Genomic DNA, 144,179 nt, shown 5'->3' with positions numbered 1-144,179 from the left:
AGTGTTGTCTCATGTCTGTGTGGCAATTTAATCAAATGATATAAAGATTTTAAACAATTTATTTACATATCCTGACCACTAGGTGGCGCTGTCCTAAAGATTTATAGTTGCGCTCAGAACATGTCACTGATGAACCATGCCAAATTTCGTAGCGATACGCCATTCTGTTTGTGAAATACTGAACTTAATGAGAAAATTCAAAATGGCCGACACCCAAAATGGCTGACCGAAAACCGTTTGGTATCGTTTGACTCGGCATGCCTCAAGGAATCTAACAAGACCACCTTCGTGATTTTAGACTCAAGTTTGAAGTAGTTATAAGCAAAAATAGGCATTTTTTGAATCTCGTGACCACTAGGTGGCGCTGTGACGAAACGTTGCAGGCACCCTCAAGTCATGACTGTAATGACATATACCAAGTTTCGTGTCGATACACCAAAGTGTTGCGAAGATACGGCCTCACGTCTGTTTTGGCGTGCTCGCCGCCATATATTTTGTCAATTTATATGAGAACGCATTGGTCTATCAAAAAGCTTTTGATAACTTTTTGTCTTGGGTGTCTCTAGATGCTACATACCAAAGGACATGCAAATCGGACAAACGGTCTAGGAGGAGTTCGAAAAAGTAGGTTTTACGAAAAATTCAAAATGGCGGAAAGATTTGCATGACACAAATGACATCAATGTGTGCATTTGAATCATCATGAGCCAAGGATGCAGAGGAAACAAGAATTTAGTTTCTAGGACTCACGGGTCAGAAGTTATGAGCATGAACATAAGTGGATTTTTGGACTGTTGGTGGCGCTAGAGGGTTTGAGTCAGACACACCAATGTTGCTATAGTAACTTCTGAGACTGTCCTCTACATGTGTGCCAAATTTCATAACTTTCCTATGTACGGTTCTATGGGCTGCCATTGACTTTTGGGTGGAAGAACGAGGAAGATAAATAATAATAAGAAAACTAACAGAAACAATAGGTGTCTACGCCACTTCGTGGCTTGACCCCTAATAATTATTATAAAAAGAAAACTAACAAATACAATAGGGGTCTTCGCCCCTTCGGGGCTTGACCCCTAATAATTATTATAAAAAGAAAACTAACAAATACAATAGGGTTCTACGCCCCTTCGGGGCTTGACCCCTAATAAATATAGCTGCAAGCAGCGATACCGGGGTCAAGCCAAACATGGCAAAAAATGATTCATACGTGATGACTGTCATGATTAAAGATCTAAGTTTGCATTAGTTTTAGGAAAAAAATAGAATTTTTTTGTATCTTGAGACCACTAGGTGGCGCGGTGCCGAAACAATAGATGGTGCCTCAGGTCATGACTGTGATGACACATACCAAATTGAGTGTAAATACGATAAAGCAATACAGAGATATAGCCTTAAATGACTTGACCACTAGGGGGCACTAACCAAACAATAAATTGTGACTCAGGTCTTGATTTTGATGACACCCACCAAATTTGGTGTAAATACAATAAAGAGATGCAGAGATATAGCCTTAAATGACTTGACCACTAGGGGGCACTGACCAAAAAATAAATTGTGATTCAGGTCTTGATTGTGATGACACCCACCAAATTTTGTGTAAATACGATAAAGAGATGCAGAGATATAGCTTCAAATCTCTTGACCACTAGGGGGCACCGAAAAGTTTACAAGTCCTCCCAGAACATGTTGCTGATGAACCATACCAAGTTTCATAACAATACGCAATTGCGTTTCTGAAATACTTGAACTTAAAGAAAAATTCAAAATGGCCGACACACAAAATGGCCGACCAAAAACCATTTGGTATCGTTTGACTCGGCATGCCTCAAGAAATCTAACAAGACCATTCTCATAATTTTACATTCAAGTTTGCAATAGTTATAAGCAAAAGTAGACATTTTTTATATCTCGTGACCAGTATGGGGCAGTGTGACGAAATGGTGCATGCACCCTCAGGTCATCACTGGTATGACATATACCACGTCTCATATTAATACGCAAAAGTTTTGCGAAGATACAGGCTCAAACACATTTTGGCGTGCTCGCCCTCGCATTCTTTGATGCGTTATACGACAACGGATAGGTCTACCGAAAAGCTTTTGATAACTTTTTGTCTAGAGTGTCTCTAGACGATGCATACCAAAAATCAAGCCAATCACACGAGCGCTCTAGGAGGAGTTCGAAAAAGTAGGTGTTCAATATAATTCAAAATGGCCGACAGGAAGTAGGTTTGACTCAGACATATTTGGTACAGTCAGACTCAGCATGAGCCAAGGAATCAATAGAGTGAAGTCTTATGTCAGTGTGGCAATTTAATCAAATGATATAAAGATTTTAAACAATTTATTTACATATCCCGACCACTAGGTGGCGCTGTCTTAAAGATTTATAGGTGCGCTCAGAACATGTCACTGATGAACCATGCCAAATTTCGTAGCGATACGCCATTCTGTTTGTGAAATACTGAACTTAATGAGAAAATTCAAAATGGCCGACACCCAAAATGGCCGACCGAAAACCGTTTGGTATCGTTTGACTTGGCATGCCTCAAGGAATCTTACAAGACCACCTTCATGATTTTAGACTCAAGTTTGAAGTAGTTATAAGCGAAAATAAGCATTTTTCGAATCTCGTGACCACTAGGTGGCGCTGTGACGAAACGTTGCAGGCACCCTCAGGTCATGACTGTAATGACATATACCAAGTTTCGTGTCGATACAATAAAGTTTTGCGAAGATACGGCCACACGTCCGTTTTGGCGTGCTCGCCGCCATATATGTTGTGAATTTATACGAGAACGCATTGGTCTATCAAAAAGCTTTTGATAACTTTTTGTCTGGTGTGTCTCTAGATGCTACATACCAAAGGACATGCAAATCGGACGGACGGTCTAGGAGGAGTTCGAAAAAGTAGGTTTTACGGAAAATTCAAAATGGCGGAAAGATGTGCATGACACAAATGACATCAACATGTGCAACTGAATCATCATGAGCCAAGGATTCAGAGGAAACAAGAATTTATTTTCTAGGACTCACGGGTCACAAGTTGTGAGCATGAACATAAGTGGATTTTTGGACTGTTGGTGGCGCTAGAGGGTTTGAGTCAGACACACCAATGTTGCTATAGTAACTTCTGTGACTGTCCTCTACATGTGTGCCAAATTTCATAACTTTCCTATGTACGGTTCTATGGGCTGCCATTGACTTTTGGGTGGAAGAACGAGGAACAAGAATAACAATAATAATAATAAATATAGCTGCAAGCAGCAATGCCGGGGTCAAGCCGAAAAGGGCACAAAAGGATGTAAAATTGAGATTGGATAAGCAGATTGAAGAACCTAGGTAAACCTGATAATTTTAGATGAAAAAACAAAAAAGTTATCAACAATAATAATCTATGTTCTTGTCTACTGCAATCGTCCTTCTGTTATTGACAATCATGGAACATTAGAGCACTGAAAGACATGTGAGTGATGTTTGCAGTGGCAAAACATGGTTCACAACATGTTACAACAAGTTAAATGAGTCAAAAGAGACCATCCCCATGTCTTTACGATGTTCTGATGCAGATAAAAAGCTCTTGCAAAAAACGGTTGATAAGGTATTGTCATTGGTTGCTAGGGATTGAATTGGCAACCACCAATGATTATACTCCAAGCCATGGAGGAATAATCAAGGAATAATCCATGAAGACTCATGGTTTTAGATGTGTTGTTGCAGTAGTTTTAGGCAAAAACAGCCATTTTCTATCTCAAAACCACTAGGTGGCGCTATGACAAAACTGTGCATGCAACCTTAAGTCATGACTACGTTACATCTAGCTAGTTTCATGACTATACACTTTAGTTTAGTTAAGAAACAGTTGTATGACCATAAGGCTGGCTTGTTATCAAAGGTTTTGTTCAATTATAAGGCCATCTAGTGGTGCAAGCATACAATTTTTTTTGTGTAGCCTCAGAATGTGCTCATACATCAGTGTATCAAATCTGGTGAAAAAATATTGTTTCGTTGCGAAGTTATAAACATTTATGTGTAAAAAACACAAAATTTAAAGGTAATTTTTCGTTTTTTGCAATTTTCAGCCATTTCTGATGGAAATTATAATATAATGCCTATAGAACTTTTTGTTCAGAAGGTAAGGTTAGTTTCTTCCTATGGTGTTTTCGAGTCGATCGGAAAAACGCTCGCGGAGATATTCACGCGTGTTTTTTAAGCGCTATTTTGCTGCCCAGGGTTAACCATAAGGCGAATTCTGGCATGTTTGGTATCATTGGACTCGGCAACTATTCAGAACACCAAAGAAACAAGTCCCGTGAAAATACGTCAATCGGAGCCAAAGTTATAGGCCTATAAAACATTCGTCTGGCCACTAGGTGGCGCTGCGACGAAACTGTGCATGCACCCTCAGTTCCTGACTGACATCACAAGAACCAAGTGTTGTGTCAATAGGCTTAAGTTTGGCGAAGATACAGACAAAAACCTGTTTTTTTGCACTCTACGTAAAATTTGTTGATGCGCCATACGACAACGGATTGGTTTATCAAAATTCTTTTAATAACTTTTTGCCTTGAGTGTCTATAGATGCTGCATACCAATTTTCGTGGCAATCGGGCAAAAGCTCTAGGACGAGTTCGCAAAAGTAGGTTTTACGAATAATTCAAAATGGCGGAAAATTTTTCATGACGGAAAATGACGTCATAGGGTCCAATCGAATCGCCTTGAGCCAAGGAATCAGAGGAAGCAAGAATTTTGTTTATAGGACTTACGGATCAGAAGTTATAAGCAAAAACATAAGTGCAACTTTGGACTGTTGGTGGCGCTAGCGGGTTAGACATAGAGACTCCAAATTTGCTGTGGGGACACATTGGACTGTCCTCTATCAGTGTGCCAAATTTCATAACTTTCCTACGTATGGTTCTATGGGCTGCCATAGACCGCAATGGCGGAAGAAGAAGAAGAAGAAATATAGCTGCAAGCAGCGATACCGGGGTCAAGCCAAAAAGGGCACAGAAGAAGTAAACTTGAGTCCGGATGAGCAGTTTAAAAAACCTAGCAAAACCTCCTGATTTCAGACAAATTAATATAACAGTAATCAGCAAAAAAGCTGTGTTCTAATTCAGTGAAATCTCTCCCTCACGTCTTGAGGAGCATTGACAACTAGAACACTGAAGGAAATGTGAGTGGTGCTTGCAGTGGTAATACTCAGCTCACAAAATGTTACTGTGGTGTTAATGAGTCGAAAGAGCCCACCCCCATGTCTCTACGCTGTTCTGATGAAGAGATATAGCTCTTGCAAAAACAGTTGATAAGGTATTCTCATTGGTTGCTAGACAGTAAATTGACATCCACCAGTGATTATAATCCAAGCCATGAAATGAATAATCCATGATGACTTATGGTTTTAGATGTGTTTGTTGCTGTAGTTTTAGGCAAAAATTACCATTTTCTATCTCAAAACCACTAGGTGGCGCTGTGACAAAATTGTGCATGCAACTTCAGGTCATGATTACGTTACATTGAGCTAGTTTTATGACTATACACTTTAGTTTAGTGAAGAAACAGTTGTATGACCATAGGGCTGGCTTGATATCACAGTTTTTGTTCAATTATAACGCCACCTAGTGGTGCAAGCAAGCAATTTTTTTGTGTAGCCTCAGACTGTGGTCGTACATCAGCGTATCAAATCTGGTGAAAAAATCTCTTTTCGTTGCGAAGTTATAACCATTTATGTGTAAAAAACACAAAATTTAAAGGTAATTTTTCGTTTTTTGCATTTTTCGGCCATTTCTGATGAAAATTTTAATATAACGCTAATAGAACTTTTTGTTTAGAAGGTAAGGTTAGTTTCTTCCTATGGTGTTTTCGAGTCGATCAGAATTTCGGTCGCGGCGATATTCGCGCGTGTTTCTTAAGCGCTATTTTGCCGCACAGGGTTAACCGTAAGGCGAATCCTGGCATGTTTGGTATCGTTGGACTCGGCAACTATTCAAAACTCCAAGGAAACAAGTCCCTTGTAAATATGATGATCATAGCCAAAGTTATAGGCCTATAAAACCTTCGTCTGGCCACTAGGCGGCGCTGCAACGAAACTGTGCATGCTCCCTCAGTTCCTGACTGGCATCTCAAGTACCAAGATTTGTGTCAATAGGCCTAAGTTTGGCGAAGATACAGCCTAAAATCTGTTTTTTTGCGCTCTATGTAAAATTTGTTGATGCGCTATACGACAACGGATTGGTTTATCAAAATTCTTTTAATAACTTTTTGCCTTGAGTGTCTCTAGATGCTGCATACCAATTTTCGTGGAAATCGGCCAAAAGCTCTAGGACGAGTTCGCAAAAGTAGGTTTTACGAATAATTCAAAATGGCGGAAAATTTTTCATGACGGAAAATGACGTCGTAGGGTCCATTCGAATCGTCTTGAGCCAAGGAATCAGAGGAAACAAGAATTTCATTTTTAGGACTTACGGATCAGAAGTTATAAGCAAAAACATAAGTTCAACTTTGGACTGTTGGTGGCGCTAGCGGGTTTGAGATAGAGACTCCAAATTTGCTGTGGATAATATTTGGACTGTCCTTTATCAGTGTGCCAAATTTCATAACTTTCCTACGTACGGTTCTATGGGCTGCCATAGACCGCAATGGCGGAAGAAGAAGAAGAAGAAGAAGAAGAAGCAGAATAATTATTATAATAATAATAAGAAAACTAACAAATACAATAGGGGTCTTCGCCCCTTCGGGGCTTGACCCCTAATAAGAAAACTAACAAATACAATAGGGGTCTTCGCCCCTTCGGGGCTTGACCCCTAATAATAATAATAATAATAAGAAGAAGAAAACTAACAATAACAATAGGGTTCTACGCCCCTTCGGGGCTTGACCCCTAAATATAGCTGCAAGCAGCAATGCCGGGGTCAAGCCGAAAAGGGCACAAAGGATGTAAAATTGAGATTGGATAAGCAGATTGAAGAACCTAGGTAAACCTAATAATTTTAGATGAAAAAACTAAAAAGTTATCAACAAAAATAATCTATGTTCTTGTCTACTGCAATCGTCCTTCTGTTATTGACAATCATGGAACATTAGAGCACTGAAGGACATGTGAGTGGTGTTTGGTGTTTGCAGTGGTAAAACGTAGGTCACATCATGTTACAGCAAGTTTATTGAGTCAAAAGAGACCACCCCCATGTCTCTACAATGTTCTGATGCAGAGATATAGCTTTTGCAAAAACGGTTGATAAGGTATTCTCAATGGTTGCTAGGGAGTCAATTGGCAACCACCAGTGATTATAGTCAAAGCCATGAAAGGAATAATCCATGATGACTCCTGGTTTTAGATGTGTTGTTGCAGTAGTTTTAGGCAAAAATACCATATTCTATCTCAAAACCAGTAGGTGGCAAAATGACAAAATTGCGCATGCAAGATCAGGTCATGATTGTGTTACATCTAGCTACTATTATGTCTATACACTTTAGTTTAGTTAAGAAACAGTTGTATGACCATAAGGCTGGCTTGTTATCAAAGGTTTTGTTCAATTATAAGGCCATCTAGTGGTGAAAGCATACAATTTTTTTTGTGTGACCTCAGAATGTGCTCATACATCAGCGTATCAAATCTGGTGAAAAAATCTCTTTTCGTTACGAAGTTACAACCATTTATGTGTAAAAACACAAAATTTGAAGTTACTTTTTCGTTTTTTGCAATTTTCGGCAATTTCTGATGAAAATTTTAATATAACGCCAATAGAACTTTTTGTTCAGAAGGTAAGGTTAGTTTCTTCCTATGGTGTTTTCGAGTCGATCGGAAAAACGTTCGCGGAGATATTCACACATGTTTTTTAAGCGCTATTTTGCTGCGCAGGGCTAACCGTAAGGCGGATTCTTGCATGTTTGGTATCGTTGGACTCGGCAACTACCCAGAACTCCAAAGAAACAAGTCCCGTGAAAATATGTCAATCGGGGCCAAAGTTATAGGCATGTAAAGCATTGGTCTGGCCACTAGGTGGCGCTGCGACGAAACTGTGCATGCCCCCTCAGCTCCTGACTGACATCACAAGTATCAAGTGTCGTGTCAATAGGGCTAAGTTTGACGAAGATACAGCCTAAAATCTGTTTTTTTGTGCTCTACGTTAAATTCGTTAAGGCGGTATACGACAACGGATTGCTGTATCAAAATTCTTTTGATAACTTTTTGCCATGAGTGTCTCAAGATGATACATACCGATTTTCGTGGCAATCGGACAAAAGCTCTAGGACGAGTTCGAAAAAGTAGGTTTTACGAATAATTCAAAATGGCGGAAAAATTTTCATGACGGAAAATGACGACATAGGGTCCAATCGAATCGTCTTGAGCCAAGGAATCAGAAGAAGCAAGAATTTTGTTTCTAGGGCTTACGGATCAGAAGTTATAAGCAAAAGCATAAGTGCAATTTTGGACTGTTGGTGGCGCTAGCGGGTTAGACATAGAGACTCCAAATTTGCTGTGGGGACACATTGGACTGTCCTCTATCAGTGTGCCAAATTTCATAACTTTCCTACGTACGGTTCTATGGGCTGCCATAGACCGCAATGGCGGAAGAAGAAGAATAACTAAATATAGCTGCAAGCAGCGATACCGGGGTCAAGCCAAACATGGCAAAAATAATTCATACGTGATGACTGTCATGATTTAAGATCTAAGTTTGCATTAGTTTTATGAAAAAATAGCAATTTTTTTGTATCTTGAGACCACTAGGAGGCAATGTGCCGAAACAAGAGATGGTGCCTCAGGTCATGACTGTGATGACACATACCAAATTTAGTGTAAATACGATAAAGCGATACGGAGATATAGCCTAAAATGACTTGACCACTAGGGGGCACTGACCAAAACAATAGATGGTGACTCAGGTCATGATTGTGATGACACCCACCAAATTTGGTGTAAATGCGATAAAGAGATGCAGAGATATAGCTTCAAATCTCTTGACCACTAGGGGGCACTAACCAAACAATAGATGGTGCCTCAGGTCATGACTGTGATGACACATACCAAATTTAGTGTAAATACGATAAACCGATACGGAGATATAGCCTTAAATGACTTGACCACTAGGGGGCACTGACCAAACAATAAATTGTAACTCAGGCCTTGATTGTGATGACACCCACCAAATTTGGTGTAAATACGATAAAGAGATGCAGAGATATAGCTTCAAATCTCTTGACCACTAGGGGGTGCCGAAAAGTTTACAAGCCCTCTCAGAACATGTTGCTGATGAACCATACCAAGTTTCATAACAATACGCAACTGTGTTTTCGAAATACTTGAACTTAAAGAAAAACTCAAAATGGCCGACACACAAAATGGCCGACCAAAAACCATTTGGTATCGTTTGACTCGCCATGCCTCACGAAATCTAACAAGACCAGTCTCATAATTTTACATTCAAATTTGCAGTAGTTATAAGCAAAAATAGACATTTTTTATATCTCGTGACCAGTAGGGGGCAGTGTGACGAAATGGTGCATGCACCCTCAGGTCATCACTGTTATGACATATACCAAGTCTCATATTAATACGCAAAAGTTTTGCGAAGATACAGGCTCAAACACATTTTGGCGTGCTCGCCCTCGCATTCTTTGATGCGTTATACGACAACGGATAGGTCTACCGAAAATCTTTTGATAACTTTTTGTCTAGAGTGTCTCTAGATGATGCATACCAAAAATCAAGCCAATCACACGAGCGCTCTAGGAGGAGTTCGAAAAAGTAGGTGTTCAATATAATTCAAAATGGCCGACAGGAAGTAGGTTTGACTCAGACATATTTTATACCGTCGGACTCAGCATGAGCCAAGGAATCAATTGAGTGAAGTCTTATGTCATAGTGGCAATTTAATCAAATGATATAAAGATTTTAAACAATTTATTTACATATCCTGACCACTAGGTGGCGCCGTCCTAAAGATTTATAGGTGCGCTCAGAACATGTCACCGATGAACCATGCCAAATTTCGTAGCGATACGCCATTCGGTTTGTGAAATACTGAACTTAATGAGAAAATTCAAAATGGCCGACACCCAAAATGGCCGACCGAAAACGGTTTGGTATCGTTTGACTCGGCATGCCTCAAGGAATCTAACAAGACCTCCTTCATGATTTTAGACTCAAGTTTGAAGTAGTTATAAGCGAAAATAGGCATTTTTCGAATCTCGTGACCACTAGGTGGCGCTGTGACGAAACGTTGCAGGCACCCTCAGGTCATGACTGTTATGACATATACCAAGTTTCGTGTCGATACACAAAAGTTTTGCGAAGATACGGCCTCACGTCCATTTTGACGTACTCGCCGCCATATATGTTGTCAATTTATATGAGAACGCATTGGTCTATCAAAAAGCTTTTGATAACTTTTTGTCTTGGGTGTCTCTTGATGCTACATACCAAAGGACATGCAAATCGGACAAACGGTCTAGGAGGAGTTCGAAAAAGTAGGTTTTACGAAAAATTCAAAATGGCGGAAAGATGTGCATGACACAAATGACATCAATGTGTGCAATTGAATCATCATGAGCCAAGGATTCAGAGGAAACAAGAATTTAGTTTCTAGGACTCACGGGTCAGAAGTTGTGAGCATGAACATAAGTGGATTTTTGGACTGTTGGTGGCGCTAGAGGGTTTGAGTCAGACACACCAATGTTGCTATAGTAACTTCTTAGACTGTCCTCTACATGTGTGCCAAATTTCATAACTTTCCTACGTACGGTTCTATGGGCTGCCATTGACTTCAATGGCGGAAGAACAAGAAACAGAAATATAGCTGCAAGCAGCAATGCCGGGGTCAAGCCGAAAAGGGCACAAAAGGATGTAAAATTGAGATTGGATAAGCAGATTGAAGAACCTAGGTAAATCTAGTAATTTTAGATGAAAAAACAAAAAAGTTATCAACAAAATTAATCTAAGTTCTTGTCTACTGCAATCGTCCTTCTGTTATTGACAATCATGGAACATTAGAACACTGAAGGACATGTGAGTGGTGTTTGCAGTGGTCACATCATGTTACAACAAGTTTAATTAGTCAAAAGAGACCATCCCCATGTCTCTACGATGTTCTGATGCAGAGATATAGCTTTTGCAAAAACGGTTGATAAGGTATTCTCAATGGTTGCTAGGGAGTAAATTGGCAACCACCAGTGATTATAGTCAAAGCCATGAAAGGAATAATCCATGATGACTCATGGTTTTAGATGTGTTGTTGCAGTAGTTTTAGGCAAAAATACCATATTCCATCTCAAAACCAGTAGGTGGCGCAATGAAAAAATTGTGCATGCAACATCAGGTCATGATTGTGTTACATCTAGCTAGTTTTATGACTATACACTTTAGTTTAGTTAAGAAACAGTTGTATGACCATAGGGCTGGCTTGTTATCAAAGGTTTTGTTCAATTATAAGGCCATCTAGTGGTGCAAGCATACAATTTTTTTTGTGTGGCCTCAGAATGTGCTCATGCATCATCGTATCAAATCTGGTGAAAAAATCTCTTTTCGTTACAAAGTTACAACCATTTATGTGTAAAAAACACAAAATTTGAAGGTAATTTTTCGTTTTTTGCAATTTTCGGCCATTTCTGATGAAAATTTTAATATAACGCCAATAGAACTTTTTGTTCAGAAGGTAAGGTTAGTTTCTTCCTATGGTGTTTTCGAGTCGATCGGAAAAACGTTCGCGGAGATATTTACGCGTGTTTCTTAAGTGCTATTTTGCTGCGCAGGGTTAACCGTAAGGCGAATTCGGGTATGTTTGGTATCGTTGGACTCGGCAACTATTTAGAACTCAAAGGAAACAAGTCCTGTGAAAATATGTCAATCGGAGCCAAAGTTATAGGCATGTAAAACATAAGTCTGACCACTAGGTGGCGCTGTGACGAAACTCTGCATGCACCCTTAGTTCCTGACTGGCATCACAAATACAAAGTATCGTGTCAATAGGCTTAAGTTTGGCGAAGATACAGCCTCAAATCCGTTTTTTTGAGCTCTACGTAAAATTTGTTGACGCGCTATACGACAACGGATTGGTTTATCAAAATTCTTTTAATAACTTTTTGCCTTGAGTGTCTCTAGATGGTGCATACCGATTTTCAAGGCAATCCGGCAAAAGCTCTAGGACGAGTTCGCAAAAGTAGGTTTTATGAATATTTAAAAATGGCGGGAAAATTTTCATGACGGAAAATGACGTCATAGGGTCCAATCGAATCGTCTTGAGCCAAGGAATCAGAGGAAACAAGAATTTAATTTCTAGGACGTACGGGTCAGAAGTTATAGGCAAAAACATAAGTGCATTTTTGGACTGTTGGTGGCGCTAGTGGGTTAGATATAGAGACTCCAAATTTGCTGTGGGGACACATTGGACTGTCGTTTATCAGTGTGCCAAATTTCATAACTTTCCTACGTACGGTTCTATGGGCTGCCATAGACCGCAATGGCGGAAGAAGAATAACTAATAATAAATATAGCTGCAAGCAGCAATTACCGGGGTCAAGCCAAAAAGGGCACAGAATGAAGTAAAGTTAAGTTTGGATAAGCAGACTAAAGAACCTATGTAAACCTAATGATTTCAGATGACAAAACGCAAAAGTAATCAACAAAAATAATCTATGTTCTTGTCTACTGCAATCGTCCTTCTGTTATTGACAATCATGGAACATTAGATCACTGAAAAACATGTGAGTGGTGTTTGCAGTGACAAAACGTGTCACAACATGTTACAACAACTTAAATGAGTGAAAAGAGACCATCGCCATGTCTCTCTGATGTTCTGATGCAGAGAAAAAGCTTTTGCAAAAATGGTTAATAAGGTATTCTCATTGGTTGCTAGAGAGTAAATGGACATTCACCAGTGATTATAGTTCAATCCTTGAAAGGAATAATCCATGAAGACTCATGGTTTTAGATGTGTTGTTGCAGTAGTTTTAGGCAAAAATACCATATTCTATCTCAAAACCAGTAGGTGGCGCAATGAAAAAATTGTGCATGCAACATCAGGTCATGATTGTTTTACATCTAGCTAGTTTTATGTCTATACACTTTAGTTTAGTGAAGAAACAGTTGTATGACCATAGGGCTGGCTTGTTATCAAAGGTTTTGTTCAATTATAAGGCCATCTAGTGGTGCAAGCATACAATTTTTTTTGTGTAGCCTCAGAATGTGCTCATACATCAGCGTATCAAATCTGGTGAAAAAAATCTCTTTTCGTTACGAAGTTACAACCATTTATGTGTAAAAAACACAAAATTTGAAGGTAATTTTTCGTTTTTTGCAATTTTCGGCCATTTCTGATGAAAATTTTAATATAACACCAATAGAACTTTTTGTTCAGAAGGTAAGGTTAGTTTCTTCCTATGGTGTTTTCGAGTCGATCGGAAAAACGTTCGCGGAGATATTCACACGTGTTTTTTAAGCGCTATTTTGCTGCGCAGGGTTAATCGTAAGGCGAATTCTGGCATGTTTGGTATCGTTGGACTCGGCAACTATTCAGAACTCCAAAGAAGCAAGTCCCATGAAAATACGTCAATCGGAGCCAAAGTTATAGGTGTATAAAACATTTCTCTGGCCACTAGGTGGCGCTGCAACGAAACTATGCATGCACCCTCGGTTCCTGGCTGGCATCTCAAGTACCAAGTGTCGTGTCAATAGGCCTAAGTTTCACGAAAATACAGCCTAAAATCTGTTTTTTTGCGCTCTACGTAAACTTCGTTAAGGCGGTATACAAGAACGGATTGATGTATCGAAATTCTTTTGATAACTTTTTGCCATGAGTGTCTCTAGATGATACATACCAATTTTTGTGGCAATCGGACAAAAGCCCTAGGACGAGTTCGAAAAAGTAGAGTTTACGAATAATTCAAAATGGCGGAAAATTTTCATGACGGAAAATGACGCCATAGGGTCCAATCAAATCGTCTTGAGCCAATGAATAAGCGAAAGCAAGAATTTTGTTTCTAGGACTTACGGATCAGAAGTTATAAGCAAAAACATAAGTGCAACTTTGGACTGTTGGTGGCGCTAGCGGGTTAGAGATAGAGACTCCAAATTTGCTGTGGGGACACATTGGACAGTCCTTTATCAGTGTGCCAAATTTCATAACTTTCCTACGTACGGTTCTATGGGCTGCCATAGACCGCAATGGCGGAAGAAGAATAACTAATAATAATAATTATTATAAAAAGAAAACTAACAAATACAATAGGGTTCTACGCCCCTTCGGGGCTTGACCCCTAATAATAATAAAATTAAGAAAACTAACAAATACAATAGGGTTCTACGCCCCTTCGGGGCTTGACCCCTAATAATAATAAGAAAACTAACAATAACAATAGGGTTCTACGCCCCTTCGGGGCTTGACCCCTAATAATAAAATTAAGAAAACTAACAAATACAATAGGGTTCTACGCCCCTTCGGGGCTTGACCCCTAATAAGAAAACTAACAATAACAATAGGGTTCTACGCCCCTTCGGGGCTTGACCCCTAATAATAATAATTGTTATAAGAAAACTAACAAATACAATAGGGGTCTTCGCCCCTTCGGGGCTTGACCCCTAATAAGAAAACTAACAAATACAATAGGGTTCTACGCCCCTTCGGGGCTTGACCCCTAAATATAGCTGCAAGCAGCAATGCCGGGGTCAAGCCGAAAAGGGCACAGAAGGATGTAAAGTTGCGTTTGGATAAGCAGACTAAAGAACCTAGGGAAACCTTATGATTTCAGATGACAAAACGCAAAAGTAATCAACAAAAATAATCTATGTTCTTGTCTACTGCAATCGTCCTTCTGTTATTGACAATCATTAGAGCACTGAAGGACATGTGAGTGATGTTTGCAGTAGCAAAACATGGGTCAAAACATGTAACAACAAGTTAAATGAGTCAAAAGAGACCATCCCCATGTCTCTACGCTGTTCTGATGCAGAGAAAAAGCTGTTGCAAAAACAGTTGATAAGGTATTCTCATTGGTTGCTAGACAGTAAATTGACATCCACCAGTGATTATAATCCAAGCCATGAAATGAATAATCCATGATGACTTATGGTTTTAGATGTGTTTGTTGCAGTAGCTTTAGGCAAAAATTACCATTTTCTATCTCAAAACCACTAGGTGGCGCTGTGACAAAATTTTGCATGCAACTTCAGGTCATGATTACGTTACATTGAGCTAGTTTTATGTCTATACACTTTAGTTTAGTGAAGAAACAGTTGTATGACCATAGGGCTGGCTTGATATCACAGGTTTTGTTCAATTATAACGCCAACTAGTGGTGCAAGCAAGCAATTTTTTTTGTGTAGCCTCAGACTATGGTCGTACATCAGCGTATTAAATCTGGTGAAAAAATCTATTTTCGTTGCGAAGTTATAACCATTAATGTGTAAAAAATACAAAATTTAAAGGTAATTTTTCGTTTTTTGCATTTTTCGGCCATTTCTGATGAAAATTTTAATATAATGCCAATAGAACTTTTTGTTCAGAAGGTAAGGTTAGTTTCTTCCTATGGTGTTTTTGAGTCGATCAGAATTACGCTCGCGGAGATATTCACACGTGTTTTTTAAGCGCTATTTTGCTGCGCAGGGTTAACCCTAAGGCGGATTCTGCCATGTTTGATATCGTTGGACTCGGCAACTATTCAAAACTCCAAGAAAATAAGTCTTGTGAAAAAACTTTGCTCACAGCCAAAGTTATTGGCGTATAAAACATTTGTCTGGCCACTAGGTGGCGCTGCAACAAAACTGTGCATGCACCCTCAGTTCCTGACTGGCATCACAAGTACTAAGTTTCGTTTCAATGGGCCTTAGTCTGTCAAAGATACAGCCTAATATCAGTTTTTTTGCGCTCTACGTAAAGTTCGTTAAGGCGGTATACGACAACGGATTGATGTATCAAAATTCTTTTGATAACTTTTTGCCCTGAGCGTCTCTAGATGACACATACCGATTTTCGTCGGAATCGGACAAAAGCTCTAGGACGAGTTCAAAAAAGTAGGTTTTACGAATAATTCAAAATGGTGGGAAATTTTTCATGACGGAAAATGACGTCATAGGGTCACTTCGAATCGCCTTGAGCCAAGGAATCAGAGGAAGCAAGAATTTTGTTTCTAGGACTTACGGATCAGAAGTTATAAATAAATATAAGTGCAAATTTGGACTGTTGGTGGCGCTAGCGGGTTAGACATAGAGACTCCAAATTTGCTGTGGGGACACATTGTAGTGTCTTTTATAAGTGTGCCAAATTTCATAACTTTCCTACGTACGGTTCTATGGGCTGCCATAGACCGCAATGGCGGAAGAAGAACCAGAATAACAATAATAAGAAAACTAACAAATACAATAGGGTTCTACGCCCCTTCGGGGCTTGACCCCTAATAATTATTATTATAAGAAAACTAACAAATACAATAGGGGTCTTCGCCCCTTCGGGGCTTGACCCCTAATAAGAAGAAGAAGAAGAAAACTAACAATCCCAATAGGGGTCTCGCCCATTCTGGGCTTGACCCCTAATAAAGAAGAAAACTAACAGATACAATAGGGGTCTTCGCCCATTCTGGGCTTGACCCCTAATAATAATAAGAAGAAGAAGAAGAAGAAAACTAACAATCCCAATAGGGGTCTCGCCCATTCTGGGCTTGACCCCTAATAAAGGCTTTCTATTTAGATGTTATGTTTGGTGCACTCAGATGAAACAACAAGGAATGGAGGGACTGGGTTGTGGATTGCGTATCCATTGACTGCAGGAAGCACCAGTTATGCATATTGATGTTTCTGCTCATTCACTTCTCATCGCATTACAGATAAACAGGTAACAGGAGAGAGACGGTCCCTCTCCTCCTTCTCATACAGTTAACACCGATATATATGTTTTCGATCTCACTTACATCATTTAAAAGCTGACATTCCAAGCATTATGTAAACATTTATCTTTTGTTTCTATGACATGTATTCGTTAAGTTACAGTTAATTTTTCTGACGCGTTTCTGAAAGGACTTCACTGAGGGAGAGAGAACAAAATGCGCATCATGTTTATTTTCTTAATTTTGCAAAAACCACAACATTCTGTTTTTATTGGGAGTGGACAGAAAAAAACTAGACACTTTAACGTTTTAAATGATGTATAAATCATATCTGTATGTCCAAAATCAGCAGAGTTATCTATGTCTCTTTGCGGAGTGATTAAAAAATAAAGAGTTTGCGGCGCCCGCGCCGCAGTCGACCCCAGAGTGTCAATGACCTATACATTATCTGCAAAACAACGTTTCCCATCATTTATCAGTTTATCCTCATATGTTTTAAAACTGGACTATTTGGACATATAAACATGAACATATTTCGTTTCATTAAAACAGAAGCAGGTAAATGAACGAGAAAACATTTTTATGCATTCATGTGTATTAAAATTACATTTGTTATCGTTCATAGAGAAAGAGAAATGTGAAAAAGCCAGTTTAGTAAGAATGCAAATACGATGTGATGACACCACTGTTATGCTAATGACGCAATGACGTAATCTAACGACATTTGGTGACTTTCCAAGCAAGCTTTAGCTACTTTCCATTGAAAATAGTTGGCAACACTGGATAGAGCCCAGACTAACAGTGATTCCTGGTCCTCCAGGTTGGGGGTTGGACACTGGGCTAACAACCAAGTTCTAGAAAAAATATGGGTGTTACGGAAACAGCAACAAAATAAACTAAACTTACTGGATGTAATGGGTTTTCAAAGTCATTGCAAGATACTCAAATTAATAGTAGTAGTGAAAGCCTATGGGAAGCTACTGCCAGGATGATGTAAGTCCTGAGCACCAAGACCAGGATAGGATTCTGGGCCCGTATCCCTAAAGAATTTTTGTGCAAAAAGTGGCTCCTAGCGGCCAAATTCTAAGAAAATTCTGAGAGTGATGAAGTTTTCTTAGAATTTCTCCTAAAGAGAGACATGAAAATCCCAGTTAATATAAAAGCTATTCCTCAAGATTCCTAGCGATTAAAAGGGCTCCTAAGGCGAGATCTGCTAAGAGCAGGGAAGAGGACTTTTAGTGGCTTAGGAGTTCCCCTAAGCAGCTGCACAAAATGGCCAACAGAGGAGGCAGGAGAGATCCTGCAAACACTGGATGACAGGGAATTATTGAGACGCTACAGATTGGATCGTGCAGGAATCATGTTTGTGGTGGATCTCCTCAGAGATGCAATTACTTCACCAAATCAACGCCACAACGCTATTACACCGGAGAAGAAAGTAATCACAACCCTGAGGTATTTGGCAACAGGGAAAATGCAACAATGCAGCAGTGATGACTTGGGTCTGTCCCAATGCTCCGTCAGCAAAGTCATCACCCAAACACTGACACCTTTGTCACAACCTAATATTCTGACACAATTTGTTTCATTCCCGCTGGATGCCTGCACTTTACACACACATAAAAGAGCATTTATGGACATTGCAGGATTCCCTGGCATTGTAGGTGTAATTGATGGAACACATGTGACAATAACTGTGTCATAAGAGGACGAGGCAGTCTTTGTTAACAGGAAGAATTTCCACAGCATCAATGTGCAAATAGTGTGCAATGTGGCCTGTAAGATTTTGGACATTGTGGCTAAATGGCCAGGCTCCACACATGATGCGAGAATGCTCTCCGAGAGTGGCATCAGACAGCTTTTTGAGAGACGCTATGTGCCACTAATTGCCACTTGTTAGGGGACAGTGGCTACCCATGCAAACCATGGCTCCTTACACCTTACCTCCAGCCATGCCAAGGGCCCCAATTAAACTATAACAGGTAAGCCAAACAATACAAAAATCATGGAAATGAAATGCAAGCAATATGTTAGAGCATCAAAGTAGTGCAATTTTCCATCAAATAATTAAAGGTCTGTATTCTATTGTAGGGCCCACAAGACAACAAGAGCAGTGGTGGCGCATGGCATAGGCCAGCTTAAGAGGCGCTTTCATGTTCTCCACGGAGAGGTGCGGCTGAGGCCTGAAAAAGTCAGCAAACTCATCATAGCCTGTGCTTTTTTGTTGTTCAAACACATCAATTGTGAGTTGCAATCTTTTCTGACGGAGCAGGTGCTTCGGATGGGAATAGTGTTTGATCCGCCGGGCTAGCCTAAGTAGCAGCTGCAGATGGTTCAGGCGGCAATCTTGTTGGCAAACTTGATGGGCCCGGTTCTTGTGATGGCTCCATGCTACAGAAATACATAGGCCTAGTTTAATTATTGTTTTGATTAAATTAATTTAATACAATGAACATGGATAACACATGAAATGGCTTCTGCAATGAATAAACACTGTTGATATGAATACCCCTGTGTCCTCCCTTTGCTGCATTTCAAGGGCCTGCATTATTGACGTGTCAATGCCTCTTGGCAGCCACGGTGACACTGACCTCAGAGTGTCCCAGGACTTGAAAGACAGTGTCGGCCACCTGGGACAGCCGCTTTGCAGGTGGTCCACCCCCTGGAAAGAAGCAGTCAATGAACACAGTACTTAGGCATGTAAATTAACTTTGCCAGCAGGAGCAAGTTGCCAGATTATGTGGTAGGCTATAGTATTTTGCTCACCTGTGAGTGAGGATCCCCGCTTGTGTGCTGCAATCTCATCTTTTGCCTTGGACTGCAGCACATAACAACATTTCTCACACTCGTCGCCTGTCCGCACCACCAGTGGAAAAGAGGCATTGATTGTTTGTGATATTGTGTCCCAGGCGCACCTCTTGCCTTGGCTAGTGACAGTTGGGCCAAATTTTCCTCGTAACATACCTTTATGTTCGTTCACCAACTGGGCCAGCAACAAACCTTGCTCCTCAGTCCAGTTCGGCTTGCGATTCCTTTTTTCTCCATTTTCTGTGTTTGTAAGATATTTGTTAACAAGCCTTCATAAATAGACCAGCCAGCAATCACAGACATTGATAAAAGCGGAGCTGTGTTACCCTTGTTAAGACCACACTGAGTTGTAGCGTTGTAATTTCCACTTCATTAAGGACAGCCCCTTGAGATAGGCCATCTTGTTTTCAATGGGGTCCATTTGGGAGTGAAAGTACAAAATATGCCAGCTAGGATATTAATCTGAGCAAATAAGACACAAATCTTTATTTGAACAGGGTGTAATGACACACATATTTTAGATTCTAATGTTAGGCTATAACCCTAACAGCTTGCTATTCATTTTCCAGATATTTTCTTGAATGTGAAATATTATTTACAATTATAGTCTGCATAAGATTAGAGTGTATAATTATGTTTATTGATTTGAGGGTGCATCCTTTGCTCATTATCACCAAAAGTTCATTTGCATCAAAATTGTAGGATCAACCAATCACGGCTTTTGAAATGATGACTCATACCTAGCAACGGGGTCAACCACACCTCCTCACTAAGATAGGATTTTCCATCCATTCCTTGCTCAGAGTTCACTGAAAATGTTCTGGAATCACTTCTAAGCTAAAACTCCTGGCAAGGAATTTTTAGGTTAAGTTAGGAGCTCTCTGAGAGGTTTCTCAGAATCTTTAGGGATACAGGCCCTGGAATGTAAGAACAATGTATAACACTGGCAAACTGGCTCAAGTAATATCAGAAATGAGATGCTACAACTTACATATTCTGGGAGTTAGTGAGAGCAGATGGACAGGTTCAGGAAGACTCAGAACCAGTACAGGTGAAACAGTGTTATACTCTGGAAGAGATGACAACCAGCACGTTGAGGAAGTGGCCATTATCCTCAAGAAAGGTTTAGAGAAAAGTATGATAGAGTGGAAACCTGTCAATAACAGACCCATTAAGATCAGACTCAAAGGGAAGCAAATCAACACTACTATCAGTGTTATGCACCTACAAACAACAACAACGAGGATGAAAAAGGAGTTACAGGCTCTGCTTGAGGATACACCAAGACATGACATGAAGATTGTAATGGGAGATATGAATGCAAAAATTGGAAATGACAACACCAACTATGAGAGAGCTATGGTAAGAGAGGGCTGTGGTACCATGAATGAGAATGGAGAGAGACTGATGGAGCTCTGTACTTCCTTTAATCTTGTTGTTGGAGGGACACTTTTTCCTCACAGAGAGATTCACAAGTTGACCTGGTACTCTCCAAATGGAAGGAATAAAAATTAGATAGACCACTTCATAATTAAAGGCGGAGTCCATGATGTTTGAAAGCCAATGTTGATATTTGAAATCACCTAAACAAACACGCCCCTACCCCAATAGAATCTGGACCTTCTGTTGATAGACCAGCCCCACACATACGCAACCCGGCATTTGATTTGATTTGATTGGCTATAAGTGTGTTTTGGTAGTCGGCCCGTCTCCTTTTCCAACGCGTTTTTCAAACATCGTGGACTCCGCCTTTAATGGTACCTGGAGAAGATCACTTCTGGATGTAAGAGTTAAGAGGGGAGCCGATGTTGGCAGCGACCATCATATGGTTGTAGCAACAGTGAAAGTAAAGCTGAGGAAAACAGTGGTCAAAAGATCAGGAAGGCAGGAATTAGATGTGGAGAAACTACAGAACCCCAAAATCAAAAGTACTTTTGTTCTGCAGTTGAGGAACAAATATCAAGCCCTGGTAGCTATGGAAGACTACACAAAGCCTGAACAACTAGATGTAAACACCAGGGGGGGGCATCTTAAAGCAGCTTATCTTCAGACCAGCGAAGTATGCTTGGGTACCAAAGAAAATAAAAGAAAGGAATGGATCAAAGAAGACACTTTGAAGGCCATAAGTACCAGGAGAGGGTTGAAGAAACAGCTTTTAGACGTTAAATCAGAGAGACTGAAAGAGAGATACAAGCTAAGCTATCAACAAGCAGAAAGAGAAGTGAAGAGATTGGTAAGATAAGACAAAAGAGCCTTTATGGATGACCTTGCAAGCCAGGCTGAAGAACCAGCTAGCAAGGGAGAACAAGGAAAGGTGTACAAAATAACCAAGGTAATCTGTGGCAAATATTGTGGAACTAAAGACATACCAATTATTGACAAAATGGGCGACTATTAACATCAGAAACAGAAATTGACCCCCGCTGTGCTGAGTACTTTAGTGAGGTTTTGAACAGGCCACCACCAACATCAAAAGCTCACATTCAGGAAGCAGAGCATGATCTCGACATCAATACTGCACCACCAGAAAAGGAAGAGATTGTTGCAACTATAATATCTCTTAAAAACAGAAAAGCCCCTGGACATGACAAATTGAATGCAGAACTGTTCAAGGCAGACCCAGAGCTTGCAGCCAAAATGCTTCTCCCACTATTTACAGCTATATGGAAAGAAAGACAGATACCAACAGACTGGTCAGAAGGCATAATTGTGAAGATCCCTAAGAAAGGAACCCTTAGCAACTGTAACAACTGGCGTGGAATAACTCTTTTGTCTATACCAAGCAAGATTCTAACAAAAATTATAATCCAGCGGCTATCAGATGCAGTTGACCAACACCTCAGAAAGGAACAGGCAGGGTTCCGGAAAGGAAGAGGATGAACAGATCAGATTTTTGTACTGCGGAACATCATTGAACAGTTCACTGAATGGCAGAGACAGCTATACATTAATTTAATATACATTAAAGATATACATTAATACATAGATTTTGAGAAAGCCTTAGACAGCGTCCATAGAGACAGCCTTTGGCATATCCTCCGTGCATATGGAATACCACAAGACATTGTCCTTCTCATCAAAAGCTTTTACAACTTCACATGCAAGGTAGTAAACAGCGACCACCATTTTTATGTGAAGAATGGTGTGAGGCAAGGCTGTCTGATGTCAGCATTCCTTTTTAACATTGCCATTGACTGGGTAATGCTGAGAACTACTGAAAAACAGACAAGTGGTCTGAGATGGACCCTCAGCTATACACTTGTAGATCTAGACCAGGGGTCTCAAACTGGCTTGGGGCCATTTTTAAGACAGACAGTTCATCGGGGGGGCGCAGAGCTATTTTAACGTTCAAAAAAGTACAATGTTTCTGTAAATGTCATGTTTAATTTCTATTATTTAATGTATAATAATACTTGAAAATATACACTCTAAAAAACAATGGGTTAAAAACAACCCAAATTGGGTTGTTTTTAACCTAACTGCTGGGTAAATATAGGACAGAACCCATATGGGGTTAAATTAACCCAAGAAGTTGGGTTAATAATTTTAACCAGGCCAATTTTTTCTACCCAAAACTTGGGATATTTTTTACTAAAATTATGGGTTAATTTGACTTCATAAATGGGTTAAAAATGTATATAGGGTTATTTTTATTCCTTTTAAAATTATCATTTAAAATTAAAAACCACAAGAAACAAACAGGTCAACATTGTATTAACTTTTTTAAATTTATTTTTCATTAATATTTTTTAGCATATTACACTTTGTGTAATGTAACAAATACAATGTGTGTAACGTACACTTTGTACACAATAGCTCAATCAAAAATTCAGGAGATCATACAAAACTATAAATACAATAAATAAAATTCCATTTTTAAACAATTTTAAACAATTTCTTCACTTGCCTCTAATTGCAAAAGTGTAAGGGGTGGTTTCCCGGACAGGGATTGGCTTAAGTCAGGACTAGTCCTTAGTTATTAATTAGGAAATATAACAATTTTTAACAAACATATCTTAATAAAAACATTACTTGTGTGCATTTTGAGGGAAAACAAAGGGCACTGGTGTATTTTAAGATATGTCAGTGCAAGTAGTTTTCAGTTTGGACAGCTCTTACATTTACTTTAGTCTAGGACTAGTCTTATCCTTGTCTGTGAAACCGCCTCTATGGGGCGGTTTCCCGGACAGGGATTATACTAGTCCTGGACTTAAACACTTTTGAGAGCTCTCCAAACTGAAAACAACTTGCACTGACATATCTTAAAATACATCAGTGCCCTTTGTTTTACCTCAAAATGCACACAGGTAATGTATTTAGTAAGGCATGTTTGTTAAAACTAGCTATATTTCCTAATTAAACTAAGGCTTAGTCCTGGATTAAGCTAATCCTGGTCCGGGAAACCGCCCCTATATGTTTTAACATTTAAAAAAAATTCATGAAATTCATTAAATACCTTTAAGAACATCTGTTTGTTACAAAGCAGTATTGTTTTAGTCTACATTATGAACACACACAAAAAAACTATGAAATACAGCATTTTGACCGAGGGAGCGAGTCTGCTTCATATGTACACTTCATGCAGCTTCATATCCCACAATGCAACACGATTGTGACGTCGCTTCAGCAACTCGCGCTTTGCACATGGAGGGGGCGGTCTCCACTTTCCATGTGATCAAGGGCTTAGGGCGATCCATTTGAACCCACTTCAAGTGTTCTAGCAGTAGTGGGCACTCGTACAACGTAAGAAATGACGTACATCCGAGTGAACGAGACTGACGGAAGTTAGCGAGGGAAGTTCATAAAAAAACAAACTGGAACGCAGGGCAGAACTTAGTTTCATTAGAAAATATTTAACAAACATGCCTTACTAAAAGTATTACTTGTGTGCATTTTGAGGCTAAACAAAGGGCACTGATGTATTTTAAGATATGTCAGTGCAAGTTGTTTTCAGTTTTGACAGCTCTTACATTTATTTTATTCTAGGACTAGTTTTATCCCTGTCTGTGAAACTGTCCCTATATGTGGTGTTGCCAGCTTTGTCCTTGACGACAGGAAAAATCACAGACACACAATATCTGTGAGGATTATGGCATGCAACGCAAAGTTTTTAAGAAACCTTAAGATCGACAGCCCGAATTTTAGGCAAGTTCACCCTACTGTAAAATCCAGCTTAAGCTGGTAAGATGGTTTTAGCTGGTCTCCCAGCTTGGTTTTTGCTGGTATAGCAAGCTGGTCTAGCTGTGTTTTGGTCACTTTTTAAGCTGGTCTAGCTGTGTTTTGGTCACTTTTTAAGCTGGCCTAGCTGTGTTTTGGTCACTTTTTAAGCTGGTCTAGCTGTGTTTTGGTCACTTTTTAAGCTGGCCTAGCTGTGTTTTGGTCACTTTTTAAGCTGGTCTAGCTGTGTTTTGGTCACTTTTTAAGCTGGTCTAGCTGTGTTTTGGTCACTTTTTAAGCAGGCGTAGCTGTGTTTTGGTCACTTTTTAAGTTGGTGTAGCTGTGTTTTGGTCACTTTTTAAGCTGGTCTAGTTGTGTTTTGGTCACTTTTTAAGCTGGTCTAGCTGTGGTTTGGTCACTTTTTAAGCTGGTCTACCTGTGTTTTGGTCACTTTTTAAGTTGGTCTAGCTGGACTTATCTGGTCATGCTGGAAGACCAGCTGACCCACCAGCTTGACCAGCTTTGCCAGGCTGGTTGGACCAGCTTACACCAGCTACTGCCACCTTAAACCAGCTAAAACCAACTACCAGCTTATGCTGGTCTTTGCTGGATTTTTCAGTAGGGCCAGTCTTTTTTTTAGGTCTTCCTGAGGAGATTGTTTTCATAGTTAGACACCACACTAGCCAGCAGTGCTAGCTTCTTAGTTCCTGATATTAACTCTTTCAGCGCCAGCGTTTTTCATTATTTTCACCAAAGTTTAATGCCTTCCAGAAAATGTTCTTCTTTTAATATATAAACATACAATATACCAAATGAAAGAACAGACCCTCTGCTTTCAAACAAAAAAAACGTTTCTTCCTACCTATAGTGGTTCTTTTGTAATCAGCTTTTGAATATGGGTAGGTTTCTGCAAAAACACCACATTTTGAGCAAAAAGCAGAGATAATTCCATTTTTGTGACGGACTTTTCATAGAGATCCCATTCAGAGCGATCTTTAAAACAGACACGGACATGCAGCTGCTTGCCATAGGGCAATACTTCCGGGTTTAAAAAGTTGCGGAAGTGCGCCACCTGGTGGATAATAGCGGTATTGCGGAAAGACGGAAAATCTCGTCATTGGCGGGGAAGCGTTTTCTCTTAATTGACGAGATATGTTCAGATATCTCGTCAATGGCGGGGAAAGAGTTAAGAGGCTAGAGCCAAGATAAAAAATCTGACTTTTAGAGATAAAAGTGCAAAAAATAAAAATATTAAAAAAGCAAAAACTTTGAAGCTCAATATCTCAAAACTGCTCAGAACGCAGATAGAACCTTATAATTCCAAGGGGACGACAGACAGCAAACATCTCACTATCTGCTTGCTGCCTGTCTGCTGATCAAACTGTAAAAAATGCCATCTCTGTATACAGCCTAGGCTCCACAAACTGCAATAAAAACAAAGTGGCCAAACCTACTACCAGAAAGGATAACAAAGTGTTCCAGCCAATTAACGACAAGAAGCATTTGGGGGTGAGGGTTGGGTGCGTTCATGAAAGCACGGAAGGGAGGGAAGGAGTAAGCTACGCTCCGTTTGTTTGAAAACAGTTCAAACATCAACAAAAAGTAACATCACACAGATTCGCTTAGAGCACCTTTAAGTCTGTAAAAAAAACTAAAATGATAACTCTTGTACCTGAAACCCAGTCTATTCAAAAAACCTCTTGTCATTTACTTGCAAGAATGTAGTGCTTCTACTACCCCAATCAAAGTGCCTTGTCCAAAGTTTTTCCTCCAAGGAAGACGAATGCCTGGGACTCTTGTGTCCATTTTTAAGTGACAGGAAATAAGGGTAAAGTCCTGATGCTTCAGCCTGCTGGAGGTACTCCATCATATCTGTTCCAACCTAAAGGACACACAATGCAAATGAGTTAAGGTGAAACTTGGGGGGTGTCAGGGTGTGGGTATGGGTGATGGGTTTGGGAGTTATTACACCTTGATCTTGCCCACTTTAAGACAGCCACTAACATAATGTCCCAAACTTTTGAACTGTAGTTTATTTAAATACCTGGTAAATAAAGTATTAAAGTACATTTCTTGATTTGTACGCCATTATCAATGCTGGGCCGGACTTTTTCTGGCAGTTTTGAAGGGTGGAGGTGGAAGCAAAACAGGGAGCAGCTTTAATGCAAGATATCCCTTTGCATCTGTAGCAGCAGAAATTGACAAGCAATATGTTCAGATAATGTCGGTTAACTGTCTGGCATTTCAAATAAATGAAGATGAGTGGAGAAAGTGCCAAATCTCCCAACAGCAATTATTGTCAAAAATTTTCTTCATTAATTTATCAGTGGGTGTCTTTATTAAATTGCTATTAGTAAATCTGGCCCATAATATCAAAATAGTTGAGAAACTTTACCTTGTGTCATCTCCTCAACTGAACATGGAAGCTTTGCTTCTGGTTTAGAAAAATGCAAGATCCTATCGGTATATCAAGGGAGCAATTTCTCGAAGAGTTTTGGAGCTGCATCCTGGTGTAATGTGTAAAAGTCTTGTGCAATCTAAATGCAAAAATAACAAAAAAACAACTTCTAAAAAAAGATTAAATAAAACTCTTGTTACCATATGATAAGGACAGTATATTAACATACCATGCCTGGGGTAGTTAGCCTAGGAAACTCATGGAAACTCAGACCACCTAAAACAGAAAAACACAAACTTTTAGCTGTAAGTGATGCATTTTTTTATTTTATTATCTATCAATATAGATAATAGACCAGGGGTGGCGAACGTCGGTCCTGGAGAGCCGCAGCCCTGCAGTTTTTAGCTCCAACCCTGATTAAGGCTATGTTTACACGTGGGTGGCTTTTTTCATAAACGGACATTTCAACCTCTCCGGTTTCAAAAATAATATCGTACACACATGTCAGTTTTCAGAAAAGTGTTTATTTACACGTACGCGTGCATATATGCCGTCAAGAGAAGCTCAAGCCCACATAAGCCAATCACCGGCAGCGCTGGTGGTGACGCAAACTGGTTCTTCATGTTGGAGCAAGAAGTTGTTGCAGTAGGTGATCGATGACGTCAAAGTACCGCGAGAGCGAGTTGAGGAATCACACGTAGAGGTCTAATTTCAAATCGCTCTCGTGGTACTTTGACATCATTCGTCTGTCGGTTCTTGCAACGCCGCATGAAGTCAAACACGCGTAAAATTTCTGACCTCCGAGCACTCGTCTCTGCTTCTCGACATAATGGAGCAGCTGTATTTGCAAATACAAACACACGAAACGAATTTGCACGAACATAAATGTGATCTTGGAAGCGTTCAGAGTAGCAGTCACATGTAAACATAGGTCGCACTTTTGACGTAGATGCAAGCTCTGGCGCATACTCTGTGACGTTGCCTGCTTAAACATCCGTTTGTCTCACTTTACATGCAACCGTGCAACCAAAGATTTTCAAGATCTCCACTCTGGCCGGAGTTTTTAGAAACAATCGGTTTCATTGGCGAGTTCTCCGTTTGCGTGTAAACGAGGGGCACAAACAAAGGTAAATCTCTCAGTTTTTAAAAATAACCATGTACGTGTAAACAGAGCCTAAACCTCACCCGTCTGAAGGTTTCTAGTAACTCTTTAGACCTTGATTACCTGTTCAGGTGTGTTTGATTAGAGCTGGAGCTAAACTCTGCAGGACTGCTGCTCTACAGGACCAACATTCGCCACCCCTGTAATAGACCATTCATACATTCATTTGTTTAGGTGATTTCAAATGTCAACATTGGCTTTCAGAGATCATGCACCCTGCCTTTAATTTACTTGTCACCACCTGCTGGCATTAATGTTACACTTAAGAGAAACTATAAGCATTGTCACTGTCGAAAAGACGATTGAATCTCTTTTGATAGTTTTCGTAGACAGCAGTGTTTATATCTGAACTATAAAGATTTATTCCAGTACTTCCGGAATAACATATATCTGAATGTTTGTTTCATACGTTACACGTAAACTGCTTTCACTGGATAAGCACGGAGGCAGATTTGAATGTCACAGAGTGTGATTAGGCTTTAATGGACATTTTAAAGTTAGTTGAATCCTGTCATTTATAAACAACTTCCGGTAAACTCGGCTAAGAATAAATAACAACAAAGTCTTTTTAGAGTAGTTAATTTCTGATACCAAGCAAAATAAACAACAAGTAAATTACCTCAGTTCTTATTTCATAGCTAAAGCATATAAAAAACTACACTGAGCTAACGTTGCTAAGTAAAATGTGTACTATAATGTATACATTGTTAACTACAAATCGGCTATCAAACCTCCCTTCACATGGTCATGATCGCTGTCTCCCCCTGCCTTTAGGAAACCAAAACATTTGTTATTTTTGACGAGGTAATTTGTTCCAGAATTCATCTGAGGCACTAGTCAGACCATTAAACCAGAAGTAAAGACCAGACGCGTACCGCGACACGCGTGCGTCCGATGAAACGGTCTATACTAATAATAATAAAGTATAATTATAGTTCAATGTTAATCGCCATTATTACCATATTAAATATATTGTCCAACGTTACCCCGTTCTGTGGTAAAAACGCGCATCTGCTCACAAAAAGTTATTTCAAGCACTCGACTGATGTTGTTGACTAAACGTAACGTTAATGAAATCCCCTCGTTGTTGGACAACACATTTGCAAATAGGTATTGATTAAATGATACAAAGACAAATACAGACCTTTATTTCACCAGAAAATAACCGCTGAAGAATGTCTGCTTGTAAAGTCCTGCTGTATTTCTCCTTCTGACGATCCAAAATCCCCGCGACAGATGATCCAGCAATGGAATAATAAAGAACACAATGAAGTCAATACTCCGCTGTACAGCGGGGGATGGGCTGCTTTAAATGTTAGTGTACAAAAAGTGGTTTTCAGAAATTAATTACCAGAGATTTGTTACGGGCTGTAATTGTCAAAAATCTCATTTTAATAATCTGAAAATGCAAAGAATGCATTTACTTTAACTTACATTAATCTCGTTTTAAGTTAACAGTTAACTGGGCTTTGAAGTAACGTAAATGTCGTCATATAACATTATTTAAGAAGAAACTTAAGGCTTTGTCCAAAGGGGACGTTTAAAACATTAAACAAAAACAGTAGAAAACAGTAGTATTTACTATCCAACGGGCATATCAAACAAGCCAACCTAAACGAACGAAGCTGGCGGCGTATTTAATGCCATATAAAACTGAATGTAATGGCACTTACGTCTTTATATAGCCCTCGGTATTATGATACGTGTATAAATAGGTTTAAAAATATATGTTATATGAATAAATATGTTGATACGAACCTTATTTCTCCAAATATTAGTGTGCGTTGCATCCACCTCAAATTCAGTCAGCCGGTGCTGCACCTGAATCTGCGCCGAGTTCATTTGACCCAATGAGCTGGGTTGTTGAGTCCGGGAGGGGGTGTATTGATTCCACTCTCAGTGAAAATTACCCAGAAAATAACCCAGTGGTGGGGTTACATAAAACTACCCAAAAAACTACCCAAGACTGCGAAAATAACCCAAAAAAATTACCCAAATGGCTTAACCCCACATTTGGGTAGAAAAAATAACCCAGGATTTTTTAGAGTGTATAAGCAATGGTTTTATCTTTTTAATATACATTATTTTATAAAAGTAGCCTAAGTAAATCTTTTCTTAATCTTATCTTAACTAAGACCTATTAAAACCTTGCACTAAACTAACAAATTTAATTCCTGTATACATTTATAAACTATTATAAAAATTACCACCAGTAAGTGTTTCTGTTTTTATTTATTTTGGATTGTTTTCAGTCATAGTATTGACTTCATTATGTTCTTTATTATTTCAGTTTTCATAAATTTTCTTCAACTTCAACTTTCAACTTTATTCATTTATATAGCACATTTTACTGCAATTTCAATTGCCCAAAGTGCTTCACAGTGTTTAAAAGACATAAAGCAAAATATCAAACCAATTAATAAAAAGAAAATTAAGACAGAATAAGGGATAAGAATAAAATTCAATAAAAGAAAACCAAATTGAGATAAAATAGAATAAAATATATAAAAACATCAAGAAGCTATCTCCAAACAAGGTCTATTTTCAACGAACGCTAAATTAAAAAGATATGTTTTTAACTGAGACTTAAAACCTTCTAAATTTGAGACTTGCTGAATGTGCAGAGGGAGGCTGTTCCACAGTTTAGGGGCGATGACCATGAATGCTCTATCACCCCTTGATTTTTTTTAAGGAGCGGGGAACTGCTAATAGAAGTTTATCTCCTGATCTCAGAGACCTGACCGGAGTATGGTCCTTTATGAGGTTGGTGATATAGCTTGGGGCGATATTGTGAAAAGCTTTAAAAACCATCAATAAAATCTTAAAATCAATTCTGTACTGGACAGGAAGCCAATGCAGAGTAGATAATACTGGAGTAATGTGTTCTCTAATTTTAGTGCCAGTTAAAAACCTAGCTGCCGCATTCTGCACTAATTGTAGACGAGAGAGATTGTGTTTGCTTATACCAACATACAGAGCATTGCAATAGTCCAGTCTGGATGTGATAAAAGCGTGCACTATAACCTGTAGGTCTTTTGTGTTCAGGATGGGTTTTATCCTGGAGATCAGTTCTAAGATGATAAAAACTACTCTTTACTACTGACTTAATCTGGTTGTCAAAACTTAGGGAAGAATCAATCATTACACCCAGATTCCTAACAGTATTTTTCATAGGTATATTCAAAGGGGCAATAGCACTAGACATGGCTTCCTTAAGTTTTGATGGACCAAAGATAATTATCTCCGATTTGTTCTCATTTAGTTGGAGAAAATTGTGTGATAGCCAAAGTTTGACTTCATCCAGACAAAGTACTAGAGGCTGTAACGAATTCAAGTTTGCGACTTTAAAAGGCAAATATAATTGAGTGTCATCAGCATACATGTGATAAGAGACACCATGACGACGGCAAATTGAGCCGAGAGGGCTCATGTACATAGAAAATAACATGGGCCCCAAAATAGAACCCTGAGGAAGACCATATTTTAAAGATGTCAGTTACGAAGAGTCATTTGCAAAATTCACAAAGAAGGTTCTTTCATGCAAATATGACTTAAACCATTGTAAAACAGTCCCCTTGATACCTACTTCAACCTCCAGGCGTTTCAGAAGAATTGAGTGATCGACAGTGTCGAAAGCGGCACTGAGATCCAGCATAATTAAAACAACACCCAAATCAGCATCTACTGACATCAGTATATAATTTACTACTTTGACTAATGCAGTCTCTGTGCTGTGTGCAGCTCTAAAACCAGATTGGAAATTATCTAAAATGTCATTTTCAATTAGAAAAGGAGTAATTTGAGAAAAAACTACTTTTTCCAATATTTTTGCAAGACATGGTAGTTTAGATATTGGTCGATAGTTATTCAGCTCTGAAGGGTTACAGCCAGATTTTTTGAGTAAAGGAGAAACTACTGCTTGCTTAAGGCAAGGAGGCACCACTCCATTTCTCAGAGAGCTGTTGACAATAGACTGAATGCTAAGGCCCAGAATATCAAAGTGATCTTTTAAAAAGCGAGGAGGTAAAGGATCTAGGGGTGTATATGATAATTTCATGTGTCTTATAATTTCCTCAAGAGCTGAAAGAGAGACTGTATCAAAATGATCAAATATACAGGAGTTTGAGGTGGAAACTGCTAGAACACAATACGAAGGTGTGATATCTTCTCTAATTAATTCAATTTTCTTTTGGAAGAAAATCAAAAAGTCCTCACAAGTGTAAAGAGAGTAATCAGTAGAAGTGGCGATGGATGGATTAAGTACTGAATTTATTGTACTAAACAAAGTTTTCGGGCAGTGAGGTGATTTGTTTATCAACTCCGAGACATATTTAGTTCTAGCAGCTTTTACAGCATACTGATATTTCTTGAGAGATACCTGTAAGATTTCAAAAGAAATCTGCAATTTATCACTTTTCCATCTACGTTCAGCTTTTCTGCAAACCTGTCTAAGAGCCCTTGTATCAGTGTTAAACCAAGGCTGAGGCAGAGATTTCGGCCTTTTCTTTTTAATTGGAGCAATATCATTTAGAATGTCCAGGCAGACAGAATTAAAAGCAACAGTCAGTTTTTCCGTTTCCATCAAAAGTCCAGCAGTTTCTATTAGTGATGAGATAGGGCTATTAGTATACGCCTCGACAAAATGACTTGCCGTTGACTCAGTCATTGAACGAATATAAACATCGTTCAATTATGTCTTTGGTGGGGCAACGGTGAGATCAAAACTAAAAAAGACTGGTCTATGGTCTGATATAAAATTGTCCTCTGTAACAACATCCTTAATAGGTAACCCCATGGAAAAAAACAGATCGAGAGTATGCCCGTGACTGTGTGTGGCATCGAAAACAAATTGTGTTAAATTAAAAGAGTCAATGAGGTCAGAGAACTGCTGAGCGAGAAGGTTTGATGAGCAGCACACATGAATATTAAAATCCCCAACGATCAAGAGGTTGTCCGTGATGGGAACGATGTGTGAGAGAAAGTCAGCAAAATCATGTGTGAAGTCCTTGTCATATTTAGGAGGACGATAGATGAGAGCGCAATAGAGGGTCTGAGCCAGGTTTAGTTTAAACATCTGTACCTCAAAAGAAGAATATTTCTCAGTCGAGACAACAGAGCATTTAAAATGATCTTTAAAGAGCGTAGCCACCCCCCCACCACGACCAGACAGTCTCGGAGAGTTTAAAACATTGTAGTTCGCAGGTAGCAGCTCTGCGAGAAAACAACTATCTGTCGGTTCAAGCCATGTCTCAGTTAAAAACACGAAATCCAAATCTTTGGAGACCATGAAGTCCTGAAGTATAAAAGTTTTGTTTCACACTGACCTTACATTAAGCAGCGCAGCGTTGACTCCAATAAGGTCCAACAGATGAGATTGAGGTAAAGATGTGTACTGTAAATCCTTTACATAGCGATGAGCCGGCGGTTCATTCCGCTTATGAGGCTTTATCCACACTCGCCGAGTAATGGCCAAAGGCCGTACAGGGTAAACCGGCCGAAGCCACGACCAAACGAACCGAGCGTCAATCGTCCTGTTTGCCCGTTTATGTATTGCAGATCTCGCCAACCAGCCACCACGTTTTCCTCGTCTTTTGTGACGCTTCTTTTTGTAAAAGGAGCCACGGTAACTGCGGCAGATCTCCGGCGGAATAAGCAGCAGATGATTGGGGAGGTTTGAAGTTATGACATCGTTTGTAAAATAGCAGTCTGAAGTAATTGAGATTCTGATTTCCAAAAGTTTCAGGCGATCATAGCTCAGTACAGATGAGGTAACAGGCGGAAACAACATCATAAAAAACAGACAAACATAAGCAATATTTAAAAGGCTCAAGACCCGACGGCTTGCCGTGCACCATGCTGGCGCCATCTTGGATCAACTAATGGGCACACTGGGATCAGTGATCGTGTGACCCACCTAGCCATTTAAAATGTGTTGCATTACATCTACCGCTCTGCCTCCATATGCTGTGTTTCCATTAGATGCTGTGATGTGAGGTGAACTAAGCCCACCGCAGCTCGATCTTCTCTGAGTAACAGCTGATATCCACCCGGAAGTAGCAAATCTTCTCTAGACAAACACTACAAAGTCCCGACCAGATTAACTTGATCGCATGGTGACGATGTTATGATTGACGCGAGGTTCAGTTGAGGAATTAAAATCCGATCACGCATTCAGTGATTCTCGACATCACGGAGGGTGCGGTTCATGGCTGCGTAGCAACCGGTGACGCGACCCACGCCCCGGAGCGCAATATCCTCTCTCGAGCACGTTGGAAAGTAATGCTTTGACTCGTTTTAACACGTTGTTAGACGCGACATGTGAACGAACACTTGAACGTTTAAATAAAAAAATCAAACGAATATAAAAAAAGTGTTTAAAAATCTTTCTGCGGGCCAGATTATTTTATATGCAAATGGCCCGCGGGCCGGGAGTTTGAGACCACTGATCTAGACTTTGCTTATGATCTGGCTCTGATCTCCCACACACACCAGCACATTCAGGAGAAGACATACCGCATATGCTGAAAAAGATAAAAACATATGCTGAACAAATAGGCTTGAGGATCAACCTGCAGAAGACAGAGGTCATGACACTCAACATCCCAAATCCCTTACCAGTGCAGGCAAATGGAAAAAATCTTACAATGACCACAGAATTCACCCTTTTTGGGCAGCATTGTCAGATATGGAGGAGTGGACATTGACATAAAGAATCGTCTTGGCAAAGCCAGAAATTCCCTTAGAATGCTGAGTAGTGTTTGGAGATCCAAGCAGTATAGCATAAAGACCCAGCTGAAATTGTACCAGAGCTGTGTGCTTTCCACCCTGTTATATGGCTCAGAGTGCTGGAGGATAACAAACTGTGACTTGAATAAGCTCTCTGTCTTCCATACACAGAATTTAAGGAGAAGCATGAGAATTTTCTGGCCAAACATCATCTCTAATGAACAATTGCTTGCGTGTTGCAATCAGGACAGTATTGGGACCATCATCATGAGAAGAAGATGGAGGTGGATTGGGCACTTGCTAAGGAGAGAACAAGAAAATATTACCCGCACAGCCCTTCACTGGACACCAGAGGGCAAACGCAAGAGAGGCAGACCAAAGCACACCTGGCGCTGGACAGTAGAAGGAGAATTAAAGAACATGAACCACACTTGGGGTACCATCCAGAAGCTGGCCCAAAGGGGGTCTGTGATTGGATGAAAGGTGGCTGAGATCATTTTCAAGTGTCTTGATCAACACTACTGCTGTTGCTGCGTGCGGAGCCGCAAGAACTGACAGGTGGATGACATCAAGTACCACGAGACCATTTCGATAGCAGTCTCCTCTGTGTGATTTCTCTAATTGCTCTCGTGGGATTTTGATGCTATCTCTCGGATCTTGTGGCACCATATGAAGTCGAACAAGTCTGTTGTATCAGTCACTGGTTAGATCAGCATAGCAGTCAAAAAACGGGACACGGGATGTCCGTACAGGAATTAAATTAGGCTCAAAATACGGGACGTCACTGCTAATATGGGACAGTTGGCAACCCTACTGCCGTCTAAAGTATTTGCATTCATTACTCAGTTAGAAGTATAGATACCAGGGTTTAAAAATACTTCTGTAGAAGTTGAAGTATCAACTCAAGCTTTTTACTCAAGTAAAAGTGTAAAGTACTGGAGTTTTAAAATAGAGAGAGCAGAAAAAATAGATAATTGCGTGAAAATGTAACAAGTAGAAGTACAATTTTGGGCTGAAAAATAATTACTCCAGTAAAGTATAGATACCCAAATGCTCTACTAGTATCTGTACTTTGTTACTTGACACCTCTGCAAGAAAGCGTGTTGAAACTAGGGATGTCCCGATCCGATCACGTTTCAGACTCGATCGGAATCGGACGTTACCTCCCGATCAGGACTCGGATACATATGCAGGGTTTAAAATCCATTAACCCTCTGGGGTCGGACCCTTTTTGGACACAGTCAGAGGTTCTGACATGCTCTCACATTTGGTCTTTTTTCAGTTGCTTTAAAACACATTAATGGCTAATATAACATAACACTGTATTCAGCAGAAACTGTGCTATAATAATATGTAAGATAAATGTATGTACATGTTTGAATTTTTAAGTAAATGATGTTTATGCGTGGTTAGTAAAAAAAAGAAAACAAAAAGTTGCTGAAATAAGGCCAAGGAACACATCCTAAACATTTGTTAACAAGCAAAAAAGTTATCTACTCTTGTAGAGTAGAGAATTTGCTACAAAAAGATGTAAAAACCATTTAACCCACTCATTCACATGAAAAAATACATTGATTTAACTTTTGTAAGACACTTTTTGCTGTGTAAAGGCAATATGCAAGGGAGGGTCAATGGTCATGACTATTGATGTGTTTCACACCTGAGGAGACCCAACCCCCTAATGGCTCAGTGAGGAATGTTGGGACAAAAGAACTGTGACTGTGGGGAGACTTAAAGAGAAAATCTTTTGCTTGTAGTTTAAAAAAAATAAGTTAAAATAAAGTACAAAAGACTTTTTTAGTAAAATAAAAGTCTTATAGGGTTGCAAAAAATGCTTAAAACATGAACAATACAATAAATTTAAGAATCTTTATTGTAATTGTCATCATTTATTGTAATTATTATCATCATTGATAAACATCATCCTTTCTCCAGTAGTCCCTGATGGAGATCATCTTTACCATGGCCATATAAAATAGTAGTCCAATGTAGCGGTACATCTCAGTGACGCTGACATCTTTCCATTTGTACTTGCTGTTGCCCTGGCAGCCTGAGCGTTGGTGTTATGGCATAGAGTTGAAACTGCATCCTCAGGAAAATACATTTTGAAGAGACTCAGGGGTGTGTGTGCATCTGCAGGACTCAGCTGTGGTCCAGTTTCCCGTGCAGGAAAGAAACGCAAAGTGTGTGGAACCACATCAATATCAGTCTCTGTTTTCCATGACAGAACGGACCTGCTGCTGCTTGTCTGGATGTTGGTCTTGACTCTCTTTGCAACAGGGGCCTTATCACTGTCAGTGGTAAATCTGTAAATAAATAAATAAATGGTTTGGGTTAGAAAAATTTAAAACAAAATATAAAATAAAAATATTACTCAGTATTTTTACTGTAGTAGTGACACTTTAATAAACTGTACTTACACATTAGTCTCAGTTGCTTTTGTTCTGCACGTTGTTACTTCTGACCTTATTTTATTTAAAAAATGTATTTATTATAAACGTAAATTCTGATATAATGTAAGTCTGTACATTTTGGATTGTTTTTCGTTCTATCGATGTTGCGCTATTTCGTTCTGGCCATGTTTGCGCATGCAATTTAGCTGAACGTGCTAGGTGCTCTGCGTCTCATATTTAGAAGTTCATCAAACTAAACATTACAAAACGGATGTTTTTCGACGGGTATAAGTTTAAAAAATGTATTTAAAACCGAGTGGTTATCTATTATGGTCGGTGTTCACTTTCAAATGATAGCAAAGAGATTCCTGAAATAAATAATATCATCAGGTCTTTCTGTATCTAACATTAATAGCATCTTGTATTTTCCAAATTACTACGCAAAACATCAGTAATAGTCTACTAATAAAACAGAAAAGCCCGCAAATGTGACTTACCCTGTATGAATGTCCGTCGCATTTCTGCAAATGCCCGCTGAAGAGGAGAGTGATGCTGCCACATTCCTACAAAAGTTTTTAATAATTAATATAATGTATTCTCCACAGTAACAAACTTATAAAGCAATACTAAGGCGGTAAAGCATAGTTGAGATAAGATAATTGGGTACATAGATGCGGTATATCTTTGTTAACGGGCCATTACCGGACATATTTATGGCTAAACATTAACACATTACATATCTCCGGACACATTTACAGCACATCGATACTACATCGATACATTTACACCCGAAGAGATAGTCGCGTAAACAAGACTTGTTGAGGCATAAACACTAGTCAAAATATATTCTAAATAGTGATATTGTTTTATGACATATTGTATATTTACATTACACCATACAATCATACTGTCTAACGCATTACATATTTCCGGGCTCATTTACAGCACAATGTTACACCCGAGCAAATAAAGAAGCCGTATTGATAAGTCGGCATGGACACTATAGTTATATTGCTTTATAACATATTTACATTACACTAATCAGCATACGGTTTAATGTAAGAACTATCATTTTAATGTAAATACAAGTTGCCAATTACGAGACGTTTCTATAAAGTCATTATGAATATCTGCATGCAAATAGTCAGTATACAGTATATAAAAGTTTACATCACACAACATTTCAACAAATGTAGGTAAAACTTACTCTTCAGAAATTATATCCTCAGCTGGATCAAGTCGCTCTTCAAAATACAAACGTTCATCTTCAGAGTCCTGCTCTTCGTCTGAAGAAACAGTGAACTCTTCCTCGCTGTCCAGGAGCATCTGTAGAGCTTCCTCACCTGTAAAGCATGTCATCTTTCCAGCGCGTTGATAAGTGGATGAAACTGTCAAAACTCACTGCTTCTTAAAGCATTGTTTGGGGGCGTTGATCTTGTTTGCATAGCCCGCATCAGGTAATTTCCATGTAAATAGCGCACACGGTAGGTGGGATCACATTAGCGCTAATGAGGTCGAGCCAGAAAAACTGTACCTCTCTTTACTTACATGTCGATTACACAAACAGACAATGAGTTCTTCAGATTTTAATTACATCATGTAAAAGTAGACTTTTTAGGCTTTCTTTAGACATATGTATCATGTTCGTGTGACAAGTATTGGTGGAGTTATCAGTTCATGTTTGAAACATGTTTGAGGAGAATGGTCAAAGAGAGAGAGATGTCGAAATGCACTCCCTGTTTATTTTCTTTATTTGCCAAAAGCACACAGTTTTGTTTTTATTATGAAGGCACTCACATTAAAGTAGAGACTTCACAGTTTCGAATTATGTATTACATGTATGTGTATGATTATGAATGACAGAGTATTTTAAGTGGATGTCACAGGAAACAGGAAAAATGCGTCAAAACGCGACCCCGCGTTTTTGGACCCCAGGGGGTTAAGGTCTCGCTCCGCGCCAGTGTACATGCTGCGCTGGTGCGTGTGAACTGATGAGAAGAGAATAGGCTTGTTCGACTTCATGCAGCGCCGCAACAACCAGCAGCCGGATGACGTCTAAGTTCCGCGAGATTTAAAAGCAAACTCCTCCGTATGATTTCGCGGATCACTTTCGCGGTAGTTTGACGTCACCCGGCTGTCGATTGTTGCGGCGCCGCATGAAGTCGAACAAGCCTATTGACGTGCTTTCAAATTCATTCATAGGCTTCGCACTCGTGCGTGCAAGGAACCCACGACAAAACCGTGTTTTTACCGCTCAGTTAAACGACGCGTTGATCGTTTTTGTCACCATGTGCTCAGACGCAGCTCCGCGTCTCACTCAGAACCTCAAGAACGCGCATTCGCGCAGGATACTGTAGAGATGAGAGATAGAGAGAGAGGTAAGAATGGTGCCCATGTCGAGAAAACTTAATAGAAGTCTAGAAACAAAGTATTAAAGTATGTCTAGCCATGTCACTCATCTCATTACAATATCTTAACTGGATACAACTGATTGTATAGTTTAATAAAATATTGTATTTTGATAATACAGATTATTACGACCTAACTATAGGTATTTTATAACTAACTGCCGACCAGCTTAGGGAATCTCTATGGCTAATTTATAAGATATATTGCTGAATCAGTATGTTGTTTTTCTTGTTAATTGAGTCTGGGTAGCCTATCTTATGCCTAGAATTAGTCAAGGAGGTTGATTCTTATAACTTCCTTCAAAGTTTGATCAATTGTGCATAATGACATGTGCAACAAATGCATATACTGTAGGGTGTCAGACTCATAGATTTGCATAATTTAAAGTTCAGGTTTTAAAGTTTGGGTCAACATGTGGCACAGCTTTAAAACTGAAACTTATAAAATCCTATCAGAGGTCCAAAATGTCATTGAAACACACCAGTGGCTTTGCTGTCATCAGGATCAAACATTTTACACCTCGAACCCTCCCTCCCAACAGAGCCTCCCCACAAAACAAACCACAATTTAACCCCTGTACATATACTATATATATTCTCATTATTTTTTAACACATCTGTAGTTATGCGCTGGCACAGAGTTAGACTCTTTTGACTCCAAAAAGAAACAGCAATGCGTGCGGCATGACATAAGGAACATCCTGGTTCTGTTTTTTTTCGCTCTTATTTATTCTTTTTTATGTATTATAGAAGTATCGGATCGGGACTCGGTATCGGCAGATACTCAAAATCAAATGACTCGGACTCGAGGGCAAAAAAACGGGACATCCCTAGTTGAAACCCACGGTGTGCAGCTCTTTTATTTTCTGTTTCATTATAGTGAGCAAATTAAATATCAAGGCTGGAAACAGGAGCAGTGTAGTTTTTAAATTATGTCTAATAAATCTAACTCTGTAATTGTCCCTGGGGAAAAAAGACTGCTGTATATGAAGGGGCCTGGAATGGCAGTTTGGTATTTGTCATTCCACACTCACAGATTAAGCAGACTCACAAAACAGTGGATGGTTGTCAATATGATGTGTTTACTTAATACTAAAGTGTGATGCCAACGCTGTCTCTTCTGCTTTCCTGTTGAGGGAGGTTTATGTGTTTTACTTTGAAAAGAAGTTAGTATTTCTTCATTAAGGACTAATCCACATCTGCTCCGTTAATGTGTTGCTGATGCTCACATAATTATTAACAAACAAAGACACTGTGCTTATAATTAAGTTATGGTAAAGATTACTGTTGTTCTATGTGCTTAAATGTTTGTCATTTTAAAATAAATAATTGTAAATTTAATGGCCCACTTCTTCACTACTGCTTTCTTCAGATTTAGAGTCCTCCACACTGTTTAAAGCAACACTATGTAGTTTTTTTTACCTTTAAATAATGTCTCTAAAATTATTTCAGTGATAGAACAACTTTTAACTGGACAAATTATACTGCTGCTGCAACCTAAGCAGCCTCCTAGCTGCTACAAGCACACTCTGAAAGTGGCGGTGGAGGGTAGAGCACACAGCCCCGCCCCTCCCCCTGCCTGCAGAAGAGTGTCTGATACCAGGCACTGTTGCGCTTTTCAACCACATGGGGGAGCTGTAAGTCATTTTTACATGGAAACTACATAGTGTTGCTTTAAAAAAGCCCATACATTCCTTCTTTTTAATACATTTAGTAGTTTTTCCAGGCCTGTTGAAATGAAAGTTTTTAATAATAAAACAATGTGTTTTGGTAAGCAGAATGGTACTCAATGCTATTGATAATTGTCATGTTGTTGTGCAATAAAATGCACTAAGCAATGATGAGATGATCCTGGGATATGCATCTACAGAATGCTGTCAGAGACGAAAATGTCACAGGTCGGAGCGGACCACAGACTTTGTGAGTCACGCCCTTTCCTAGGTTCCACCTCGAGGAGGTTCCAAGAGCACCCCAATGACCAGACACACGAGAGTGATAAGTAAAATTTAAGACAATCTTTATTAAATTATTTAAAATCAATGTGGGAAAAAGGGAAGGGGGATCTAAATTAATCTCTCTCTCTCTCTCCTCAAGGAGAAGACGGGGGTCCAGAGAGAAAGGGGGAAAGGCCAGCCGACAAGGGTAAGTGCCTGCAGGGAAAGGACAGGACGGAGCTCCTTCGTCTCTGTGCACACCTCCTGTGTTATTGTTGTTCCCGTGGTGCCCTTCTCTTCCCCTGAAGGCAGATCAAAACACACAGTAAGTATGAGGGAAGACAGAGAGCAACTACCTGGGCCTGGCCGCGACGTATCTCCTCAAGCCCAGCTCCTCTGCTCCAATGGCTCCTGTGAGTGCAGGTAAGGGGCAGAGGTAAGTTAACTGAGACTTAGCTTAGTAGGTGGATCGTACATGGCCTTATGGACTCTTCACCCCAGATTTACAAGGCGTACAAGGTAAGTATAACCTGTGCTCGGCGTGTAGGTAAGTATCAATGCAATCACATGCTCTATCTCTAGGCTTACGAGGTTCACAAGGTGAGTATAGCTTTATCTCGACACGTAGGTAAGTATCGTCAACATTCACAGGCTCTGTACTCGGGGCTTACGAGTTTCGCAGGGTGGATATAGCTCTAGCTTGACGTGTGGGTAAGTATCATAGACATTCACAGGCTCTATACTCGGGGCTTATGAGTTTCACAGGGTGGGGGTAGCTTTAGCTCGACATGTGGGTAAGTCGGAATTCGGGTGGAGCAGCTACCGCACTTTCGTCCTCCCGGACTAGCACGTCCTCTTCCCTTCCTCCTGTGGACAGGCGAAGATCTAGATGGTGGGGTGGACAGCTCAGCTCACACCGCCACACACAGGGTACACACACAGCAGTCAAGTTTTCATACAACACTCCCCACGTTCCCTCTGGCGATATGATTTTTCCCACAATGTTCTCACAATACCTCACTCGACGTACGTGATCCACTTCCTCTGGGCTGGGGTTATAGGGGGCAGTTTGAGAATTTGGTGTCCACCGCCTCAGCAGCTCACGCTTGTTTCCACAGAGGCCTTCTTGACCTGGGGCGAGTACAGACGTCAAGAAACACGGCACAATACTGCAAAGCTTCAGGTGCACACACGTCAAAGACAAAATCACACACTGCACGACACACACTTCAGTGATTTAATAAGGTCTGTACTCTTCACCTGGCCGAGATCCGTCCTAGAGGAGACTTGAGTTTGCTGGACCAAGCGATGACCTGCCCTGTCGTGGTAGCTCCGCAACACAACACCAGCTCGACCTCCAAGACTTCAGCTCGCCCACTCGTCTCAACATACATGGTGTGGCCATTAAGCAGCAGATAACACTCCAATACTGTTACTTGTATCCGTTGTAAACAATCACTTTACTCTGTACTCACTGTCTCCGTGTCATTAACCTTTCCTCCTCTCCGTTCCTCTCTCCTTAGACGACTTCACCGGATGCCCAGCAGTGTTTTCGCTTCGCCCAGACCTTCAATGCAGCACACACACACTTGGTAGTATCACTTTCTCCAATGTTACTTTTCTCACCCCTGTTTAGGACCTTCGTTTTCCTATCCTTCCGTTCGCAAAGCGAATCCACAAGAGTTCCAGCCTGTATTCTCCCACACTCGTATTCCAGCCCTCTGCTTCACATGCAGCGTTTCTTCCCAACACAACAGTGCGCCTCTTCCTGTAACTCCAATGCTCCTTTTATACTCCTCTCACTCATACAAACCACCCACTCAGCAATCGCCACGTCGTTTGTACACCTGCGGTTGATTTCGCTTGATTTTGGGGGTTTCCCGGGGATACCCGGAAGTGACAGTGTTTGAGAAATTCGGTCAGGGCGGAACCTCTTCTCTTACTTTTGGTTCCGCCTTAGAAGTCACTCCGTGACAAAAACCCAGAAAAGAGGATTTTTTTATTTTATGTCATAAACGTATGTGCCTCTGTCCTTAGTGAGGGGAAACAATGGCAGCCGTCAGTATACATACATACCACTTCATCAAATGTAACCTCATTTAAACACTGGAAATATGAATCATTGTACTTTTAGCCATGAATCATTATCTTTGCCTAATTTTGTTATTTGGAATGCGCGTACTGAGGCAACCAAGTACAGTAGTTACACTGCTTAAGTTAGCTAAAAGGTTGTCGTGAGAAAATGCAAGTGATGTGAACAGTGCTGGTGCCAGCCGAGCGCTGATGACACACCAAAAGATTTTTTATATCTTATAAGATTTTTAAAAATTGTGATAAACCACAAACATGAGGATAAAAAATCCTAGATTAAACCATTTTGCTCCTATAGTGTGTGGTGTGCCATTATGTGTCAAAGACAGCACACCACACACAAACAGATTTTTAACCAGTCTTGCCTGTGAACACAGGAAATCCCACACAATCTCGCGAGACTTCAGAATAAGCGTGGTGGACGATATGCAGGAAGACATTTCAATGATAGTGCTTGGAATAATTTTTACAAGACACGTTGTATAAACATTCGTGCTGTTGCCACAAATTAACAAGCTGATCTTCCATCTCTGCTGTCCACATCAACTTCACTTTGGCCGTTTCTCAATCCGAAGGCTGTAGCATGCGAAGGTCGCATATGCAGGCTGCATACGTCATGACACCTGGTTTATACAAGTTAACTGAGCATTACATTCGCAAGTCATAAGTATATTACAACAATATACGATAAACTAGGAATAATAGTAAATTTTATAACTGTAAATATTCTGAAAATAAGACAGTCTTGATCAGTGTTGGTCAAGTTACTTGGAAATAGTAATTAGTTACTTATTTCTCCTCCAAGAAAGTAATCCCATTACTTTACTGATTACTTATTTTTAAAAGTAGTTTTAAATTAGTTACTTTACTAGTTACTTTACCAAGTTACTTTTCAAAAACATGATGCACGACCTGAATATGCTACAGTATAAAGCAAAAGACCTTTCAGCCTACTTCTATTCTTTCTGCATATTCCATCATCTTAAATTGAATCAAATGAAACATTCTCTGTTTTAACCTCTCTACGCGCACTAATTCGTGAGTGTGATGATGTCATTTTTTTAAGCTGCTAACAATATCTATAAAGCCTACTGTCTATGTCACTCCCCTCCAGAAAAAACGCAAACCAAAGTTCTTCGTTTACTGATGGATTTATTTGTTTATTTATTTAGTCCTTAATCCACCGTCGAACTATTTAAAACAGTAGAAAACATAATAAACAATCTAACAACACAATCAAAAGGGCAAATAAATCAAGAAATAAAGCATTAAAAATACACAAACATACCTCGCTGGCTGCATACAAACTAAGAGGGAAATGAGGGAAATACACTTAAACAACAGCTAAACTCCCACCAAATCATACACTGATTTCACTCAAAAAATCAATTTATAACGAATTAGAATTATTTTTTGAGTGAAATCAGTGTATGATTTGGTGGGAGTTTAGCTGTTGTTTAAGTGTATTGGTTTTGTTTGTTCGTTTTCCCTTTTGATATATTTGTTTTCCCTTTTGATATATTTGTTTTACCTTTGTCTTGGCGGACCCAAGATAGCTAACAGGCCACGCCCCTCTCTACTTTCCACCTCGAGGAGGTTCCCAAGACCACCCCAATGACCAGACAGACGAGGATACTACGATTAAAATGTATCTTTATTAAATAGTTAAAAGAAAAGGGGAAAAGGGGAAAAGGGAAAAAGGGGAAGGGCAGTTTAAAACAATCTTCTTCTCGCCTCCAGGACGAGTTGGACTAAGGGACGGGGGCCAGGAATCTTCTCCTATGCTTTTCTTGAATCCGTGGCGCCCTCCGCTTCCTCCTGGAGGCAAAACAGGGAGAACACAATTAATGTTTGGCCCAGCACTGAGTCACACTTTGTCTGACCTTTGCTTCTGTCTCTCTGTCCCTCTCGCCCTCAGGTAAGCTACTCACGGGACCTGGGCCGTCCTTCACTTCAGGATCTACGTTGGAGCGAAGGTAAGTATATCTCCCGGCTGACACTGTACAGTCCTCTCCGAGGCGCTGCTGTAAACACAGGTAGGTTGTACACTACACAGGTAGGTTACTCACAAGACTTGGGCCTTTGGTTCACTCCAAGACGTACGTGGATACAGAGGGAAGGAGTTCTCACTACAGACACCGTTCGGTCTTCTTCGGGGCGTTGCTGCAAACACAGGTAGGTTACACACTACACAGGTAGGTTACTCACAAGACTTGGGCCTTTGGTTCACTCCAAGGCATGCGTGGAGACAGAGGTAAGGGGTTCTCACTACTGACACTGTTCAGTCCTCTTCGAGGCGTTGCTGCAAACACAGGTAGGTTACACACTACACAGGTAGGTTACTCACAAGACTTGGGCCTTTGGTTCACTCCAAGGCATGCATGGAGACAGAGGTAAGGGGTTCTCACTACTGACACTGTTCGGTCCTCTTCGAGGCGTTGCTGCAAACACAGGTAGGTTACACACTACACAGGTAGGTTACTCACAAGACTTGGGCCTTTGGTTCACTTCTCCAGGCAGCGGACTTTCACCACAACGGTCGCACACTGTATGCCTTCACCCGTCTGCCAAAGGTTCGTAGGTGTCGTGGGGACTGCAAGGTCGGTCGCCGCAGAGCCGAACGCTTCCCAAGCTTCCCCTCCTTGTCAATGACAGGGGGTCTTCATCTGGGGCGAACTCTCGACGAGGCTCCGCGCACACACCGAGTTCTTCTAAACAGACACAACTTCGACCCTCAATCCGTACAATGTACCTTGGCCGTTATTCACTTTGATGTGCAGTTGGGTTACACCGCTGCCCGCTTTCCGGGTTGACGTGAGCTCTAGCCGACACTCAGGGGGTTATGGTAGTAGTTGGTTTCCTCTCATATGGCTCGGGCCTCAACGTGCTGTTACTTCTCACAATCTGCACGGGGCCAGGGCGGCTTCGGTTACTGTAAACACAGCACACACACAGCAAGCTTAGTGAAAACACACACGATGAAAGTCACAACTCACCACAGCACTCTGCACACACACTCCGCGTGAAGTTAAGACTTGGCCGACTAGGCCTCGGCTCCTCGAGAGACGGGTTGGGCGTTGTACTCGCCAGAGAGAGAGAAAAGAATTGACACGTGAATATGTTCAGCAACACCCCTATATGTCTCCTGGTTACCTCTTCGGCTCACCTACGCTTCCTTTATCCGCAGGGCCGTGAATGATGGAGAGTTTCGTCAACAGATCTCCCAGTTGGTGTTCCACAATACACGTACGGCACGCCCACGCTTCCCCTCGTAGTGGGGCCGGTAACCTTCAACACACTCACAAAATACACCAGGTAACTCTTCCTCTGAATAGCGTATAAAATTGGCTTTGATTGCTACTCACGCTTTGTTGTCAAAAAGGCTCCCCATCCATACATCCAATGTCTTCGTGTTCTCTTCTTAACATCCAAGTCACACAATATCCTCCTTACATAAACGTCTCCAACCTCTTGTCTTCCCTAAGGGATCAATGTGAGTCAACCCAGCCGATCTCCACCGTAGCAACAAAGCGCAAGCAACGTACTCCCAAAGTACACAAAACAGCCCCCATCTGATGTCTTCAAAAGTCTTTTTATACTCAGCCTTCTCTCCTTATCGGCCTATCAGCAATCGCTGTGTTAATCGCCCTCACCTGTACGATATCAGGCTTGATTTAGTGTTCGGGGAAACCCCGGGAATTCCGGTGTTTGGAGTCAGTCGTCCGGGCGGAACCATCGCCAGGCGGAACCGATCTTGCACACTTTTGGTTCCGCCCTCACAGATCGTCACCTGGTGACATCCTGCCCCGCCGGAATGGTTCTAGTCCCTAGAACCGCTTCCTGTAACCCATTCTCCGTACTGGGTTGGTGGTCGTCCCCGGTTCTCCCGCTGGGGCCGCCGTGGGGGGGACACTGGGTCTACCTCAACGGGTAAGTCTTCCGGCTCCCTTGGAGCCTCCTGGATCGGTTCGTTCGCCAGGTCTACTACGGCGGGTAAGTGCTCGGGTTCCCCTGGGGCCGCCCGAACCGGTACCTCCACTGGATCTCCTGGGACTACAACCCATCCTTCAATCCAAGGAGTAACGGGTGCCGGCTCCTTCGGAGCCACTTCGGTGGGTAGTGGGGGGTAGTTTGGACAGGGGCGGATCATGTTCCGATGGACTACACGATCGGGCCCGGGCTTCCCTTCCGGCCGGATCGTATACACCGGCTGCCCCGGCCTCTGCTGACTCTGGACGACGTAGGGCCTGGCCTCCCACCGGTCACTCAGCTTACCCTTTCCTGGCCGCCGGTTGTCTCGCACGAGGACCCTCTCCCCCGGGAGCAAGGGGGCTTCCCGCGCCGTCCTGTCATACAGCCTCTTGTTCTTAACTCCTGCTTCCTGGATCCTTTTGTTGACCTGCTCGTAGGCAGAGCAGAGGCGGTGGTGGTGTCGCCCTACCCATTCGGTCACGTTCTCTTCCCCTTCACTCCCAGCCGTCCCTAACAACAGATCTGTGGGCAGGCGGATATGTCTACCAAACATCAGGTAAGTGGGAGCGTACCCCGTAGTGCTATGTACACTATTATTGTAAGCTTGTAATAGATTCGGCAGAGCACTCACCCAGTTGTCTTGGCGTGTCCGGTCCAGAGTCCCCAACAAGCCCAGCAAGGTTTGATTGAACCGCTCGCACCCCCCGTTCCCTTGGGGGTGGTAGGAAGTCGTGTGGGTCTTCGTGCAGCCATACAGCTGGCATAGTTCCCGGATGATCCGTGACTCGAAATTGGGTCCTTGGTCCGAGTGGAGGAACAGGGGCACCCAAATGATTGAAAGACCGCTTTCCACAATGCGGTAGCTGTAGTACTCGCCGTCTGATCCAAGGTGGGGATGGCCCAGGCGTACTTGGTGAATAGGTCGGTCACGACCAAGATGTTCTGGAAGCGGTCCGTGGGGCGACCCAAAGTCAGGTAGTCCATTGCGACAATATGGAGGGGGGCTTTAGCGTGAATGGGGACCATCGGTGCTCGGGCCTCCTGTCGAGACTTAAACAGAATGCATCTGGGACAAGCTTGAATAAATGAACTCACAGACGCCTCCATTCCAGGCCAGTAAAAGTGTCTACATAGTAGGGACGACGTCCGTTCTTGTCCTTGGTGCCCCATCTGATCGTGATATGCCGTCATTAGCGCCCGTACCTGGCTTGGGGGTACCACGATCTGACTGGTCTCCTCCCCCATCCCTGGATCTCGAACGGTCCTGCACAACACACCTTCGCAGAGTTTTAATCTTTCCCACTGCCCCAACATCTTACGGCTCACCTCTGTTTGCCCTTGTCGCTTCGCTGGGGTTGGTCGTCGGCCTCGTCCAAACCACTCACCCAGGCTCCGCAGCTCACGGTCCTCATGCTGCCGGGTCCTCCACCGGTGGGGGTCCCATCCCCAACTTACAGGTACCGCCTCCTGCTGCCTTCCCGGGGCTTCCACTACCCCGACCGTCAATTCCTCCTCTTCCAATCCTTCCTCTCGTTGTGTCAGGCCCCTCGGGCCTCCCCTCACCGGTAGCCGGGATAATGCATCGGCGTTGGTGTGCTCCCGCCCAGGGCGATACTGCAGCTGATAATCATAGTTGGCTAACTGTGCCACCCACCGTCGCTCTACTGCTCATAGCCGGGCCGTCTGTAGGTGTACCAAGGGATTGTTGTCCGTAACCGCCGTTATCTTGGCTCCCCAGAGATAGTCCTTAAACTTTTCACTTAACGCCCACTTTAAGGCCAGCAGCTCGAGTTTGAAGGAACTGTAGTTTGCATCGTTCCTTTCGTCGGGGTGAAGGCTCCGGCTAGCATAAGCAATCACTCGCTCCACTCCCTCCTGCTTCTGTGCGAGTACGGCCCCCAGGCCCAGGTTGCTTGCATCTGTATACAGCAGAAAAGGTTGTGAAAAATCAGCATATGCTAAAATCGGGGCTTGTAACAGCTCTTGCTTTAGTGCCCTGAAGGCAGCCTCACACTCTGCAGTCCACTCTACTGTTGGGGATCCCCGCCCCCGTGGTCGCCCTGTTTTGACCAGCAGTTGGTTCAGGGGTTTGGCGATCTTCGAGAACCCCTTTATAAATCGCCAATAGTATCCCACAAAGCCCAGAAATGATCTCACTTGCTTTACGGTTTTGGGGGCCTCCCAGTCCCGCACTGCAGACACCTTATCGGGGTCTACGGCCACTCCAGATGCACTCACCACATGGCCCAGGAACTTCACCTCACGGTGCAGTAGGTGGCACTTCTCGGGCTGTAGTTTTAAGCCATACCTCTCCATTTCTCGGAACACCTTCTCCAGGTGCTGGTGGTGGGTTTCAAAGTCTGGGGAATACACAATTACATCGTCCAGGTATACTAGTACAGACTCCATTAACTGACCTCCGAGACATCGTTGCATCAGCCTCTGGAAGGTTGCGGGAGCGTTGCAGAGCCCGAAGGGCATCCGGTCCCACTCAAATAGACCAAAGGGCATGGTGAAAGCCGTCTTCTCCCGGTCCCGTTCTTCAACTTGGACCTGCCAATACCCACTGGCCAAGTCTAGCGTGGAGTACCAAGCGGACTTGGTCAAGCTTGCCAGTGAATCTTCGATCCGAGGCAGAGGGAACGCGTCCTTTTTGGTCAATTGGTTCAGCTTCCAGTAGTCCACGCAGAACCTCCATGCCCCTGTCTTCTTTTGGACCAACACTATAGGGGCCGCCCATGGGCTGCTACTCTCCTGTACGATCCCTTGCTCCAACATACCTTGCAACAGGGTTCTCACTTCCGTGTATAAGGTGGGGGGTATCGGACGATACCACTCCCGACTTGGTCCGGCTTCTCCCGTGGGGATACTGTGTCTTACCACCGTAGTGCACCCATAATCCTCGTCGTGGGTGGAAAATACGTGTTGCCATCTCCTAAGGAGTTCTTGTAGCTTTTCCGCCTGTACTCGCTCTAGGTCTTCCCCTTGTAAGGAGTCACCCGTCAAGTGGCTCGGCATCCTTTTCTCCTTTGTCCTAGATGCTCCCTCGGCCTGTGTTAAAGCCACTTCGACCACTGCGGGACGTACCTGGCGGAAACTCACGTCTTCTCCATCCCGTACCTGATGGCCCTCAACCGTGGTCACCATCACCAGCCGTTGGTGTTTGTGCAAGAGTACCGGATAGGGGTTCTCGTTGCAGACCTTTACCGGTACTCGGCCTTGTTGGACCACCGCCAATCCTCGGGCTACGCCCACCTGGGTGCAGTCTCCATGGGGTTCGACCAACACCCAGCTCCCAGGTCTCTGATGCCACTGGGGGACTCTGGCCCACACTATGGCTTCGCTCCTTGCTGGCACGGATAGTGCAAACCGGCATGCTACTCGCCCGACTTCTTCGCGACTGCCTTGGATCTTAGCCATCTGTACTCGGCGGCAGTCGGCCACTACACGTTCCCAGCCCGGCGGTTCGGCCCTCTGTATTTTCTGTACGGGCCTAGCCCGAAATAGCTCCTCCCAGCACTCCGAGAGAACATTCTTACCTATGAGGGCTCGATGACGGCCGAGGCAGTGATCCTGAACAATAATAATCCCCTTCTGTGGCACTTGTACTCCGTAGAGCTCGAAGTCCGTGAGCCTGTAGCCAATATAGGGAATCTCTAGCCCGTTCGCCCCCTTCAGGGTAAGCCAGGGAGCTTCAGCTTCGTGTACGGGTTGGGCTCCAAACAACTCGTGGGACAGGCTTTTGGAAAATAGGGTGACCTGGGAGCCAGTGTCGACCAGGCATCGCACCGTAGTACCACACACTTGCACCTCCACTGTCGGGCTAAGCCCGACCATCCTGTCCCTGGACTCCATTCTTCTCGGGGGGTCTATTTGGGGGGCTCCGACCACATGACCCACTGTAGCCGGTCGTCCTAAAAACCCCCCTCAGAGGCTCTCCGTGGGCCGCATTGCCGGCTCACATGGCCAGCGGTCCCACAGCGGTTGCAGATTGGTCTCCCCTGCTCGTCCCACTCGAACCTGGGCCGATTAGCCTGGTAGGGCCGCCTCGTCGTGTCTCGGCCTCGTTCAGAGTACACCCGGCCTCGAGGTGTGGGGCCTTCTTCTTCTCCTCCCCGGCCCTAGGCGCAGCTCTCCTACCAGGGTTTTAGTCAACTCGGCCATTTGGTCCCGCACATCCTTCAGGAGCTCCATTTTTAATGCTTGCTTCTAGTCCATTACTTCGGGGGCCGTCACCGCAGGGCCACTCACGGCTGCGCATACGGGGGCCTCCTTCATTTCCGCCTGATCACCTTCCAGGGCCACTGCTTCCTTCTTCAGATCGTCGAACGTAAGGTCGGGGTCTCTTCGGAATTGTACCCTTAGGTTCTGACGCACGGGGCCCTCTCTTAGCCCTAGCAGAAACTGATCTCTCAACAGGGTCTCTTCGTCTCCCAACCCATGGTCTTGACGCCGTTGCAGGCGAGCGTACTGCTCGCGAAGTTTCAAGGCGAAGGCTCGGATGGACTGGTGTGGGCCCTGTTTACAGTTAAAGAACTGTGCCCGTAGGACGGCTACAGGGGTGGTGTCGCCGTATTGGTCGGCGAGGAATTGGAATATGGACTGGGCGGTGGCTCGAACGGCTTTGGGGGCGGCTTGTACTTCTCGCCGGGCCTCTCCTTCTAATGAGTTCAACACAAATTGTTGTTGCTGGGTGGCACTCAGCCCTTGGAGGCCGGCCAGGTACTCAATCTGGGCCCTCTACTCAGCCAGGCGGACCTCCGACTCGGCTCCGCCATACTTCTGCACCTAGGGATTCCCTAGGAATATGGGCATGGCACGGGGTGGGGCTTCAGGCCTCTCAGGTACAACACGGGGTGGGGCTTCGGGCCTCTCGGGCACTACACGGGGTGGGGCTTCGGGCAACTCGTCGTCGGCCATTGGAGGGCCTTGGTCGCTCAACTCGAGGTGGAATCTTGCCGACTACGCCAAATCTGTCACGGCCGGGGCAGACCCAAGATAGCTAACAGGCCACGCCCCTCTCTACTTTCCACCTCGAGGAGGTTCCCAAGACCACCCCAATGACCAGACAGACGAGTATACTACAATTAAAATGTATCTTTATTAAATAGTTAAAAGAAAAGGGAAAAAGGGAAAAAGGGGAAGGGCAGTTTAAAACAATCTTCTTCTCGCCTCCAGGACGAGTTGGAATAAAGGACGGGTGCCAGGAATCTTCTCATATGCTGTTCTTGAATCCGTGGCGCCCTCCGCTTCCTCCTGGAGGCAAAACAGGGAGAACACAATTAATGTTTGGCCCAGCACTGAGTCACACTTTGTCTGACCGTTGTTTCTGTCTCTGTCCCTCTCGCCCTCAGGTAAGCTACTCACGGGACCTGGACCGTCCTTCACCTCAGGATTAACGTTGGAGCAAAGGTAAGTATATCTCCCGGCTGACACTGTACAGTCCTCTCCGAGGCGCTGCTGTAAACACAGGTAGGTTGTACACTACACAGGTAGGTTACTCACAAGACTTGGGCCTTTGGTTCACTCCAAGACGTACGTGGATACAGAGGGAAGGAGTTCTCACTACAGACACCGTTCGGTCTTCTTCGGGGCGTTGCTGCAAACACAGGTAGGTTACACACTACACAGGTAGGTTACTCACAAGACTTGGGCCTTTGGTTCACTCCAAGGCATGCGTGGAGACAGAGGTAAGGGGTTCTCACTACTGACACTGTTTGGTCCTCTTCGAGGCGTTGCTGCAAACACAGGTAGGTTACACACTACACAGGTAGGTTACTCACAAGACTTGGGCCTTTGGTTCATTCCAAGGCATACGTGAAGACTGAGGTAAGGGGTTCTCACTACTGACACTATTCGGTCCTCTTCGAGGCGTTGCTGCAAACACAGGTAGGTCACACACTACACAGGTAGGTTACTCACAAGACTTGGGCCTTCGGTTCACTCCAGGGCATACGTGGAGACAGAGGTAAGGGGTTATCACTACTGACACTGTTCGGTCCTCTTCTAGGCGTTGCTGCAAACACAGGTAGGTTACACACTGCACAGGTAGGTTACTCACAAGACTTGGGCCTTTGGTTCACTCCAAGGCATACGTGGAGACAGAGGTAAGGGGTTCTCACTACTGACACTGCTCGGTCCTCTTCGAGGCGTTGCTGTAAACACAGGTAGGTCACACACTACACAGGTAGGTTACTCACAAGACTTGGGCCTTTGGTTCACTCCAAGGCATGCTTGGAGACAGAGGTAAGGGGTTCTCACTACTGACACTGTTCGGTCCTCTTCGAAGCGTTGCTGCAAACACAGGTAGGTTACACACTACACAGGTAGGTTACTCACAAGACTTGGGCCTTTGGTTCACTTCTCCAGGCAGCGGACTTTCACCACAACAGTCGCACACTGTATGCCTTCACCCGTCTGCCAAAGCTTCGTAGGTGTCGTGGGGACTGCAAGGTCGGGCGCCGCAGAGCCGAACGCTTCCCAAGTTCCCCCTCCTTGTCAATGACAGGGGGTCTTCAACTGGGGCGAACTCTCGACGAGGCTCCGTGCACACACCGAGTTCTTCTAAACAGACAGAACTTCGACCCTCAATCCGTACAATGTACCTTGGCCGTTATTCACTTTGATGTGCAGTTGGGTTACACCGCTGCCCGCTTTCCGGGTTGACGTGAGCTCTAGCCGACACTCAGGGGGTTATGGTAGTAGTTGGTTTCCTCTCATATGGCTCGGGCCTCAACGTGATGTTACTTCTCACAATCTGCACGGGGCCAGGGCGGCTTCGGTTACTGTAAACACAGCACACACACAGCAAGCTTAGTGAAAACACACACGATGAAAGTCACAACTCACCACAGCACTCTGCACACACACTCCGCGTGAAGTTAAGACTTGGCCGACTAGGCCTCGGCTCCTCGAGAGACGGGTTGGGCGTTGTACTCGCCAGAGAGAGAGAAAAGAATTGACACGTGAATATGTTCAGCAACATCCCTATATGTCTCCTGGTTACCTCTTCGGCTCACCTACGCTTCCTTTATCCGCAGGGCCGTGAATGATGGAGAGTTTCGTCAACAGATCTCCCAGTTGGTGTTCCACAATACACGTACGGCACGCCCACGCTTCCCCTCGTAGTGGGGCCGGTAACCTTCAACACACTCACAAAATACACCAGGTAACTCTTCCTCTGAATAGCGTATAAAATTTGCTTTGATTGCTACTCACGCTTTGTTGTCAAAAAGGCTCCCCATCCATACATCCAATGTCTTCGTGTTCTCTTCTTAACATCCAAGTCACACAATATCCTCCTTACATAAACGTCTCCAACCTCTTGTCTTCCCTAAGGGATCAATGTGAGTCAACCCAGCCGATCTCCACCGTAGCAACAAAGCGCAAGCAACGTACTCTCAAAGTACACAAAACAGCCCCCATCTGATGTCTTCAAAAGTCTTTTTATACTCAGCCTTCTCTCCTTATCGGCCTATCAGCAATCGCTGTGTTAATCGCCCTCACCTGTACGATATCGGGCTTGATTTGGTGTTCGGGAAACCCCGGGAATTCCGGTGTTTAGAGTCAGTCGTCCGGGCGGAACCATCGCCGGGCGGAACCGATCTTGCACACTTTTGGTTCCGCCCTCACAGATCGTCACCTGGTGACACCTTTTTTGCATACCAATTGCATCCCATGTCTGTCATTATTATTATGTATTATGGTGATGATGAAGATGATGATTGATTCATCTAAGCTGAAGTGAGGTCATGCGGGTCAAGGGTTACATGCGCACATTTATTGTTGTAGCCTATGATGCACCTGAGAGAGAGAAAGACTCAAGACGTTGACTCGCGGTTATGCCGGTACACCGCTGAGTCTGAAGTAATTAGTGCCTTTTAAAGTTGTGTTTTGGACTCCTTTCCCTCTCAGTTTGTATGCAGCCAGCGAGGTATGTTTGTGTATTTTTAATGCTTTATTTCTTGATTTATTTGCTCTTTTGATTGTGTTGTTAGATTGTTTATTATGTTTTCTACTGTTTTAAATAGTTCGACGGTAGATTAAGGACTAAATAAATAAACAAATAAATCCATCAGTAAACGAAGAACTTTGGTTTGCGTGTTTTCTGGAGGGGAGTGACAGTCGAACTCGGAGCTGAAGTCAATATCAGCCTACGGATACTCGTCTGCAACGCGAAGACGCGTCAGTTTGTTGGCGTGGAAGTTCCCGGGATTGAAGTAAATTCCTAGGATTAAAGCCACGTTTTTTGTTGAAAAAGGAGGCGAACTGGGCTTGTTAAGGCGACTTTGCGTACGGACTGATTTCGGATCCACGAAAGACAAAGTTTCTCATTGAAGAGGCGTGGAGGAACGGCATGAAACAGATAAGCACTATTTAGTATTAAGGTTTTCTTTCAGATCTTCTTTTAAGTAAGACTTTGATCGGTTTATGAACACTGATAATGTTGGTTTATTTTGATTAGTCAACTGGACATTTAAGGACATTTAAAGGGGGCTTGGACTAATGCAGTTGATTTGAAGTTAAGTCCGTACATTGTATCAGGTTGTTGAATATGGCACGAAACTGATAAGTATTATATACTGTTAAAGTTTTTCTCAGGCTGTCTTTGTACCTTTGTACTCGGACTCGGAGCTGCAGAAAATTACGAGTGAGCTTTTGGCGGACATTTGGTGGTGTAAATTAACTCGTTGTTGCAAGTTATAGAACATATGGCAGCTTATGTAGAGTTATGTGTTGTAATTCTGTTGTAAACATTTGAAGAGCTGTGTGTTTGATCCAATTTCTCATTTTTAAAGCAAAATCTGAGAGGACTCAACTGACTCGGGTTAATGGTCCCTAAGGACTCATGGTTCTCGAGTCATTTTAGGGATCGGGTTAAATGATCCGAGTTTCGAGTGACTCGCTCATCACTAGTCTCTGTTTTGAGATACAGATGCCCTCGCATCATAAAGAGTCGAATCCAGTCTGTTTCAGATGTGTGAATAACCCATAAAAACCTTCTAATAGAGTTCATCACATGACCATTTTTGTCCATAAATGCGTATAATCCATGAAATATAGATATATAGTCTATTGTTTACATCAGATTTCGTGTGAACGTGTATGAGATGGAGCCGCAGCGATCATGTCAGCTGGAGTTCAGGGTTTTTTCAGTAAGTTTCACATTTGATGTGCACGCGAGGGGAGTAGGATTTGTCCGGGGAGTCGAATTTCTTTACAACACCTGCTTGCTAGGTGTAATTTGCTCAGATATGAGGTGGACGTTTTCGTTGTAGATAAAAGTTTTATCTCCACGCAGAGTGTAAAGCGGACGCTGATGTTTTGTCACCTTTAACTGGGTTAAACTCAAAGTAATGTCGATACTTCCAAGCAGGGACGTGCACAGACATTTTGAGGGGCAGGGGCTCAAGTGAAATAAAGGGCACTTCTCATAATTATGTATTTTTTTTCTTTTTTTAAACAAAAGAAGTATATATATTAATGCAACTCTGACTTCCTTTTTAAAAAAAATATTTAAAAAGTTGATTAATTTGATCTTCCTCAAACTCACGCAATTGTTTCATTTTTAAAAGATGTCTACAAAATAATCAGTTCACACAGAAACCATGCCCTCCTTAGTATTCTAGGTTTATAGAGCAGCAAAGGAAACCATTTGTAACAAGTTGCTTTAGTGAAAGCGAATGAAAGATGAATCCATGTGCAAAAGGTTGTATATTAGTAAAAACCCAAAAGGGGACAGCAAACAAATCCAATAAGGGCAAATTCAACAAACGTAATCCAAATACAGGCAATGTGTCAGGGCAGGCGACAAAACAGGCAAAATCCACAAAACAGGCACAGGTCAAAAAACAGGCAGGTACAAAAACAGGATTCAGGTTTACAGATACAGACAGGTAACAGGCACAGACAGACTAGACCAGGGGTAGGCAACGTCGGTCATGGATAGCCGATGTCTTGCAAAGTTTAGCTCCAGCTCTAATTCAGCACACCTGAACAACTAATCAAGGTCTAAAGAGTCACCTGATAACTACAGGTATCAAGGTTTTATCAGGGTTGGAACTAAGATCTGCAGGACGTCGGCACTCCAGGAAAGACGTTGCCTACCCCTAGGCTAGACTTTACAAAATAATAATCAGCCATGATTAACAGGACTGAGGTGACTTTATACAACACAAACAGGAAGTGGGAAGTGAAGTGTGACATGGCATGGAAAATATCAAAATAAAAGCCTGAACAGAACAGGCTGTCAAAATAAAAGTCCTAAACACAAAACACAACCAGAACACATAAAAACACAGAACAAAACCTTACACCATTACACAATGTGCATGTTTTGAAAACATTAAATTACACATTAATTACAAATTTGTTAAAATGCTAAAAACAAAGTTTTGAGTTAGCGCTACATGCCAATAAATGCTATATGCTAGCGTTTAGCTGAAGTTCTATTAGTTAACAATTATTTTTTACTTAAAATCTGTATTTTGTCTGATAAGGGCTCAAAAAGGAGCGGTGAATCAAATACTCAATTTTAACTTGTTAATTTGTTATTTAAGAGGTCATCATACTTAAATGAACATCCTGCAAGTTTCAGAACTGAAAACGTCCGTGTTACTGAAATATAGAGTAACCATGGTAACGCAGTTTTCGGTTGTGGAAGAACCGTCTATGGGAAGAACACAGATGCTGGATAACAGAGGCTCAGAACATAACATTAGGAATGCGTGGATAAAGTTTGCTTTTGAAGAAGTTCCAGCTCGTGTGGGGAGTGTTTGTTTACTTTGTGTACACGGATTTATTTGTAAAGAATAAATTAAAAATAAAAATAAAAATAAATGTGATTAAAAACACCACTAATATTGGATCTGACAAAAATGACACAGCAGTATAATACACAGTAAGTTAAACATTTTACTTTATTTAAGTTACTGCATTTCACTATTGCTTTGTTGGAAGAGATCGCTTGATATGTCCTGTTGTAACCACTGTTGGGTAAGTTACTCTAAAAAAGTAATTAATTACTAGTTACTAATTACATCTTCAATCATGTAATTAGATTACTTTACAAATTACTCTCTCCAAAAAGTATTTTATTACTAATTACTTTCTAAATCCTATTTAGTACATGATACAAGTAGGCTTGAAATAGCTCGAATAAATAATATATAAAAGTACATTATGGTCCCACTTTAGGGTCCAATTCTCTCTATTAACTAACTATTAACTACTTTTGCCTCAATATACTCCAACAACTAATACTAAAGAAGTTATACATTTTAAGTATTGGTAGAAATGGGGAGGGTTAAGGATGTAGAATAAAGTTTTGCAGAATCAGGCATTAATATGAGCTATTAAGTATTAATAAACAGCCAGCATCTCATTAATATTAATGCTAATAATCAACCAGTTAATAGTGAGAATTGTAAACTTAAACCATGTTAAATCCACTATTGTATTATAGTATATATAATTGTTTAGAGTCCATACACAGTATTTAGTTACATCAGAAGTAACTGTAATTAGATTACAAGAAAAATAAGAGTAATCCCTTACTTTACTTTTTAAAAGGAAAAGTAATTTAATTACAGTAACTAATTACTTAGTAACTAGTTACACCCAACACTGGTTGTAACATCCGTGTCTACACACGTATGTTTGACTGTTTTAATGTACTAAAAACATTAAACGATTAATAAAGGTACAACACTTAACAACACAACTATAATTTAACGGTAGAAATATACAAAGTTAGTGATAAAGAAGATTTTATCGGCCGCAGTTTAGATTCTGATGCCCAATTACTGTGTTGTATACGGTAATTTAGGCGAGTTGGGTTTGAAAACACCCAACAAAGCTTTTTTATCATATAACTGTGGTATGTAATGTTACGTGTATGTCAGAGCAACCTCACAAGCACAATAGAAATATGCAAAATTATTGATAAGGATTTATCAGCTGCAGTTTAGATTCTGATGCACGCTTACTGTGTTGTATACAGTAATTTAGTCACGTCGAGTTTAATTTTTTGTTTCTACTTTACTTTACGTATTGTCATTTATGTGTATCATCTTTAGCACCCAGAATCTTTTGTGGCTCAAACATATTTGTGTTCGGCTGCTATTTTTACACATGAATTTTTTTAAAAATTTCCCCACATGTAATGACCGGGAATGAAGCTGTCCAATCATAGCAGTGGGCGTTACGTCCAGGTCTTCAGTGCGGCGCGCCCCTTCAAACGAACCATTTCTTTAGAGAGCCACTAATCCATGTTACAAAATAGCCTATTACTTATTGCTTTTGATGTTTTTGAATGTAAAATCCACGCGAACATCATAAGTAGACATCAGACAACAGTATAAAACAATAAAATCGACAAATTCACCGCCCCTATAAGGTCTGTTTACTAATGTGAGCTTCTGGCATGAGCCTCAGAGCAGAGCTCAATATTATTATTCATGACCCTTTCAAATAGGGCAAAATTAGACCATTTAATTCAAATGACAAATTCTAGGGTTGTAAATGGACATGTAAAAACGTTTCTGGATAATTTTTGCACTTAATAAAGCCACATACCTTCTTTGTAATTGTCAAAGTACAATTTAACATATTATGGCAACTAGGGGTGGCACGGTTCATGAAAAAAATCAGAACCGTTCGTTTCGCTTGTCTCGGTTCGGAGCATGTGTTCATGACATGCGCAATGTATGTAGCCTCGTGCCATGTATTTGACCTCAGATAGCGTGTTTCCCTTTCGCGAATTGCGCGAAAGAAGAGGTGACTGGTGTGGAGAGTGAGTGCTGCAGGTCATGTTACATGTAGAAATGGCAAGTGGGAAGAAAGTCTGCCCGGAGTTGGAGGATGCGCCAGCGTCGTATACGTTTGGTGTGTGGAAACATTTTTTATTTCATGTTACCTATGATGACAGCGGAAATAAAACAATAGATAGAACTGCAGTCTATGGATTGAATGTGTTCGAACAGCCACGCGACAGCCTTCTCTCCGCCCATTTATCTAATCTGAGGTACTGAACACAATTGTTTTACGTCTTTTCTGACATCTGCAGCCAACACCCGGTGAATAGCGATATTTTTAGCCTTTCATTGATAAAACGAAAGCGGCTGATTTCCGCGTAGTTTCATTTTGCTAGCGTGTGAAAGTTGCGCAATCTTATTTCATAAATTGCTCCTCAAAGTAATCAGGACAGAAGTGGTCAAAAGTGGACAAAAGTGACGGATTTTTAATATTACAGGTGTAAACGTTATGTTTCTCTCTCGTCCAAATATACTCTCTGCAGTATTTAAGCAGCCTCTCAGTGATAAATCTTAGACCTACACTGAAGTTGGCAGTTTGATAAATGCAAGTTATCTTTGTGTGCTAAAAATGCACATAAAGTTCATGTAGATAGCAATACACATTCTCTTTTTTTGCCAAATAAATGAAAAGCGTGTTGAAATCATCAATGTCTGCCCTCTTGCTGTATCAAAATTTCACCTGGCTTCCCTCAGAGATGATCCCAATAATGTGCTTAAAGTCAAATTCAGTTTGTGCATTATTACATGATATAACTTTTTAATACTGTATCCTAAAATATGGATAATTAATACATTAAGATAATACATTTCTGGAGTGTTAAAAAATGTAAAGAAAAAATAACAACAAGAACCGTATTGAACGAGAACCGTGACCATAAAAACGTGATCCGAACCGAGGGTTTTGTGAACCGTGCCACCCCTAACGGCAACACATCCTTTGGCACCTTAAATCTTAGGTTTCATATTTATTAGGGTTACACATGTCAGAAACAACAAATATAGATTAGTATTTTAATTTAGTATTTAATTAAGTAGATATAGTATTTTATTTGTATTTATTATATTTTACTTTTTTGTGATGTCAGTGAAAATTAAGCCTGGGCAAGTAAAATACTGAACGATCAGATTTCTTCCCAATCTTCTTCAGCACTCAAGTATTACACATTATAGGCTACTTATTTAACATCCATTACAAAAAAAGGCAAACAAAAAAAGCTTACTACTGTAGTTAGCAATTATTTTATTGTTTGTGGTTTATTATTTTCTGAGCAGTCTGTTTAAACTACATACACTATACTGATACAAGTTTGCAACTCTTCAGGTTAATATGGGATTGCCATGGAAAACAATGTCCCTGAATCGTTATGTGTAACAACGTGTCCCATATTGTGCATAAAACTGTTAAGATAAGAATGCTTTCTTCCTCACTCACTTACCGGTAGCCTGCCTGCATAATCATGCACATGATTTTAACTGCATATGCCCCAAGACGCAATCTTCGATCCTCTGACTCTGGGTTTTTAATGGTTCCTTCAACGCGCCTGCGTTCTATGGGTGACCGGGCATTTTCTTTGTTTGCTCCCAGGCTCTGGAATACTCTTGCCATTGAGATTCGAAAGGCCGACTCTCTGAGTACTTTTAAATCCACACTTAAAACTTATTTTTTTAGGTTAGCTTATAAGTGATTTTATTTTTTGTATGCATCTTCTTTTATATGTTCTTAAATTTGATGTATGTGTATTTTATAATGTATTTTCTATGATTCTGTAAAGCGCTTTGAGATGCAAATTTAAAGGCGCTATATAAATTAAAGTTTATTATTATGATCGCGTCTCGTTCAGGCTGAGCTTTGCCGCTCTTTACAAACGCGAATGCAGCCTAACAATACACGAGTAAAGACAAAACCAATCATAAAGTGAAGTAGGTAAGAGAGGCGGGACTTAAGAAAGGTAAAGCCAATCATATTAGCGATGTGAGTTTTGGAGGCAGGATTCATCTGTTAACCGTTTGTGTAGCACAAATAGCGCTATTTTTTTATAAGAGTTTAAAACTTATTTAAATGATTACTGAATGAATTCATGTTAAATTAAATAAGTAATAAGTAAAAAACACAAGAAGTGGCGCTCAAACGTCATTGTCACTTGACTCGTGTCACGACACGAGAGAGTCTTGTGAAACAAAATCAAGGTTTAAAAACGCAGTAACGCAGCCTGCTTACGGGGAAGTAACAGTAATCTAATTACTGTTTTGGCAATTGTAATCCCTTACTTTACTCGTTACTTGAAAAAATTAATGGATTACAGTAACGCGTTACTTCTTACACGTTACTGCCCATCACTGGTTTTGATGACATTTATGCAGCCTGGAAATGCGACCTACGGATTGAGAAGCGGCCTTTGTGCTGCGCCATGACTGCTTCCGTCTTCCCTCATCTCACTTTCTGATTGGATATGGTTTTGTTTCACGTGATAATCTCAATAGCGTGCTCGCGTTTGTCCTTGGGATTCCCCACACACATCAGGATTTCTGATCGTAAATATTCAACATGTTGAATATTTACGATTCACGATCGGCACGGCTCAGATGTTCTTCCGAGAAGGTTCAGACACTCTTAACACACCTCACACGAAGGGACAATCTGATAAAATAATCTGTAGAACCATCGCGATACTCGGGACATAGCTAGGATTGTTGGAAGGGGGGAAATCGCCCCAAAATCAGCCCGATTATCTTTTGGTGTGTACCCAGCCTGTCATGGTCTTGTCAGACATCTGTGTTAGATTTAGGTCTGAGTGCATCTGACAGGACCATGACAGTATTATGTTCTGTCTGGGGGACATGTGAGGTCATATTGTGTGTGTGGCTTCCACATGTTCCCAGTGTCTTGTCACTGTCGTGATCTTGCCAGACCTTAGTATAGGTTCAGGTCTGAGGGCAAGGTCATGGCAGCATTGTGGTCTGTGTGGGAACACGTGTTTTTCACATTATGTATCTGTGTCACGTGTTCCCAGTGTCTTGTCACTTTTACCCTACTCCCTTATGTACTTGTGTCTTACATAATTAATTATGTTCACCTGTTCCCCATTGATGTGGTGTCTTTATAATGCCCTCTCGTTCTCTGTCGTGTGCGCGTGCGTTGTCAAAGTTGTTTAGCTCTGTGTTCATGTATTTCGTGTTGAAGAGCTGTTCCTGTTGTTCCCGTGTTTTGGTTTGTGTTTTACCACAGTCTTTAGTTTCATCATCTGTTTTACCCCCACGTGGGTGTTTCTGTTTTGTATTAATAAAATCATAGTTTATTTTTGTATATCGTGTCTGCATTTGGGTTCTCCTTTAGTTTTCCTTTTTCGGTGTATACACACCTTGACAGAACGCACGTGCCCAACTGAACCCAGCGGACTACCATTATGCAATGTGCATCGGACCTGGAGTGGTGGTCCTCCATTTCTGAACAGACGCTCTCCGGGGGTAGCCCCTTCCCACCGCAGAGGGGACTTCCCCTCCGAGACTATGCCCTGGCGGTGGAGAGGAGTAGGGGGAGTTACCCGGACTTTCTGGCCAGCGCCTACCTGGTGGCTGGCATGAAGGATCCTCCACCCATTCAGGAGCGAGGTGGTTTACTGCAACTTCCCTATTGGGACTTAGTGGACTGTCTCGCGCTTCGGCAGCAACCAGGGAGACCAGCTGAGCCTGCCGGATCCCGCCTGACTCCATCCAGCCCGAGGGGCATTATGACCGGGGCGATCAGGCTGAAAGAGGTCGACTCCCGTCTCCCCGGCGCCGGAGACCACTTCTGCGTCCGGTTCCCGTCCTGCACTCCCTGCCTCTAGACAGAGGAAGAAGAGGACGAAGAGGGCTTCGGAACCGGAGCAGCCGGAGACACGTCACCCGCCGGCGCAGCCCGAGACACGTCACCCGCCGGCGCAGCCGCCTGCGCAACCGCGGACACGTCAGCCGCTGGCGCAGCCACCTGCACAGCCGCATGCGCAACCCGGACCACGTCACCCCTCGGCATCTCAGCCTTTGAACTTTGGGACTCGTTTTCCTCACCCTGGACATTTTGTTCCCCCTGTTATTGCCCCACCACCCCTTCATCATGTACTGTTTTTGTTAAACCACCCCAACCCATTTGTCACCTATGTTTGTCTCCCATTGTTGTTTGTTGTTGTTATTTCTTGGGTGTTGTCTATTGTTCAGTCTCTCGTTCCTCGTGTTTGATGTTTTTTGTTTTCATGGCGTCTGGTATCCGCCTTTAAAGAGGGGGGTACTGTCATTGTCTTGTCAGACATCTGTGTTAGATGTAGGTCTGAGTGCATCTGACAGGACCATGACAGTATTATGTTCTGTGTGGGGGACATGTGAGGTCATATTGTGTGTGTGGCTTCCACATGTTCCCAGTGTCTAGTCGCTGTCGTGATCTTGCCAGACCTTAGTATAGGTTCAGGTCTGAGGGCAAGGTCATGGCAGCATTGTGGTCTGTGTGGGAACACGTGTTTTTCACATTGTGTATCTGTGTCACGTGTTCCCAGTGTCTTGTCACTTTTACCCTACTCCCTTATGTACTCGTGTCTTACGTAATTAATTATACTCACCTGTTCCCCATTGATGTGGTGTCTTTATAATGCCCTCTCGTTCTCTGTCGTGTGCGCGTGCATTGTCAAAGTTGTTTAGCTCTGTGTTCATGTATTTCGTGTTGAAGAGCTGTTCCTGTTGTTCCCGTGTTTTGGTTTGTGTTTTACCACAGTCTTTAGTTTCATCATCTGCTTTACCCCCACGTGGGTGTTTCTGTTTTGTATTAATAAAGTCATAGTTTATTTTTGTATATTGTGTCTGCGTTTGGGTTCATCTTTAGTTTTCGCTTTTTCGGTGTATACACACCGTGACACAGCCTTAATCTCAAAATTAACCCTTTCGGGTTGTTCGTGTACAAAAAAAGGCCACTGAATTAAACGGCTGAAAAAATGTATTTAATTTTTTTTTTTTTTTTACATTTTTTTTCATAAATCTGTTAATCAACCTCAGTACTAATCAAACCTACCAAATGTTTACAAAATTTGTGTCACTGACCTGGGGGAAAAACACAAACTGACCGTTTTTCAACATAAAAAGTGATTGTGGACTGGATTTTTTAAAAACCTTTTTCACAGTCTTGTGGCTTGTCAAAGATTGGTAAAAAATATTGTCTTTTATGCATTTTTAGTTTTGGTGCAGTATCAGTTTTTATTCTTTTCCTCCCTCATTTACTGTTTTTGCCCCATTTACTTCCATTATAACAACATTTTATTATTGCAAAGCCATGACACCATATAATCATTAATTCTTGATTGTTTGCGTTTTTTCCTTTTGCTAAGAGGTAATTTTTTTACTGTTGATCACCATGTGGCACCATTAACCCTTTAGTAGACCTGTGCAAAAAACAGAGCTTAATTTCTGGCTTGTACATTGAGTTATATGGAGTATAAAAGCATATTAGAGAGAGAGAAATTTGAGTGTTTGTGCGTACCTGGTAATTATCACGTTGTGGGGACCAATTGTCCCCACAAAGATAGGAATACCAGTGTTTTTGTGACCTTGTGGGGACATTTTGAGGTCCCCATGAGGAAACAAGCTTATAAATCAAACAAAATTATGTATCTTGAAAATGTGAAGTAGTAGAAGGGTTTCTGTGATGGTTGGGGTTAGGGAATGGGGTAGGTTAGGGGAACAGAATACACAGTTTGTATGGTATAAAATGCATTACGTCTATGGAATGTCCCCACAAAACATGGAAACCAGAATGTGTGTGTGTGTGTGTGTGTGTGTGTGTGTGTGTGCGTGCGCGCGCATGTGTCTTCTTCTCTGCGTCAGATTTATGAAAAACATTTATTATGAACCAAATGCAAAAACAACTTCAAATAAATTGAACAATGAAGCAAGAGTAGAGGATGGATGGAGAACTAAACAATCAAACTAACTTTTAGTGTGTATGTGTGCATGTGTGTGTGTTCAGTCATTTCAGCAGGACTTGCAGAATATTACTTGGTGCTCTTTGCAAGTGTGTCCACCACAACACATGCAGTGCTGACTGTTCTTTTGGGTTCCTGAGCTGCTGTTGCCTGCTGTCTGTGTTTAGAGGGACAGCTACAGGCTAAATCTCTCTCACCAGTACAGTAGCAACTGGTGAACGAGGGAGGTGATCCTCAATACTAACCCTAACCCTACACGCACACACACTGTTATACTCCATATAACTCAATGTACAAGCCAGAAATTAAGCTCTGTTTTTTTGCACAGGCCTACTAAAGGGTTAATGGTGCCACATGGTGATCAACAGTAAAAATTACAAATTTTACCTCTTGGCTCTGCAATCAAAAATGTTGTTATAATGGAAGTCAATGGGGCAAAAAAAAGCCATGAACAACTAATTAGGGAGAAAAAATAAAAACTGATGCTGCACAAAAACTAAAAATGCATCAAAGCCAATGTTTTTACCAATCTTTGACAAGCCCAAGACTGTGAAAAAGGTTTTAAAAAAATCTAGTCCACAATCACGTTTTATATTAAAAATCTGTAATTTTGTTTTTTCATCAGATCAGTGACACCACTTATGAACTTGGCAATTAAAGAGTTAAAATCATGGAAATTTGGTAGTTTGATCAGTACTGAGGGCGATTAAAAGATTTATGAAAAGAAATGTGGAAAAAATATTCATCTTATTTTTACAGTTTAATTTAGTGGGTTTTTTGTACACAAACTACCCAAAAGGGTAGTAAATTTGCCCACGGTGAAAAAATGGCCTCAACAACCCAGAAGGGTTAATTAAAATCGCTAAACTTAGCCAGGACTTCCCAGGCAGAATCACTTTTTTTAGGTTTAGTTATCAAAAATGCTTTTTTGTGAATTCTTTGTGTGATGTTCTGAACATTGTGGCTTTAAAATGTTATGAGGAATCATTTACAAATGTTCATACTGCCTTTCATTTTAACTTAAAAAAGATAAAAATGCATCGTCTGTTTTGTCTTCATTCATCACTTGAAAGGCAGTTTTGGTCGGTTTATCATAAAGTTGTTTCTGTGTGCTGCTTGTGAAAGAAAATAAAAGTTAACCATTTGTTGACTATCTGGTCTGGTCCCCCTCCCAAACCATGCACATTCATATAGATGATTCAACTATCGGTCGACCATAGAAAGATTTGAAAATTCTGATACGAATATGTAAAGCGGTAGTTGAGGAACGAAGCGTTAGAGCGCAATTCCAAAAAAAGTGCAGGTTGAAGTGGTAATATCTGTGGGTTATTTACTAAAAAGGCGCAAATTAAATAACACAACAACAACGGCTGCTTTCCATAATGATCAACGCAATCTACTAAGTGCAGCGCAAATTAGTTCAAGGTCGCAAATAAGCAGAGCAGATCTTAAGTTCAGTACCACGGACATCGTAACGGAAAATTTGGGGTCTGTAATCCCAGTTAACAAAGCCATAGTACACTGAAAATATGTTTTAAAACATCTGGTATTGCGTGACTTCTCCTAGTGACTCCTTATTTTATTTATTCCTTTTTTTATTTATGTTTCTCTGACATTCCTAATAATTTGTTACATGTTCAAACAATCCGCTGCATTGTATCACACATTCTCTGCTTGCAATTTCAAGCGCAAAGTAATTTAAGACATGCTTTTTTGGCGTTAATTAATGGCACAAATACCAGTCATAACACCCGCACAAACATTAGTAAATGGCGTTGCGTGAATCATTTAAATACGCACCTCCCAAAACATTTTACATCTAAAAGGGAAACTATTAGAAATCCATATGCAATAAGGTCAGTTGCAAAAATAACTAGACCACACCTTTTCAGGACTAATTATCCACTGCTTGTCTTTAGCAAATCTTGACAGTCGTTATTTAATCCCAAAGTGAACGTTTGCGCCAGTGCCGGCCCGAGCCTTTTAGGGGCCCTAAGAAGAATTTGTTTGGGGGCCCCCCTCCCACCACTTTTTATTTATTTAAAAATAAAGAAATTACAAACATTTATAAAAAGAACAAAGTTGCACATTAAGTAAGGTCTAAAATTTGCATTAGGTTCAGAAATCAAATCAAATTAATCATAACACTGTCTTTATTGTACGAATTAAATATAATGATTATTTTTTAGAGCTACAGAAGTGATTTTCTCGTTGTCTTGGATTGTTTGATTAACATTAATGACACAGACTTAAAGGGGTCATAGCGTGAAAATCTGACCTTTTCCATGTTTAAGGGCTATAATTGGGTCCCCAGTGGTTCTATCAACCTAGAAATGCAATAAAGATCAACCCAGTAACTTTGTTCGGGTAAGCCATTTTCTGCAAGCCTGTGAAAAATTAGGTCGTAACAGATTTCACCTGTTTTGTGAGGTATGTAGCAAGGCGAATTACAATAATACCCCTCCCCCCATCTAGCAATATCCAACAACAGCACTGCCATAGTGCAGAGAGAAAGAAAGAGAGAAAAAATAATTGACAGCACAATTAAGTTTCAATATTAACAAACCACCATCATTGCGATCAGTGTTTGCATTTCATCAGCTCATTTGCATTTTAAACGACAACACTCAAAAACGGCACTTTTGCTCAGGCCTACAAATTAGCAATTTTAAAATGTCTGTGGTATTTTGAGCTAAAACTTTACATAAGCATTCTGTGGACACCAAATATTTCTATAACATCTTAAAAAAATCACATAATATGACCCCTTTAAGTAGGTTAATTGAGGTTACTGTCTCTTTAAGAGAAACATGGACCTGGTTTTGGCCTAATCTATACATAAACCTAAGACATAAACAAATGTTTTATTAAAAAAAGAGTACTGTGGAGATCATTGTGTTTGTATGTGCCCTGTCAAGAACAGAAAGATGTTACGTTCGCTTGCTTTTTTTTGCTTTGCTGAAACGCGTCTCCACATGTGTGCACTACTGAGTGCACTTCAGCGCGCACACACACACACAGACGCAGGACAAATTACAAACGGCACAGCATAAAAACATTACGACGTTTTTTAGTGCTCTATTCCTCAAATGTATGTTAATGGACAAAAGTATGGCACATGGTAGCGTAACTCTCTCTAAAGTTTAAAAATCAAGTGTTCTGATCTCTGAAGGGCGTAGTGAGGATCACCTCTGACTATAACTGGACCAGACACATTTAACCGCATGTGCGTCCAGAAACCTGCTCAATTTAGCGCCTTTTTGCGGGTTAAATTGTTTAAAATCATTTGAAATGTTAACATTTGCAAGCCTTTGAAACACGTGCAAATGCTAAACTTTCTCTACTTTCCCTATTAATCTGCGAATCGCATGCGAGTCAAACTGTGGGTCGATCACAGATCAACTGCGATCTGTCACACCACTAGCTGCTGCTGCACAAATTAAACATACTGTAAATAATCATGCAAACATACCTTTATCTTGCTGTTTTTTCTCCTTCTCTGTCCTTTTCTTCTTTCTCTTTTCAACACCAGAGGGATACATAATTTTTTGTGACATGGCTTATCATTTATTACAGTGACCCGCACCTGCGCGAATTGTCAATTCACGTGAGGTGCCTATGTTGCGCATGACTCAAACACTAGCACTACAGACACACAGCAGTTGTCTGCAAATCAGAATTTTCTTGTCTTGAATTATTCATTCTTATTCATTCATTCATTTACTTGTATAAGTTATTTAATTGTACAAAAAAAGATTGGGGGCCCCCTGGTGGCCACAGGGCCCTAAGCAGCCGCTTAGTTTGTTTATGCCTTGGGCCGGCCCTGCATCAACTGCAACTAGACCTCTGCAAACATGCCTATGATTCACCCTGAGACTAAAGTTTTGATTATCAAGAGGCTGAAGAACAGATCCACTGCAGATCCACTGCAAAAACTATTTCGCAAGTCCTCAATTTTAAAGTTTATTGGTTATTGAACCAGTGTGGTCTTATTGTTGTAAATGACTCCCCCACACGCTGGTCACGCACATTCAACATGGTCACTCACAGTCAAAGATGCAGTCTGTCAAATCACAAATGACATGGGATGGGACAGTTTGCTTACAAATGACTGGCAAAAGCTTTCATCATTGCATGACCTAATGCTGCCTTTTGGAGAACACACATAAACTCTACAGAGTGACACCACATCTATGTCCCTAGTTGTTCCTGCTCTCTTTGATCTGCTGAGCCACCTAACTGAACTTGCAGAGAAAACTCGGTACAGAGACCTTGCTACTCTTTGCAGAGAAAATGAGATCAAATCTGAACCAGCGATTTGCTTGCCTCTTGGATTCAACCGATGAAAAGTTCTCAGCACTACCAGCAGCTGCCTGCTTTGTCAATCCAACTGTCTGTGAAATCTTTGTTAATGTTGATGTGGCTGATGGAAATATCCAGGAACTGCTGAAACAGGCAGAAGACTATGTGGTCAAATGCACTTTCCCACACACAAGACAGGACCACCAGTCTGAAGATGATGTGGAAGAAGAGGTTATTGATGAACAAGAAGCAGCGACATCCTCAAAGCAGCCGGTGTTTAGGTTCCTCTCAAAATGCTGCACCACAAGGCCTAAACAGAAAACCTCTGCAACCAGCATCAGGCAGCAGATCATCAAGTACAAGCAAGAACTTTCACATCCCATTACTGCAGACACAGGAACAGACTTCTGGCTTGAGAGCAGATATTTTTTTGTTCCATGCAATAATGGCATTACAGTTTAGCATGTAATTCACTTGTGTTTAGTTGAGCTCATTGATACTACTTTTAATTATTAACAGAAGAAATTTTTATTTTATGTGCAATGACATTACAACCAATGTGATATTTACCTGTTTTTCAATGCTGAGAGAGCAGGTTTTTTATTTACCTCAACATTAAGGAATATTTCTTTGGTAGTGTGTGCAATGGCATTACAGCTTTTGTTCTACATTTGAGAATTGTACTAATCTGTTCTGTTCAAATCTTGTTGGTTTTGCATAGTAGCAAGGCATTGTAGCCTAGCAGTTATTCTCTTGAGATACTTGAACATTAAGAGTATTGAATTTTCTGTATTTAGATACCTTGTGCAATTAGCCTGACGTTGCCATACTCAATTCTAGTCAGAATTTGAGTCTGATACCGCTCCATTGAGCTATAATTATGAGGCGTGTCTAAACCGAAAAATGCCTCTGCACTCAATTGGATAGACCTACGACCAATCAGAGCAACCGAGTGTGTATCGTATGTTGAAATTACGTCTTTGCAGCCTGACCGAACTGGTTGTTATTCGCTACATTGACACTAACATTGTGATTATACCGAGTTAGCGAATGTACATCAACACCTATTATGTTTACAACATTTCGTTTATATAACAACATGAAGTATTTACTAAGTCATAGAGTAAGACTATCTCTTACCATTTGTACGTTAGGTGAACTTCATCCACGGCGATAGCCATTACGTTTGCTTGAAAATATTGGAGCCTAGCATGTCCCTCCACTCAACCACGATTCCAGGCTTCCGAAAAGAAGCTGGCAACGACCGCTAATTATATCCATCTCGTTGTGCACGCTGAGTTGCATCGCCGTGATAACGTTAGCCATTTCAGTTGCGACCAACTTTTGCCAAATAGGACATCAACAAATGCCCTGCTCGCGTTTCTCTGTTCCTCTTTTAAAATCAATGCTCTGTCGATATCTTTTAGTACAGACTCAATGTCAGAATCCACACATCTGAACTCTACAGCGGCAGTCATTCAACACACGCGCTCTTTGGTGACGTGGTTTATTACGATACTGTTGATTATCTGTCCATCATCGTATAAAGCCCGCCCTGACAATTTGATTGGTTCGACCAGCATTTGTTCTAAAATAGTAGCTCCTCAACGCAGAAACCCCAGACCCATCTTCCCGTTTACAAAATCTTGTGGGCGGGGCTAAGATGGGCTGGCACCCAGGCTATTGTGCAATGGCATTATAACCAAGTTTTATTATTATTTTTGAGAATTGCACTTTATTTTGATATTTTTGCACTTAATGTTTTTGATTTTGCACAGACTGTAAGTTCAGAGTTAGGTGGTTATCTGTTTCATAGTATTGTAAGAATGTCATAAACATTGCGTAACATTCAGGGAGAATGCATATCTTTTACATGGACCAGCCTTATGCTTATTTTATGTGAGATCTTTGATATTAACAAATAAAATAAAATACATGTTTTGTGTAGATTTAGTCGACTAAAACTAGACTAAACTCTAATGATATTTAGTCGACTAAAACTAAACTAAGACTAAAAGATGACTAAAATAAGACTAAAACTAAATGATGTGTTATTCAAAACACTAAGACTAAATCTGAATTTGCTATCATAATTAACACTGGTATGCGCTATGAATTTCTCTCTGGTCTTAGTACACAAGCTCGGACCTAATGGTACGTGGAGGACTCAGTGAATTTAAGGTAAATTCATAAGTTCACAAGCCTATTAGGTCTTGACTATGGAGGTGAAGCAGTGCCGTTGGATTTTGAATTCTGATTCTTGGCACTGAATTTTTTTACATCGAATTTTTAACACTGAATTTTGTTTTGCATCTGAGTCGGACTTTGAATTTTAAAAGCCATCGAATTTCTAGCACTGTTTTTTTGCCTATGACATTTTTTCAATGTTTTAAAAAAATTCAGTGAGAAAAAAAATTCAATGTCTAAAAAAAATTGTGTAAAAAAATTCAATGTCTCAAAAGATTCAGTGTAAAACATTCAATGTTTCAAAAGATTCGGTGTAAAAAATTCTATGTCTCAGAAAATTCAGTGCAAAATAATTCAACGTCTCAAAAAATTCATTGTAAAAATATTCAGAGTCAACATCCGGGGAAGCAAGGAGAAGCAATCGATCCCTGTATCAAATCATTCAACATTCAGCCAATCATTTACGCTCCATTGGTCATGTGGCGCTGAGGCGGGGGGTCGGTGAAGTTCAGGCAAAGGGTTTATTTGCATTAACCGAACACATTTTTCACATCTGGCAGATCGTATCATCAGTATATCAGGACACAGCCCGTTTACAAAGTGGCTTCTGTATCTGGATGTGTGATCGATCCCGTGCGGGAAGACGCGCTGGATGAATAGCTGTCAATCACAAATGGCTACAACTGGCTTTAACCATATGCAGAGTCGTATAATAATAGAGTTACGAAACGCTTTGATCTCGCCGCCGCGCGGTCACGTGATTCATGTAACGTTCTACAGTTCCAAACCAAGCAGGGCTGTCAATCTGTTTGCATAGGTTTTCAGCTATTTTAGGTAAATATTAGCTTGGAATGTGAATTGATCACTATACTTACTATGTTTATAACGTTTTTTTTACTAGGGAGTGATGGAAATACAGTAAATCAGTTAATAAAGATAAACAGTTAATGGTGACCCAAAGATAACTGTGGTTATCTATACCAACTAAAGCAACACAGTTTATCTTTTATTTTTGTAGCAAAAATATGGCTATATAAATGGCTATCAATCTGCTAAAAACATAATTTCTACACTTTTACTATATTAAAATCACAAAAAAGATCGCCAACGCGGTTATTTGTAACAGTGAAGCATAACAGAAACACACTAAATTCATATTTAATTGTATTTATAGTACACATTAAATGTTAATATAATTATACATGATTTTCGAGGATACATCACTCGTATTACTTAACAAACACAATGAAACACATAGCAGCATTGTGAAGCAGTGTGACTTTCTTATAAGGCATTTAGCTTGTCGCTGTTGCCCCCTAGTGTTACTCGTAATGTATAAAAAAGATAAGTATAAAGTAGATTGCCACCAGTAATAAAATATTAAACCATTAAATCTATATTATTCACACATTATACACAACTCGTTAAAATATACAATTTTTACTAGTTATTATTATATGTAAAGCCCTGTGTTCTAAATTTCTTAATTATATGTAGTATGAGATTTTTAATGTGTGAATTAATAGAAATTCCAAAACATTTTCCCGCAATCTTTTTAACACTTTAGGGTCAGTAAAATGTTCTATGATTTGTGGTTAATAATCAGTTCAATGATTGGTTAAAGCCTACGCGACTGCCGCGAAAAGATAAAGGGCGTATTCCAATAGAATATTATTATCTCTATGCCCTATTCCCTTCGAAGATCAGAACACACTTGATGTATAAACTCTAGAGAAAGTTGCACAATTGTCTCATAGTGTGGTCAATTCAAATACACTTGGCGAATAGAGCAATGAAATACGCACATCAGTTTCTCTTTATTTGGATAAACTGTGTGACATCCCCTTCCTGAAGTGCCCTTCAAGGGCGCTAACGCCATTTGGAATTCACCCCGTTTTCAGCATAAATTTGACTGCCACGTCCCATCTCAAAGGCCGATAAAACAGCTGGAGTACTAATAAAAACATCAGTAAATTAATAGGTTTCAGCAATTCTTCTCAAGAAATATGACCATATCTTTCTCTGGCAAAATAATCTGTCTTCAAAGCAAGTGTATTGCGGATTCACGCGCTTCTGATCTCATTTTCCAAATTGTTCTTTTAAGTCATAATGTAAAAATAACACGGAGACTTCTTACATAGATGTGTTGTATTTGTATTATTATGGAAATGCAGGTAAGGATTTTTTCACCTTCTGAATTAAACAAACCGCATATTTTATAGGAAATAGCCTATATTTGGCAAAGACGTTCATCTGTACTAGATTACTTTTGCTTTTAAAGTCAGATTATTAAATATTTCCATTTCTTGAATTAAAATCGTTTTTTAAATGTTTCTTTATTATTATTATTATGAACGAAAAACTTAAAACCAATAAAATAGTACAATGACAAACTCGCTAAACAGCTTGTTTATTAATAAAACTATTTCGACGGATGGTATCTGCATTCTAACACAAATAAATGAAAGACATAATTTTCCATTACTACGAATGCTTAGTATTTGTTTATTATTATTTTTCATTAAAACAGAACAACAACAAATTACTAAAATGACTCGCTTATATTAAGGAGAAGGTTTAACAAAAACGAATAAATGGAAAACATTTTACCTGCCTTATTACATAAATACATCTAAAGATCCTTAGATTTATTTAAAAAAAAGCAAACCAATCATTTGTTTAATTTAATCAATATAAAACTACAACAATATAAACCATGGACAAACTCGCAAAAGTTAGATAAAGAAATGCAATTTAAATCCTATGTATTCTATAAATTCATATTTGTGGAGCAATGCTAGCTAAGCTTGAAAGTCTTGAAATAAATCGATATGCAAAAGCATTTTAACACTGCTTGTATTTTTAAGTTATTCAGGGACATGTTTATTATGTTCCAACTATTCCTGTAGAGATTAATAATTAGTAGCAGAATTTAATGTATGTTTTAATGTTTGAGTTTCCATGGCGACATATCAAGGGTCATTACGTGAATGTTGCGCTTGTCACCCAGTCTCCTGAAACTGCGTATAAATAGCACTAACTTTGGCGTGCATATGATACGCAAGTCCTTCCCATTCACTTAACGGGGCATCTTTTTTGTCGTTTTATTTATTGGTTTCTACATTTTTTTGCTATTTTTTACCATTTTCGCTTGGGTTTAGGGTTAGAACAATTTTTTGTTATATAAAAATGACATCCTAACCCAAACCCCAACTCTAACACCAACTCCAAGCGACCATGGCTTAAATATGGACAAAAACATTGAGAAACCTGTATATTAAATAACCTCATTAAGCAAATCTAAAATCTAACCCTAAACCCAAGCGAAAATGGTTTAAAAAACAGAAAAAAATTGAGAAACCAATAAACAAAACGACAAAAAAAGATGCCCCGTCTAAGTGAATGGGAACGACCCGCGCATCACACGCACGCAAAAGTGGAATTTGCACGAGTTTTACACTTCGTGTCATTTATACGCAACCTCAGGAGACCGGGTTAAACACGTACAAACCATAATAACATTGACCAAATACATTTGTTCAGTGTTGGTTATGCAAAGTAAGTTACTTATACCTAAATGTGTTTGTAAATTACATTACTTCACTTCTTACGCACTAGACTAGTAGAGGGAGACATGAACAGGAAATTTAGGAAATTGTTCGCTCTTTTATTTAAATCATATTAAACTTATCAGGAAACATAGGTAACAACAGTTTATGGGTGATATAGAAATATGTAAGTGAACAAAGTAGGCTACAGAACAAAAACGTATAAGTTCAGACAGAGCCTAATTATTAAAAGCCCGTTATTAAGGCAGACTAAAACAGTGGATTTTGTTGTTAATAAAAAGCATGTGGGTGAAAGTCAAGTTTAGGTAAAGTCCGCGGTGCGGATGCTGCAGATAAACAAAGATAAAACCTTTAAAGCTTAAAATATAAAGCTTAGGTTGTTGGGGTTGCTAGTTATTTTCTGCTGTTTGCTTCTCAGTAGAACTGTACAATACGGAAGTGCGGTTACTGCGACAACCCTAAATCATATGGTTAAAGCCAGTTGTAGCCATTTGTGATTGACAGCTATTCATCCAGCGCGTCTCCCCGCACGGGATCGATCACACATCCAGATACAGAAGCCACTTTGATGCTGATAAATGTAAACGGGCTGTGTCCTGATATACTGATGATACGATCTGCAAGATGTGAAAAATGTGAGATTTCGTACTATGTTAATGCAAATAAACACTTTGCCTGAACTTCACCGACTTCCCGTTTCAGCGTCACATGACCAATGGAGCGTAAATGATTGGCTGAATGTTGAACGATTTGATACAGGGATCGATTGCTTCTCCTTGCTTCCCCCGGATGTTGACTCTGAATGTTTTTGCACTGAATTTTTTGAGACGTTGAATTATTTTGCACTGAATTTTCTGGGACATTGGGTTTTTTACACCGAGTCTTTTGAAGCATTGAATGTTTCTACACTGAATCTTTTGAAACATTGAATTTTTTTACACTGAATTTTTTTAGACATTGAAAATAAATTTCACTGAATTTTTTTAAAACATTGAAAAAAATGTCATAGACAAAAAACAGTGCTAGAAATTCGATGGCTTTTAAAATTCAAAGTCTGATTTAGATGCAAAATAAAATTCAGTGTTAAAAACCCGATGTGGAAATTCAGTGCTAAGAATTGGAATTCAGAATCCAACGGCACTGTTTTACTTCCATACTTAACATTAAATGGTAAACGAACTTGGTTTGCTGTCCTCGAAAGGGGCTCAAACCCGAGGCTCATCTTTAGCCTGAAGTTCAGATCTGCATGAAGGGAAAAGAGCGGTGATGGGAGGAGGGATGTCAGAAAATTGTTGCTGGCAAAGCAGAGACAGGACTGAATGTTAGGCTCCTCCCGAACCTACATTTAAAACATCATTTAACCCCCTGGGGTCCAAAAACACGGCGCCGCGTTTTGACGTGTTTTCTCCTTATCATGGCAGAATCAACTTAAAATACTCCATCATTAATAGGGGTGTAACGGTACGTGTATTCGAACCGGACCGTTTCGGTTCAGGGATTTCGGCACGGTGCACACGTGCACCGAAAGGCCGAATGCATTTTGTGTGCGCCTGTGCGGAACATAATACGTGCGTTTCCGCACGAACATATTAAGTGGCGGACGTCTCCTCGTTCAGTGCAAGTCTTCTGTCAAACATATAACATAATTCGGCCCGCAGAAAGATTTTTATTTACTTAGTTGTATATCCGTTTGATTATTGATGTAAACGTTTACGTGTCGTATCTAAAAGCGCATGTTAAACGCGTGTCAACGAGCTGCTTTGTTCTTTCAAAAGTGAGTGAGAGGTTGCGCGTCTTTCGTTGCTACGCATTCATGAGACGCGCTTTCTGTGACAGCGAGAATAAAGAATGCGTGATCAGATTTTTCATCTGCACATCACGTCAATCATATCATTGTCACAATGCGATCAGCTGGTCGGGACAGAGAAGAGCTGTAACCCGGGCTTACTCAGCTGTTACTCAGCTGCGGAGGGGTTCGTTAGTAAAGTCACAGGCAGCTTACATTGACAACACAAGCAAAGAATAGGAGAAACGTGCAAAAGATCAAAGATGGCTATGCATGCAACTAACTAATCTCAAAATGAGTGTATAATAAGTATATCATCATGTTGCTTGCTATGCAGTTACACATAGAGCAGTAATATTATTTTTATACAGAGATGGTACATAGCCAATTCAATACTGTGAGGTAAACAATCCAAAATAAATCAAAACAGAACATTTTTGGTGGCAAAAATGTAGGCTAATTGTTCATAAATGTATTCAGGAATTGAATTTGTTAGTTCAAGGTTTTAGTAGAAAAAGTTTAAGAGAAGGTTAAGAAAAGAGTTACCTTCTGTTATAAAATAATGTAAAAAAGAACTTTGCAGTAGTATTTAATTATTATTTTTCATTTTATATATATTTTATATGTTATATTTAATAAAAAGTGTTTAAAAAATTGTAAACAAATTGTAAAAAAAGTTTATAGTAATAAACAACCTGCAGTTTAATGTTTGCATTTTCCCTTACTGTACCGAAAATGAACTGAACCGTGGCTTCAAACCCGGGGTTCGCACCGAACCGTGATTTTTGCGTACCGTTACACCCCTAATCATTAATAATCATACACTTACGTGTTTGACATCATTTGAAACTGTAAAGGGTCTTCTTTAATATGTCACACAAAGTCTCGGAGTCAATAGCAAGTTCACAAAGTTTATTTAGAAAAATGGATAGAGAGAGGACAGCGCAAAAGACAGTTCTCTTGAGACCACACACGACACAGGGTACGATGCACACTCGACTGAAGGTGGGTGAAAGGCGGAGATGGAAGATGTAAATCCACACTGTTCATAGACCGGATAGATATCTACTCACGGAAGATGATGGTAGCCGATGAAACCCAGAAACAACTGGTGTACCGCCTAATAACCAAGCGAACCAGCTGTACCGGAAAACAGTCAGAGTTCAATCGAGGTCAAGTTCATGTAATCCACAGGCGTGAGAACTCCGGGCCAAGACGAGCCTCCAGACGCGGAAAACCAAACCTGCCCAGGTGAAAAAGAAATATATTTAAATAGTATTTTTTGGGACATACTTAATATATTTAAATGCTACTATACTAAATGCATATTAAATGTATTATATTGAAACAACTTCAAATATATTAAATGCATTTCAAGTTATATTTAAAGTCAATTTTAATCTATTTGCATTATATTTAATATATTGAAATTGTGTTAAATTGGAACAACTTCAAATAATTTAGTGCAATTTAAGTGTACTTCTTTAAAATTCATTTGAAATGCACTTCTCATACACTTAAAAATACAGTTAGAATATATTAAAAACACTTTAATAGTACTTCCGCATATTAGAAATATACTAGCATTACATTATTAGAAATGTATTAGCATTACACTACTATTTTATTATAAAGCTGTTTTTAATATTTAAAATGTTACATTAAAATCATTAAATATTAACCTCTTAGACGTCGAGCCAGCCCCCCCCCCCACTCTGGCAAATGGCATACCCAAAATAAAAAGGCTGTTGCTCATGCATCCTACTGTCTACAAACATAACCAAGGTGTCTTTTGAAAGCTAACACTTCAAATTTCACTACTAGAAATGCAGAACTGTTCTAGCCATAAATATTTCATAGATATGGCAGCAGAAATACAGCGCTCAAGATTTTTTCTCTTTTAAAATATTTTCATTCTTACAACCCCAAAACAGAAAAAGTTGGGACACAGTAGAAATTGTGGGTAAAAAAGGAATGGAATAATTTACAAATCTTATATTTTATTCACAGTAGTATATAGATAACATATCAAATGTTGAAAGTAAGATATTTTGAAATGTCATGCCAAATATTGGCTCATTTTGGATTTCATGAGAGCTACACATTCCAAAAAAAGTTGGGACAGGCAGCAACAAGAGGCCAGAAAATCCAAACGTACACACAAGGAACAGCTGGAGGAGGACCAATGTTTAGGAATAGGAATGTTTACCTATTCTTGTCTAATACAGACTTCTAGTTGCTCAACTGTCTTAGGTCTTCTTTGTCGCATCTTCCTCTTTATGATGCACCAAATCTTTTTTATGGATGAAAGATCTGGACTGCAGGCTGGCCATTTCAGTACTTATATCTTTCTTCTAAGCAGTCTTGATGTTGTAATTGATGCAGTATGTGGTCTGGCATTGTCATGTTGGAAAATGCAAGGTCTTCCCTGAAAGAGACGACGTCTGAATGGGATCATATGTATCTAGAACTTGGATAAACCTTTCAGCATTGATGGTGCCTTTCCAGATGTGTAAGCTGTCCATGCCACACACACTCATGCAACCCCAAACCATCAGAGATGCAAGTTTCTGAAAAGATCGCTAATAACAACTTGGGTTGTCATTGTCCTCTTTAGTCCGGATGAAATGGCATCCCAGTTTTTCAAAAAGAACTTCAAATTTTGATTCGTTGGACCACAGAACAGTTTTCCACATTGCCAAAGTCCATTTTAAATGAGCCTTGCCCAGGGAAAATGGCTGTGCTTCTGGATCATGTTTAGATATGGCTTCTTTTTTGACCTACAGAGTTTTAGCTGGCAACAGCGAATGACACGGTGGATTGTGTTCACTGACAATGTTTTCTGAAAGTATTCCAGAGCCCATGTTGTGATTTCCATTACAGTAGCATTCTTGTATGTGATGCAGTGCTGTCTTAGGGCCCGAAGATCACGTGCATCCAGTATGGTTTTCCGGCCTTGACCTTACGCACAGAGATTGTTCCAGATTCTCTGAATCTTTGAATTGTATTATGCACTGTAGATGATGATAACTTTAATCTCATTGCAATTTTTCTCTGAGAAACTCGGAAAACTATTTTTCGCTGCAGCATTGGGGGAATTGGTGATTCTCTGCCCATCTTGACTTCTGACAGACACTGCCACTCTGAGAGGCTCTTTTTATACCCAATCATGTTGCAAATTGACCTAATAAGTTGCAAATTGGTCTTTCAACTGTTCCCTATATGTACATTCAAATTCTCTGGCCTCCCACCGCTACCTGTCCCAACTTCCCCCGGAATGCGCAGCTCCCATGAAATCCAAAATGAGCCAACACTTGGCATGACACCCCAAAATATCTCACTTTCAACATTTGATATGTTATCTATATTCTACTGTGAATAAAATATAAGTTTATGAGATTTGTAAATTATTCCATTCCTTTTTTACTCACAATTTCAACTGTGTCCCAACTTTTTCTGTTTTGGGGTTGTACATTTCTATGGCAAAATAACTAACCAACCAGTGGTAAATGAGCCTGAAAATATAATTGATCTAAACTCACAGGTCTTGACAGTCTATTTGTAAAATTTGAAGTTGATACAAGCAAAAATGAGGTTTTTACAAGCTTTTTTGTTAGTGTATGTCTGGGTGTCTTTCCAAAAAAAGCCACTTGGAGACTCCAAAGGGACACTTGGTTACCACCTTCTACATTGAGGTCTAACATGTTTATCTGACCATTTCCACACATTTTATTTTGATTTAGTATGTGACAGAATAATATACACTGTTTTTTCTGGAAAATACTAACTTTCTGGATATATTTTAAAAGGTATTTATGTGCATTTTTCTTGGTGTGCTATTTGAAGGCTCCAAAAGGACACCCAATTACTTACTCATATAAAATGAAACAATGTCTTTATTTACTTACATAATTTTGCATGGTTTAGGAAAATGTACAACATTAAAGAACAAATTTATGTATAGGTTTCTATATGTTTACAATATAGTAGTTATCAACAAACTGTGATAAAGTATTGCACATAGCTTGGCAGTGCTGTGACACGAGTCAAAAATACAAACTATTTACAAAGTTATGCATTTACACTTTAGGATTATGACTATTAGTGTAATGTACCATCATGCCTGCTCTATTCATACACAAAATTCACACTTTAGGATTATGAATAGCAAAGTAATGACCCCATTATGCCTGCTCTTTTCATACACAAAATTCACACTTCAGGATTATGAATAGCAGTGTAATGTCCCATCATCCCTGCTGTACTCATACATAAAATTCACACTTTAGGATTATGGCTATCAGAGTAATGTACCATCATGCCTGCTCTATTCATACACAAAATTCACACTTTAGGATTATGAATAGCAAAGTAATGTCCCATTATGCCTGCTGTATTCATACACAAAATTCACACTTTAGGATTATGAATAGCAAAGTAATGTACCATCATGCCTGCTCTATTCATACACAAAATTCACACTTTAGGATTATGGCTATCAGAGTAATGTACCATCATGCCTGCTCTATTCATACACAAAGTTCACACTTTAGGATTATGAATAGCAGAGTAATGTACCATCAGACCTGTTCTAGTGATGCCATTTGCACACATTCACAATACTATCTTACAATAATCTGTCAACAGTCTGCCTCAAAGTACAGTTTTCTTTTCTAAATAAACATGCACAAAACAGCATTGTATTTTCACCAACCATACAGTACTGCGTGAGTCAGATGGAGATTCTATCTGTGTCCTTTTCTTTCCTCTTCCCTTGGCACAGGTGAACGCAGGTGAAGATGTTTAGAAAGGCAGAATGATTTGTCTGTGGTCCAGAGGCCTCTGGTAGCCACTCTTCATCAGAAGTGTCAGCATCCCTATTGACATTTACAAATAGGTTTAGAAATGCATCTTCTAATGCAACAGATAATATTACACAGTCGAACTATCACGTATTCACTGCATTTTCCTCCCATTGACACAATAAGATCTTTTTACTTTTACATACAGTAAAACATGTGTCAAATGCTTTACATAATATTGTTTCTAAGTGATGCTAATGGCTACAACGAACTGTATTAGAAACTCACTTTCTACTGTAATAACAACTTGGAAAGAGCTTGTTACATTCTGCGCATTTGCGCATGTAAGTTACCAGTCTTCCTTCAAATACGTTATATCGCAATATTAGCAATTGAATAATACTTTGATTACACGATGCATCAATGCACTAATAAGGTATAATAGTCAAAGTAATAAAACGCCTTTCACTAAACAAATGTACGGAGTAAGAATAATACAGTACAGATCGCTAAAATACTTATAACTTACCGATCTAGACCGTGTAAAAACATTTCCTCTTGTTCCAAATCGACACTGCAAACACTTTCTTCTTTGGTATCCTCGACATTTTCTTCATCACTGCTTCGCATAAGTTCTTCCAAGGCAGCAGAAAGAGAAAAAACTTCTGTCCTCGATGCTAGTCCATTGTAAGAAGTGCTAACAAGCAGGTGACGCCTCAAAGCCCTGTATGTGCACGAGCACGAGTGCGTAACTCTTCTGAGTGCTAATGTATACGCACAGATAACAACACTATAATATACAAGCATTATGCAAATCCGCACATGGGTGTATCCGTCATATCATTAGCTACACGTCACTAGACGCTACATGATTTCAATTGGTCATTTGTCCATTTTTTTTATAAAAAACTTTTGCATACGCACAAGCAAACGCTACCTGCAGAACACGCCCCCTTTCACTATTTTATAAGTTTGCCGGGGTAGTTTTTATCAGAAATGACTTGAACTACTCTCATTTTGTTTAGAACACTCTACTAGATGCATTGACGCGTTTGGATTTATCGAAAAATGTGTTTTGAAAGACATAATCGTCGAGTGAACAGGAGTATGACGACATGTTTACCAGATACGAGGGTGTAAACAATGGACATATAAACCTTTTTTTTTACCGGTCAGTGTGTTTTGTGCAAATATTTACTATGGATATTGGATACTGGACTACTTTTCTTCGAAGAGCAATACATGTTACCTTTATTTGACCAGACATCTCGTTGCTAGAACACAAAAAGGTAAGGATTCGTCCGCTTTGTTATAGCTTTGCATTGTTTTACTCTTCATACAGAATAACCAAAAACTCCTACTAAGTTATTTATATTGTTGAATGCATACACGCAAATGAATTTGTGTTCTTTTATCTTTCAAACGGTGCATTGGTTGACCACATTAGTTGACTAAGTGTTGTTTAAATGAGCAATGAATGTAAACAGTGAGCGTTCGGCTGTAATGGCGAGGCCGCCCATGATCTTTGTCTGTTAACTTGTTAAGACACATACACAGATTTTGAATACAGAACAATTTAATATACTTCATATTGTGTTGTGTACATTACAAAAATATCTAAAGTAAATTAATCAAGCACAGAGACATACATAATCTATTGACAAAAGAGAAACAATATGAAACAAATATCAGAGAAATGCAATTACAGAGCTACTTCTATCAAATTGTACAACATTAACATTAAGGGCTCTATCTTACACCTGGCGCAATGCAGCGCAATGCGCGACGCAGTGTCGTTCGCTAGTGTCCACCCTCATTTTCACGTTGAGCGCCCCGTTGTTTAAATAGCAAGTGCAGTTGGGCCCCCTTTTGCGCCCATGGGCGTTCTGGTCTGAAAATGAGGTGTGTTCAGGCGCATTGTTGGCGCGTTGCTATTTTGAGGCAACTAAAATAGACTACGCCATTGACCAACAAAAACCTGGTCTAAAGTCTAAAGTCAATGGCGCAATATGTTTTATGTTATTTAAAGAGCGCATTAACATGCGCCTATAAACGGGAGGACAACGCGGGTCTGCTTATCACAAAGTACATGAATGCCCAGCAGCACAAAAATGCTTTTAAATATGAAAGATTAAAGGATTGAATGTAAAAGATTATTATTGAGTCTCTTGGACATAATTGAGGACTTATTATGAGACGTTAGAAGGCGCAAAGAGCTGCTTCACCTGCAGCCTGGTAAGTAAATAAATGCTTTGCTTTAAACAAATGCATCTGTTTTTAAATGTTTTTTTTAATGCTACCTCACGGATTTATTGTATATGATGACTCTGTACCTGCGGATATGGTGAGATGAAAAACATTTTAAGTAATGCTTAAAAAAACTCTTTGCTAAAAAAACGCTGTCCAAAGTGCTGAAACGTGCGAAGAGCCGTTTGTAAATTCTTTATCTTCTGTTTGTTACAAATAAAGTATTTTTACAGTACAAACCTTATCTTACATACTTGTAAATTATTTTTTGATGATATTGGATAGCCATACATTTAAAGCAATTACAAGCCTGCTTTTTTACTTCCATGACTAAAAGAAAACGGGTTTTAAAGGTTTTAATAAAAAAAAAAAAAATTCAATTCAAGTGAAAATCAACACAATTATTTAACATTAATCTTAAACTGGGGATCTTCTTCCTTCGCTTAGTTTTTCAGTTTACAAAGTTCGTCATCTAAATAGGGATTAGACATAGCGCCAGCGCAACTTGCTTTTTAAAGGGGATGAGAGCTGTGACTCTCATTGGTTTACTGGACGTTACGCCCAAAATACTCCCATTACAATAGGACCAACCCTTTTCGACCATGCGCTCGGCGCAAAAACGATTTTTCCCGTCGTTAAATTAGCAAAAGTGGATTCGGACACGCCCATTTAGACGTTGCGCTGTGCGCTTTAGACAATGCGCTTAGATCGTTAAAATAGAGCCCTTAATGTATTAATGAAAAGTACACTATGAATATGCAATCACTAAATAGGCATAAGCAATGATTATATAATAATCATAATGTAATTCTCTGCATAAAAAGTTACTGAAAAAAAAAATGTTTAAGTGCAATTTAAAGGCGGAGTGCACAATGTTTGAAAAACGCTTTGGAAAAGGAAATTGGGCCGACTACCAAAACACACTTGTAGCCAACCAGTAGTAAGGGGCATGTCTACTAACCAACATCCTTGCCGGGGTTGCGTATGTGTGTGGTGGGTCTATCAAAAGATGGTCCAGATTCTATTGGGGTAGAGGCGTGTTTGTTTAGGTAATTTCAAATGTTAACATTGGCTTTCAAAATTGTGCACTCCGCCTTTAACCAACTTAAGATAAACCTATAAAAAGCTGAACCAAAACACAAAACAGTTTAGATGTCACATGTTTAAGTGGAGGGTCACTTCTTCTTGCAATTCAGACACCGTAGTAATTGAAGACCTCTTAATCACACGGTCTCTGAAAAGGAAACAGAATATACCAATTAACCAATAATGAATGAACATTTGGCTATCCATGTTTAAAATAAATTGGCATAGATATGCATGTATGGAAGTTTTGTTAACTTCTCAGTTTACCTTTTAAAGCTTTGACTGTGTCCTCATCAAACATGTCAGTTTTATCTGTCACAGCACTCTAAAAGTGGGAATGAAGATAGGATTAGAACAGGCTCATGATATAAAGCAACCTGTATGTATTACAGGATATGTTTTACATTGATAATTGTGTTTTATTTGAACCTAGATCATTTTCCATTGTTTGACTATTGTGGTCTTGCAAATGTAAGGTTCACCTCTGTTTAAGGAGATTTAAGGAAATCAGAAATTATGCCAAACAGGGCTCCAGACTGCCATCAAATGGTGGCATTTTGCCACCTAAATTTGAGAGTGTGCCACTGAATTTTACATCCAGTCGCACATGTGCGACCAGCAAATTTGACCTTTTTTTTGTGATATGACACCGAATTTGAAACAGCACATTGTACTTTCTGAATCTATAATTAAAGTATTTATTAGTAATACAGTGGAAATTAGTAGACACATGAATATTTGGTTAGCATGTTGATTTATAGTGTGTGCCCCTAAAATTTTCAGTTGGGGGCCACTGTGCTCCTAGTAAAAAAAGTTAGTCTGGAGCCCTGCCAAATGGTATATGCAAGGATGACTAGGCCAAGTCCCTTACAGCTTTACAATAAAAAACAGGTTTTTACATGAATAACTCAAAAGGACAGAAATTAGCCACCTGGAATGGATGTGTTGCAAACGTTTTTCTTCTGAATCACTCCACATTTGTCCTGATTCAAAAATGTCAATAGCAGTTGATCTGAAAAACTACAGGCAGGTTAAGGATGATTAATGATTTGTTTTCTTTTTAAGAATTACTTACCCTGAGTACAATATATTTAAGACAATATAATATAATCAAACCCAGCCTCTGCATTTTTACAATCTCTCATAAAAGTATCCCTTCTTACAATGTCATTTTTGTGTCCATATGTAATTAGAAATACATTTATAAATAAACAAAAAGACAACAAGGTTGTCAAGATTGAACTGCTATACATTAGCCATTGAACATTACTGGAGTTATAATAACCATATGGTCATAACATGGTATTTTCAGGTAAGACAGCTCAAACATTCCTTTTAAACTAACATTGCAAGAGAAACAATAGAAAAACTTAAACGTGAACTTAATGTTATTCAAATAGCAACAACAAACTTACCACCAAGAATAAGTATTTCTATGGGCTGTATCTTCATTTATTCCTGTCTACTTGGCTCTGGTTGGTCATATTTATGTCGCTGTGCTAAAAAAAATGAAAGGTTTTAATGATTTCTGAAATGCTTAAGAGAAATGCTTAGTCACACAATAACGACGTTCCAATTACCACACGTGACACGACATAACGTTACATAAAGAAGCTGGGTTAAAATAAGGACAACTGTAATGTTTTACTTATTTAATAGTTAACTAAATAAAGAAATGCGAAAATCTGTCATCACTTACCCTCGTGTTGTCTCCAAACAAAAAGCGAAATACTTTTTCCCTCGACGTCAGATGCACTAAAACTGCTCACATTTTAAATCAAGTTGTTCTGTCTTAGTCCTCTGGTGAAATATGATCGCCGATTAATTTAGTTTATACGTTTAGTGCAGAGTCGCCATCTAATTTAACAGTTTATACGTTTAATGCAAGCAACCGCATGCACGTTGTGAACTTACTGAACAAAAGCTTTCAGATAGCACCGTGACGTGTTACTATGACAACAACCAATCAGGTTTAGTCACATGTGTCACGTGTGTTGTTTGAAAATAAACAGTAGCGTATATAGATTTTAAGCAAATCTTTGAAAAATTAGTTTATTATGCAATCGGAATGATATGATGTTGAAATGCTTGAGGAAATTTCAATGTTAGCATATTACAATTAATGAATCATGTTTTGAAAAAAGTATGTTTATCCAAATATACTAAAACTTCACTAGAAGTACATTTGTGTTTAGCATATTTCTTAAAAGTGTAATTACGCACATTTATTACCAGCATACTTCTAGTACACTTAATATAAATACAATAAAAATATTCTTAAGTTTAGCATATTTCTTTAAAATGTAATAAAGCATATATTTATTACTAATGTACTTCTATTACACTTAATATAAATACATTAAAAATATTCTTAAGTTTAGCATATTTCTTAAAAATGTAATTAAGTATATATTTATTACCAGTGTACTTCTAGTATACTTTTAAAAAATATGTTTAAATGCAATTTAACATATTTTTAATACACTTGAAATAAGTATGTTGGAAATACAAATGTATTATAAACATACTATTTGTATTTTAAGTATATTTTTAATACATTAAATACTACGTCTTTTTGGCCTGGGTGGGATCAGATGAGAGAGAGAGAGAGAGAGAGAGAGAAAACAAACACTTCCGACAGGACAAGGCAAGGCAGCAAGACTGTGACCGAAAACAATGAGTGCGCGACGAGAGACAGGACAGCGTGCTATTTAAAGGGAAACATAAACGAGACACCACCGGTGAACAATTACCAAACGAGCGGGCGGGGCTAGTGAACACATGAGGAACCGTCACCAACAGGTAAATAAGCAAACACACACCCACACACAACCACCGATCACCCAGGAGTCATGACATAATATGTATACACAAAACTAGGATAAGGGATTAAGCCAGGATATCTTGGTGATCCTGGCTCAATTGATCCGTGATCCGGTTGCACTAAAGCTGGATAGGGGGCAGGAGGATATGTTATGGTATAAATTACCATGGAGATCTATTCTGTGGAGCTAGCCTGCTCCAGACCAGGCTAAATTCCAGGATCTATTTAATCTCGTCCCTTATGTCAGTCAGCAGTCACCACAAACAGAAACCAATAGTTATAGTTATAATGTATAGAAGCACAAAGTTAGAGGTATGGCGTGCAGCATGGAAAGAGAGTGTTAAACACTACAGACAGGCTATTAAAGCCGCCAGATCTACCTATCTTAGCAAGCTTATAAATGAGAATCATAATAACCCTTGTTTCCTCTATAGCACAGTTGCAAAACTGACTAGAAACAAAAAACAAACAGAAACCAATAGTAAACTTCAACACAATAGTAACGACTTCATGAACTTCTTTTCTAACAAAATTACGGCTATTAGGGAAAACATCGTAGCTACCCAGGCAGCCACCACTCTACCCATTAGTTCACTTAACACTAGACTACCATACGAACATCTTGATTCATTTAAACCTACTACAATAGATGAGCTCTCAAGACTAGTTACATCATCCAAATCATCGTCCTGTATATTAGACCCCGTTCCCACAAAACTACTTAAAGAGATATTCCCTGTAGTGTCAACCCCGGTTCTAAATATCTTTAACTCATCGCTAGAAATAGGATACGTTCCAACAGCTTTCAAACTAGCAGTTATTAAACCGCTGATTAAAAAACCACAGCTTGATCAGGGAGAGCTTAATAACTTTAGACCAATCTCAAATCTCCCTTTTCTTTCGAAAATATTAGAAAAGGTAGTGGCAAGCCAGTTACGCACATTCTTGACAAATAATAGTACATATGAAAAGTTCCAATCAGGATTCAGGCCCCACCATAGCACAGAGACAGCGTTGCTTAGAGTTACAAATGACCTCCTATTAACATCCGATCGTGGTGAAATCTCAATTCTTATATTACTAGACCTTAGTGCAGCCTTTGACACAATAGATCACACAATCTTACTCAATAGACTAGAAAACTATGTTGGTATCAGTGGTCAGGTGCTAGCCTGGTTTAGGTCGTTGCTAACCATTCGCTATCACTTTGTTTATGTAAACGAGGAACAGTCATATCACTCTCTGGTTAAATACGGTGTACCGCAGGGATCGATTTTAGGTCCTATCCTGTTCTCGTTATATATGTTACCCCTAGGAGACATTATCAGGAAACATAACATAAGTTTTCACTGCTATGTGGATGATACCCAGCTTTACATCTCCTCACATCCCAGCGAAACACACACGTTTTCTAAGCTATCAGACTGCATTAGCGATGTTAGTGACTGGATGGCACATAACTTTCTTAAGCTCAACTCCAATAAGACAGAGATACTTATTATTGAACCGAATCGCTACAAACATAATATGTCAGATTACAAGTTGCACATAGATGACTGCACTGTGGTGCCATCTTCCACGGTTAGGAACTTAGGTGTGATGTTCGACAGCAACTTATCCTTTGATAGTCATATCGCCAACGTCTGCCGCACAGCATTCTTCCATCTTAGAAATATCTTGAAAATACGCCATATACTGTCTAAATCTGACGCAGAGAAGCTTATCGATGCTTTTATGACCTCTAGAATAGACTATTGTAACTCGCTACTCGGGGGATGCCATGCAAATCAAGTAAACAAGCTTCAGCTAGTTCAAAACGCTTCTGCAAGGGTACTTGCTCGATCTAAAAAGTATGACCACATAAGCCCAATTCTGGCATCTTTACACTGGCTACCAGTTAAATATCGCATACAATTTAAAATATCACTAATCACCTACAAAGCTTTAAATGGCCTAGCACCCTCATATCTTAGAGAATTACTATCAGAATACAATCCATCATGCACACTACGGTCGCAAAATTCTGGTCTCTTGATTATCCCTAGACTATCAAAAGTGTCAAAAAGTGGAAGATCCTTTTCCTACTTAGCCCCTAAGCTCTGGAATGATTTACCAACCGATGTCCGAGAATCAGACACAGTCGATCATTTTAAATCTAGACTTAAAACTTTTCTCTTCAAAAAAGCATTCGCATAATTTGTCTAGTAAAGGTACTTAACTGGAAATAGTTATTTGTACGGAACAAAGCACTCACGGTCATAACACAGACCAACCAAATAAATAAATAAAAACCTTATCTTATCGTATGGTCGGGTTGCGATTTTGGAACTTTCGTGTGTCTTGTGAATAGGATGCCATACAGACCCGTTTGCCACTGAACCTGCATTAACAACGACAGTGGGGCCTCCAGCCTTAGTCAAACGGGTTGGCACGTATGGTTGGGTTGTGATTTTGGTGCTTTCGTGGGTCTTGTGAATAGTATGCCATACAAACCCGTATGCCACTCAACCTGCATTAACGACGACAGTGGGGCCTCCAGCCTTAGTCAAACGGGTTGGCACGTATGGTCGGGTTGCGATTTGGCGCTTAATGTGTCTTGTGAATAGTATTCCATACAGACCCGTTTGCTACTGAACCTGCATTAATGACGACAGTGGGGCCTCCAGCCTTAGTCAAACGGGTTGACACGTATGGTCAGGTTGCGATGTTGGGGTTTTCTTGTGGTCTTGTAAATAGTATGCAATATAGACCCATTTGCCACTGAACCTGCATTAACGACGACAGTGGGGTTACAGGCCTTAGTCAAACGGGTCGACAGGTTTCATTTTCTCTTAAAGACCGGAAGGTGACCCTTAGGGGCTGTTTACACTTGGTATTAAGATGTGTTTTCATCGATCGGATCACAAGTGGACGAGAGAGACACATTACGTTTACACCTGGTATTTAAATCCGTCTCTTTTGTCCACTTTCGACCGCTTCTGTGCTGAATACTATGAGGGGGTGGTCTGCGAGACGGTGGGCGAGTCTCTCTGCTGTCATTCAAACCCGAGCGGGAGTAATTATGAGTTTATATGGATGCAAACTAAAATTATGTCGGAGTGCACTGCTTGTTTAGCAAGTAAACATGCTGCACAGTGTTTTGTACGTGAGTATGTAAGAGCTTTCTTTGAATTTTCAGCGCAATTGATGAAATAGGATCGCGCAACTTTCACACGCTTTCAAAACGAAACTACGGAGATCAGCCGCATTGATAAAACTAATGAAAGGCTAAAAATAGCGCTGTTCACCGAATGTTCATGCCAGAAGTCAAAAAAAGACGTAAAGCTTGTGTTTAATACCTCAGATTAGATAAATGGGCGGAGAGAAGGCGGTCGCGTGTGGCTGCTCAAACACATTCAACCACATGTGCGTTCCGCAACTCCAAAGCGATCCGATCGAAAGTGGTTTCGACCACCTCTGGATGTGGTTGAAAGTGGTCGAAAGTGGACGAGCTCAAAACGTTTTGAACACCGCTTACACCTGGCATTAACGTCGTCCACTTGTGATCCGATCGACGAAAACACATGTTAATACCAAGTGTAAACAGCCTCTGAGTTACCATATATACTGTCGTAGTGGGCCCCCAATTAGCAAAATCCTCAACTGTGGATAATATAATTATGCCGCAATAGTTAGTCTGTCTGAAACTAAGCTGATTAAACCACATCATTGTGTGACACTTGCATTACATGTGAACGGCCCCTACGCTAATATGATTTTGTTTTTCTCTCCCTGTCTTGTCCTCGACCCCGAGAACAATGGAACAAACAGACCCAGTTCCAGTAGATGTGAAAGTCGGCACACCTCTGACCTACTGGTCGTCCTTCAACGTGATGCCCAGCTGATGCCTGACCAACGATCACCGACAGAACCAGCTTAATCTCCGCTTAATCTCCTTATCCGTTTATATGTGTGTATATACATATATATCTCCCAAGGGTTTTTCCCTCCTAGGACTTTTTTTTATTTCCTCGGCTAAACAGCCCGGGGTTTTTTTTCTCCTATGGGGTTTTTTACTCTGGGGAGGCAGCCTTCTTGGGCTTAACTTAGCTTCCTCTTCTAGACGTTACATTAGTAATACGCTCGCTTATAATGTCGAGTCATAGCCGCAGCAAATTTGACTGCTTATGCTATCGTGTATTATGTTATGCTATCTGTCGTTTTCTGTGCTTTTATTGCTTCTATTAATGTAAAGCTGCTTTGAAACAATTAAGTATTGTGAAAAGCGCTAAATAAATAAAATTGAATTGAAAAAAAAATTTTTCACTGCCCAATATACATTGTTATCATAACTAGACCCACTGTAATTTTTTTAATGTTTGTGATTATTAATTTCAATAATTTTGGATAAATTATGATTTTTAGATAATGTTGCTATCATTAGATAATTTACAGTTTCCAATAGACTAAAAGGCTATATATAAATGATAGAACATTAGGGCCACAGAGGGAAAAAAAATCACAGACAGAGAATGAATTCGTAATATTGTAACTTCTTGTTTTAGAGGAGGACAGTTGTTACAATAACAGTTGTGGGGCATTTCGTGGAATTGTACTTCAGTATGGTTTCAGAAACAAGGACATACTTAATCTTTTGGCACATCAGCATCAACTTGTTATAAGTATCAGGACTGTAAAAACAATATGCATCTTTCCACAGAAAGAACCAGCCTCAAATGTATGACTTTCTCCTTTCCTCTGTGCCCTTATACTCTGTCATATAAAATACACATTCCATATAAATATAAAAGCACAAAGTGTAACATTATGTTCCTTTATTGAATAAGGACAAAACAAAGCAGGTAAACCATCAGCTCCTTTCTAAACTGAAGTCACACAGTGACTCTACAAGATGGAAATCACAGAATCAAAGCATATTATACAACCAAAGGATAAATACACATTCAAAGGTCTGTATATAACACACCCTGCATGTCTGCACACTGAAATAAATGCAGGACAAATCCATACACACACTAACTGAACAGACAATTTCAGACAACGGAAAACAAGACAATTAATGGATGCAGTAGCTTCCCTGCAAGCTTGTATTACAAACAGTATACACACAGTATACAGCACAAACATCAAGAGAGACCAAATCAATAAATAAATAAAAAATTTGAAAGCACACATACTAACTAAAATAATTCAACACATATTGGTCCCTCAGCAGCTGACCACTGTTGTCATCAATGATGATTTCCAGAGACCACATTGTAGAGGACAGCACAAGCCACAGTAATGTCACATGCCCTCACAGGGCTGACCCTTAATTTGTGAAGGCAGTGAGAGGCCAAAGGTCATTTCAACTCTGGTCCTGGCATGGCGATAGTTGTAGGCCTCCTGTACTTCCTGGGGGTCTGTGAAAGGTGTCAGGAAAAAAGGCTGACAGCCATACCCCCTGTCTCCCAGCAACACACCAGAGAATTCACCTGTCAACACAAAATCTCTTCATTACTAGCTCATAGACACAGTGATATTCTTAACACAGCCATTTAGTAAAAAGTGATTATTAATAGGGATTGTGTGGCTCACTGATATATTTCAGAGGTCCGAAAGATTCTGGAATCATGTACTGAGCCAGGCCATTTTGCCAGTGTTCTAGGAAAAGATCAAAAAGTTATGTTCACCTGAACATTTATGCTGTGAAAAGATTTCATATTTAAAAAATCTGCCTCATGGGCACCTGAGGGGGCTTTTATCCTTATGTGTGTGCAGTCCAGTGCACCAATGACACTGGGTCCTGTAAAAGAAATGAGATTTTGGCTCCAAATGATGACTCCTCACCATTGTAGACTGAATAGTACTTTCACAAGTTTGACATGATACCTTATGCCTTCTGGAATCCAGAGAGGTGGTCTCTTCATCATTATCGCCGTTATGGGCTGATGAAATGGGGCCTTGACCCTATCACATTTAATCAGATTCATATTGAAGCTAGTAGACAAGCCATGCCAGGCCTACAGTATGCCTTTGATGGAGCACTCACTGGATCAGCATCGTCTGGTGCTCGTGCTGGTGGCTTTAACAGTAACACAGTGCTGCCAGACACTGCAAGGAAATCGGCAAACCAAAGTCAGACAGTCCAAATAGATTCAATATGAATGTGATTGTGTGCTTGTGTATTTATACAAGAACATTCAATGGAGTCACCCTGCAAAAAATGACTTACTTTGTATTTTTGTCTTGTTTTCAGTAAAAATATCATAAAATTCTTAAATTAAGATGCCTTTTCTTGATGAGCAAAATGACCTAGGAAAATAAGCAAAATAATCAGCCAATGGAATAACAAAAAATGTTTTGAATTAGGTGTTTATGAAAAAGTATTTCAAGAAAACTTTGAATACATCTTAATTTAAGAATGTTTTGATATTTTTACTGAAAACAAGACAAAAACACGAAGAAAGTCTTTTTTTTGCAGTGCAATGACCAAGTGACCTTGGGTCCTTTGAAATGCGCTTTATAAATTAAAGTGATTATTATTAATAGCTCATCTATTTATTCAATTCAATTTTATTTATAAAGCGCTTTTCACAATTGTTTCATTGTTTCAAAGCAGCTTTACATTAATAAAAGCAGAAAAAAAGTCAACGGTGGACAACATAAGAAGCAGAGTACATAATGAGCGTAGTAATAATGGAAGGCTTTCATAATACTTTATTGAAGCCTTATCCAGTGTGATGGAGTTACTTTACACAATTTCACAAATATTTGCAGTCCATTTCAATAAAGGAATTAACTGTTTTATAATCAGAGTACAATTGCATTTTTGGAGATTAAATATTTTTATTGTAATTGTGATGTTTCAGTGGAGCGGTGAGTTTGTAATTTTGCATTACTTACGGATTCAGGCGGTCTGCAATACTTTGCCACGCTTTATCTCTTTGCTTTATCACTGTGGCAGTGTTGCCTTTCTTCTTAATTATGTCTTTTACCTCCTCGTATGGATTTGTGCCTCTGACGGGGAAAAGAACGCCCCTCTAGTTGCCATGGTGAATCGGTGAATCTGTGATCGTTGGCGGGGTCTATTTGACTGATCCGTGAGCGCGCACCTATCCAGGATTGGTTTCACCTGGCTTAATGAATCCGTGTCTAATCATCCTGGCTTGGTCTTTGTGCAACCAATTAAGCGTGGACACACTTGTTTTGGCTTCAGCTCAGTCATTTATCCTGGATGTCTTAATTCTACTTTTGTGCAACAGGCCCCAGATCTTTGTGTTTTTGTCAAATAAAGAAAATAAACAGGGTGTGCATCCAGACATTTCTGTCTCCGCCAGCTGTCTCTCAAAACACGTTACAAAAATCAATTGAAACTCCGTGAATACTCGTCATACAAACATGATACACATATCCAAAGAAAGCCTGAAATGTCTACTTTTAAACAGGCTAATTATAATCGAAAACAAATAATGCCTGTTTATATAATCTGCATTGAAGTAAAGAGAGTACCGTTTTTCCTGGCTGACTTCATTATCTTTAATATGGTCACGCCCACAGGCGGTACCCGCTGTTGACATGAAGAGCAGCTCAAACATTAAAAAGTAAAGTTGGATTTAAGTTCAGATTTAAAGACTTTACCGCATGTCTGGATTATAAACTTTATACACACACACACGTGAGGAAGATCTTCATTTATGTCTGGACATTGAGGAAGAGAAGCATTTATTTTTAACGTTACCTTAGAAGAACAATGGAGGACGCACTGGAGGAGGAAGTAAGTAACAGTTAATTTATATCATTTATATTTGCTATCATGTAATATGCTCATGGCTTGTGCAGTTCAGCCTACACACAGTAAGCATCAGCAGATTGCACGCTTCGGATTGAAAAAGTTTTGCATTGTTTACAAACTAAGACGCAATCTCACGTAATGGCGGATTTCACTGTTGCATGCTGTAAGGTGTTAAACACAGTTATTCACTTATATCCTCCATGGCAACTTTCAGTAAGCCTGCACTGCTGTATCTTTTAAGTGTGTGCTGTAATATGATTCCATGTTTACATGCTTATTTACAAACGAGGACGCCATCTCACGTAATGGCGGATTTCACTGTTGCATGCTGTACAGTGTTAAACACAGTTATTCACTTATAGGCTATTCTTCATGGCAACTTTCAGTAAGGATGCACTGTATCTTTTAAGTGTGTCCTGTAATATGATTCCATGTTTACATGCTTATTTACAAACAAGTACGCGTGACCTCCCGTAATGGCGGTTATCTGTTACATGTTGTACAGTGTTAGACACAGTTATTCACTTTCGTATCCTTCATGGCAACTTTGAGTAATGCTGCACTGCGGGATTCGAGCTCGCGCACATGGACGCCATATGTGATGTGTTTTTAAAGTTCATACACGCTTACAGAAACGCGTTTAAAACAGAAGCTAGACGATAAGCAGATGGGCATCTGAAAACAGCTTTTTATATAACTAATCACTGCAGATGTTTACCTGAGATGTTCTGAATTTAGTTTATGTACATGATAGAAATATGAATGTACTATCAGTGATATTTACCCATCAGTTATATATGTAAGGGTATTTCTGTGGACAATTTATGCTAACAGCTGTCCATAACTCTCTTACAGGCCTGCATCGCTCTCATCATACAAACATCATAAATAACTTTCATACAGTGTTGCATGCACTGCATGAATGTAAAACTAAATGACTTTGAACATTAACATTGCAGTAATGTATGTATGTAATATACTGTAAATAACTACCTTAACTTCAGAAATGTAAACATGTAAATATAAATAACTATCAAGCAAACAGATGTGTCAAGGCTGTAGCCAAATAGTTGCAGAGGTTGTAGTTATGGGGCATCTTGATAGCGATTAAGGTTGCGTGTTGTTGCTGCTGGTAAGACAGCACACTTCCATACTAAACTCTGCCAAAGCCAAAATCCACCACAGAATTGACATGTGACATCCTGATAGTGGTGACCGAAGGGGCTACAGCACTGGCAAGGTCCTTAAACGCCTCTGCTACTTGGAGGACTGTGAGGGCAGGCAGCTTACAGGTGACACTCTTTTAAAAGGTACTCCTGAAATTAAAAAAGGTCAATTCCTATCATTTTAGTCTGTAAAATCTTTCGCAGTTTTTTTATCAAATACTGCTTCTTATTACATGGCATTTGCAATACTTCTAATCGTCTGATGTCCTGAATGTCACACCGCAGCATCTGGACAGGACTATTGTTTTGTACATTGTAATGGATTGTTCTGTAATAACCACTCGTATGGACTTTATCTGTTACATAAACATTTTCAGTGAAATGAGCCTGATCTCATACAGTATGTCTTTTGTGAAGTATATATGTGTGTCTGTGTGTGTGTGTGTGTGTGTGTGTAAAATACTACATTGCAAAATTTTTGTGTTGTACCTTAATACATCAGCAAGCTTACTTTCTTTGGGTCTTGCAGACAGAACCTCTGAAAATACACAGAAAACACACAGTGGCCATGTTAACATTAATAAAAATTACAGCAAAGTTTGGAATACTACATTACAGTAAAATGTTCTAGGTCTGTGTCAGCTCTCAACCGTTTCAGTACAGCTGTGAACTTCACTGAGCTCTGAGTAGTGCAACAATGTGCTTTCCCAGCAACACAAGAACAACTGCTCTGTGACAGTATTACACGACGAGAGTCCTTTAATACAATCAGTGAATAAATGACATTAAACAATATCAAGAATTAAGAATCAATGTTATATGTAAACTGATTCTAAATATGACACATGTAAACTCTATTTACTAGGCTAGTGTCTTTACTGTCTATTAAACTGAAGCACTTATGAACAGATTTAGCCTGTCTATGCACAGATGTAGAACCCACAAAAACGTCTGCTTAAAATGCATTTTAGCTGTCTTTTGTGTTTTCATATAGACTCAGTTTATGTTGTTTGACTTTCTCATCGACCTGAAACAAGTCGCCCTCACCCTGATCTCTCATGCAGTGACCTGATCCTTACTGAAAAACTACTCACAGTCAGTAACAATCTTATTCCTGTACGTACATTGCAAAAACAAACATTTTATGGCATAACATAAAGACTATACTGTAAGTGTTTACTATTTAACTAAATAGATAAATAATACAAAGATCAATATTAACCTTGTCAGAAACAGAGACGAGGATTTAGCATGAGATGAGAATACTTAACGTACTCTCAAAGTTGTTGATTTAACTTTAAAAAACACTTTTCCTTCTTACTGTTGTAAGACAGTCTGTCTTGCAACACGATTAACGTCATTCACGTTAATCGCGGGAATCTCTTGTAAACAGCGAGTGTAATGTGTGTTATTTTAGCGATATTAAATTATGAAACAATATGAAATAAAGTAATAACTTACACTTATATCCCGCACTTCGTTCGCCATGCTTGGTTGATGACGTGAAGCTTCATTTCAGTTGATTGCGCAAAAGGTGTGCAATGCTAAGCTCCTTCAGTGCTGCGCTCTTGGCGGGTTATGATTGGTTGAATGGTAAGCTTGCATCTGATTGGCTAAAGAGTACGAGTGACCCACGTTGGAGAAGCACGCTGCCACCAAAGTCTCAAAACACACACACACGAATTCAAAGCAATTCACATACGAAAAAGACGATTCGTACATTCACAGTCATGATAAACTCACAATTTAAAACTTTTCGTACACAGTTCTACATTTGTGTATTGTTTTTTTCGTTTGTGAAACGTATTTTATGAATATGGATTTTTATTTTGTGTATGTACATCATTTTTTTGCGAATATGTATATTTGTGTGTATGTGAATTAGATTTCATGCATGTGAAATTGTCTACGCATGTGTGAATCATGTTTTTTGCGTGAATTATTAAAGAGATTAATCTATCTCTATATACCACACAATAGAAACATTAAAGGCTGTGGAATGCTTTGCCTCTTTTTCAGCGTTGTTCAAACTTGGTCGATTCTTTTAAAAAACAACTTAAGACTCGTTTTGGTTAGTTTTATGGCTATTTGTTCTGTTTGCTGTTTGTATTTTGTAGAATGTATTTAAATTTTTATTGTATTATTCTGAAGCATTTTGTGATTCTTGTCTGTGTAAAGTGCTATATAAAGAAATTTTACTTACTTACTTACTTACTTACTTAAAGTATATACTGTATTTATCAATGTAACTTTTATGAAGTAAAATCACAAATAGCCTTCCTTCTCATGGAAAATAGTCCCTGGCTGACAGTGAACAGCAACAGAAAGTGTGCTGCATATTGATTCACAGAATTGTTGGCTGGAGCCAATGACTTAATTCACTGAAACCCACTGAGCAAAAGTATGTCCAAAAGACGTCTTTTCAACGTCTTTGTCGGACGTTGAAAAAACCTCCCCATCAGGGTGCAGAATAAAAGGTTTTCCGACGTCTTTTTCTGACGTCTTTTGGACGTCCAATAATGATGTCTATAGGACGTCTTTTTAAGGTCCAAATTTAGTTGAAATGTGGTCATTGTGGACATATTTTCAACGTCTTATAATGTCAACTGCAGACTCATTTAAGACATCATTTAGCTAAATAAAGACTCACACTTTGCACTCCATTAAACATATTTATTCAAAACTTATTTAAATGTGGTTGTGTGTGTGTTTGTGTGTGTACAAATGCATAAAAGCTAAATACAACAAATAAAAACAATACAATTATAACATTTAAAAACAACATAAATAAACAATATATATACTTTAAAAAAGTTAAAAAGTGCATCTATTCAAAAAGTAATGTTAAAAAAATGTTTATTGTGTACCCCTCCCTTTCTTGATGGTGCACGTTTAAGATGGTCTTAAGCATGTTTTCTTATTAGCTGCTCCGTTGCATCTTTACTCCATTACTCCACCTGTAAAAATGGAAAGACAAAAAATATAAATATGCAAAAGCAGCCTGTAGTCATACACCAAGTACACATACATGTTATAAGAAAACAGCAAGGTTTAAATCCTTTGTACACCCTTACTTCATAGCTTTTGCAGCACTGTACCAACTGTCCTCTAGGTTTAAATTTTCACCTCATGATTTATCATCTGTTAACAATTTCCCTGTATTTTTACAGTACTGGCAGCACGTCTATTTCTTGTTTATTTTTAGTGTATTTTACTGTAATACCTATATTGACAGATTAATTTTTTTACTTACTACAGTAATTACAAATAATATTACATAATATATAGTTAATTTAGATATAAATCTATAGTTATTAATATTGTAAAAACGCTATTCTTGACATGACATTATGAATTAAAAGGCAATTCAAGCCATGTTTATATCAAACAATTTTTTTTTATCATTTCATTGAAACAAAAAATATTTAAAACATTTTAAACATTATGTATTATAGTAAAGAGCCAGTAAGATGACAATTTTAAGCGTCCTATCACTTTTAATTAGTCACGGACAACAGGTTTAAATGCATGCAAGGTCAAAAAACACTGTAATTTTCCCAAAATATACATTTAAAATTAACCCATTTCTCAGAGATCCCCAAACTATTCGTGTGAAGTCATTCAACGACTCAGTCTGCTTAAACCCCACCTTTCAGTAGCCTACACTGCTTTGATTGGACAACTGACAGAGTCTCCGCGCAGACCACAGATCAGTGGCACAGACCAACAATAGTGCAACATGTATTGACCTAGTGCTAACATGATTTACTGAGAAGACATTATCAACATTAGGGATGCAGCAATTATAGATTTTGATGGTACGGTTATAGTCTGACAAATAATCACGGTTGTACGGTTATTAAGGATTCATTTATTTTACAACATTAATGTATAAAATCACATGAATAAATGTTTTAACAATTGCTAAATTCTTCTGTATTTTCAGTTTGTGTATTTTTCTACAATTCTTGGACAAATGATAATAATAATAATAACTTAGCTGGCTTTGACTTAAACATTATAGGTGTCTTTTGAAACCTGTAGGCTGTTCATTTTAATGATCTTTTGAATAAATGTAATTTTACATTTGGACTGAATAAATGTATATTATTTTGGTTTGTTTGAAGTAAAACGAATTCATTCATTCGTTCTCAAAACGAATAATAACACAGGGTCATCCTGGCCCAGGTACTGCGAGTCATTTTGACAGGTGTAGCTTAATATTACACAAAAATCAGGGGTGGCAAGATTAACATGTTAACTCAAGCTATTCATTAATTAATCATAAACGCGTTAAAATAATTCAACCTAAGGAAATGCAGTCAGACCACCAGGAGCCCCGCCCGGGTTTGATCCGCGAGCAGGAGGTTTTTAATGCTGTACAGACATGGAGTGTGGCTCTTTCACGTACTCATGTAGGTGCGCGCGCGCGCACACACACACACACACACACACACAAACCAGATGCACGAACAACCAAGAGACACGTCACGCGGCCACATATTCTTTTGAACGCGGAGCTTTGTCATACAGTGCATCATGACGCACGCGCCTCTTGGTGGTTCGTGGATCTGGTTTGTGTGTGTGTGTGTGCGTGAAACAAAAACACGCGGTGTAGCGAAGGCTTTACGGTTACTTAACCGTGACATTTTAAAGCGCGGTTAATAGTGAAAACGGTTAATCGCTGCATCCCTAATCGACATTAATACACATCATTCATCATTAATCCAAGAAATAAAAACGACAACAGAAACTAACATTTTACACCCATTTAAGCATTTATGTAAGCTAACCGGGTCATATCAAAACCTAAATGAGCATGCGCTAGCCGCTTGCTAACGTGACTCTCTGACAGTATATATAGAGTTTAAACAACTCCATCATTCATCATTAATCCAAGCAGTAAAAACGACGATAGAAACTAACAATTTTACACTCATTTAAGCATTTATGTAAACTAACAAAACAAAACAATAGCAAAACAATAAGTGAGCATGCCTTAACCGCTTGCTAACGTGACTCTCAGAGTTTAAACGACGATATAATTCATCATTAATCCAAGCAATAAAAACCATGATAGACATTTTACACTCATTTAAGCAAGTATGTAGCTATACTCATACACTCACACTTACAGGTTGTGGTTAGGAGACGCATGTTGTTCCAAATAAAGTGGGTACTGAACCATCTTTCATTGCCAAACGTCTAAGTTAATAAATCCCTCTGTTAAAAATTAATTTTAACTAGAGGTCGATCGATATGTGTTTTTCAGAGCCAATGCCGATACCGATTATTACTAATCAAGTAGACTGACAACTGATATTCTGAACTGATATGGCTGGTGTAAAAATGAATATTAATGTCAAAATTAAGACTCAGGGTCTGACAAAAACTCTCAATACTTTGAAACATTTTTAATTCTTCTGATTTATAACAATCATATTAATAATAACAAAAAAGAGCAGGAAGCACCAATAAACTATATATACATAAAAATTTATTGAATTAAATATATTAATTATTTTCTGATGATTTTATCATTGCATACAATAGTAGAACTATTTAGTTAATCATGTTGCACATCAATGGATGAACTTTCATATGTAGAGATGCTCCGATCAATCGGCCAACAATGGCATTAAATGACTCGAGTTTTGAGCGTTTAAACGTTCATTTTCCTCACAGCTGCTCTTGTCTGCATTTAGCCGCCGCACGCACACACAGCAGCCTGTCATCAGTGCACGTGAACAGAGCGTTCTCTCTCAAGTCTTAAAGCTACAGTATCATAATTCATCTCTCAATACAATCACACTCTGCTCTTGACTAAGGAACTGTACTTCATACGAATGCAGTAAAGACTGTGAAGTGTTTTATTTTCAGTACTCTTAGGAGACAAACGTTTTTAAAGAGATATTAAATATCTCTTTGGAGAAGAGTGCTAATTTATTTGATTCTCTATTAAAACAATAATATACCCAATTACTGTAAGTAATATAACAAAGGCAACATCTGTGGTATTACTTTATCTAGAAAAAATGTAACAGTTACAGTCATCAAATAGCTTGCATATCAGCTAAAAAAATTGGAATTGGTATCGGCCGATCGCGAAGATAACAGATCGGTAATTTGTATTGGCTGCAAAAATCCAGATCGGAGCATCCCTAATCATATGGATATAATGATTAACTAAACAATTTGTATTATGTAATAGGTGTAATTAATGTAATTGCCTTCATAGCTTCATTCTGTATGTTTTTAAAAAGACTACAAATGTTTTCATAAAACTATAACATTAATACCATATCATAGGCACAATTAGTTGGTTCAACAGCCTATTCCTTAAGTATATATGTCCTCAAGACAGGCATTTAAGCATACCCGTGTGTATATGAACATTTCTGTGTAATAAATAAGTCGCAAAAAATAACTTGATCGGTTACTTGTTGCAAGCAGGCGGCTGTGTGCGCGTGCATAAGAGCACACTGAGTGAAGACCAAAGTGGTCAAGTTCTTTATGCTTTAAAGTGGCTTGTTGTCACGATGTGCACACAGATGAGAAGAGGATGGATCCAAATGCAGTTAAACAAATTTATTTCTACAGGTAAGCAAACAAAACACGAGAACACTGGGCAAAAACACTGTAACATAACACAATGGACCGTGACAAGGGAGTGAACAGGAAGTCAATAAATACACAATGTAAACCAATGAAATAACCAGAACAATAAAACACCATGACAACAATCAAGAGGGAGGAGCAAGAAGACAATGAGTAACCAGGGTAACAAATGACTAGGAGGTAACAATAAATCAACACGAGGAGACACAGGCAAGACTCAAACATAAACACTAGAAATAATACTTAAACCACAGGAACAATACTAATCAAATACAAAGACAGAATAAGAAACAAAACAAGATATGATACAAATCAAAACCATAATCAAAGACAAGACCCCAATCAAAAACAGTACCTAATACAATAAACAAGAAACAAAAGGTAGCAATAAGTAAAATAAAACAAAGCATGACAAGGAAATAATAAATCTCAAAAACCCACAAACCGAATCCCAACACTTGTATTTTTAAAATGACATGACTTACTATGACGTGCAAATGCCAGCTCGGTCAACTGCCTGAAACGCGTGCTAAACTCTTGTATTGCAGTGTCAACTCACAGAGCGAAATCATTGCAAAGCAGCTCGAGTTAGCAATCGCTTTCTGCTGTGTCTTCAGCCTCCTGCACTGATTGGCCGGACTCATGACTCCCAACAAATCAGATGGGCAGTAGGCGGGCATTGCTGTAGGCAACTGAATACGGACTACCGGCACATCCGGGAACTTGACTGTAAATTTCGTCACCGCCCCTTTTTGGGGGATAAAAAAGCAGACCTTCCATTGGCTTCATTCAAAATTGCGAAACAAAGCAACGTTTTTATACAGCCGGCAGGCCTAAATATCTTATGAAATCACTCAGATTAAACATGTCGAGTATTTATCTGTCCACCCTGCCTGGTACTGTAATATATTATATTTTGTAATGCGTTACTCCCAACACTGATGACGCTGCGCCGGTTGTGCGTATAGAGTGCCCTGTTCCGTGTTCCGACAGCTCTCACTAAATCCATGGCTGCGTCAGAGCCGAAATAGTGCATTTCAAAATCAAATTACATTATCGGCAAATAGGCTTTTAAAATGTCCGATGTCGATAGTCGGCAAAATGCTTAATATCGACCTCTAGAGATTGATAATCGGTCGACCCCTAATTTTAACCACAGATTCTTCACAGCCAAATATTTTGTATACCCTCCTTGAAAATGTTTCCTTTGGTAGTGAAAACAGCACAAACTGAAAACACAGCATGATGTTTACACACTAACTAGCTGTGGGCAGGTAATAGTTTTCGTTTCTCCCGCAGGCAAGGCTGTAGGCGGAGATTAGTATCTCGTGTGACGTGGAAGTGTTCGTGTGACGTGGAAAATATCAGGCAGGAGAATCAGTCCATATAACGACTCGTTTCAGTGAGTCAGAGTCGACTCCCTACTTTAGAAGCCAATAACTTTATTAATCGTGCACTTTTTGGTTCAACTACTTTGCACATTGTTTACATTGATGGACAGCTACATGACACACTGCAATACAGGTCAGTTTCGATTTTGGATCTGTGTGGCTCTTCAATAATAACTAAATGATGACTATGTATATCAGGGTAACCCTGATGTATATAAAACATCTGTAAAAAAAAAACTCTACGTTACAATCACACTTGTGTGTTTGTGTGTGCTTAAGAAAGTATGTACGTTTGTTCTCTAGAACCGGGGATTTGTACATGTACATTATTTTCACATTAATATTGGATGCATTTATTTTTTCGACAAATTAAACTATTAAAAAATTGTAACTTGACTTATTCACATTGTAGGGTCGTTTAGACCCAGAGGATCAAAAACAGTAAATCTTTTAAACACCTTCAGAAAAACCAAATCAAGCCCAGATTTTTGTATTCAAATTTAGACTATTTAGGAAGTCAGGGTTGAGACGAATGGCACTGAAAACTAAAAAAAAAATGACTAACCTTAAAAATCTTTTAGGGGCAGAACCAAAGTTAAGGAAGTCCGCCCGGGCCGGAAAGGAAGAACACCGGAACTTCCGGTAGCGCCGCGGGAGGGAAAATCGGCGAATTGGATACAGCTGTGCCTAGTTAACGGGAGCGCCGATGATTAGAGGACACGCTGAGCAGGCCAGTATAAAAGAACAGCTTAATTCACAGTTAGAGGCTGGTTGTTGATGTGTTGAAGTGCTGCGTGTACTCATCTGGTACGCTGCTGGTGGCGGTCCGGCTCTCTTTCCCAGGCTGAAGCGGTATAGTTGGAGAGACATTGTGAACCTTAAAGGTTGAAAAACGAACGGAAAATGTTGTAAACAAAGACACAACACGAGGAGAAGAACGGAGTTTATGTGAGTACAAACCTGCAAGTGAATTGTGGAAACGCTGGAAGAAACGCCCTGTTTTGCAGGGTTGACGTCGCCTGTTGTGTGGACCAGAGCAAAGGACAGTGAGACAAATAGTTCACAGTACTCGTGAGTAATAATATTTTGTGAAGACGCTTTGTATACTAACCTGTCTTTCTAGTGGATACCTCCAGGAGAAGGAGGGCGGCCCTACCCCTAAGATAGCGTGGTGGGTGAGCCGAGGGAATATTCAACGGAAGCTAGTCACAGCGACGAGACCATCAGCTAGGCCGTATTTTCCACCACCAATCGGACCTGGGCAAAGTGGAAGGAGACGGGCGTCCTTTGTGTACACTTGAGCGTGGTGGGTGAGTCTTTGTGCTGTGGAAACTTTCACTTTTGACGTGGTGCTGTGTACTGCTGTGTATTGCTGTGTGTCTTGTCAGACAAACCCCCGCCTTCGTATACTTTGTCAAAGTAAGACGAAGAGGTTGCCGGCCTTAGTGAAGAATATCCGAATATATGTTGTGAACACGCTTCTGGCCTAAGTAACGGAGCGGTGCTACGGAACGATCTCCTGTCCAGACGTCTGGGGTGCCTTTGAAGAACGGCGGTGAAGAGCTGGACGATTGGTGTACGTGTGAGTACGACTAAAGGTCGCTACTGTTGATGCTTTTATTTACGTAATACTTACTGTTGCAGAGAGTGAGGTGTAGGAATTCCGCCGTCCCGTGGTCTCTACAAAGGGGCGCCCCTGCTCGGTGTACGATCGCCTAACGGTAACAAGAGAAGGGCAGCGCTCGGCCTGGTGTGACGGTGCGACGTATCCACCCCTCTGTGACCATCGAGCTCGTCGTGAGGGTCTGTCCCCGACGCTACATGGAAAACTGCTTGTCGATCTGACCTATTGAGAGAAACCAATTGTCGTAAGTCTGCCACCTGGTTGTATTTCATTGGACCCCTTTTTCAAGTCTGTTGATTACAGGGACGGAGAACGCACCGCACCGAAACGGAACGCAAGGAGGATCCCAGGAGAGAATTAACTGTGCCTTTGCGTCCCAGCCGTTGCCTGTGGAGAAAGAGAAAGAGAGTGAGCACCAAGAGAACGAACTGTGTGAAACCTGTACTTACAGTGAGCTGTAACCAGCGAAGAGGTGAGAGCAAACCAAGTCGAACTAACTGTGCCTTTGTGTCCCAGCCGTTGCCTGTGGAGAAAGAGAAAGAGAGTGAGCACCAAGAGAACGAACTGTGTGAAACCTGCACTTACCGTGAGCTGTAACCAGCGAAGAGGTGAGAGCAAACCAAGTCGAACTAACTGTGCCTTTGTGTCCCAGACGTTGCCTGTGGAGAAAGAGAAAGTGAGTGAGCATCAAGAGAACGAACTGTGTGAAACCTGTATTTACCGTGAGCTGTAACCAGCGAAGAGGTGAGAGCAAACCAAGTCGAACTAACTGTGCCTTTGTGTCCCAGCCGTTGCCTGTGGAGAAAGAGAGTGAGCACCAAGAGAACGAACTGTGTGAAACCTGTACTTACCGTGAGTGGTAACCAGCAAAGAGGTGAGAGCAAACCAAGTCGAACTAACTGTACCTTTGTGCCCCAGCCGCCATCTGTGGAGCAAGAGAAAGGAAGAGTGAACGATACGACAGGGAACAGTAAAAGCACATGTGGAAAGTCCCCGTGAGGAGAGAAAAGGTACGCAGACAGGAAAAACAACGTCAACACTCATTTTGCTTTTATTCTGCCTCCAGGAAGGAAAAGGAGGGCGCCACGGATAAAAGGGACAAGGCAGGAGCCTGATTTCTACGCCCCCTCCCCCTCTTCCCGTTATTGCCTTGGCCGCAGCCCACCTGGAGGGCAGAGCCAGAGACCCAAATTTTAACTGCCCTTTCCCCCATTTCCCCCAAATTTCTTTTAAATAAATAAAGTCTGGTTTTTATACTTACTCATCCTCGTTGTTGTCTGGTCATAGGGTTGGTTTTGGGGACCTCCTCGAGGTGGAAGTTGAAAAGGGGCGTGGCTTTAGCCAAAACCATAGCCAGCCCCTGGGTGTGACATATATATATGCAGTCTTAACTGGGACATTATGGAGTGGTTTCCCAGACAGGGATTATCTTAAGATAAGACTAGGCCTTAGTTTAATTAGGAAATATAACTAGTTTCAACAAACATTACTTACTAAAAACATTACGGGGCGGTTTCCCGGACAGGGATTAGATTAGTCCTAGACTAAAATAAATGTAAGAGCTGTCCAAACTGAAAACAACATGCACTGATATATCTTAAAATACATTAGTGTCCTTTGTTTAGCCTTAAAATGGACACCAGTAATGTTTTTAGTAAGGCATGTCTGTTGAAAACTAGTCATAATTCCCAACCATACCAAGGCCCAATCCCGGCACAAAACAATACCCGTTCGGGAAACCACCCCTACTTGTGTGCATTTTGAACCAAAACAAAGAGCACTGATGTGTTTTAAGATGTCACTGCAAGTTGTTTTCAGTTTGGACAGCTCTGTCTAATCCGGGAAACCGCCCCTATAAATAACAAAGAATCAACAAATCAAAATGATTCGTATGCTACATAGTTCTGAAAGGTTCAGATGTTCATAGTGCTTTTCAGCATCCTTGCATGTTAACATACAGCCAATTATTGTTGTGCATTTAACGTTAAAAGTTAGCCTATACGATCTCTAGCTCTCACTCACACACCTGTTTATAAGGAGTAAAATACAGGTATATTATTATTAATAATATAAATAGATAAAATCAGACATTGTTGAATTTATTAATAAAGAATTAGATATTTGTATTATCCCAAAACAATTTAAATATACACTGTAAATGTGCATTTTGCATGTGGTGAGGGGCATATAGCTGTATATGTAAACGAGTTATGTTGTCATTTTACTATTGTGATTCTGTAGCTGCTGGTGTTTAATTGCTAGCTATAGTGTAGTGCATTAACTGTGGTAGTTAAAGAACTAAATGCTGATCAAATTGAATCAAAATGTTGATTAAATGTATTTGGGCATTTTTTGTGCCTTTGGGCGGGTTTTGGACAGTTTTTGGGGTAGAAACCATCAACTCTGGCAACACTGCATTTGAGCTTATCTGGCGACTGATATATTCTTGTGGGTGGAGGTTAGAAAAAAACACCTCTAATATTGACATCATTCAACCAGGAAGTAGGGGGCTGTAGTACAAACCGGCAGGTCACTGAAGGCTTTGAAAGGTGAATTGTATTAGAGAAAATATACCTTTATCATTTTGCAGGTATTATTTATGCTCTAACAGCAATATTACATGGTACTGTAACTAAAGTTTGGAATATGGGATCCGGAAAACGGGACCTTTACATGAAATTGAACAAAATGGTTAATTAAAAAGATCTTAAATTACCTCAGGAAAACTGGCACTACTGAAGGAAAACCGGCACTACTGAAACATAATTGAAAAAGAGCAAGATTTACAAACGTCAGCATATATTAAAATGTATTTTGTTTTCTTTGAGGTTAATCAAAACAAATACTTACTGTACAAAGATGCAAAGATGCTTGGTAAAATGGCTCTGAAAAGAGCCTTTGTGGTGTATGTAGGTCCTGTTCACAAAAACAGAAAGGAGAAAAAGAAGTCAAATATATTGCAACTACCTTTGTAAATTAATATGCATTCAGTTTTCATTGATCTTTATTGACTAAACAGTATGTTAAGAACATGACAAATCAGTATGACTTCTAGATTGATCACTTACAAAAATCAGATGACAATCGATCACTGAAAAAACAGAAAAAACAATTATTCTATTTTGTTTAAATTCCAAAGGTTAGAAACCTGTCTAACGTTACTACAGTGCCTGTGCGCTTTGAACTGAGCTCTTTGATTGACAGGTGAACTTTTACCATAGAAGCCCACTTTTAAGCATGTCACTAAGACAAAATCATAAAAAATGCATTCAAATGGTTAATATTATAAAAGGACGGATGTCATATTTTGTGTGGGAAGAAAAAGTCAATTTTACGACCGTGTATTTAGTTTCACATGGCTGTTATTAAGGAACGAGATCCCCTCGGACTGAAAGAGATAAACGAGTTCCCCAAGACGGTCTAAAATAACTCACTGAAAAATATTTAATACGCGAACATATTAACAGTCAGTTAATAACAACTAACCAAGGCATCAGTTCGTTAATAACAACTAACCAAGTCTGAAAATAGCCTACGGAACGTTATTCTCCGCGGTGTCAAATTCTGTCATCCGTTTATCGAAAACAATTCTCGAAAAACTCGACGTTTTCTAACAAAAATATTTTTGACAATAAAATAAGTACACAAAACAAAATAAACACACACTGTTTGGAATGGATAAACATAACGTACCTGTTCACAGCAGGTTGAATCCGTTGAGTACGTTTAGGCTGGGGCTCACTTAATTACGTCTGTTGATCACGTGAAAAAAAGATCACGCGCCACCTCGCCACCTAAGCTTTTACACACCCTTGTGGTTAAACTTAGAATTGCAATGTTGATTATTTTTGTAAATCACACTTGAATTTGGTTTAATTTGCAAATTACACAAAAGAAATGCAATAGATTTTGGCACGCGTTGTGAACATTCATTCATAAAAATATAACATTTTATCACCTAAAAGAATTTTCACAAAAAAAAAAAACGTAATGTTACATTGTTTTGAGTCAGAACTCATTTGTCGTTTTTATTGCATAAGTTTTTATATATTTTTTTTTTCTGAACCTGTTTTGAATGTCTAAATGACGTCCAAGAACGGACCCACAACTATTGAACTGCATATCAACATCCAAAAGACGTCGTAGTCAGACGTCCAAATACTGTACTGGATCTGCACGTCGTTTAGACGTGCAGATTAGGTGCAGATTAGGTTCTGGACCGACCGACCTGATATGGACATAATCTGAACGTCCTTTGGACGTCTTGTGGCAGTGCAGAAACTTTCCGCCACTATATTTTTACATTCTTATTATTATTCATGTTTGCGTCCACGAATCGATCAGAGAGGGAGGAGTAATGGGTGGAGCTAACCTGGAAGAACCGGAAGGAGAAAAGTGAATAAAAGAGACTGCATTGCATCCGGAAGTACTGCGTCATTGTTTTTGTTTACCTGGGTGAGAGTGTGGGCCTGCCGTGAGAGGACGGATGTTGTTCAAATGATGGCTGTTGAGTTTATGGACGAGTGCAACGCGGAGCTTTGGCTGTGGATTGTGTGAGCATTATTTCCAGTCGATAACTTGAAATAAGCTACGGACAACTGGATTGTTTTCCCGTCTGTTATGAGGACAGAGAGCTGCTACACCTCACTCCGAGGACCTCCACTTCCGTAAACTTTGGTTAGTACCCATACGCTACTTCGTTGTATCCACCCTCATTCCTACATTGTTACACACACGCACACTCATAACATTCAAACATCACTCACGATTGAAGATTTAATTGCCACTTTTGTATGTTTCATGTTGAAAATGAGCGTTTATTAGATGTTTTGTCACCTGCTTTATATGTTGATTATTTACAAATGTTTTCTCTTTTTTATTTCATGTGCATTCTGTGAAATCTTATGGAAAATGACCCATCAAGATGACGCAGTCCATACCCCGCTTGTATTTATACAGCACTGACATAACTTTTCCTCTTTTTCATCTGACTTACCTGAAATAAATCACCAGCACCAAACTGCATCACTGGAGTACGATTGTGTTTTTCTTCGTTGTTCTGTTGTTGTATTTTTGTGTAACGGATGGTTTGTTGCTATCCGGGGGCTATTTTTAGCTCATATGAATTGACAAGATAAGTCTTGTCTGGCGCCCGAACATTTAAATAAAGTTTTTTTTTTGAAAGTGCATTTCACTAGCGGCTATTTGGGGAGTGTGGAGAAAACTTTTAGTCACGTGACTTTGTGGCGTCGCGGTAGTGTCTCGGACCTGCGACACGGGTTAGATTTTCCCCTATAGCAGACATTTTTTTTGTTGTTTTTTGTATATATAAACTTTAACCAAAAGGGCCACCGTTACAGTCTCATGTTTGTTGGGAACTAACCATATTATGAATAAATATACTGTAGATTCTTACAGAACAACACTTAACAACATACTATGTATGCTTCAAAAGACTCCAAAATTAAGGAATTAAGGTTGCAAACTCAAATGGTAATCTTTAAAATGCAATTATTTTGTGGTAAAGATTTTTATCCACTGGCTCTCCACAGGGGCGGATCTACCGGGGTGGCATTTGCCACCCTAAATAAAAGCATTGCCACCCCGTATGCCACCCCAGCGCTGGTATCCTAATATATATAATATATACCCGAGTAGGCTCTTTTAACCAGAAAGGCAATGTAGTTTGTCTCTGCATGCGTTTAGGGGTGGGAGACACATATCTGACTATGATTGGTGTGTGTGTCTTAGAGGGGGTGGGACAACCACATAGCTGATGATGATTGGCTTAATTTCCATCGTTAGCCAACCAGATGCAGCAGAGTTCACACAAGCACGAACAGTCAGTCTGAGCAGAAAGTCTATTACAGTGTAAAAAAGTCTGCGCAGTCTTGGCAACTTGGTGACTTTGTCGCTAGATTAAGAAACGTTTTAGACCCCTTTAGCGACTTTATTAAAACGCGACTAGGACAAATCTAGCGATCTTTTCTGGTGTGGTTGGAGACTTTTGGAAACTGCCCTGAAAAGATGCATCGCCCCATCCAAGGCACTCACATGCAGCCCAGTTCTCACGCTGCAGTCCATCCCTTTCGAGTCTCAGAGCGATGGCAAGTACAACGATCTCAAAAAAAAGGTAGCGGACGCAAGCACAAAGTATAAAAAGCACAAACGTTACTTTTCCATCATTGAGGTTAAAGGCAAGAATGTTCAATTCAATTCAATTTTATTTATATAGCGCTTTTCACAATAGCTAATTGTTTCAAAGCAGCTTTACATAAATAGATGTATGAAACCAAGAAAAACGAGCATATTAATAATGTAACGTATACAGTAAAGTAGTAAGTAGAGCCCGACCGATATGCGTTTTTTCGGGCCGATGCCGATACAGATATTGGGGAGTAAAAAAAGACCGATAACGATATATCGGCCGATATTCTTTGTGTGTATATTATAGTTCAGTATATACTACAGTATATTATACTAAAGTACTGTACATAGAATACACTATATACTTTAACATAATATACTATGAATAAATACAATGCAATGCAATGATCACTCACAAATGTGGTGATCCAACACTTATATTGATGTGACAAAGATATGTACTATAGGCAAGAAGTTAACAATAAGCTTTATTATCCAAAATTAGTTGGATATCAGTGCACTAAACAGTAAACTTGACTTATTATAAATAACTTTAAAACACAAAGAGAACAAAATACATAAAACTTGCATCATTTGCAGTTTTGACGAGAATAACGTTATAAAGAGAAACTTATGAAGTCATTGATTGATATTAGCTTTACAGTAAGTTGTGTACTTCACAAATAAGTTAGCCACTCACAGTTACGAAGACAATGCTTGACGGAGCACATACTAATGTACACTATGTTTAATGTTGTGCTTGTGCACAACGTTTTTATAACACAAACCCAGGGTTCCGTGCAAACTTTAGACTTTTATAAAACTAAAGCGTCTTCGCTCCGCCTCTTTTATTTAGCAAGGGTGTAGAGTTGGACGAGCTTATTGAATCAATTGCTCTGAAATTAGCATGTTAACTAACAACACAAGCAGCAGTAATCCCATATAGTGATATATAAGTGCACGGCTGCGCGTAGTTTAAACGTGTCATTTCTCCGTCTCGCGTCATTTCTCCCGCTTGCGTTTTAACTCGCAAGTCGACAAAGACACGGATTAAAAACACCAAATGTAAACGGGAATGCGTCTCTCTTGTCCATTTATAATCCAATCGACCAAAGCGCGTCTTAATACCAGGTGTAAAAATGTTGTGAAGAAGACACTGCGTGACTGCAGCCACCTAAATTGAGAGACTGACTGAAGTGAAGGGGGTGGGGGATTGGCTGGTGTCACTACAGTGAGTGATCTGGGTCGCCATTAGCAACCAGTATGGCGCACTCTGCTGGACAAACAAGTACTTACATCTTTCAAAGGCATTTAATGTGTTCTGTAACAAACATTCATATCGGCGCATATCTGCGGCTTATACGCCGATACAGATATATCTGCGACATGCTCATATCGGCCGATAAAATCGGCAAAACGATAAATCGGTCGGGCTCTAGTAGTAAGTTAAGCCAAAGGTGGCGGACTCTCCAGGGGATGAAAAAAAACCCTAGGAGAAAAACCCTCATGGCTAGTCCAGGGGGAAAACTCCTAGGAGGGAAAAAACCCTTGAAAGAGATACATATATATTTATACATATAAATACTATCGGGTTATGTGAACAGCTAAGCGAATTAAACTGGTTCCGCCGGTGGTCGCTGGCCAGGCATCGGCTTGGCATCTCGTAGAAGGACGGTCAGTAAATCAGCGGTGTGATGACCTTCACGTTTGCAGGAACTGGGTCTGTATGTCTCATTGTCCTCAGGGTCGAGGACGAGACAGGGAGAGAGAAACAGAATCCTATTAGCATAGGGGCTGTTCACATGTAATGTTTATGAACGTGCAACTTATGCCCATGAAGGAAGAGTCTCTTCTTGTCTGTAGCAAGTAATTATGATGTAATAAAGCACCTCACATCATCACATGCTGCCAAAAAATGTGTGGTTTCTCTTTAGTGTCTTTAAGTGATTAAGTTGAGCATCACATCATCAGCAAATCAAAGTACTGAAAACGGTCATATTTTACAGATAAATGTTGCATCAGGATAAAAATACAAAAATGTATTGTTTAATATTGCCTGAGGTAGTTGCTTGGTAGTAAAAAACAACTGAACTGCAGTTTGCGTAAGCAGTAAATATCTTTTAAGCAGTTCCTTCTAGAGTTAGCCGCCCGTCATGTCTTGTTAGCTACTGCAGCAATAAAAATATTTCATACGTGCATATATGAAATCGCTCGTTATGATATTACCTAATGTTTTTATTTGTCTTCATTAAGGAGACAAAACTATTCAGTGTTGTGAATGTTTTAGAAAGCTTGAAAGACAACTTAATGCTGCATTTTCCAGGATACTATGAAAAGAAAGGCTGATATCCATTTTTTTAACCAAAAAGAATAGAAAATCAAATACTATGGGAGTGGAAGGTACAAAAAAAAGAAAAATATGTTGTGGAAGGGAGAGGAGTAGATGAAGTCATGAAAGAAAGAAACATACTGTATGGGTGGCAAAGAGCTAAAAAGAAGTGAAAAGACAGAAATCCATCATGAAGTGAGTGAAAGGATTAAAGAAGAGGGTTATGAGAGAAGGAGATGTGTGCCTTTCAAACATGTTTTACATTAATATAAACTAGGCAAACATATTTTATTTATATAACAGTCTTTATACCATTATGTTCAACCTTGCTCATCATGGTTACAGACAGTGTTTTTAGATAATGGTAAGATGTATTAACTTAGTATTAAGACAAAGGGTGCTACAGTAGAGATGCTAAAGGTAGCTGCTTGGGTACTAGGAACATTTGTTGTTGCGTTTTTATGTTATAAAAATTTGAGGTCCAGTGTATACACCGAATATACAGTATATAATTTCTTGTATCCACGACAACCATGCAAGGATGCTTTCTTCATTGCCACCCCTCGTAGTTCTCATGCCACCCCATAAATCATTTTCTAGATCCGCCCCTGGCTCTCAGTAGTTTGCAAGGTTCTTAACATTTGTAGAGTATAAAGATTGCTGAAAGATTAAAGTATACATAAATTTTGAGGTAATGTAAAATTATTAATTTGTAAAAGACAAATACAATTCCTATTGTATACAGTTCCTTTACTTTAAATCACAGACAGTAAATGAGTCATTCCTAAGTTCCTGTCTCAGAATCTGTCTGTGAGATGTTCTGTGTTTTGACTCACAGGGTTATTGGGTACTGTGTGTACTTATCTACGTACATGTCTGCACATCACTGACTGTAAAGTCAGACACAGAAGAACTAAGGCCTTTGTTAGTGGCTGGAGAAGGGGATCGGTTACTCATTGCTGTCACTGAATCAGACATTACATGAATCAGAATGACGCGCATTGCATAATGTGCTGTGAGGTTGAAAAAGAGGAAAGAATTGATAAAGTAGAAAATAATATTTAAGCTCTCAGGGACAGGCCCAAAATACTTAAACACAGACAAACACATTTGATAAACATCACTGAATAGACTGGTGTCTTCACATTATGCATGAATGTTAGCAACAAAATAATTATCCATGGTACTTATATACAACTTTTAGCAACGCCACATGGGTTCAACTTATTGAAAGAATGCTGAAGTTTGTAGTCAAGAAACATCAAGATCAAGAAAGTGAACACAATGGACTAGTTATTACCTCTGGAACAAATTTCCTTTCAGCTTTCCCTGAAGCCATAAACACATTTTATATTAATTTTCTAAATAATCTTTCGGGCCTATTTACCAACCCGGTGGAGCCCTATAAGTGAAAATGTTTTTTATGGAAACTGCAAACCCCACATGGTATAACTACCCTAATACCTTTGAGACTATACGATAGATAGATGAAACAAAGGTAAGAAGATAAATATTTTGAAATGGTCCGCAGGGTCACCTTTTCAAAAATTCAATGGGCAGAAGTATAGTGCTATAATCAGCCTTTTTCATTTTGTGATCGCCAGAAGATAAAAATGTAACGTCCACAATTACACTGAGGAATTAAGAGAACAAATACATTTTTACACACGTCAGCAACTTTTTTATGGCATTACTTTACTTCTTACTTTATTTTATTTGCATAGCTTGCATCAGGAGCATACAATAGCATTAGCAGAAGCGTTTGATGGTGTTTAGCATGCATGTTCTAATATATGATCAACACATTCTTTGAACAGCATAATGAATCCTTTATAAGACTATTTACTGTATCTAGAGTCTTTCATAATGAAGTATGCACCATAATGAATATAATGTGCCATTATAATATTAATTTAATCATTCATATGAACATATATGTTTGATCATGATATAATAAAATAACTGATTTCAATCAGAGTCTAAAACTGTGGCTGTATAATAAACAGATTAAATAGACCAGTGGCATAATAAGGAGCTGGTCGGTTCTTAACTGCTGCCCCTCCCGTATATGAGACACCAAAGTTTACTTCAATATTTTTTATGTAAATGTAAAAAAATCATGAAAAACTATATAGCGTTGGAAAGGTCTAAGCCTCTAGAATACACATTTCAACAGTGTTTTATAAAATAAATTATGTAGGGAGAGTAATTGATTCATTTATGAAGAGAATGTGCCTCAAAACATTTATTTCATGCTAAATGTCACTGTCCCGCCAACAGGATTCCTACGTTTACGTCAGTGTTTTGCATGTGAATTCTTATCTAATAATAACAAACTATATATCATTTGAAAGCTCTAAGATTTTAGTTTTCATTTATCAGGATATTGAAAAAGGAATGACAAAGTGACAATCAGTTTCTAAAATGTCACGGGGCCACGGGTGGACCCAATTTGTTTTTACATAGGTATAACACTAATACCCTATTCTAAACTTAAACAATCTTTACAAACTATATATCATTGGAAAGCTCTAGTAGTCATATATTATACCCATTTTGGGAAAGAAATGAAGTAGTGAGAATCAGTTAATAAAAGGTCATGGGCCCACATGTAGGCACAATTTGGATTTACATACTTTTAACACTAAACCCCAACTCTAAACCCAAAAATCTTGATAAACTTTATATCACTGAAAAGCTCTCAGAATGTAGTTTTTATATTTCAAGATCATCTAATGATAGAAATAATGTAATGAGTTTTTTGGTACATGACCGACATATTAATTTTATATATTCATGACGCTATCCTAGTATAAATCTACAAAAATGTTGACAAACTATATATCATTGGAAAGCTCTAATGCAGTTTTCATATTTCAATTTTTTTTAGCAGTAATAATAATGTAGTGACAGTACTTCAATAATTTGTGACAAGAGTATGCAGCACACCGTTGACATCTAGTGGCCGTTGTTGGTAAAACCACTAAAAGTTTGACACAAACTTATTTTTTGTGATTTTACCTTGAAATTTGGAACTACTTGAGACTTGTGGCTTCAGGTTTTTATTACATTTTTATAATTGTATTTATGAAATTAACATGTTATTGCATTCTTTTCATTTATTAAAATAAATTTAAACTGCTGTTTTTCTGTTTAATATTTTTACCTCCATACACTCAATGAAAAACCTTAAATTATCTTCCTTAAAACAAGACCAACATTAGGCTTCTAGACCAAAAATGGCAGTTATATTCATTTGAAGATCATCACATCCACCCCCCTCCCTACTCAAAATGGGGGTGTGACAGTACCAATTATCATTTCTAAGTGACTTTTTCTACACGCCAAATGGATGTCGGAAGTTGAATGTAAATACATAAATGTAAACAGCTGATAAAAAGGATAATTGTAGGGATGTCCCAATCCGATCACATGATCGGAAATCGGACCCGATCACGTGGTTTCAGACTCGATCGGAATCGGATGTTACCTCCCGATCATGACTCTGATACATGGGTTTAAATTGGACCAGGGCCATCCGGGGCTAAGCCCCAGCACATAGGCTGAAGGTCTTGCTCTGCTCTGAGCCAGTATACGAGCTGCGCTGGTGCGTGTGAACTGACGTGAAATGAATGATGACGTGTTTTCATTCATAGGCTTCACACTCGTGCATGTGGGGCACCCTCGGCAAAAACGGATTGCGCAACTGGGTTTTTACTGCTCATTTAAACAACGCATCGATCGTTTTTATCACCATGTGCTCAGTTAAAGGGACAATAGGTAGGATTTCCCCCATCTTGTGGTAAAATTGTATTTTGCATTCAAACGAATAGTGCTCTCGATCACCTTGATTTTCCAAATGCGTGTTGCAACTATGGTATGCCATTATGTAATCACTGATCTACCTGTCGGTTGCAGCTGGTTCACATGTTCTGAACGAAAACGCGTTGCGGTAGGCTAGTGCTTTTTGTCCCTCTCTGCTATTATAGTTTTTCAATATGGCGAAACAACATGGAAGCCTTCAAAGAAAAGTCAGATCATCGGCAGAGGTAGTTTGACACCAATGAGGACATAAATATGAATAAAGACATTGATTTTGACTATATTAAAATACTTAAAAAACTACATATTGTCCCTTTAATCTACATCGGTAGGCAGCTCCGCGTCTCACTCAGAACCTCAAGAACATGCATTTGCACAGGATCATGACATGACACGTTGTAGAGATGAGAGATAGAAGTCTAGAAACAAAGTATTAAAGTATGTATAGCCATGTCACTCATGTCATTACAATATGTTAAAGGATAATTCCGGTATTTAACACTTTGAGTCTCATTTCTGTTTTGTTTTGGATGGACCGCAGTGATGGACACGGACATTTTGGCAATGGGTCGTGTCTTGACTTTTCGGCTCGTTTGGAGGCGTCTCTTGACTGCTTCAGAGTGGAGGTCAATGGCCATGCACAGAATGTCATTGGGACGGCACTTGGCGTTCATTTTCGGGGCTGTGCTGCTCACCGAGTGGTTCGTGGTGTTCGTTGATGATTAAAAACAAATATATTGGCGCAATGTATGATTTCAATCCGTGTTATTTGCTATAGTGGAACTATTTTTTCAGATACCTCACAACCGCGTATATACTTCCGCTCTATATTTGAGTCTGAAGCATGAATGAACGTAGTCCAACAAACTGTAATAAAACGGTAGCATACTTTTAAAATCAAGTTTATTTATAACACTTACACCATCAACATCAAATTCCACACATCCAATATGTTTTTTTCATCAGCAGAACAATAAAGAAGATATTTTGCAGAAACCCCAGTGCTCCGTCATGCAAGTCAACAGATCCGCACACTTTAAGAGCTAAAGCATATATATCCAATACAACAGTAATCCCCCATAACTCTGTGTGACATATTGACGTCTTGTGAAGCAAATCAATCAGTTTTTGCAAGAAACTGAACGTTATTTACAACATTATTAGCGTAAATGCCAAAGCAGGAAGCGTATTTTCCGTTTGAGGCGATCTTCCACTGGTGCAGTTTGGTGGCTGTTGGCTATGGATGTTGGTCTCTCTGCGCCACCTATAGAGCGGGAGCGTGAAGCGCACTTCCTGCTTGGCAAAAGCTCTGCATTAACGCTGTAAAATATTTATATATATATATTCGAATCTCAAAACTGAAAATCGAATGTCAACCCACGGAATGAATATTCAAATATTCTGGTCCAGCCCTACAAATATGGGAAAAATTTATTCTGAGAGAAACCGAGCGAAAAACAACAACCACATGTAAACAGTCCCTTTTCTGTTTCCCGGCGGCGGAAACAATTTATAAGGCTATGGCTAATTTATAAGACATATTGCTGAATCAGTATGTTGTTTTTCTTGTTAATTGAGTCTTTTTGGGTAGCCTATCCTATGCCTAGAATTTGTCAAGGAGGTTGATTCTTTTAACTTCCTTCAAAGTTTGATCAATTGTGCATAATGCCATGTGCAACAAATGCATATAGGGTGTCAGACTCATAGATTTGCATAATTTAAAGGTCAGGTTTTAAAGTTTGGTTCAACCTGTGGCACAGCTTTAAAGCTGAAACTTATAAAATCCTATCAGAGGTCCAAAATGTCATTGAAACACACCAGTGGGTTTGCTGTCATCAGGATTAAACATGTTACCCCTCAAACCCCCCTCCCAACAGAGCCCACCCACAAAACAAATCCAAATGTAACCCCTGTACATAATGTATATAGTATACTATATATATTTCTCATTATTTTTTTAACACATCTATAGTTAAACATCACAGAGTTAGACCCTTTTGACTCCACACAGAAACAGCAACGCGTGCGGCATGACATCACTTTGTTGCAGAGATGCTACAGAAGTGCTGTTTGATCACAGAGTTGTTGAATGTTAAAATAAGAATTAAATAAAAAATAAGGAACATCCTGGATCTGTTTTTCGCTCTTCTTTATTCTTTTTTAATGTATTATAGAAGTAACAGATCGGGACTCTGTATCTGTAGATACTCAAAATCAAATGACTCGGACTCGTGTGCAAAAAAACCTGAGCAGGACACCTCTAGATAATTGTTTAGAATGAAACCACATATGGATATAAGAGACATCGGAATTAAATCCGAATATGCAAATGTTGCTAAGAATGATTGCCAAATACACAGGTAAAAAAATAACTCGGGACAATCGCACATGGATTTGAATTTTGAGGCCTATGCAATAATCTAAACTGTTCTAGAACAGACATTTAAACTTGTCATACCGCAATGTGTATAACCTAAGTCCTGCCTGGATTCACATGACAGAATCTCCTTTGCCAAAAAAAAGTTAGAAAGAGGAGGGCCTCCACTTAAGGGCTCGTTATAGTCGTGCGTAGGTCCTATGGCGTAGCAGCGACGGCGTAGGTTCCGTGTCGGTTTTCATTTATACTTTCGCGTCGTCGTCCGCGTCGACGTGCAAACACACGCGCGACCGCTGGTAGGCAGAATCCACGCGTGTAACCACAGTAGCAGCACAAACGTGAAAGAAGAAGAAGCTTAGCAAGTTAACCCACAAACGAAGAAGAAACAGCAACTTGTTGTGTATAATTTGAGAAGACCAGCAATGATGAAAGTAAATAAACAGCGACTTTTGATGCAGTTTGAGTTAAATCACTCCTCAACTTGCTCCATCTTTGTTTTCACCATCACAAACGGAAATACCTATGACACAGTTTTTTTTACCTGACGGGAGGGGTTCTGGTGGACCAATCACAGCGCTTGCGGTCCGCGTAGATCTGACGCGCTGTTAAATTTTTTGTGAGGTGCGCGTCAGGCTACGCAGAGCTACGCACAGGCTACGGATAGCCTACGCCGTAGCTACGGCGTAGAACCTACGCACGACTATAAATCGCCCTTTACATAAACAACAAGCAAATTTACTTTGCCCCTGTTTTTTCAGCCTTTAATTATGTTTTTCACTCTCTCCAGCTTTACCAATGATGAGAGTAATTCAATTCCAGGACCTGCAATAATAAGGTGTTCCTAGTGTATCTTCCCATTTCTGTAAATCGCTGCGGAAATAAGAGAAATGATTGTGGGGGACATGAAGAGCGAGGTTAATGGAGGAAACCATTTGGTCATTTTAATGTAATTACTTCTGCCTAAAACTACCCTTTAAGCAGCTCACTGCTACGAGTCATATAGTATTAGTCATGTCAGCAGAGGCTTTGAGAGATATTGACTGCACAGGTAGCCACTAAAGATGGAGGTCACTTAGCCTTGAATAATGTTTCTGGCCCAAGGAAAATACAGCTCGCTTTTTCCACTCACCTTACTCAGAGCATCAGCAAGTGAATAGGACTTAAGTGTTTGAAAAGAAATAAAATCTCTCACAAAAGTGAACTTCATTATTATCTTCTCATATACAGGGCATGTTGAACTATCAGGCAGTAATGACAAATAGGAAAGAGTTTTCAGCTCCTGCCCTACTTCAAGTCACTATAAACAGGACAGAAGCTTTCTAGCTTATATGCTTGTGAAGTCACATTTTACACTCTCTCGCTTTTTCTCAGCTTTTCAATGCTGATTCAGCACCACATATTTATTTTATTTGTCAATTATGGGTTCGGGGACACTAAAATTAAATGCTCAGATGGCCTTATAAACTTACTTACTTACTGCCCAAAGATGGCTTTGTTTTAACACAACCTTTACCAATAACAAAGTAGAAGCATTTAAAGCAAATAGCCCAGTGGATCTTTACCGTATAATTGGGATACATGTAATCATTAACCTTGGAGCAAAGTGTGGAAGTTAATGAATCAAATCAATACCTCTCTCTTCTGATCCATAATTATTTGAAAAGAGATAAAAAATTAAACAGTCCCAGCCTCTGAGGTTATCATGCCATGCAATTAGCTCGCCGGAGGGAGATTACGCTACCTAGATACCAACGGAAGAAGTGTAATTTCTCTTTCAGATGAGAGCCTTTTAATGAAGAGTGCAATTACCTAAATAGGTCAGCAGAAGACATGGAACAGTTTTCATCCCTAAATGTGAGGGAGAGATTTACAGAGACGAAAAGAAAGAGGCTTTCCTCCAGATGAGTGTTGAAACACACAAACACATTCTGGTTTCCATGTTTTGTGGGTACATTTCATAGACATGCATTTTATACCGTACAAACTGTATATTCTATTCCCTAACCCAAACCCTAACCCCAACCATCACAGAAAACTTTCTGCAACTTCAAATTTTCAAGAAACATCATCCTGTTTGATTTATAAGCTTGTTTCCTCATGGGGACCTTTAAAATGTCCCCACAAGGTCACAAAAATACTGGTATTCCATACACACACACACACACACACACACATACCTATACACAACCATTTAGATCATGTGTCTACAAGAGCTGCTCATTATCTACCTAGACACGTGAGTATGCAACAATGGTGATAAAATTCATTATCCTGCATTTATATATAACAGGGGTCAAAGTTTACATTCAAAGGTCCAAATCTGAATTCTCATCATTTTCATAGGTCTGGAACAACTGGTTATTACATAAAAATTTAAGCACGGCAACTTTATGTAAATAATTTGTTTATATAACAAATCAACACAGATTGTTTGAAAATTTATTTTCTTTTAAAGTAGATCCACAAGTGTATTTTGCATTTAAAGTACATTCATAACAAGAGCAAAACAGCATTTTTTATAAACATGAAATACGAGAATACGTTATGCCAAACGTAACAAGGTGCAAAATACAGAGCAGCCTAAGAGAAGTGGCACTGTTTGTCTTCCATCAGATGCCTAAACCGTGGCACAAAAGGTGTGGTTGCTAGACGGAGACACTGATATAAATGTTCATTAGTCAAGCTGCTGCGGTATGAGTTCTTTACAACATTCATTGCTGAGAATGCAGCTTCACACCGATAGGTTGAACCAAACATGGTAAGAACATAGATGGCTACCTTCTGTAGGTTGGGAAAATTTTTAGCTGTGACCATTTTAGTCCAAAAGGTAAAAGTGTCACAGTCCACTTCCTGCAAAGCCACATTTTCCTGCAAGTCAATGAGTTCAGTCTGCAGGGATGCAATGTTTGCCCATGAGAAGATGCTCTTGGTTTCTTTTGAAAACTCCTCAACATTCTTTACCCCAACATTCTAACACCAATGACACAATGTAACACCAATGACAAAATTAGAATATAATAATAGATAATGAATATGTTAAACTTATAAACTTTCAAAAAAATTTCCATCTCGTTTTGTTTTTATGCTTTTATGTTGGTCAGTTAAAGGAATAGTGCTTAGGAAGTACTCATTAGAGAAGTAACACTTATGACGTTAACACCAACGATGGTAACATCAATGACAATTTACAGAAAAAAACTAATATTTTAACAAAATGGCTGCCATTAACCATGTGCCATTTAATCAGAGATGTAACAATCACATACTTATTCGGTATAATGTATTTTTATGTAAAGATCTTAACACTCCAAGCTATAAAAAAGAGTAACACTAATGACATCCAAAAAATCTTATCTCAAAATTCTTAGATATATCATGATATTTTAGACAAATAAGGTAAGACATCTCACAAACCTTTTGCCTTCCTCCACTGCACGTCTTTCACTGACCTCTTGACCCATGAAAAACTTCAAAGAGCTGATGCATTGTTTCAAAATAAAAGTGCTTTGGGTAGGGTAACACCAATGACATAAATTTGGGGGACAAATATTTATTTGATATTATTCATCTTGATAGTGTATTTTTACCATTTCAGTGTTGTAGTAAATTCATACAGGGTTAAAGGTAAATGTAAATTAGATTTGCTTTATAAAAAACATGGTTTTAAATAATAAGTACACAGTTCAAACTCCATGTATGATCAAAGGGACAGGGCAATTTTCAGGACCAGACATTAACTCATTCACCGCCATTGACGAGTTATCTCGTCATTTATGAGTTCATATTTAACTAATAAATATGCCTTTCTAGAAGAATTTCAAAGTGAAAGTGTAATACCAAACCAAATTTATCAAAAACAGAAGTAAAAAAGATTTAATGATTTATTTTAACTGCCTTTATGTTTGATAGTCATTCTGAGTCTGATCTCTAACATAAATTCCTTTACAAAAACGCAATTTTTAAGCTTTTTGCTCAAAATGTTGTATTTTTGAAGAGAAATATCCATATTTCAGTGGTTAAATTAAGTAGAAAAAGTAAATATATAATGAAACGTTTTTTCCCCATTTTGTTTGTTTGTTTGTTTGTTTATTGTTTGTTTGAAAGCAAAGGGTGTGTTCTTTAATTTGATATAATTTGTATGTTTACATATTTATAGAAAATAATTTTTCAAAATTAGGCTCAAAAAGGCTGGCGGTGAATGAGTTAAAAAAAAGTTTAAAAAAAAGGGAAAAAAAGCGAAAATTAAATAAATAAACGCTCTCATCATTTTAAGGACAGTCCATATTTATTAAATATATATCATTGTGGGATTATTGGGTCAAATTAAATGATTAAGGGGTCTGCAAAAGCAAGGGACAAGCATTTCCACCTTTTTTGAAGGATGACCCAGGTAACACACATCCAAGTTCCACTCAGTAGGTAACTGATGTTTTGCTAGAATTGATAGAGGAAGATTAATAATACAGTGATCATGCTTAAAAGGGAAAGGGTGGTGTTTAAGAATTCACATTATGGGGTCTGTACACTCTTTAAACAAAACTTTATTGAAGACATTGATTTCTTTACCATATAAATGCTGATTATTTTTTTCCTGACTGTCTTATTTGTGTAGTAGTCATGTAGCTTACCTAATTGTATGATTCTGTTCTGTGCAGTCTCTACACTTTGTTAACTTTTCAGTCTTTTTTTCTTTTTCATGGCATTAAGTTTTGGCATCTTACATTCACATTCCATATGAACTATGTGACCAACCAAATGTTCTCTGTTTCAGGTTTACAGAATGACAGGTGTTTCAGAGTTCTAAAAAGGCATGCCAGCAAGTGTTATTCCCCTCACAAAACTTGGCAGCAACACCATGACAGCCTCTGAGCGGTGACTTCAGCAACACAAGTAAAAAATGCGTCAGAATGAGGCTTTTAACAGCAATAGATTAGCAGACACTTGGTTCCTCTCTTTTTATCTGCATGTCAGGGTGAGGAAGATGCTCTGGGACCTTGAGTCAAGGATAGAATGTCATTCTTCCCCTGATAGATTGATATTTTGGGGATCAGGTGTGCCAACTCCCTCCCCCCTCGCAGAGCAGGTCTGAAACATGGGCCATGTCAAGGATTTTTTTATTCTCATATTATGGAAAAAGATACCTTTCGGTTGTATTAAATGCATGCAATATACACACAGCTGTAGTATGTGATACGTTAGTGATGAGTTAGTTAGTATAAGAAGTTAGTGTAACTAGTGAAAACACTTGTGTTAAGTACAAGAATGACCAAGATAAAAAATACAATTGAGGAGTTTCAATGCAAAAGTCCTTAAAAAGTTAAATAAAATGTATTTAAAAATTACAATAACAATTGAATGTTCTTCACGGAATGAATGAATGAATGAATGAATGAATGTCATACAATGCATTGCCATGACAAAGACACACAAAAACAATTCACCGTCTTAGCTGGAGTTACGCTAAACATAGTGCAATACTTCTTCATTGCACTGAATAAGACAGCTCATTTTTATTTCCTGTTGTTTACCCTCTTTATTGCCTCCAGTATTTCTGGCTTGTTGAGCACCAGTGCAGACCCTAAGGGCCTTCCTGCACAGATGATTAAAGGAAAGACTGCCCCCTACAGAGGATCCAGGGCATTGCCCTTGGCTTTCTCATCCCTCCTTCCCTCTCCCTGTGTGCACTCACCCTCTCCTTGCTGCTGTGACCCACTCTTTACCAAGAAACCAATGAGACATGACCAAGTTCCCTCTCTGAGGTAGCACCACTGCAGGGAAGTCTTCCTAAGAAGCCCGATTATCTTAAAAAAATAAAAAACAACAACTGGCCTTCAAAAGGCAACTTTAAGCAAAGACCCAGTGAGGCAACCAAACGTATACTGTTTTGAGAGAAACATGCCTGCACCTTGAGTAGATTTTATGGCTGGAGCAAAATTACATGGCGTTTGCCAAAGCGCAACAGTATTGCCTATTATCAAGGGATTTCTTACGAGTGTTTCTCTTGCAAAACTTGACAAACCATCTCTGCATTGATTTTTGTCTGTTTGTTTCCAGCTTAAAGATGAGAAAGGATTTTGTTCATTGCTGAACCCTACAAGCCGTTTACCTTACCTTCAGGGCATTTTCAGTATGTTCTAGGCAGGGGATAAACTTATGCGCTGATTTTTCTGGTATGGAATGGCAAAAACTCTGTAGTATGACAGAAGCTTAATGGAGCCAAAGGTTGAAGAGGTGCAAAGTTTATCTGGTATTAGACACCGTCAGCCATCAAAGAACACACTCTCTTGCATGTTGAAGAAACTTACAAAGCCATTTTTTCCAGATCTATAGCTTCCATTTGTGTGTGTGTATATGTGTCTCTCGCCTTCTCCCTCAATCTCCCCACTCAATCTGTGTAGGAGTTTTGTTCTGAGGATGGCGAGGTGGCTCGTCTTGTTTTGAAGTTTGTCAGTTTGTGCTAGAACATAGCAGCCTACTCTTTTGGCAGCTTGACGCATGCTCTCACTTCTTTCCTTGCAAACATTTGCCGTGGGTGGGTTGCTTGGTTTTTTTGCCTGCCATGATCTATCATTATAAGGTGTGTGAGCTCAGTGGTGAGTGTAAACTTGGTCTGCTCCGTCTGCCGCGCCACCGCCCCACTGCCTGTTAGCTCAGCGATTTCAGAGTGGTCAGGCCGTCTTGCCACAATCGCATGCTGGCGCCACAATCGCGTAGCCCAACTGCAACCCTTTGACTCTGTAATGAATACATACTGAAAATACACAAAACCACCTCACTATTCCCCGCTGCTGCCCAGTACCAGAAAACTGGACCATTCTGAGCGCACAACCGCTTTCCTGGTCATCCTGCCCTGATTGGACCATGTGGTCATTGTGCTAACACTGGTGCACTCAGTGAGAGGAGTGACTGCTAAACTGAAAGGCCCACCTTGGGCAAAAAGTGAGTAATGTGATTCTGTGCAGGATACTGATAATAAAGATGAGTGTTTATGGCATGTAAATATGTGTGTTTGAAGGTGTATGTACACACATCGAGGCCTCTAGCCACAAGTCATAAATACATCTGGTTTAAAATCCTTTGCAGACCCACTGACCACTGCTCTCCTAATTGTGAATGAGCAGCTATCATTAGGCCAGTAACTTTCCATATCGTTTCTTCTCTCCTCACAGGTGCTCCCACCATCATTTCAATGAAAACACGTAGCAATTTGATAAAACAGAATATTTGCTTGATGTAAAACTCAGATAATGTTGATCTTTTCTTCTCGGGACATTGGAAAATGTTCAGCCACTCTTTGTTTGGCACAGTTGTTCTTTCTTGTTTTCTCCATCTTTCTTCACACTTTTCTTTATCAGTGTCTCCTTTCCACCCCCCATCTTTGCTTTTTTATCTTTCACCAACTTTGACCAACTTTGACAGTTTGTGCCAAAGAGAAGAGGACATGCTAAAGTTGCATTTTGTAAAACTAAGAATGTCTAAAACCCACTAAAAGGGAAGCATTATAGGGCACCTTTTTACATATTGTTACCTTATACATTAGACATTTATATATTATTTTATAATCTTTTATAATAAAAAAGTTATAATTTTTATTCTACGTTGAAGCATTTATTTTCACGTGTGAAAAAAGCACAACTTTACAGTTTTAATTGGTCTTGCCCCAAACAAAGAGTTGTTGAGTAATAAACTGCAGAATACTATTTTTAGCAACATTTTTTATTTAAATGTGGTTTCCTGACAGCTATAAATTTGGATAATGTACAGTCAGTCTGTCTCAAAATAAATCCCAACCCCAATGTAGGGTGTATGTAGCCTGGGTGCCAGCCGATCTTAGCCCCGCCCACCACAATTTGAAAAACGGGAAGATCGGTCTGGGGATTCACCGTTGAGGAGCTGCTATGCGAATACCAAAACCGGCCGACGAATCAAATTGTGAGGGCGGGCTTTATACGATGATGGACAGATGATCAACAGTAACGTATCAACCACGTCACCAAAGAGCGCGTGTGTTCAATCTGTTTACAATGAAATGGCTGCCGCTGGTGAATTCAGATGTGTGGATTCTGACATTGAGTCTGTTCTAAAAGATATCGACAGGGCATTGATTTAAAAAGAGGAACAGAGAAACGCGATCAAGGCATTTGTTTATGTTTTCGCCGTCCTTGCTATGGAGGACAAAGTTAAAGAAGCAACTGAAATGGGTATCACGGTGATGCAACTCGGCGTGCACGACGAGATGGATATAATTAGCGGTCGTTGCCAGCTTCTTTTCGGAAGCCTGGAATCGTGACTGCTGAATAAGTGGAGGGACATGCTAGGCTCCGATATTTTTCAAGCCAACGTAATGGGTAGCTATCGTCGTGGATGAAGTTCACCTAACGTACAAATGGTAAGAGATAGTCTTACTGTATGACTTAGTAAATACTTAATGTTGTGATATAAATGAAATGGTGTAAACATAGTAGGTGTTGATGTACACAGCAAAAACACCAGTGTACATTTTACTCAAATTGAATCAAATTTAACACTTCAAAAGTGTATATATGACTCCCTCCATTTTGGAGTTAAAATAACACTTTTGAAAGTGTTAAATATGTACACTACTCCAAGAGTAAATTTGTACACCGAGAGTGTTTATTTTTACATCCAACAGCAGTCTGTGGATAACCCTTTAAAGTGTTATCTTCTCCGACTAGTGTTAAAATGTACACCCATGTAAGATTAAATGCACACCAACAGAGAGTTTTTTTTACCCAAAAGTAGTGTATGTATATCCCGTCGGTGTTATCTTCTCTGAAAAGTGTTAAAATGTACACCATTGTAAGATTAAATACACACCAATAGTGATATTTTTTGCATCCAAAAGTATTGTATTTATATCCCATTAAAGCGTTTTCTTCTCCCACTAGTGTTAAAATGAACACCCTTGTAAGATTAAATACACACCAGCAGTATTAATTACTCGTGCAGTAATATTAATTGTGTGTGTTAATTAAGTGATATTAATTACTTTTAATGTACTCATTTTATGTGATAAGCACACAATGATGAAACAAACATATATAAAATTCTTTTTATTTCTGAAAGTGTTTTTTTTTGTCGTTTGTTGAAAGAACAGTAATCATTTCAAAGACATGTATTGAATACATTAAAGACAGGTATTGAATGCAAAAGGAACTTCCTTTTCTGAATAATCAGTAATAAGTGCAAGAACATAAAACAATATGTAAAACTGCACTGTAAACTACATTTTAAAACAAATTTAATTCAGTACAAGTTTGCAACTCATGGCTAAACTCATTTAAATGTAAAAACTTTCTTTAATATTCTTTCTTAACATTGTACGCATGACCATACCATTATAAAAATAACAATACTACTCTTTCACCCTTAAAAGCATTCAAGTATCAATTCAATTGGACTGTATTTGTTATTACATTTTACAGGTATAGAAACATTTTCCAACAAATGTAAAGTGCAGTATTAAACATCTTCACTTACAAAACAATGCACTGGAACAACATACAAATACGGTTCTTCAAAACCGTAGGATGCTTGTAAATCAAATGGTCTGAAAAAAGGAATATCCTCTACTCTTAACAGACCAAAAACATTCTGTTCTCTAACATGGTAAGCATGAAGATGCTCCACAAAACCAACAGTTTCAAAGTCTTTAGTCACCAAAACGTTTTGGTCATCTATTAAAACAATTTCAGCAATTTTACTAAAAATTGGTAGGTCCTTCTCAATTTTAGTGCAAACCAGTAGATCACTATTATATTCAGTTCCAGAATATTTTAACCATGAAGTTACTGTAATGTCACAATCTGAATAATTTGGATATTTGTTAAGAATAATGTCACTGTATGGCAAATCCTCAAGCTCTAGAGTTTTTAAGGGCCCATACTCAACATTTTTAAAGGGCAAACTTTCCCAGTGGTAAGCAATTGCATATTGATGTTTTAACGCAAGAGACTTTGTGATGTTTTTAAAATTTTTTACACTGTTTTTAAAAAACTTATGTTTAGCCTCGAACCGCATGGTCCATACATGTACTAATGGACCAATCTTGCGTATGCAACGCGGATAATGTAACATGTAATGGTGTTTCGGAATTAAATTCTTGTGTGGATATAACTCTTTAAAAAGACAATGATGATCCACAATAAGATGTTTTAGATAGTAGGTCATTCCTTCTGTGATTACAGGACAAAACACTATGTTTATAATCTGCAACAACAGAAGTAGTAAATGCCAGTGCTTATTTCCCTCATCAACAATGTCACCAAATATTAACGGAATATTCCGAATCAAACAGAATGTCTGAATGGCATTTAGTCCAATACCATTCCCTGCCTGGTCTAGATTTAATCTAGTCGGACGATTTTTTCGTTCCAAGTATCCATAATTAAATGAATAAACTCTGTTACATATGTCTTGTCTGGATATAATGCCAGATAGATACTCAAGAAGTAATTTTATTTCATATTGCCCAACGCCCTCCAGGATATCATGCATTATATCCGGAGCGTAATTGTCACAAATATGAAAATATTTCAAGTCATTGAGCAGACATGTGCGTTTAACACCAAAAGATGTAGTAATGGTAGGGTCAGCTAACAAATCTGCATAGTGCTGTTCTTGTAAAGCTTTGTTTCGTAATACAACATTAGTGTCATCTTCACTGAAGACAGACTGTGATGATTTCTTGTCCATTAAACAGAACCGACAGAAATAATGGCCACTAAAGGATTCTACAAACCCAAGAAGTGTATGCATCCCTAAATTATCCCCTGTAACCTGGGCAATTGTGCCAAACAAGGGCTCTTTGGAGAAAGGAACTTGAATTCCTGAACTTTCAAGTACTTTTAAATCTTTAACAAGGGGCTGTAAAATGGCATCAAATCCATAATTCTTAACATCTTGTGCATGAAATAATGACAATAAATGAATATTCATTAAACTTGAATTCAGTTTTGGTGGGAAGTTTCTGAGAATAAAGTAAATGGCTCCGATTTTGTGGATGCCATGTTTGGAGCCCAGGGGATTAGCAGATTCAAATTCATCATAAAATAACTGTATCTGGAGTGCATTTTGTTGTTTACTGAACAGTGGGTGGTTTTTATAATAACTTCCATCACAAAAATCCTTATAGACACTATTGCTACTCTTACTTGAATTTGACATGTGTGTCCATATCTTAGAATTCCTAAAAATAAACTGCAAGGTTTCCAACAGGGGAATGTAAATGAATTTGTCAGTTACAGGGATTTGATCATACGTCCGTGTCACCCGATTCAGTCTACTATCATATCTTACCCCTAATTTGATCTCTGTAGGGTCAACAACAGCCCATTTCTCTTTGAAGTATTTTTTCCATTTGTTTTCTGTACTCAGTTTTGAGAATGGATTATCAAGATTATCAAAACAATCATCTATTTTGGATGCTGTTTCAATATCATCTGCACGAAGCAGATTCATCACATTACTTTTGATATTTGAATGAATTTCATGGACAAGTTCTTCCATATCCGATACTACAGATGTTACAACACTAGTTGCTACTCCACTGTTTTGCAATCTAGCAATAATAGATGCACACATTTCTTGGGTTTGAGTAACCATCCTTTTGTCATTGAAAGTCTCTGTTGATTCAACATCGATATTTAAATCTGACATTATGTGATCATTATCTCTGTCAGTTTGATTTTGTGTTACAATTTGATCATTTCTTAAATCTGGCATTATCTCCATCTGTTCATCCTCTCCGTCAGTTTGATTTTCAGTCACAATTTGGTCTATAAAGTCATTTCTATGTACACTACTCAAATGTTTTCGAAAACCAGCATAGGTCATAAAGCTATGTTTACAATTGCTCTGTGCACATTTTAAGTTCAGTTTTTTTCCTGGATAGTAAGCATGAATAAGTTTCAAATGACGAACAAGGTCATTGACATTGGACAGTATCAGTTTGCAAACAAAGCAGCGAAACATTTTTGCAACTAGAAACTAGTTCAAAAGTTTAGCTCGTAGGTCCTTAACTCTAGGGGTTTCACGAACTGTACCAACATCTATCTTGTAGATTGTTGTCTGGATGAATGTATACATTGCATTCAAGCAGTGGGGATATGACACACCAAAGACAAAGTAGGCTTTAAAAAGTTCATCAAAAGCAGAAAGGGAAGACTTTGCCTGACATGGAAGAAGTTTTCCATCCAGAACGACGTAGAAATCATGGATGACATTCTTCGCTGAGCCAACTGCAAGGAGATGTGGTTGAAGGCCTTCAGTCTTCTTAATGTGTTCAGCTAGACTGCGGCAAGACTGAAATGAGAGAGAGAAAAAAAAATCAGAAAACACATAACCCAACACATGATCCATAACGTTTCACAAATGTGTCCATGCCAACCTTGTGGAACTGCAAAATATGGTCCACTGCCTCTCTGATGCTTATCTTTGTGGATTTGTTCCTACCACCAGCAGAAGGTGGCAAAAGGTAGGCCAGGAGTAAAACAGAGGACATCTCACTGTCCCATCCTGCAAAAAAAGGGGAATTAACAGAAATTGACAAAATGCAAGTAGCAGACAAAGTTTTGTCATCATCTTTACAAAAAACATTACCTTGGCATTCGGAATCATCTTGTCCTTTACACTCGGCAGCTGAAATCAGGCTGTTCAGATGCAAGGTCGAAGTAAGTGTTTTTGCTTCAGCTATAATCTTGGGCTTTAGACTGTCCCACTGTTCAAGAAGTCTGGAAGCGGTCTCTGTTCCAAATTTGATGTCAAAATCTTGAAGTATCTGTAACAAATTGAAGTAAAACCTATAAACAAGAGAGATCCTAGACACCACAGTTTTATCATGAGATAATGTTTCTCTTCTCATTGAACTTATATATATATATAGTATCTTACCAATCCTTTAGTGTCAAGAAATCTTGGAAAAACTGAAAGCACTGTATTGGACTTCTCTGCATCATGAATAAGCTGCTGCCTGTGTTTGAACGTTGCTTTCATCTTCTCAAAAATCTGGTCCCTTTCTGCACAATGATTCATGAAAGATATTGCTTCTTTGCACTGGTCACCCTCCAACTGCAGTACCGAGTGATTCAAAGTTTCTCTACGAGCTGTGGGCCCTCCACTGCCGTCACTGTCTGATGTTCCACTTGACCTAGCACCCTGTTTGCTGTGGTGTCCGCTTTGCCGCGAAACGGTTTTCAGCCGCCAAGATATGTATCCTTGGTTGCTCTTTGGGTCATAAAAATGTTCCTTTACATAAAAACAAAGATTAAAGGGAAGATAAAATAAAATAATTAAATAGAGAGATCAAATTAAATGTCTTAACTTGCCACTATTCTGGGTGTCAATGAGAAAGTACAGTGTTTAAAACCATAAACATTCCATTTTGATTTTTCTATTAGGTATTTCTTAACAATAAATAAAAATGTTAAGTACTCACATATCCAGTTCTTGAGTATGGATCCTTTAGTGATGGGAACAGTGTTACAATTCCTAAAGCACAGCGGGTTTTTGTTTCTTTGGATGGGACACGTCTTAGAAAAAAAACAATAAAAATTTTGAAAAATCTACTAAACCAGTTTTTTCACAAAAGTTTAAATTATGACTTACCCTTCTTTGCCTGTAATGTGCGCAACCACAATGTTGACTAAGTGCCGTCGGGTTGAGTCTGTAATTTTCCTTGTTCTGAATATTGAGCCAAAATGGCAGGTCCTCCTGCATTTTCTTCTAAAATGCCTCTTATATACTATATATAAAAAAAAACTTTGGCTGTAATGTGTTCATAATATAAAAATGCAAAAAATAAAAAAACTAAATCTAGCTAGTAAATTTTACCTGTTTTGCCTCAAAAGCCTCATCAAAACGAGGTCTCTTGGAGCTTGGTCCGGCACTGTCGTCAGTCTCAGATGACAGTGAAAGTGTGTCAGTTTGTGAGCTACAGGACGAATCGAGGACTGGGCATTCTGGAAGCAAAATAAATTGACACTTCAACAAAAATATACAAAATAATTACATTTAGTTAATGAAATGCTAGTTTTAAATAAATTTAATGAGCCAAATTAAATGTTTGGATAATTAAATTGTGTTTAATAACAACAAAACTACATTTACTTTACAATAAGATTGTATTTGTTATCATTAGCTAATGCTAAAGCTAACATAAACTAACAACGATCAATACTTATACAGCATTTATTAATTTTTGTTCATGTTAATTTAGGAATTTAGTAATATTATTAAAATCAAACGTTTAAACTGTTAACATTAGTTAATGCACCATGAACTAACATTTTTTTCAATAATTAAATCAAATGGCTAAGGGTGTTTGTATATCACAGACACACTTACCAGAATCTTTGTCAACAACTTTCCATAGTATATCATCTGATCTCTCCTCCAGCAGGTCAGTGAATACATCCTCATCCACCTCCACGCCAGTATCATCTTGTAGTATCAGATCTTTGTCACTGATTGAAAATTTCCTCTTGACTTTATGGATAAGATGAGAGAGACAAATGAGCAACAAAACAACCATGATAATAAAATATTTAAATTAATTTAAAATGAATACCTTCAGTCATTAAACTGGTGTAATCTGCCCCATCAACTTTAATCAATTTCTTCTTTCCTTCATATAAAACTTTGAAGAGCATTGTTACTGAAAGAAAAACAAACAAATAAATGAAGATAACATATTTGCAAGTTTAAGGATCAAATAATACACATGGTTTCCTAAGGTTTGTTTGATGAAGCAATAGGCCTACTTTTTATTTCTCCGCCAGCTTTATTAAAAAAAGTTGCCATCCAGCCCCAGCACGTTTTGCAGGAAACAAACTCGTAAAAACGCCTAGGAAGTGTTAACTTTGATACAAAAACTGAAATGTATTCCATAAGCTATCCATATGCTTACAAAGCGCAAAGGTTTTCAGTGAGAACAACGTCTGTTCACCTCAAAGAAGGCGCATAGATTTAGCCAAAGACAGAGAAATTGGCTGCACGATACTATACCTCAATGTATTTAAATACGTTTACAAAACTCCCGTTGTGATACTACAACTGTAAAAGTAAAACTGTATCAACAGGTAATATGGTTTGATTAAACACTAAACCCCTGGTCAGAGCCTGACTCCACCCACTGGCAATATCTGAAAATGGCAAGAAATGTGGGCAGATCCCAACAGAGATAGAGGGGACGAACTAAGCTCGTACCAAGTGTGTGGTAAGATCGTAACAAGGGCGTGGTGAGCTTGAACCTGCTTGTCACGAGTTAATTTTTGGACCCAACATTCAATAGGAAAATTCAACTGCAGTAGCCACCGTTCAACCGGAAGAGGGCAGCACTCAGACGTTTTTACACCATTTATATCCAAATGTCAAAAAACTTACTAATATCAATGAAAAGCCCGAATCTTACAGATCATTAACTAAAAGAAAAGTTGGTTTAGGACTTAGCTACTCTTTAAAATAAACCTTTAACAATCTTTTGCAAATGTTTGCAACCACTGTTTCATATGAGTAACGTTACTGATGTGTTCACAACACAGACCTTATTAAAAATACGTGTATAAATATAATGTAATATTTGAAACTAATCCACGTGCCAATTCATTTAGGCTTACCTTGTGCATGTGGTGGTCACACAAACAAGCTCGTGTATATAAATACATTAATAATCCGCGTTTTCCTCAGGTTTAGTGCGGAGAACCGATATAAATAAAGAGCTCTCCTTAACGTGCAAATGATACGCAGTTGTGGCGCGTGCACATGATGCGCATTCAATAAACTAAAGAGGTTTATATACACGAAACATGTAACTTCTGCGGATAATTATCACGGCAAATACAAACAAAGTCTGTTGCGTCGTTAACGCGATTTGACAGACTTTTAAACATAGTTAACTTACAGGTTAAGTTAAGGATTTTCTTTTTGAACAACGTCATTTCACTTCGAACACGCGGCTTGTTCGAGAAGTCGCGTCTTTTCGGACAAAACTCCGCCATGTCAACCACGACAATATGTTTAAACACATTTACAAAACTCCACTGAGAGACTGAAACTATAAAATTAAAACTATCAAGGGAAAATACTGCTGGATTAAACAAATACACCGTGATTTACAAAAACGATCTTCCCCAAATGCTTGCAACCAATGTGTAACATCACAAATATGTACAAATACATCCACAACAATTATTTAAAAGATAATGACTTATGTATAATGTAATGTTTGAAGGTAATTCACGTGCAAATTAGGCTTACCTGAGATGCACGTGGTGCTTCATCAAGCGAACTCAGAATCAGCAGCCACTTTATTAAAATATGTAAAACAAATTCAGATTGTTTGCATATAATCATATATAAACAATATATGTTAAATTGTTAAATTATTTCATTTTTAACCACACAACTCATTAAAAGCCAACACGTACCGTTGAAGAGCGCGCTCATCTCCTCGTGGCTTCCCAACTGAAAATAGCCGTAAAGGATTCTGGGAATTGCACTGCTTATAGAGTTAAAAGTTTAACACTGAAAAGGAACTCCTTTTCTAGATGCAGTTTTACACTTGCAGATAAAAATGTACTCCGGTTTTAACACTGGGCAACACCAAAAAAATAACACCAGAAATGTAACACCAGAAAATTTGCTGTGTACCTTCACTAACTCAGACTTAGTATAATTACAATGATGTTAGTATCATTGTAGCGAAATTACTAGCAGTTCGGTCAGGGTGCTAAAGACGCCATTTCAACATAAGTCACACTCCGTTGCTCTGATTGGTCGTATGTCTATCCAATTGAGTGCAGAGGCATTTTTCGGTTGAGACACGCCTCATAATTTTAGCTCAATGGAGCGGTATCAGACTCAAATTCTGACTAGAATTGAGTATGACAACGTCAGGCTGGGGTGTATGTACAAGACCACTTCATGTAACAATGTGTCACTGCAGACTGCCACAACCAATCAGATTCAGGTATTCCACAGAACTGTGTAATAAAAGTAATTAATGGTGTAACCATACTTCTTTCTCGGGAGGTCTCTTGGGAACAGTTTTCTCCCATGGCCAAGATGCTCCATCCATTTAGGAACACTCGTCATTGCTCAGAGATAGGCATTCAGTTCTTATGTGTTCTTACTGTTTTTATTAGAGCACTGAATGCTTGCATTGAAGTGCACTTAAAAACATATGCATTGTTATATTGTGAAGTGTGCAACAAAATATTGATTAATTGATGAAAACATTTTAGGATGCTTCATGCATCTATGAATACCTGCTAAAACGTTTGTAAAGATAAAAAAAAATGAAAACACCACCCACAGATGTCTTGAAGGTACAAAAGTTGTCACTGTGGTGGTACCTTTTCAAAAGGTACACTTTTGTACCTGAAAGGTACCAGTCCCAGTGATAAGGGTCCCAGTGTTTTTTTTTTTTTTAGAGAATGCAGTTAGGAGAAACATAACGAGAAGTTGAAATTGAATTTGTGTCTCACTGAAATTATTAAGTAAACAATGGCCAAATAAAGATTTGACAGTTGACTTATAATAATTTATAATACTTGTAATTTTAATCTCATTAACATACAATATTCAATTCAATTCAATTTTATTTATATAGCGCTTTTCACAAAAGTCAATTGATTCAAAGCAGCTTTACATTAATAGAAGCAGTGAAAAGCACAGAAAAACGACAGATAGCTCAACAAAATACACAATGGCATAAGCAGTTAAATTTGCTGCGGCTATGACTCGACATTATAAGTGAACGTATTACTAAAGTAACGTCTAGAAGAGAAAGCTAAGTTAAGCCCAAAAAGGCTGCCTCCCCGGGGTAAAAAAACCCCTAGGAGAAAAAAACCCCGGGCTTTTTAGCCGAGGAAGTAAAAAAAGTCCTAAAAGGGAAAAGCCCTTGGGAGATATAATATATTAGAGGAGATTAAGCAGGTTCTGCCGGTGATCGTTGGTCAGGCATCAGCTGGGCATCACGTTGAAGGACGGCCAGTAGATCAGAGGTGTTCCGACTTTCACATCTACCGGAACTGGGTCTGTTTGTCTCATTGTCCTCGGGGTCGAGGACGAGACAGGGAGAGAAAAACAAAATCATATTAGCATAGCGGTCGTTCATAAGTAAATAAGTGTGACAAAGTGATGTGGTTTAAATTTAAGCTTAGTTCCAGACAGACTAACTATTGCGGCATAATTATATTATCCACAGTTGAGGATTTTGCAAGTTGGGGGCCCAAAGCGAAGGTATATATGGTAAATAAAGGTCACCTTCCGATCTTTAAGAGAAAATTAAACCTGACGACCCGTTTGACTAAGGCCTAAAGCCCCACTGTCGTTGTTAATGCAGGTTTAGTGGCAAACGGGTCTATATTGCATACCATTTACAAGACCACGAGAAAACGGCAAACATCGCAACCTGACCATACGTGTCAACCCGTTTGACTAAGGCTGGAGGCCCCACTGTCGTTGTTAATGCAGGTTCAGTGGCAAACGGGTCTGTATGGTATACTATTCACAAGACACATGAAAGTGCCAAAATCGCAACCCGACCATACGTGCCAACCCGTTTGACTAAGGCTGGAGGCCCCACTGTCGTCGTTAATGCAGGTTCAGTGGCAAACGGGTCTGTATGGCATACTATTCGCAAGATACAAGAAAGTGCCAAAATCACAACCCAACCATACTGTACGTGCCAAACCGTTTGACTAAGGCCGGAAGCCCCACTGTCGTCGTTAATGCAGGTTCAGTGGCAAACGTTGCAAACTATTTAATGCAATTCATTTTTAAGTGTTCATGCAGATAAGGTTTTTATTTATTTATTTGGTTGGTCTGTGTGTTATAAAATTTATCATTATACTTTAAGTTATAGTTAACTGAAGACAATTTTAAGTATGGACAGACTGCAAGCTGAAAAAGAAAAACATGATCTGGTGTTAAAACAAAGGTTTATATTTTCTATTAAATGTTGATAATGTGTATCTTAACTAAAAAAAATATTAAATGATAAGAAAGAGACCCGTCTACAGGGAAAACTGATTTCTCATTAAGAAAAGACTCATTATTAAAATGCTCTGTGATGCTCTGAGCTCTTTTTTACAACACTCCCATAGCTCCCGGGCTCTCTGTTTTTGTTTTCTGACTGAGGTTGCCTTCACATCAGGGAACTCGTCAATTATTTTCTTCTGACGTGGCAAGATCTCAGGGGAAAGCAAGAAGGTATTTTTGTTTGTGTAGAAACTAGCATTGCATTAAAGTTATGAAATGTTCTCACTGTAATTCAAGTCAAGGGGACCCTTATATCTCATCCCTGGCCTTCTTGTTGTCTTTTCTCCTGTTTTTATAACTCAAAGCAAAGAACTGCTGAAAACAGGCATGTGAAAAATTGGATACATGTGTATGTGTGTACATATGCACATCTGTGTTTGGGAATGTTTGCATGTTAAGTTTGGAGGTTTGTAATGCATGTTTGATGTTTGGCAACATCATTCCTGTGCTTCCAAAAAGCAAAATTTATTTTGCTACTCTGTGGAAAGGGATAATCACAAAAAGGAAGATAATCTTAAAAATCAATATCAAAAAAACATTGTATTGCTATGGCGATTAATTATACATGATTCTGCATGTATGAACAGCTCTTGAAAAATTAATAACTGTGTATCATTAATGTGGGCTCATGTGCATTGTGTCATTGTTTATTATTTGATGTTGAGTGGGGATAAGTTGTATTACAGTTCAAATGATTTGTGTACCCAAAAATCCTGTTTTCAACTGTCACAATTTTTCTGTGGAACACAAGAGGAGACATTTTAAAGAATTGTTACCATTGCAGCAATTGCAAAACAATGAATGAGGCTTCAGTTGTAAAAAGACCAAGAAAACATCATAAAGTAGTCATTACAACTTTTTATGTTTTTGGAATATGACTGTTTTCTTTAATAGTTAAACATAATTTATTTGTGTTTTTTTAGAATTAGAACAGTAGCACAGCCAAAACAAGGTTGTATTCCTGAACCTAGATTTTTTTAATATATGCAGTTTGTCCTCAGTCTGAAGGTGCTGAAATGTGGCAGTGCAAATGCAAAGAGCATAAATAATAGATGGAGAGTGTGACACCTCAGTGGCCGGCGGTAATGAACGGCAGCTCCCGCAGGTGGCTCCGCTAACCCTTATCTCAGCTCTGACTCACCCAGCTGACTAATAAAGATGACACTTGACAGCTAACAAAGCTTGTCGAATTCCCTGCCATCCTCACAGAAGATATCCAGCTGAGTGCTTCGCCCCCCTCCTTGCAACTGTCCGCTAGGCCTCTCCACGTTCCTCCTATCTGGAGAAAAAAAAATAAAAAAAGAAGGACTTGTTTTCCAGTTTGTTGACCTCTGACCACTTAAACCTCTTGGTGTTCTGTCAAAAACCCCAAGTTCTGCTTTTACTATTTATTTTACAGCTCAACAACTGACAGCTGTCATACTTGTTTGTATGCCAGAAGCTGCAGTAAGATTTTCCACATGGGGAGGGAAAGGGAGGCCCTTTGGAGGACACATTCAGACCGCATACCAACCACAGGGCAACTGGCGATGGGCACTCCATTGCTTACATTTTCTTACTGTGGGTAAACAATTAACAATGAAACAATTAATAAGATCTGTTTTTAGGTCATGCTACCCCCCACACACCTGCCTCACCCCCTTAGCCAGGCCCCAGAAAGCCTCACCATGATCGCCCATGAGCACAACCCAGACTCACCCGCCGCAAAACCGCATGAGGGTGTGGTTTCAGTCTGGAACAGGAAGGCCATTTATTTCAAGCACATCTTTGTGGAGTGACTCATATGTTGACTGGAAAATCTTCCATAACCAACATTTTTTAATGGTATATCAGCATACGACTCGTGACATCAAAGTCGTCAAAGTCGCTCAGATCCTTACACTTGTCCTCAAATATTAGGCAGGTGGTCATAATATTATGGTTGATCTGTACTGTGCAAAAGTCTTAGGCTACCACCACCAGACTTGTTGTTTTAGAAGTTTTAATGTCCATCCATATTTGAAGGGTTCTTTTCCAAAACGCTATAAATCCATTTCCGTAGTTTTCAGGAAAAGTTATTTTTTACCTAGACCCACACATTTTGTGACTATAAAATTTTGTTCTGTTAAAATAGTGTTGTTGTTTTTTTTGCTCAGTCTGAACATGTTGAATAATTATTATTAAATCAAACAACAACATTGTTGATTATAAATTCAAAGTTAATTTTGTTCCATTAATTAATGGTTTGTCTTTAAAAAACAAATAAGAGAATATGCAACATATAATCAGAGACTCTTCATACTATAAATGTATAAGTAAATTATTGAGATTGTCATATACATTGGAGCCAGTATGAAATAAACAAAATAAATTATACATAACTAACTTGCTATTACTCCTTCCACCATTTCAGTTTTCTCCATAGAAGGGTGTTAAGAACTTCTTTTGCTTAACATATTTTACACAT

The 144,179-nt window shown here is 39.4% G+C and overlaps 1 protein-coding gene and 5 long non-coding RNA genes across 9 annotated transcripts; 1 reads left to right on the top strand and 5 right to left on the bottom strand.

Moving 5' to 3' along the window:
• Positions 1–26,863: 26,863 nt before the first annotated feature.
• On the bottom strand, positions 26,864–29,587 carry LOC141358738 (uncharacterized). 2 transcript variants are annotated; one of them, XR_012365147.1, is made up of 4 exons: positions 29,484–29,587; positions 27,407–27,453; positions 27,175–27,316; positions 26,864–26,962 (listed from the first exon to the last, which is right to left on the bottom strand). It is a non-coding gene; the product is annotated as an uncharacterized lncRNA (long non-coding RNA). The 2 variants fall into 2 exon arrangements; XR_012365146.1 differs by lacking the exon at positions 29,484–29,587 and adding an exon at positions 28,403–28,465.
• A 55,237-nt stretch (positions 29,588–84,824) lies between these two features.
• On the bottom strand, positions 84,825–88,820 carry LOC141358811 (uncharacterized). The gene is made up of 3 exons (XR_012365260.1): positions 88,015–88,820; positions 87,531–87,611; positions 84,825–86,924 (listed from the first exon to the last, which is right to left on the bottom strand). It is a non-coding gene; the product is annotated as an uncharacterized lncRNA (long non-coding RNA).
• Positions 88,821–94,222: 5,402 nt separating this feature from the next.
• Positions 94,223–100,337, bottom strand: LOC129437736 (uncharacterized). 3 transcript variants are annotated; one of them, XR_012365200.1, is made up of 5 exons: positions 98,853–100,337; positions 95,295–98,513; positions 95,152–95,208; positions 95,001–95,066; positions 94,223–94,897 (listed from the first exon to the last, which is right to left on the bottom strand). It is a non-coding gene; the product is annotated as an uncharacterized lncRNA (long non-coding RNA). The 3 variants fall into 3 exon arrangements; XR_012365201.1 differs by lacking the exon at positions 98,853–100,337 and having other exon boundaries at positions 95,295–95,372; positions 95,455–98,646; XR_012365199.1 differs by lacking the exon at positions 98,853–100,337 and having other exon boundaries at positions 95,295–98,646.
• Positions 100,338–100,677: 340 nt separating this feature from the next.
• Positions 100,678–111,775, bottom strand: LOC141358781 (uncharacterized). The gene is made up of 4 exons (XR_012365198.1): positions 111,690–111,775; positions 110,847–110,912; positions 110,713–110,751; positions 100,678–101,320 (listed from the first exon to the last, which is right to left on the bottom strand). It is a non-coding gene; the product is annotated as an uncharacterized lncRNA (long non-coding RNA).
• Positions 111,776–112,365: 590 nt separating this feature from the next.
• Positions 112,366–113,021, top strand: LOC141358780 (uncharacterized). The gene is made up of 2 exons (XR_012365197.1): positions 112,366–112,673; positions 112,921–113,021. It is a non-coding gene; the product is annotated as an uncharacterized lncRNA (long non-coding RNA).
• Positions 113,022–134,553: 21,532 nt separating this feature from the next.
• LOC141358912 (uncharacterized) lies at positions 134,554–140,808 on the bottom strand. Its single transcript, XM_073860842.1, has 11 exons — positions 139,117–140,808; positions 138,947–138,994; positions 137,259–137,345; positions 137,036–137,176; positions 136,523–136,650; positions 136,298–136,433; positions 136,128–136,221; positions 135,584–135,937; positions 135,293–135,470; positions 135,081–135,208; positions 134,554–134,995 (listed from the first exon to the last, which is right to left on the bottom strand). Exons 8-11 carry the CDS (start codon positions 135,722–135,724, stop codon positions 134,681–134,683), a joined length of 762 nt encoding a protein of 253 aa, XP_073716943.1. The 5' UTR covers positions 135,725–135,937; positions 136,128–136,221; positions 136,298–136,433; positions 136,523–136,650; positions 137,036–137,176; positions 137,259–137,345; positions 138,947–138,994; positions 139,117–140,808; the 3' UTR covers positions 134,554–134,680.
• Between the last annotated feature and the right edge of the window lie 3,371 nt (positions 140,809–144,179).

This window comes from Misgurnus anguillicaudatus, chromosome 22 (assembly GCF_027580225.2).
Source record: "Misgurnus anguillicaudatus chromosome 22, ASM2758022v2, whole genome shotgun sequence".
In the NCBI taxonomy this organism is placed as follows: Eukaryota; Metazoa; Chordata; class Actinopteri; order Cypriniformes; family Cobitidae; genus Misgurnus; species Misgurnus anguillicaudatus.
The sequence above is the reverse complement of the archived record's forward strand: the minus strand, read 5'-3'. Positions and strand labels throughout refer to the sequence as shown.

Excerpts from the sequence above, each read along its gene's own strand:
- LOC141358912 (XM_073860842.1), bottom strand. The coding sequence starts at position 135,724 with ATGAATCATTGTGCAGAAAGGGACCAGATTTTTGAGAAGATGAAAGCA. Across the intron at positions 135,471-135,583 it reads TTCTTGACACTAAAGGATTG|ATACTTCAAGATTTTGACAT; the intron begins GTAAGATACTAT and ends AATTTGTTACAG. Across the intron at positions 135,209-135,292 it reads AGATGATTCCGAATGCCAAG|GATGGGACAGTGAGATGTCC; the intron begins GTAATGTTTTTT and ends CTTTTTTTGCAG.